General features: G+C 43.8%; 4 protein-coding genes across 26 annotated transcripts; 2 read left to right on the forward strand and 2 right to left on the reverse strand.

Moving 5' to 3' along the window:
• The first annotated feature begins 31,192 nt into the window (after positions 1–31,192).
• On the forward strand, positions 31,193–32,776 carry LOC100356917 (heat shock transcription factor, X-linked member 3). Its single transcript, XM_008273463.4, has 2 exons — positions 31,193–31,795; positions 32,155–32,776. Exons 1-2 carry the CDS (start codon positions 31,307–31,309, stop codon positions 32,728–32,730), a joined length of 1,065 nt encoding a protein of 354 aa, XP_008271685.3. The 5' UTR covers positions 31,193–31,306; the 3' UTR covers positions 32,731–32,776.
• Positions 32,777–34,564: 1,788 nt separating this feature from the next.
• On the reverse strand, positions 34,565–42,023 carry EOLA2 (endothelium and lymphocyte associated ASCH domain 2). Of its 11 annotated transcripts, none has more exons than XM_051831620.2 (4): positions 41,887–42,023; positions 39,517–39,639; positions 35,817–36,098; positions 34,565–35,104 (listed from the first exon to the last, which is right to left on the reverse strand). In XM_051831620.2, the coding sequence occupies exons 3-4, from the start codon at positions 36,067–36,069 to the stop codon at positions 34,809–34,811; spliced, it is 549 nt and encodes a 182-aa protein (XP_051687580.1). In that variant the 5' UTR covers positions 36,070–36,098; positions 39,517–39,639; positions 41,887–42,023; the 3' UTR covers positions 34,565–34,808. The 11 variants fall into 11 exon arrangements, with proteins under 11 accessions (XP_051687580.1, XP_051687585.1, XP_051687578.1 ...); XM_051831625.2 differs by having other exon boundaries at positions 39,578–39,639; positions 41,887–42,021; XM_051831618.2 differs by lacking the exon at positions 41,887–42,023 and adding an exon at positions 41,592–41,830.
• Positions 41,642–42,600, reverse strand: LOC138847566 (proline-rich protein 2-like). Its single transcript, XM_070066704.1, has 2 exons — positions 42,466–42,600; positions 41,642–42,055 (listed from the first exon to the last, which is right to left on the reverse strand). The coding sequence occupies exons 1-2, from the start codon at positions 42,598–42,600 to the stop codon at positions 41,642–41,644; spliced, it is 549 nt and encodes a 182-aa protein (XP_069922805.1).
• Positions 42,601–42,734: 134 nt separating this feature from the next.
• On the forward strand, positions 42,735–115,607 carry LOC127487103 (uncharacterized). Of its 13 annotated transcripts, none has more exons than XM_070066397.1 (7): positions 42,735–43,622; positions 44,102–44,223; positions 44,388–44,474; positions 44,553–45,141; positions 46,170–47,667; positions 58,826–58,940; positions 105,441–115,607. In XM_070066397.1, the coding sequence occupies exons 1-4, from the start codon at positions 43,275–43,277 to the stop codon at positions 44,584–44,586; spliced, it is 591 nt and encodes a 196-aa protein (XP_069922498.1). In that variant the 5' UTR covers positions 42,735–43,274; the 3' UTR covers positions 44,587–45,141; positions 46,170–47,667; positions 58,826–58,940; positions 105,441–115,607. The 13 variants fall into 13 exon arrangements, 11 of the variants coding, with proteins under 11 accessions (XP_069922498.1, XP_069922501.1, XP_069922494.1 ...); XM_070066400.1 differs by lacking the exons at positions 46,170–47,667; positions 58,826–58,940 and having other exon boundaries at positions 44,553–44,641; positions 44,821–44,860; positions 45,056–45,141; XM_070066393.1 differs by lacking the exon at positions 105,441–115,607 and having other exon boundaries at positions 44,553–44,860; positions 45,056–45,141; positions 58,826–61,097.
• The last annotated feature ends 28,220 nt before the right edge of the window (positions 115,608–143,827 follow it).

A 143,827-nucleotide genomic window follows, 5' to 3' on the forward strand; every position in this document is an offset into this window, starting at 1 on the left:
CCCTGGGAGAAGGCTGGTCAGTGAACTTCTGGCACAGCCCCCAAGGGTGCAATTCTCAGCTGCAATCGCTCACACCCCCCTCTCCCCCCCAGGCCTGTGGGTCCCCATCACCCAGAGGCTGCCCTTCTTCATGCCAGCTGCCCACAGGAAAGCCATGATGTCTCATGGTCGGAAGAGTCAGCTCTCCAAGCTTGAGGGAGGCCTTCAGGCCAGAGAAGCTGCTCGGTTGCCCAAGGATGGAGAAGGGGAGGTCACTGCTGCCGGCCCCTCCTCCTCCTCCTCTCCTCTGATCCTGGGTGCTCATAGGAGGAACCAGTGTCTGGGGTACTGAGTCCACCGCAGGGTTCTCAGAGAGGCTCCTCAGCAATTGTAACCTCATCCTTTCCATGCAGCTGATCCGATTGCTGCTCCAACAACCAGAAAGAGGAGGGCCCAAGCACTTGGCAGGCCTTGGCAAGTACAGAGTCCTTGCTACAATGTGCACTGGACGTGAAGATGGCTGACGTGGAGCAACTCTGCTCCTCATTATTACATGAAGGGGCCGGTCACCATGGAAGAAATGCTAAACCACGTCACCGTGTGCATGGGGTGTGAAGATGGCTGACTTGGTGCAACTCTGCTCCTCATTATTACATGAAGGAGCTGGTCACCGTGGAAGAAATGCTGAACCATGTTGCCAAAAATTATGAAGCCTATTTCCCTGGGATCTTCTGCAAAGATTTTGAGTGCATCCATCTGGTCTTTGGCATTGAGATAAACCAGCTGACCCCACTGGCCATTTTTGTGTTCTTGTCCCTGCACTGGGTCTCACCTGCCATGATCAGCTGGCTGATGAACTGACCCTGCTCAAAACCTGTCTCCTCATAGTCATCCTATGGCAAGTACACCCCAGAGGAGGAGGCGTGGGAACACTGAGTGGAGTTGTGTGCTGGGAGGCAGCACTTTATCCATGGGGAGCCCAAGAAGCTCATCACCAAAGATTGGGTGCAGGCAGGCAAGGTACCTGGAGTACCGGCAGGTGACCCACACTGATCCTGCCCCGTTTGAGTTTCTGTGGGGTCCAAGGGCCCATGCTGAAGCCAGTGAGATAAGAGCCCAGCAGTATTTGGCCAAATTCAGCAGCACTGGTCCCAGATTCCACCCATCAGTGAATACAAAAGCTGTGAGAGTTGAGGAAGAGAGTATCCAAGAAGCGAATGCGGTGAGGCCACTGGCAGCAGGGCTGGCAGGGTTGAGCCAGGGCCAGGGCCCGGACCAGTAGCTTCAGCTGACCCCTGTGGAGGCAGACCTGTTCTTTACTCTGTCCTGGAGGACAGCAGTGAGAATTCAGAGGAGGGGAGGGCCAGAGTGGATTTGTGGGAACATTGAGTATCACGGTTTTGTTCTCCATTTCTGTGCCAGCTACTTCAAAATACTCACTTTTCTCCTTTTATGATGTTAAAGGTGGTTTTTTCCCCTTTTCTCCCCAGAAGAGTTTTAAATAGCCTCTGCATCATTGTCGACTCAGGTCTATAGTCACTCACTTATTGCTGAACATGGAGTTCAGGAATAAAAGTTTTGCCAGGGTCTGTTATGGGTGCTTACATCTGTTGTAAGTGTTTCACTCCTGGTGCCCAGGATGGCCAAATACGTGAGGCAACTCATGCTCCCTGGACAAAGGAAACCATTCAGCACTAGCAAGATACCACTCTTGTCTAACATCTTGGATGACAAAGAAGTCCTCACTGACTGAGAGGGCCCAGGAGACTTTCCATCCCATTCCAAATGATCTACAACCATCATCCAGTGGAGCCTTGGGTCACACTAGTAGCTGCAGGTAGTGCGATTGAGTTTCTGACACTAGAGCCACCTACTCTGGCCTCACCAATGCTTTCAAACCCCTCTCCAACCACAACCTCATAGTCTTGGGGTTGAAAGTGAGCCAAGGGTAGGACAATTTACCTTCCCCCTGGCCTGCAAATCTGAGTCTCACCATGAAACACACTCATTTCTCTATCTTCCTGAACTTCCTACTGAACTTCTGGGCACAATCCTATGGAGCAAATTCAGAGCCACTGTCTCCATGGAACGGGACTAGGTCCAGAATGTACGTTAGTAAGCTACCCATCAGTTAATGCTTCTCCGTGCCTAGAGCCCAGTGCCTGCCAACGTTCCCCTGATCATATTAGAAGTCAAGTAGACTCATCTCTATGAGACTTTTCCATACCAAGTCTATCCCAAAGCTGTATACTCTGGTGACTCAACTTGGTCAGTTATAGACCTGATACTCCGGTGCCCTGCATTTAAAGGAAGTATTTTTCATTCTTTTTGTTAATTTCCTTGCACCTAGAGCTCTAATGTCTCTTTGCCTCTGCCCTTGAATGGAAAAATCAAGGTGCTCGGAAAGTCACACAATACACAAGCCTGGGCTCCCTTAGGGCTTCAGAGATAGCCCTCACATGTTTGGAAAAGCCTGAGCAAGAGAGGTTAGAGAACTTTCTGAGAAAATGTAGCCACTTACAACACGTAGATGATCTGCTGTGTGTCAACGCCTCTTGAAAGATTCCAGCTACAATACTATGAGGATTTACAGTTCTCAGCTAGTACAACACGCTAGTCATTAAAGAGAAGGACTGAGGTGGCTATTGGCCTACTTGTGCCTCCAACTGAGTTCATAATAGGGCTAGTGGCCCCTTGGAGGATATCAAACTACCAAAAAGTGATCATCTGAAATTGAACCAAGTCTTTACATATTCTACCAACAAATAATGGTCAAATCCTGAACACCTTGGAAGTATGGCTCAACTCCACGGCCACTGTACTTTTTTTTTTAGACAGTTGCCTTGACCTAGCATGATTTCTTGCTGAAGAGGGATGGGTCTGCACAGTTACTGACATCTCTTGTTCTACCTGAGTGAATACTCTAGGGAGGTGAGAGGGATATCAAGAAAATTTTTCAACAGGCAAGATGGCTTTCTGATTTTGGACAACCAATGACGTGGGCTACCCTACCTGGAAAACTGCAGAAGAGACTATCCCTAGCTGTACTTAGTTCCTATCCGTCACAGAATTAGCTGTTCCTAATTCTTGGCTTCTATCTTTTCATTCTTTTTGTAAATTTTGTTGTTTCTAGGCTTCATCAGCTCCACATCAAGGTAATGCTGGCCAAGAGCTTTCCACAGTTCTTCCTTCAGGAGAGCCAAGTCCTATCATACCTCTAGAACAGACAGAAACTCAAATGAGCTAAAGCCCAATTTTCCTTTGGGGGCTGCTCTAACGCGACTTAAGGTAACGGGTATGAACTTTAACAAATTTTGGTAATTTTCCCGGAAGACTTTAGCTAAGGATTCCTTTAAGTTCTGATTGCGCCTTTCAGTCTTTCTGGAGGACTGGGGTCTCTGGGCAGCATGCAATCTCCAACTGACAACCCAGCCACCACCTTTACAATAGAAAAGGTGACCCATTATCACTTTGCACAGTCTGAGACAGACAAGATCATGGGACAATTCCTCTTTTCAGGCTTTTAATGATTCCTACAAGCTTTGCCGTTACGCAGGGTAAGAAATCTACTCACCCAGTGAAGGAGTCAAATATTTGGAGGCATTTCAACACCCCGCACTAGGGCTGTAGGCATGACTGTGAAGTAGACCTGCCAATCTTCTCCAGACAGGGTATGCTGCATCTGCACAGCTTTGGTTTGCAGAGTTATGGGATGTGGGGCCTGGACCATCTTTTTAAGTCATTAAGCACATTGTTTTGTTTTTCTGTCAACCCATTCCTTCACCGCTTGGGTTTTAATTACCTTAAGTAGGCAGTTATACATTGCCTCAACTATGATGGGTGCAATCATGGGCCTGCTTACCCACCCAGCTGACTCTGGGGTGTCCACACATTTCCCTTTTTGTCTACTATCAACCCCTGAGACAGTGGCCCTCTAAACACGATCTCATTGGACACCCTGCAAGTCTGCCTGGGAATACATGGTCTGCAACATATAAAGGGGAAGGGAAGGTATCAGAGGTCACTGCAGTCTCCTCTCTCATGGTAGTCTGCTTTGGGATCACATCACACAGTGCTTCCCTCTTGTTACTACAGAAGCCTACTTTTCGTGTCCTCTGCAGTGTGCAATGGCTACTGCTTCTTTTTACAGCCTAAGAGCAGCCTGTAAACGTCTTTACCATGTTTAATTTCTTCATTGTTGGCATTTAGGAGCACCTTTTCTTCTCAGATCTTCCTGTGAGCAGGGACCACCATGGAGGCATTCTCAGAGTCGGGAGAGACTGTTGACATCTTTCCTATCCCCTGTTCCAGAGCCCTAGTCAGGGATAACATTTCCACCTCTGGTGTAGGTGTCACTGGAGAGAGGCTGGTGGCTTCAACGGTACCATGTAAAGGTAAAATTGCATGACCTGCTCTCTGTGGACCATTAGCTATTGAAGTGCTACTGTCGACAAACTTGTTTGTTCAGAGTCAGCAAAGGTTCACTTCTGAGAGCTTTCCTGCTTGGTACACCAGCTCTATCACTTCAGAGCAGTCATGCTCTAGGGTGTCCTGAGACACAGGCGGCAGCGCAGCAGACTTCAGAGTCCGACATGTTTCAGAGTGATGTAGGAGAGTCCAGCCAGAAGGCCTGATACCCAGCATTGCACCTCAGATCAACCTACTTTCGTCACTTGTTTTCCCTTGTAACAAGTTATAGAGGGGATTGGCTATTAGACCGAAACTTGGTATCCAAATCCATCGAAAAGCAAGCCATTCCCAAGAATCCAATCCCTGTCCTTGTTTCCTGGTCTTGGGTGGCACCAAGTCACAGAATGCTGATTTGTGGTCTTGGAGCAGGCTCCATTGTTCCTGCCATGTTATAAATCAGAGACACTACACAGTTTCTTTAGAAATGTGTGCCTTTTCTTTTGGTACCTTGTACTCTCACTCTCTGCCAGAATTTCCAGGATTTAATGGTGATGTTATTACAAGTGTCCTCTAAGGGTTAGTGATAAAAATAGCATCCACCTACTGTATGGCTGTTTCCTTCTTTAGTTATAGCTGTGTCAAGTTTCTTTGGAAAATTTCCCCAAAAATTATAGGAGAAAATTTAAATTTTTGTGGTAGAACATTCCAACAGCACTGTAATTCCTGGTGTGTTTGTGAATCATCCCACTCAAAGGTAAACCACTTTTGGGACACTTGGGTACAATGGAATGCAAAACATTACAGTTTTTAAGTCTAGCTCGGAACAATACTTACCATCCCCAGGTAAAGTGGCCAAAGAGCATATGATTGGCTACCAAAGGATGAATGTCTTGAATGGCATCTCTCATGGCACTTGAGTTCTGTAGAAACCTATATTCCTTAGGCCTGGGCATCTTTTTTATTTTCCATTTTTCAAAACTTTTTTTAACTTTTATTTAATGAATATAAATTTCCAGAGTACAGCTTATGGATTACAATGGCCTTCCCCCCCATAACTTCCCTCCCACCCGCAACCCTCCCCTCTCCCGCTACCTCTCCCCTTCCATTCACATCAAGATTCATTTTCAATTCTCTTTATATACAGAAGATCAGTTTAGCATATATTAAGTAAAGATTTCAACGGTTTGTACCCACATACAAACACAAAGTGAAAAATACTGTTTGAGTACTAGTTATAGCATTAAATCACAATGTACAGCACATTAAGGACAGAGATCCTACATGAGGAGTAAGTGCACAGTGACTCCTGTTGTTGACTTAACAAATTGACACTCTTGTTTATGGCATCAGTAATCGCCCTAGGCTCTTGTCATGAGTTGCCAAGTCTATGGAAGCCTTTTGAGTTCAGCGACTCTGATCATATTTAGACAAGGTCGTAGTAAAAGTGGAAGTTCTCTCCTCCCTTCAGAGAAAGGTACCTCCTTCTTTGATGACCTGTTCTTTTCACTGGGATCTCACTCGCGGAGATCTTTCATTTCTGTTTTTTTTTTTTTTTTGCCAGAGTGTTTTGGCTTTCCATGCCTGATATACTCTCATGGGCTTTTCAGCCAGATCCGCGTGCCTTAAGGGCTGATTCTGAGGCCAGAGTGCTGTTTAGGACATCTGCCATTCTATGGGTCTGCTGTGTATCTCGCTTCCCATGCTGGATCATTCCCTCCCTTTTTTATTCTATCAGCTAGTATTTGCAGACACTATTCTTGTTTATGTGCTCCCTTTGGCTCTTAGTCCTATCATTATGATCAATTGTGAACAGAAATTGATCACCGGGACTAGTGAGATGGCATTGGTACATGCCACCTTGATGGGATTGAATTGGAATCCCCTGGTATGTTTCTAACTCTACCGTTTGAGGTAAGTCAGCTTGAGCATGTCCCGAATTGCACATCTCTTCCATCTCTTATTCCCACTCTTATATTTAACAGGGATCACTTTTCAGTTAAGTTTCAACACTTGAGAATAACTGTGTATTGATTACAGTATTCAACCAAAAGTATTAAGTAGAACAAACAAACAAAAATTCTAAGAGGGATAACGTATTAAGTTGTTCATCAACAGTCAGGGCAAGGGCTGATCAAGTCACTGTTTCTCATAGTGTTCATTTCACTTCAACAGGTTTCCTTTTTGGTGCTTAGTTAGTTGTCACCGATCAGGGAGAACATATGGTATTTGTCCCTTTGGGACTGGCTTATTTCACTCAGCATAATGCTTTCCAAATTCCTAACAGGGATCACTTTTCAGTTAAAATTTGAACACCTAAGAATAATTGTGTGTTAATTACAGAGTTCAACCAATAGAACTAGAACAAAAAAATGCTAAAATGGATAAAGTATTACATTGTACATCAACAGTCAGGACAAGAGCTGATCAAGTCACTGTTTCTCATAGTGTCCATTTCACTTCAACAAGTTTCCCCTTTGGTGCTCAGTTAGTTGTCGCCAATCAGGGAGAACATATGATATTTGTCCCTTTGGGACTGGCTTAATTCACTCAGCATGATGTTTTCCAGATTCCTCCATCTTGTTGCAAATGACTGGATTTCATTGTTTTTGACTGCTGTATAGTATTCTATAGAGTACATGTCCCATAATTTCTTTATCCAGTCTACTGTTGATGGGCATTTGGGTTGGTTCCAGGTCTTAGCTATTGTGAATTGACCTGCAACAAACATTAATGTGCAGACAGCTTGTTTGTTTGCCAATTTAATTTCCTTTGGGTAAATTCCAAGGAGTGGGATGGCTGGGTTGAATGGTAGGGTTATATTCAGGTTTCTGAGGAATCTCCAGACTGACTTCCAGAGTGGCTTAACCAGTTTGCATTCCCACCAACAGTGGGTTAGTGTCCCTTTTTCCCCACATCCTCGCCAGCATCTATTGTTGGTAGATTTCTGAATGTGAGCCATTCTAACCGGGGTGAGGTCAAACCTCATTGTGGTTTTGATTTGCATTTCCCTGATTGCTAGTGACCTTGAACATTTTTTCATGTGTTTGTTGGCCATTTGGATTTCCTCTTTTGAAAAATGTCTATTGAGGTCCTTGGCCCATCTCTTAAGTGGGTTGTTTGTTTTGATGTTGTGGACTTTCTTGATTTCTTTGTAGATTCTGGTTATCAACCCTTTATCTGTTGCATAGTTTGCAAATATTTTTTCCCATTCTGTCGGTTGTCTCTTCACTTTCCTGACTGTTTCTTTTGAAGTACAGAAACTTCTTAATTTGATGCAATCCCAAATGTTAATTTTGGCTTTGACTGCCTGTGCTTCTGGGGTATTTTCCAAGAAGTCATTGCCGGTACCTATATCTTGCAGGGTTTCTCCAATGCTCTCTAGTAATTTGATGGTGTCGGGTCGTAGATTTAAGTCTTTAATCCATGTTGAGAGAATTTTGTGTAAGGTGAAAGGTTGGGGTCTTGCTTCATGATTCTGCATGTGGAAATCCAGTTTTCCCAGTACCATTTATTGAATAGACGGTCCTTACTCCAGGGATTGGTTTTGTATCCTTGATCAAATATGAGTTGCCTGTAGATGTTTGGATTGATTTCTGGTGTTTCTATTCTGTTCCATTGGTCCATCCATCTGTTTCTGTACCACTACCATGCTGTTTTTATAACAACTGCCCTGTAGTATGTCCTGAAATCTGGTATTGTGATGCCTCCAGCTTTGTTTTTGTTGTACAAGATTGCTTTAGCTATTCGAGGTCTCCTGAGTCTCCATATGAATTTGAGCATCATTTTTTCCAGATCTGAGAAGAAGGTCTTCAGTATCTTGATCGGTATCCCATTGAATCTGTAAATTGCTTTTGGGAGAATGGACATTTTGATGATATTGATTCTTCCAATCCATGAGCATGGAAGATTTTTCCATTTTTTGGTATCCTCTTCTATTTCTTTCCTTAAGGTTTTGTAATTTTCATCGTAGAGATTTTTAACGTCCTTGGTTAAGTTTATTCCAAGGTATTTGATTGTTTTTGTAGCTATTGTGAATGGGATTGATCTTAGAAGTTCTTTCTCAGCCGTGGTACTGCCTGTGTATACAAAGGCTGTTGATTTTTGTGCATTGATTTTATATCCTGCTACTTTGCCAAACTCTTCAATGAGTTCCAATAGTCTCTTAGTAGCGTTCTTTGGGTCCCCTAAGTAAAGAATCATGTCATCTGCAAAGAGGGATAGTTTGAGTTCTTCCTTCCCAATTTGTATCCCTTTCATTTCTTTTGCTTGCCTAATAGCTCTGGCTAAAACTTGCAGAACTATATTGAATAGCAGTGGTGAGAGTGGGCATCCCTGTCTGGTACCAGATCTCAGTGGAAATGCTTCCAACTTTTCCCCATTCAATAGGATGTTGGCCGTGGGTTTTTCATAGATTGCTTTGATTGTATTGAGGAATGTTCCTTCTATACCCAATTTGCTTAGAGTTTTCATCATGAAAGGGTGTTGTATTTTATCAAATGCTTTCTCTGCGTCTATTGAGTTAATCATATGGTTTTTCTTCTACAGTCTGTTAATGTGGTGTTATCACATTGATTGATTTGCAAATGTTGAACCATCCCTGCATACCAGGGATAAATCCCTCTTGGTCTGGATGGATGATCTTTCTGATGTGTTGTTGCATTCTATTGGCCAGAATTTTATTGAGGATTTTTGTATCTATGTTCATCAGGGATATTGGTCTGTAATTCTCTTTCAATGCTGCATCTTTTTCCGGCTTTAGGAATTAAGGTGATGCTAGCTTCATAGAAAGAATTTGGGAGGATTCCCTCTTTTTCGATTGTTCTGAATAGTATGAGAAGAATTGGAGTTAGTTCTTCTTTAAATGTCCAGTAGAATTCAGCAGTGAATCCATCTTGTCCTGGGCTTTTCTTCATTGGGAGAGGCCTGGGCATCTTAATAGGCAGTTTAGGATGTTACAAGGAGCCAATCCTCCTCAATGCTCGACTATGGTCATGCTTAGAATGGGTGACATTCCTGTTGCTGCTTTGGGTGTCAAAAGATATTGCTTAACTCTTGGCCAGTGACCAGACTGCTGCAGTATCGTCTCTACAGGTTGGACGCTGACAGTCCAACTCACCTGACATTGGGCTCTTACTTCTCGTTCATCCTAAGCTAAAATACCTTCACAAATGATTTCAGGATCCTTAGATGCCTCATGGAGAAACGTCAGGACAGCTCTGGCCACTGTGGCCATCTGGGGAGTGAACCAGCAGATGGAAGACCTCTCTCTGTCTTTACCTCTCTCTGCAAGTCTGTCTTTCAAATAAATAAAATAAATCTAAACAAAAAGAAACATCCCTAGGTTTACAGCTACCGCTGTGCCAGGCAGTGCTGGTCATGCCACCAGGAGAGGGTGGATAGGGTTCTGGACAAGTCATCCCATAGACACAGGACTTTCCTTACAGATCTGAAGAGATCCTATTTCAAGCTAGGTTTCTTCCCTATGAAGGGGCTTCCAGGAGGACTGAAATTTACCTCTCATTCAATTTGTCTCTTCATGATGCGACATACACAGAATTAGATATGGGCACAGAAAACTGTACATCCCTCGCAAATGAGGACAGTACCCCACTGAGGAGTTTGGCAAAGCCCAGCAAGGGTACACCTATGTATTTGAGGGATGAAGGGTTTTGCCAGCTGGGCAGGAGTACGAAACGGGCAATGTCCACAAACCATTAGGGAACAAGGAAGCAAGTTGAGCAGCCTAGGAATCCAGCTCAGAGATCCCTCAGTGCACGACTCCTTTATCCTCAGCCTCCCAGAGCAGACCCTGAGACTTATTTTCTGGCATCTCAGAAAAGCCTGTTCTTTTCTAGTCCCTGATTCTTCCCTGACAGCTCACGTCCTGTCCTAGCATTCACTTTTCTCTCATACATTTATGAGAGTGGGAATTCTAAACTACTCCCTCCTTGCTTCTGCCAGGCCCTGGACAGGAAGGGATTCAGGTGGCCATTTCACATCCTGGTCCCTGACTCAGCAACTCAGGACAGCCAGGCACCAAGGGAAACATTCCAGGCCAACAGGATGGACCATCCATTCCCTGAGAGTGAACGTCCACTGGCAATGTTGCCCTCTGGGTTTCCATCACCCGAATTCAAGGCTAGGGACCATCCCATCTGGGCTCATCACACTTCCTCAAAGACCCAAGAGCTCCATCTGCTTAGGGTGTGGCTGAATAATCAGCGTCAAGCAGGAGTTGCTTAAAGGAAGCTTATTTTCATGTGTCTCTTATTTCACAAAGAGACACAGTGGGAAAGCAGAATTTCACAAAGAATCTATCTGGAGGGGTCGGCATAATGGCATGGGCGGTAAAGCCACCATGTATGAATCCCGCATCCCATGTGGGCTCTGCCTTGTGTCCTCACTGCTCCACTTCTGATGCAGCTCTGAGCTAATGGCCTGAGAATAGCAGCAGCAGATGACAAGTGTATGGGCCCTGCACACATGTGGGAGACCCAGATGAAGATGCTGGTCCTGGTTTTGTCCTAGCTAACCCTGGCTATCACATCCATCTGGGGACTGATCCAGTGGATGGAATATTCTCTCTCTCTTGCCAATGAATATAACATCTCTCTCTCTCTCTCTCTCTCTCTCTCTCTCTCTCTCTCCCTCCCTCCCTCCCTCCCTCTCCCTAGCCTGAACTTGTAACTAAATACATAAATGTCAAAAAAAAGAATCTGCCTCAGGGCCTGGCATTGAGGAGGAGCTGGTTAAATGGCCACTTGTGATGCCGACATCCCATTTGACACCACTTCAAGTTCCAGACATACAATTTGTGATCCAGCTTCCTGCTCATTCAACAGGGAAAGCAGTGGAAGATGGCCCATGTGCTTGGTCCCTTGCTATGCATGTGGGAGCCTGAGGTGGAAATCCAGGTTTCTGTTTCAGCTGGCCTGTTGTGGCCATTTGGGGAATGAACCAGAAGATGAAACATCTCTCTCCGTCTCTCACTCTCTCTGGAGCACTGCCTCTCAAATAAATACAATAAACCTGTTTCGATAAAAGAACCTGCCTCTAACAAGCAGTTTGGCAGATTTCTATGGTGAGGGTTCAGGGAATGTCCAGCATGTAAACAAATCGGCGTGGGAGGGCCCTTTCCTGTTCAGACACGTGTTGCTTTCTTGCACTTTTGCTTTTCCGTGGTGGTCTGGCGCCCTCTGACCGCAATATTGCAAAATAAACTTCCTGTGAAAAACAAACTCTGATGAGTGAACTGTTTCGGATCGTCTCTCCTGTTCCTGTGCCCCTTCCTCTTGCCTAGACCCTACACACTTGGTTCCACACATCCTCTAGAGTGGAGACCCAGGTCTTGGGGGGCACGGGATTAGGACAGAGCACGTGGGAGAATACTAAGGTGTGAGAAAATACTAGGGTGTTTCAGGACAAGCCCTCTGGAGGCGACAGCAATGGGCTTCTGTTTGTCTTCACAACCCTCCTGTTTGCTCTCAGGCAGCTGAAAAGCCTGAGCCCTGAACAAACAGGGGCTTTTTATATGTGGTTTTGGCCTCTTTGTCCCCCTTGGATGGTTACATGCACCCAGTTCACTGGATAGTCTAATGTTACATGGCAGCCGCAGGATTTGATACAACACTGCTCATGCAAACGTAGTTACTGCTGATGATTTTTCCACACACATACTGAGCTGTCTGCTGTCTGGCAAACGTTAACATCATCGTTCTGCATTAACAAGAAGAACCTGAAAAGGTTACTTATATGCCGATGGGACTACAGTTGAAGCATTCATAGGCAAGCAGGTAACAACAACATTCCAGTCCCAGGACAGATTTCTGTCTTGATTTTGTGACCTCAGGAAGACTTCTACTGCAACTTTAATCATGTCAGTTAGAAACATTCTCCCCGTTGACACTCGGAACCCTTTTGTGTTAGAGAGCATCATTTTGGTCCAAGGAATTACATTTTTGCTAGAAGTGGTTTTCATAAGCAAGGCCACAAGATCAGGAAAGGCAGACAAGCCCCTAACTTTATAATCACAGCACCTATGAGAGATTTGAATATACGAAAAGTTAAACAACCAAACTAAACAAGTCTCCGCAGTTTTAGCCTTTTCACGGCTGGACCGGAACATGGGTGAGGGTTTTACTTCATCAGTAATTTTTTTAATGATTTTATCTTTATCGTCTATTTGCATACAACAATTGCTTACTTTTTTATATACATAATTTTTTTCTTTAACTTTTATTGAATAAATGTAAATTTCCAAAGTACAACTTTTGGATTATAGCGGCTTTCCCACCCCCTCCCCCCATAACCTCCCTCCCGCCCACAAGCAAGTGAATAATTTAGGACTAAGTGATTTTGGTATATGGTATTGTACATTTGAGTAGGTTGTTCGGTCAATATATTGAGAGCTCTCGTAGTTTCATTAGTTATAATCTTGACAACAGCCTGTAACCTGATGATGCAGTTTAACACATAAACAGGAGTACAGAATCATCAGGACCCTTTGAGCCACTTAGGTTGAGGATAGTGAAATTAACCGGGTTATAGGCTCTCAAATGAGTCTGATGTAGCAATGCCATTTTGGGAGGAGTATGGTCTTGTCAAGTGGCCCATGATACACAACCCCAACAAGGACAGTTGGGGGTACAACCTAGGGCCCTTTACACATGTATCTATCACTGAACATGTACTCTTGCTCTCACAACAGGCCTCCACATAGACTGTGGTAGCCAGTCCATACCAGCACACTCTATTTTTGTGCATAAGTGGCGTGACTCATTATACCCCATGACCTCACACATGTCAAAAGGATTGAAACTGGCCATTTGAATTGGCAAAATAGAATTATGGTGACACCCTGGCCTGATCAGGTCATGTGACTACGTGAGCCATGAGATGAAGGGCTCAGGTGTACAAGGGGAGCCAAAATAGAAGCAACTAATGACAAAAAGCCATCTTGTCCACAAGAGGTTAAAAAAAGCTGCTAAGAGAAACCTCTTACCACAGCCCCAACTGACCACAGTGGTTGTCACTTACCACAGCCCCAACTGACCGGAGTGGTTGTCACTAGTCTTATAAACACCTAGAGCTAAAACTATAATAAGAGAGAAAAATAAGGGTTTACCACTGCATTACAAGAGAGAACCCATAAACAGAGGCAAAAGAGAAGGGATCAGTCCATTCATTTTATTGGGAAGCTGATTTCCCAAGCTTCATCTGTGCATAAATCAGTCAGTCCCTGGAGTGCCTGAAGCAGGGTTGTCATTTGCTGGAATTTCTCTATAGCTGTCATCCCTGGCCACCTCGTCAGGGCTGGCTCACTTGCTTTGGATGGTCAGCTTGGATGGTGTTTTTAGATCTGAGCTGTGCTCTCAGTTTTAGGCTGCAGGCCTTGTACAGCTGTGGTGGATCCAGGGAGCTATCTCATCAATCTTGACCATCGTAGGAGTGGATGAAGCAACAGTATTTTATTTTTAAGGGCTTGTTTTATCTATTTGAAGGCCTTTTTACAATAGATCCCCCCCCCCTTTTGTGGCTATGTAAGTCTGGAGGAAAGAGATCTAAAAAATTAAATACAACGAGTTCTAAAACAAAAGACAGAATCATTATTAGAATACCTAGGAAATGGGTTATCTAAAGCAGGAGCAAGTTTTGTGTTTTTTTTTTTTTTTTTAATGGAGAGAGGCATGTAGGCCTGGCCAGCTATATGGGAGGTCCAGACTTCTCTTTTTAGATGTTATACTGGAAGAAACATCATAACCAAGGTGTGAACCTCTTTAGGGGAGATACCCTGTTGACTCTCATCACCTGGCCTGCCTGGGAGAAGAGCTGGCTTGAACAGGACGTTAGTAGAGAATAGGTGGCATACTCAAAAGGAAGATCCCAGTCCTGCCTCTACTGACCCTGGGCCTTTTCCTCCACAGTGGTGGTCATCTTGGAAGCTGTGCGGAGCGAAGGGCTTTTTCAGCTTGGAGTCAGCAGGGTCTGTGGTTCTAACCGGGCATCCCTTCGGCCCAAGGGCAGTTCCAGTTACCCAGCTCCTCGCGGAATTTTGCAGAGGGTGGCTTTTGTCAGGACAGCTGTTTGCCCAGTCTTCTGGCTCTCTACACCGAAACCTGATGCCATTTGGGGTGGACTGGCCTCATTGGGTTTCTTTGATGGCAAAACATTGTGTAAAGCAGCTATTAGTTGGCTTGCTGCCTATCTTTGTTCCTGTTGTCTAGCTAGCTTTTTTTTTTTTCTGGTCTCTGTTAAAGTAGACCACAGAGGCAGCTGCTAGGATGTCACTCAAGGGGGTGTTTAGTTTTATCCTTAATCTGTGGTGGCCTGAGCTAGAAGTCTGTAGTCACAGGCATGTTTTGACAGAACTTTCTGTGAGGCAATTTAATGCCCATGAGGAAACAAGATCAAAACATGATGATCAGTTTACCTAATCTGTTTATAAATTTTGATGTCATTAATAAAATTTGTTTAATCTTTTTATGTTTCTCAACCTATATATTTTCACATTATACCCAAATTTTCCAATAAATTAACTTACTAGATAAGTATGCTTATTATGTTAAGTCATGATTGGTGCCAAAGAACAACTTTAAATTGGACTTTATAGGGAGTAATGACGACTGTAGCATACTTTTACCTATGTTATTTTTAGGTCAATATTCTACCTTTATGAATGCAAATACCTAACTCTAGTGCAACTTGCTTGGCCAGCAAACCCAAACCCAAACCTGTCAATGACTTACAATGTTTTTGAGTTTTTTTACCAACAAATTTAAAACAGCCCATTTATTGAGATTTATTTAAGTCACATGTGTACCACAAAGGTATTTTGTGTCAGTTTAGCAGTTTTCATTTATATGAGTGTTCTTGATGGAACAAAGACATAAGCCTTTGCCATTGTAGCTCCTTGTCTGAAAGTAGATAAAACCAGAATTTATTTCTTATCTCTGCATCCCAGTTCAGTCTCAACTTTTCACTTTTCACTCATACATTTATGAGACCAGGAATTCCGAATTACTCCTTGCTTCTGTCAAGTGCTGTACAGAAAGGGATTCCGGTGGCCAGCTCACATCCTAGTCCCCGAGTCAGCAACTCAGGACGGCCAGGCACCAAGCACAACTTTCCATGCCATTCCCTGAGAGCCAGCCGCCACAGCCAATTGCTCCCTCTGGGTTCCCATTCACCCCAATACTAGGCTAGAGTAGGTCGTATCTGGGTTCATCACATTGGCCAGAATACTCCAGCAGTTCTTCTGCTTGGGGTGTGGCTGAGTATTCAGCCTGGGGCAGGAGTTGCTTAAAGGAAGCTTTATTTACATGTGACAGGTTAAGGAGACAGGGGGAAGGTAGAGTTTCCTAAACAATCTGCCTGGGGATGGCATTGTGGAACACAGGGTTAAGTGGTCCCTGCAATGCTAGCATCCCATTTGAGTGCCAGTTCAAGTCTTGGCTTCTCCACTTCTGATCCAGCCTCCTGCTCATGCACCTGGGAAAGCAGAGGAATATAGCCCATGTACTCAGGGCTCTGCCACCCTTGTGGGAGACCCAGGTGGGATTCTAGGTTCCTGGCTTCAGTCAGCCTGACTGTTGTGACCACTTGGGGAATTTACCAGCAGAAGCAAGATTCTCTCTCTCTCTCTCTCTCTCTCTCTCTCTCTTTCTCTCTGTTACTATCTCTCCCTCTCCCTGTAACTCTGTCTCTCAAATAAATAAATCCGTTTTAATACAAGAACCTGCCTCTCTGACAAGCAGTTTGCCAGGGTTTCCATAGTGAGGATTTCGGAAATGCCAAGGACGTAGACAAGTGCGAGTGGGAGGGATCTTCCTGTTCAAGCAACATAATCTTCACATATAGTATGTTTAAAACTCTGGCACGGGCTGTTTCTCTGCACCTCTCCTTGTCCATGGTAGTCTGGCCCCCCTCTGAGCACAATATTGCAAAATAGCCAGCCCTGTCAAGTGCTGGCTGCTGGCTTTCGCACAAACAGGCAGGAAGACGCCCACGAATTTCTGATGTTTGCTCTGGCTGTCCTGAAGGCAGCAGGTCTGCCTGGGCTCACGGACGGGGTGGGTCCCCAAGAGGACCAATCTCCATCCCAGCAGATAGTGGGGGGACACTGGAGGTCTCAAATCTGAAAAGCAAATTCTGTGGAGTAAAGCGTTTCAGATTGTCTCTCCTGCTCCTGTGCCCCCACCTCTTGCCTAGATACTACACACTTAGTTACATACTTCTACAGAAGAGATCCAGGTCCTGGGGGATACCTGGGATTTAGGACAGAGGACGTGAAGACACACTGGGAAGCTGCAGGTCAGACACTCTGGAGGCTACACTAATGCTCTCCTGGATATGTGCACAACCAGCCTCCTTCTCTCCCAACCATTTAAGGGATCCATGATGATGTCCTGTGGGATAATTCTGCTGTGCTGGCTCCACCAGGCCCTCGGTGGAGCCAACAGGCCAAGCACAGGACCACAGGACACTCAGATTCTCCCTGCACCCATGTGGATGAAAGTGTCTGCAGGGACCTTTAGGTCGATCAGCATAGTGGGCGGTGGACGACCTTGGTTTGCCCCCTGATGTTATCTTGTGTATTTCTCTTGACTGCACACTTTGCATCCTGCTACCAGTCCCTGCTGGCCCTCACAGGCTGGCAAAGTACATTTCACATGGGTGAGGATGGGGCACCTTCTCACCATCTCCTAGGGCGGCTCATCTTCATCACAGCCAATGTCCCTTGAGCTCTCGGAGCCCTCTCATACCCAGATGCTTTCCAATCCCTGCAATGAGCTGTGGGGTTCTAGGGATCGTGCACTGTCCTGATGTCTCCCTTCCATTGTCTGCTACAGTCTGCTCAACTTCCTGTGTGGGGGCCACAGGGTCTTAGGTGGCTCTGTGAGCGGCAGGCAGGACACTCCTACCCACCTCTCTGAATCAAGTGCAGAACACAAAGTAGCGGTTAGATCCAAGATGGCTGAATAGGAAGAAGCTGCACGGACCTCAGATACCGGGAAAAGAAAGGAAGGACCTGATTCCCAGGGGACTGATTGATAGACATTTTCAGGAGAGAATCGACAGAACAGAACAGGAATCCACAGTGAGTGATGGGAGAGGAAGGTCATGCCGATGCCAGCCATTCACAGTCAGGGACGCCTGTGTATACACACCAAGGGTCTTTCTGGGAATCACCAACTCCCCAGGCAAGCTGACAGGAAGCTCCCATAGCCTACAACACCAGTGGCTTTGACTGAAGTACACTTCCATGGTAGGCACTGCCTCCGTGCCTGCCCTGGGGAACTGGCAGGCAGCTGATAAACTGCTGTGCTCTGTGAAGGCAGACTGTGTGGCTGCTCCCAACCCCCGCCAAAGCACCAGACTAAATCTGCTGAGGTGCAGCTGCAGCAGATCTCTGTCACGGTTCAGGGAATGGTGGGCAGCTCGCGGCAGGGGAGGTGCAGCTCAGGGGGTAGGGAGCAGACTCCATGTGCCGTGTGACTATGAGAGTTCTGGGCATGGGTCCCAGAGCTAGGAGGGACATGGGTTGTGGCCGAGTTCCTGTGTACGCATGTTTTCTTCATGCAGAACCTCACAGCTCCCTGTGCACGGGGGACAGATCTCATGGAGGACTCAAGGGACATGCTATGAAGTGAGTCGGTGTTTTGTATGGTGCATGTACCTGGGAAGGTGAGGTGCCCAGGCACAGTAAGTTCACTCCTGGCCATAAAACAGGTGGTTCGTCTTGGCAGAGAGAAAGCCTGGGATTGTGAGCACACTAGCCAACTCCAACGTATCCTCCCCCTACCGACTGTAGCCAGAGGTGCCATACCACACCCAACTTGGACTCTTGCACTTGGACTTGAGACATTCGCACCACCACAAACAGTGGCCAGAGCTCCCTGGACACACCCAACACACACACTGCTGGAATGACAAGCAATCCTGAGGCACTGCATGGAGCCAGAGAAGGACGTTTCCAAGACTAAAGTCCTCAGACCCTGCAGATGCATAAAAATCGAAGTAGAAACACAAGAAACTTGAACGTGGAAGCCACTGACTCCCTAAAAGGAACAAAATGATAGATCAAATTGGACTGTAAAGAGGAGGAGAACAAAATGTCAGAAGGGGAATTCAAAGGAATGATTACAAGGTTACCCAAGAACACAGAGAAACAGCTACATGAGAGAAGGAAGTCTGTACGTGGCATGGATGAGAAATTCAGAAAGAGATAGAGAGATTGAAGAAAATCAGACAGCAAGACTAGAAATGAAGTGTTTAATAAGTCAAGTAAAAACATACAGTGGAGAGCCTTAACAACAGAATTTGTGAAGCAGAAGACATAATGTCTGATCTATAAGAAAGGTCTTTGGAAATCTGTCATAAAATGAAGAAGAAAAGAATTAGACAACACTCAAAAAACAGGGTTCAGGATGTATGGGATACCATCAAATGGCCAAATGTATGTGTCCTTAGAAATTCCCGAAAGTATGGGTAAAAAAGAAATAGCCTATGAAACTTACTCAGTTAAAGAATGCCAAAAGTTTCCCCAATTTGGGGAAAGATATACACATCCAAATACAGGAAACATATGTGATCTTGAATAGGCAGAAATCAGAAATGATCCTCACAATGATACATTATACTCGAACTTTCAAAAGTAAATATAAATAGAATATCCAACAATATGCAAGAGAGGGAACACCAAATCACCTTTAAAGAGTGTCCAATCGGATTAACAGCAGATCTCTCCACAGAAACCCTACAAGCCAGGAGAGAAGGGAAAGACACTGTCCAAGGCTGAAAAGGAAAAAAACTTCCAACCCAGAAGACCTTACCCAGTGAACCTCTCATTCACAAATGAGGGTGAAATAAAGACCATCCGAGACAAATGAAAATCAGAAAGGTTTGTCACTACTCAAGTAGCCTTACAAATAATAAGTAAGGATGTACTACACAGCAGTCAAAGACATTCAGCATCATGACGAAATGTGAAGACAGAAAACCTAGTGACAGAGCAAAGGAGATTCAAAACAGACAATAAAATATACACGGAAAAACGGCAAGACCAGGAAATTACTTACTACTAACAAACTTAAATGTAAATGGGCTAAATAATCCCATTAAAAGATATCAGCCTGGCTGAATGGATTAAAAAATAAGACGCAGCTACATGCTGCCTACGAGAAACACACTTCAACAATAGAGATACACACAGATTCGAAGTGGAAGAATAGAAGAGGAGAATCAAAAATGAACAGGAGTAGCTATTCATATGTCAGATAAAATAAACTTTAAGTCAAAAACTGTTAAAAGAGACAAAGAAAGTCATTGTGCGATGATGAAGGGATCCATTCGACAAGAAGATGTAACTATGATAAATGTATATACACCCAGTGCCAGGGCACCTGGTTTTATAAGACAAATATTAATGGATCCAGAGACATAAACTCCAGTGAATGAAAAATATGGGACTTAAGCACCCCACGTTCCTCAATGGACAGACCCATCAGACAAAAAAGTCAATCAAGAAAAAACATGATCTACATACTATATCAAATGGACATCCCACAGCTGCAGAATAGACATTCTTTTCATCAGTGCATGGAACATTGTCTAGTATATACAATATAGCTGGCCATAAAACAAGTCTCAACAAATTTTTTTAAATGAAATAATAGCATGTATCTTTTCTGAACAAAATGGAGTAAAGCTGAAAATTAACAACAAAACAAACTCTAGTATATACACAAACACATGGAGACGGAACAACATGCTACCGAATGAGCAGTGGGTCGTGGAAGAAACCAAAAACTATGTTGTAATGAATGCAAATGAAAACACAACATAACAATCTTTGGGGGATACAGCAAAAGCTGTGTTAAGAGTTAAATTTACAGGAATAAGTGCCTACATCAAAAAAAATGGAGAATTATCAAATAAGTGATAAAGAAATGGAAATCTCAGGGGCCCAGAAAAACAAGCATAAACGAATCCCTAATTAGTAGAAGGAATGAAATAATACAAATTAGAAAAGAAATAAAAGATACAGAAATCAAAATCCCTTTACAAAAGATCAGTGAAATGAAGAGCTGGTTTTTGAAAACACAAACACAATTGATAAACCAGTGACCCAACTAACCAAAAAAACGAGAAGACCCACATTAATAAGAGATCAAAAATCATGTTACAACAGACACCACAGAATTACAAAGAATAATTAGGAATTCCTGCAAACAGCCATATGCCAAGAAATCGGATGAAATGGAGAGGTTTGGGGACATATATAATTTACCAATACTGAAGCACAAAGGCATAGAAACTCTGAATAGACCAATAACCAAGACGGAGATTGAATCAGTAATAATGGGTCTCCCAAGAAAGCAAGCCTAGGGCTGCATGGTTCCACTGATGAATTCCACCAAACTGTTAAAGAACTAATACCAATTGCTCTTCAACTATTCAACATTGAAAGGGAGGGAACCCTTCTAAACCCATTCTACAAGGGCAGCCTTACTAGAATCTCCAAACCAAGGAAAGATAGAACAAAAAAGGGAACTACAGAGCAATGTAAACGCTGAACATTTACACAAAAATTCACATTTTCCACCCAAGTTTCTTGAAAACACACTGCATGGACTTCAAACGTTGCACACTTCAATGAACCAAGAATGGAGGAAAATATTTGCAAATCATGTATCTGAGAAGGCATAAATGTCCAGGATATTTGAAGCACACTTATGACTGAACAACACAACGTTGAATATCCTCTTTAAAAGTTGGTAAAGATATTACTCAAAGAAGATACACAAGTGGTCAATAAGCACACTAAAAGATGCTCCACATTGCTAATCATTAGGCAAATGCAAATCAAAACCATGATGAGATACCATGTCACATCCATTTGGATGGCTGCTATGAAAAACAGAGGGACGTGTTGGAGAGGAGTTGGAGAAATTGGAGGCCTGGTGTACTGTTAGCATATAAAACGGTACATTTGCCATGGAAAACAATATGGCAGATCAATCCTCAAAACACTTAAAAATAGAATAATGGTATGTTCCAGAGTTCCACGTCGGGATTCGTAGCCAAAAGAATGAGAAGCACAGTGTCAAAGAGATGACTGTATACTCACATTCATACCACTATTACTCACAACAGCCAAAAGGTGAAAGCAAACCAAGGGCCTGTCCATGGGTGAATGGACACACCAATGTCTAATCTCCGTAAAGTTGAATATTATTCAGCCATAAGAAGGAATAAATCGCCTACCCACACTATAGCATGGAAGAGGCCTGAGGACTTTATGCCAGGTGAATAGGCCAGTCACTGAAGGACAAATACAGTATGATTCCAATTATATGAGGTGCCCAGAGGGGTCACATCCTTATAGACAGAGAGCAGAAGGATGATTTTCAGGGGCTTGGTGAAGAAGAGATAGGGAGTGGGTGTTCAATGGGGGACAACATTTCAGTTTGAGAAGACGAAAAAAATTCTGGAGGTGAGTAGAGGTGGTAGTGGTACACCAGTGTGAATATACATAATGCCACTGAACTGGACTTAGAAATGATTAGCAAGTTTTTGTTTTGTATATTTGACCGAATTAAAATTCCAGAAAAATAATACTTTTGGGGGAAAAAGGTAATGTACAATTTGATGACTCTTGGAGACCCATTGTATACAAACGTGTGTACAAACACCGACATAACATAAATACAATTACATACAACCTACAGCTAGTGTTGTCTCCCATTACCTCACCGTGGGAAACCCAGAGAAGCAGGGGAAGATTGACTTCTCAGCAGTTTCAGTTCTGACAAGCCACGGAGACAGGGCTTTGGTATAAGAAAGTTTACTTGGGTACTAGGGGCAGTCTCAGACCCTGACTTTTGTCAATATGAGGGCTAAGCAGGAGCCTCCCCCAGGATATGTGGGCACAGTGCATTTGGCCACCTCTTGCAGTTTCCCCCAGCTGGCATGCCTCGGTGTGAGGCCCACACGTCATATTTTGGTCTCTCTGGAAGTTGAGATCCATCGCCTCAAGCCAGCTGAGGGCTAGAGTGCAGGCCCTGGTGGGACCATGAGGATCCTGATTGAGCAAAGAGGGGACGGAACACCATAGCACAGTGGGGACATCACAGAGTCTGGCCCATCCTTCTGTCAGATCTGGGATTCCCAGAGTGTAGCTTGCAGTCTGCAGCCTGAGGGTCCCCACAAGTCATCTTACAGGAGCTCCAAGAATGCACTGGTGAAAGTCTTGGTGTAAGGCAGTGTCTTCAGGCCACAGAGAAGTCAAGGCCCAGCAAGTAGCAAGAGTCAAGGTGAGGTGCATCCCGTGAAGGTGGACCCAGGACAGAGGTGACCCCAAAGCATGCAACCCCAACCACCCAGCTGTCAGCCTGAGCGACTTGGGCTCTGCCGTCTGGATGGCTGCACCCTCAGGAAGCCGTGTCTCTCACCTCCTCCTTCCACTTCTCAGGGGACAGTCCCGCCAGCAGGACAGCAGACCTGTGAGGACCCTGCTCATCACCCAAAGAGAAGGCCTTTAAGTGGCCCTTCATTCATACCTTCCCTCTCTTTCCCAGACTTCTGGTCCCCATCATCCAGCTGCTGCCCACCCTCGCGGCAGCTGCCTCTGGGAGAGAGAAGATGCAGCATGGTCAGAGCAGTTGGCTTTATAGCCTTGAGGGAGACCTAAAGGGAGAGGGTTTCTGTAGCTGGGAAACACTAGTCCACCGCCTCTTCCTTCCCTGCTCTGGCCTCCCACTCCCAAAGGGAGCTGCCTGCTGCTGTGGCTCTGATTCCTCCCCAGAGTCTGCCCTAGAGCTTGCATCTCGCTGGCATTGCGTTCACTGAAGGCAATGGATTCCACGAGGGCAAGATGCACCCACATGGGAGACCCAGAAGAAACTCCTGGCTCCTGGCTTTGGATAGGCTCAGCTCCAGCTGTGGCGGCCATCTGGGGAGTGAGCCAGTGGATGGCAGATCTTTCTCTCCGTCTCTCCCCTTCTCTGTAACTCTGTGTTTCAAGTAAATAAAATAACTCTCCACACACACACAAAAGAGAAAAGCTGCAGAGACTGGACAGATTCCTTCTGAAAATGGCTTGGGTGGAGGGTGACACGATCTATCTCAAGTGGTTGTGAGAGGCCTAAGGTCGATAGTTCAAAGCAGGCCCTGAGACCCAGGAAACACTCCAGAGAGCTTGCCCATTGGGATTCTTCTTGGAGTATCCAGCTATGCAACAATGTGGAGTGGGGGATGGAAGGACTGGATAGTTGTGTCAACTTCCCCACTGCTGAGTAAGAGATCCGCAGGGGCCGGCGCTGTGGCACAGTGGGTTAAAGCCCTGGCCTCAGGCACCGGCATCCCATATGGGCGCCGGTTCGAGTCCTGGCTGCTCCTCTTCTGATCCAGCTCTCTGCTATGGCCTGGGAAAGCAGTAGAAGATGGCCCAAGTCCTTGGGCCCCTGCACCCATGTGGGAGACCTGGTAGAGGCTCCTGGCTTCGGATCGGTGCAGCTCCAGCCATTGCGGCCATCTGGGGAGTGAACCAGTGGATGGAAGACCTCTCTCTCTCTCTGTGTAACTGACTTTTGAGTAAATATATATATAAAGAGAGAGAGATCCTCAAACCACTGAATCAGCTTCAGTAGTTCACTAAGAGAACTCACTGACTCACAATGTAGTCACATTCCTGGAGGGTTTATTACAGTGAAAGGACACCGACCACACTCAGCAAAGGGAAAGGGAGCATACGGAGAAGTCCATGAATACAACACACAAGTTTCAGAATCATCTCCCAGGAGGGGCACACAGGATGCATCTAATTCCCCCAGCAACTGCTGGATGGTTGCCAACAGTGGAGCTCCCGAAAGCCTCATGGCCCAGCATTCTTACTAGGGGCGGGACATGTAGGCAGGTCTGCATGGCAGGGATCAAAATTCCAGACTTTGGGAGGAAAGCAGGTGTTCAGCATATCATTTGCTATAACAGTCGAGGTATCATACGCCACTCTTGCCAACTCTAATGGTAGCTTCCACTCCTGAGCCCAAGTCCTAAGAAACCAGCCAAGGGCCCGACTGACGGCAGGCTTGCCTGACGTGAGCAGCAAGTCTGCTGTGCAAATGCACTTCTGCATGGTGTACCCCTTTGGCCCAGGAGTCATTACAGAAAAGGCATGACAGGAGGACCTGGCTCAGCAGCGTGAAATGGGGCTGCAGCACCGGGCTCACTTATGCCCTTCAGGGGTGCTGGACTCCAGCAGTTAGTTACCACGCACCTCATTCGGCATGAAGGGCTATCTTAGAAAATCCAATGGCTTCGTTCTTAAGGAACTAAGGATGAACCTCTCTTGACTTTGCCAGGGACATGATTCCAGGTAAAACACAACTCTGGCCAGTGAAAAAGAGCTGACCTGAAAACCTTCTAGGACATTATGCAGGTGCATAGGAAGTAGGGGAAGGCTCAGCTCCCGGTGCAAACGGCAACTGGTGTGGACAGTCAGACATAAGCCCCGGGCAGTGGGACGTCCCAGAGAGGACAGCCTGGACTGAGCCATCCCGAGTGGGTGGAGCTGTCCAGTCCCCGTGGTGTGTGCTCATATGCCGTGCAGCTTTCTGCACCCAGCACGTGTTAGCCGTTCGGCTCCCGTGAACCAGATACAGTGTCCGCGGGCTCCTCCATTTCAGTTGGTCCCTGCAGACAAGCTCTTCATCAGACATCTGCAAGAGGTGCAGAGGGTCCAAGGCAGCATCCACGTCTTGACAGCTTGAGACCCCAGAGAGGGACACCGTAAATGTGCAACAGTCCCTGAGACACACCTGCTTTCCAATACAGCTCGGCCGTGTCTGAAACAGCCCAGGGCAGGTCGTTTCAGGTTTTCGCTTAGAGTGCAGTCCAGCCTATAGCTATGTGTGAATTCCTGATTCCAAAAAACATCAGCAGGTACTCTGCAGCAGCAGGAAAGCTGAGAGAATGCAAGGGCAGCAGCAGCAGTCCCCGTCCATGTGACGTGCCCAGCTGGTGCATTCTGCTAAGCCCCTTTGGCCTTGTCAGGCTTAGAGTCTAAATAGACACCCTTGAAAACAAGCACACCAGGTCCAACAACCACAGCCTCGAGTTTATGAGAGCTCATTATAAACTGTAGAGGGTTCCAAGGACTGGGGACTGCTCAAGAAACAAGGCTTCACCAGCTAAGGCAGCAACTCACAGGTAGCTTCACTGGGTAGCACTCGGACCGGGAGACCACCCAGAGGCTCACAGATCAGGGGCCCACCGTCAGAAGGGGAGGGAGACAAGGGAACTGCTTGGAGATGAGAACCAGGCTCTTGGGCCTAGGTAATGTTCCCCAGTAGCAGAGTGGAGCAACTTGGAGGTCTCATAAAACTCCATAGATCTACTGTCAGCAGATGTGCAGTGAACCACAGGTGGGTATGAAAAGAGGCAGGCTCTATGACTGACAACCTGCTTGTTTGCACTGGTTTGAAACAGCTGGGTGAGTGAAAAATTCAACTTTGATGCTGTGGGCTCTTGGATCAGCAGGTCTCAATGTGGTGAGGAAAAGCAGGAGAGAAAAGCCACTGGTGCTGCAGGAATACTAAGGTGCTACAAGACAACAGCAATGTTCACACTTGATCTTAGCCAAAAGGCTGAGAAGCAGTAACGGCAATGTTCAAATCCAAGTGGGAAAGCAAGATTTTCCTGCAACCTAGGGGCCAATAGGCCACCTTTGGCAGAGAGAGGTGGCGGAGGGGGTGGGGGTGGGGGGAAGGCTCTTACATCGGCTAGTTCACGTCCCAAATGGATGGCCACAACGGCTGGAGCTGGGCTGATCTGAAGGCAGGGAGCCAGGAGCTTCTTCAGGGTCTCCACATGGGTGCAGAGGCCCAAGCACTTGGGCCTTTTTCTGCTGCTTTCCCAGGCACATGAGCAGGGCGCTGGATCGGATGTGGAGCAGCTAAGACTCAAATCAGCATGAATATGGGATGCCAGCTTACTTGCTACACCACAGTGCCAGCCCCGAGACTAATTTTAACACCGCAGTTATCTTAGATACTGTAGGAAATCAAGCCAATGGAAGGCCCGAGCATTCTGCGGTCCTTGTCTTCAGCAGGGACGGTGGCTGGCGAGTAAGCAACGTGTGCATGTGCCTCCTCTGGAAAGATACATTTCCCCAGTGGCTTCTGTTCAATAAGCTTTATGGGAGAGCAGTGGCTGATTTTGCATGTAAAGATTTATTTATTTACTTACTTGAAACACACACACACACACACACAGAGAGAGAGAGAGAGAGAGAGAGAGAGAGAGAGAGATTGATTGATTCCATGTGCTGGTTCTGCTCCAAATGCCTACAATAGCCAGGGTTAGGCCAGGTTGATGCCAGGAGCCTGGAACTCCATCCTAGTCTCCCACACAGGTGACAGGGGCCCACGTACTAGCACCATCTCCTGCTGCCTTCCCAGGCACATTACCAGGAAGCTGGATCAGCAGCAGAATAGTTGGGGCACTCTGATATAGGATGCCAGCCTTACAAGCAGTAGCTTAACTGGTACCACAGTGCTGGTTCCCAGAGGCCACTCTTTTGGACCAGCCTCTGGCACTAGATCCCAGCAGACCAGACTAAACGAGAATAGAGTCACCTCTGCTAAGTGTCAAGTAATAAGAAGAGAACTTTGAAATGGGACAGTTCAAAAAATTCCAGGAGACTGCAGTCACCCCAGTCCTGCTGGTGTAACCCTATGAGGAAAGTACTTAGAAACAACTAATCTGTGTTTTGTTCGGTTGCTGCTCTCTTCAAAATTTTTCTGTCTATAACACCAATATGGCTGGCTCAGCTCACTGGAATACCCACTGTATTTTATAGGAAGTGTTCTCCGATACTAGAATAGAAAATAAGACAATTAGGCCTTTAAGGCAAATGTGTTTTAATTTTGCTGTGGGACACTTCTGACCCACACTTAGCCCCTGAACACAAGCTTCCACGTTCCTCTTTGCCTTGCACAGCCACACAATGAAACACCACCAGATGAGGAAGACCTCTCTCTTGCTGCTGCCCCTGCAGCACGCAGGGGGCTCCACAGCAGGCAGGCAGGCAGGCAGGCAGGCCGGCAGGCAGAAGGTACCTAGATTCGCCTAGGGAGAGGCCATGGGCCCCAGATCCCACCGTGGGGACCAGTTTGAGCTCCTCTGCTTCCTCACTGTGGAACCTGGCCTTGTCACTCAGCCCTCGACGGCGTCGGTTGGCTCCTGTGCAAGGTAAGAAGCTCATTCACAACACCCACCCGAGGGACCACCCAGCTGAGGAACTGCCACAGCCCCACACGGCATGGGGATCACTACGTCTAGAGCACCCCCTCGCTGCTCCTATCGTCCCTGTGACAATGCAGAGATCCCTTTCCAAGGATGTGAAACCTCACCAGCTCCTGGTGAAACACCTTTGTTCATTCCACAATGGATGTCATGGGGACCGCACTCTCAGCGTGGTCTCAGCTGTCCACAGGGACCTCCTAGGCCTGAGAGGTGACAGCTCAGAATGTCCTGACTTCCCAGGAACCCATGCACATCTTGACTGGCTGTGGAGGGCTGTGCCAAGTCAACCCCAGGGAAGCAGCCTCGCAGGGTGACCTGGAACGTGAGGAGCCCGGTGTACCCGGCTCAGTGAGTGGCTTCTCGGACAGCCGGAGCACGAGCACTGTCACAGGCAAGGGAGCTGCCAGGATGTTCAGAGGAGAGCACCAGGGGCCGAGGGGTGCCCAGCAAGTGAAGGGGCTGAAGGGCGGCCAGTATGGCAGACACCTGAGAGTGTGAGAACAAGCAGCACAGTGGTCACCGCTGCTGGAAGAGGAATGCCCTGGACGTCATGAGGAGTTGGCGCCGGCACAGCTGCAGAGATCTGAGCCACGGTTTAGAAAGACCCCGAAGGCATGGGATGCACCAACCACAGGAACACAGGCCAGGGCCTAGGGGAGACCAGCGAGCAGGAAGCTCCTGCTAGTGAGGGAGTGCCCACGGAGCTGGTCCCACGTCAGACAACAGTGAGTCGTGCCCCATGGCCGGCCCCAGGCCTTGGCAGCACACAGCTGGGTGCTCGGCGCTGATCTGGATCACCGTGTGACCGTGCAGCAGCTGCAGCAAGTCAGGCCTGAACTCACTTTCCTCTGAGGTCACTGGTCCTCCTAACTGGCTCGGCTGTGCGCTGGTCAGGTCATCTGCCTGTGCTGATTTCATTCATCAGGTAGCAACACAGACGGGCCATCTCTGAGATCATGGTGGCAGAGGAGAGAAAACAAACCGTTTCTCGCAAAGGGCTTCTGCATGGCAGGTGCCTGTACTGACGGTCTCAGAGGCTGCCAAAGGTCTCAGAGTTGAACTTGTGAGACTGACAAGGTTTAGCCCAGGGAAGCTGGCTTTCCCATGATGCCTTTCTAGGACTAGAGGGAGTTAGCGATGTGTATATTTCCTCTTCAGGGGAAAAGAGGCACCTGGTGTCTTGGACTCTTAACTCCAGTGGACATTCTGGGATCCCTAAAGCAAAGGAGGGTATTAGCTACAGAAGCCACACTGGATAAGTGCTTCTAAATTGAACTGAAGAAATACTGGCTCTTTGCCAAATGACGGGGATGTAGCTGCTGCAGTCACTTCTGGGACTACCGTTCCCTTCTCACCCAGCAGCTAAATCCCTTTATATCAGTAATCAGCAGACTTCATATGCTAGCAAAGGCCACAAGGCAATTTCATTCCACCTTAAGAATTCCTTTGGGGGTCAGCGTTGTGGTGCAGCAGGTTAAGCCACCTGCAACACCTGCATCCCACGTAGTGCCAGTTTGCGTCCTGGCTGCTCTGCTTCTGATCCAGCTTCCTGCTAATGTGCAGCCTGGGAGGCAGAAGGTCCTTGCCACTCACATGGGAGACCCAGGTTGAGTTCCAGGTTCCTGGCTCCGGCCTGACCCAATCCTGGCTGTTCTGGGCATTCGGGGAGTGAACCAGTAGATGGAAGAGCTCTCTCTCTCCCTCTCTCTCAGTAACTGCCTTTCACGCGTAAATACATACATCTTAGAAACAAAACAGAGAATGAACTTCTTTAAGAAAAACAACTCTGGTATGTCAGTAGAGGATCCCGGTTCTTTAACTGAAAATTCTAGGGGCTTTCTTCGGAGAGCCACCAACAGCCTCCACTTCAGTCCTTGGCCTCTTAAGTGCATGCGCCTACAGGGTAAACTGGGTCCTTGAAGAAATACTTTGTAAACCTCTTAAAACCACGATGGGGGTGTGCATTTGGCATAGTGGTTAACCTGCCACTTGGGACACCCACAGCCCATAGCAGAATGCCCGAGTGAGAACCCTGGCTCCACTCCTAATTCCAGCTTTGAGCTGCCGAGCAGGCAGCATGTGATGGCTCAAGTATTTGGGTCCCTGCCACCCACACAGAGACTTAAATTGGGTTTCCCAGCTCCTACCTTTGGCCTGGCCCAGCCCTGGCAATTGTAGGCACTTGGGGGAGCGAACAAGTGGATGAGAGCTTGCTCTCTTTTCTGCGTCTCTCATCTACCCCACGGAGATGAATGAATGGACGCTCGAAGGTATTTTACAAAAAATCATGACGACCGTGGAGTGAATCTGAATGTAAACATGGGGGCAGCCTTAAGGGTTAGAAAGCCTCTAGACTGAAAGGCATCTAGGGAGACGCTTTCCAACCCTTTGCTCTCCCCTTTTAGAGACAAAGGTGGACCCTCAGAAAAGCAAAAGGATGCTCTTCAGTGGGAGGAGGACCCGGGATCCTATCAGCCCTGGGGGGAAAGCCTTTCCGCTGGACCACTGGATATTCAGGACACAGGTGCCTACAACGCCTAGCTGTCACCTGTCACCGAAACCCCTGTCTTATCCTTTTATCTTTGGTGGAAAATGACTCTTGTTTTCTCCTCCACATCCACACACACAGTTTCTGATTGCAACACCTACACATGGGTCGTGTCGATTACTGCAATCACATCTAGCTAATCAAGTAGGAACTTCTCCTCGGATAGTGCCTGTGTAAAGCAGCCTCAAAGGGGGGCATGTCTTGGGTGATGAGAATGGCATCTATGAGAAGAAATGGGAACTAAAGGTTATCTCGCTGCGATCTGTAGAAGGGCGAGATCTGAGGGCCAGAGGAGCTCAACATGCAACTCCAAAGCACCGCTGAGGATGTGGCCATCGAATCACACAACAGTGCTTTGAGTGACACTGCAAGCGCAGTTAGGGCCACCAGGAGTGCTCCCACTGCACCCAGGCAGAGCCCTCCTCTGGGGACAACTTGAATGAGTGGCAATAGAACACACTCACGTAGGCCCATCCAAGCAGATGCAACCATCAGGAGTCGTTGGAAGATACCAAAGCAGAAAGCCGGGGGTGGGGGGAGGCTGAGGGAGGTTCAGCCAACCCACCTGGCAGGGACCACCATTTTCTGGGAGGGGCCCATCTGACCCGGGCAGTCTTGCTGATACCAAAATGAGAACTAACTGAAGACTGGCCCTGAGAGGGGTCAGCAACAGGCCTCCCCTAGCTTCAAGAGTGTGAGCAGCGATGGTATCACAGTCCTTCTACTTACTCAGGGCCAGGACATATGAACTGATGCACCTGTCACTAGAGAGGAGACTTTGATGGGAACCAGAAAGATAAGTTTCTACATTTTGAGAAAACAGAGAAGTCAAGGGCCCGGCCACTTATCCCCTCCCCCACCCTCTGTGGCCTGGCTGTGCCCCACCCTTGTGACATCACATGGCAAAGAGGAGGGTTTCAGCCACTGGTTGGCCCACCACTCGGATTCTAGAATTTCGTGGGAAGATTATATACTGGATAGCCTTTCTGAGACTAAAGCGCTTTTGACTTGCTAGGAGAGTGATACTGGTCTTGGGTACAGTGTCCCCAATGCTGGTGTAGCTCTATGGCTAGTCAGAGTAGTACAGAAAGCTGTGAGGCCATGCTGGGACCCCCTGCCAGTGGAGAGGCAGCTATTGAGGGCCTGTCCAGTTCTTCACTGGTTCCCAATGTGGATTCAGGGAAGGCTTTGGTTCAGCTCAGTGAGGAGGCAGTGAGCCAGGCTCCTACTCGCAGGCTCCAGGTTCCAGGCTCCCAGGGTCAAGTGGCAGTCAACAAGCAAGGCAGCGATATCCTTTGTGGGCTCTCCTTCCCCAGAAAGCTTTGGATGATAGTGGAGGACCCTGCATTTGAGTCTGTGTGCTGGAACGAAGATGGAGACACTGTGATCATCGAGAATGACCTTTTCCAGAGGGAAGTCCTTCTTCGGGAAGACGGGGACAGGATTTTTGAAACGGACAGCATAAAGACCTTCACCCGTCAGCTTAACCTCTACGGGTTCAGTAAAATACGCTCCAAGAAGTCTGCTCTCTCTCCAGGGAACAAGAAAATGATGGTAAAGTAGAAGGCTTTTCTGTTTCCTATTTCTCTGTTACCCAAACATCTTTGTAGAGCACCAAGATCAAGGACCTACCACACGTGTTTAATTTCTAAGAATCGCTTTTTTATATGTGAGACGTTATTTACAGAAAGGTAAACGTATACACAGGAGAGTATAGACTCTGACAGGACACCACAACCTGCTCAGAGATGGTCTGCAGGTCCGGGCAAAGATTCTCAGAGGCCAGTGAACGTCATCGGACACACCTCTGCCTCACCCTATGAACCGTTTATCTTTAGTGAGCTGATGTTGTAGGGCACGTCCCAGCAACAAACTTCATCCCAGAAGGACTAAAATCTCCCATTCTGTTTCAGATATATCGCAACGTCAATTTTCAGAGAGACAAGCCTGCCCTTCTCGCTAACATTCAAAGAAAAGGAGACCAGAGACGCTTCGGTCGGCAATCCACCTGCGGAGCGAGCCCGAAGAAAAGGAAGCTGGTAGCTGCCAGACGATCCCCACGGACGCAGCCCAACAAGGAAGATGAAGAAGCTGAGAGGAGGGCCCAGAGGGAAGCTGCCAGTGCTCACAGCCCCATCAGCAGCCAGTCACTCATGTTCTCTGGCATCTGGTCTATGAGTAACATCACTGTGAGCCCCCTGAGAATCTATGCTCCCGAGGAGCCGCGTGGCCCAAGTGGGGAGGGCACCTCTTCCAATGTCCTGTTTGCACCTCCGGGTACAGCTGGAATGCAAGGTGCCGGGGAAGCAACCAGCAGCCCCGTAGCCTATCCCGATTACGATTCCATGATATCTTTGTACACCACCTGCTACTCCATCCTGTTAGCTGCCCTCTTCACCATGACTTACAATCAGCCCCTGGAGCAGGAGAGTCCCTCCAATTCCAGGTGTATCTTCTGTGAACGGGTCAGGGAAAATCCACCTCCATGAACTCGCAGGGCACTGAAAATTGATAAAGATCACCATTTCCTAACAACAAGCCTGTCTTGGTCTTCTTAGAATCACAAGTCTGTGTTCTTTCCAACTGTCCATACCGCATTAAATTGTTTTTCATGACCACAGTCAAACACCTGAGGCAGAATAACTTTATGCAGAGGTTTGGTGTGCTCACAGAGTTGGAGGTTCAAAGCCCAGGAATGAGTGGCCCCCACCAACTGGGCCTCTGGCAGGAGTGAGCGGGGGTGGGGGGGGGCTGACGGCAGGTGGTATCACAGCGGGAGCTCATGCAGGAGCAAGAGCTCACATTGCACAGCAGGGAGCCAGAGAGACTGGAGTCCACCAGTCCCTTTGAAGGGCACATATCCGGGACCTCAGGACCTCTCCCAGGCTGCACTTTAGAGGTCCACCACTGGGGCTGCCGCTGTGGTGTGGCAGGTTAAGCTGCCACCGTCCTATATCGGCGCAGGTTTGAGTTTTGGGTGCTCCACTTCCGATCCAGCTCTCTGCTGATGCACCTGGGGAAGCAGTGGAAGATGGCCCAAATGCTTGGGCCCCTGGACCCACGTAGGAGACTCGGGTGAAGCTCCTGGTTCCTGGCTTCAGCCTGGCCTAGTCCTGGCCGTGGCAGGCATTTGGAGAGTGAACCAATGGATGGAAGGTGTATCTCCCTCTCCTCTCCCCGCTCTCTAACTCCTTCAAATAAATAAATCTTTAAAAATATTAAAAAAGATACACCTCTGCCCATTTCTGCCACCCTTGGGAACCACACTTCCAACACATGAAACTTTAGGGGACAAGTCACATCGAAACTGTGGACTAGAATATATACATATATATATATATATATATATATATATATATAGATAGATAGATATAGATATATGTGTGTGTATTTATATCTATATATTTATATTATATATAATAATATCCATATTATATGGATCTGTATTTATATATTTATGTATATATAAAATTTAACTGGCATAAGCCCAAGGAAGCAGAAAACTCTGTCCAGGACATGCTTTGCTCCCTGCTGCCTTCTTTCTATTGAAACATTTTCACATACTTAGCCAAGGATCTTGCCAGGAAATGCTGAGGGCAAGCCCAAGGAGATCCAGTACCCTGGGACTTGCCTGCTGGTCAGGAGACAGAACAGTCTGGCTCCTGGCCTTCGGGGTATCACCTTACACTACTCGGGGATCTTGAAATGAGATTCTTTCCTCAAGGCCCCCTGAATATTTCCAAGAAGTTTCAGATTGGCAGCTGAGCATACCTACCCAGCATCCAAGCCCCACAAAGGGGCCCAGCTAAAGTCAGGGCCCACACCTGCCATTGCATTCAGTGACTGGGGAGGAGGGGCACAATCCTCACAGAGAACCCCCACTCAGAAACGCTGCTAAGACCTCTCTCTCTCTCTCACACACACACACACTCACACTCACACACACTCTCTCACACACACATACAGGCTTGCTATAAAATGAACACCGCTCCATCACTTTTCAAAGTCGACCTCCCTCTATGAGGCCTGTATCTAAGGTCCTCTTGACTAGGAAGCAGCTGTGTGACACGTAACACACATACTACATGAATGCCAGATACTACGGCAACGAAGCGAGAGTGCTCTGAAAGGACAGACAGCTGCTCTGTGTCTGACCCCTCTTCCCCCTGCATATCATGACTGGCCGGTCACTGCCAGGCAAACGTGCAGTGCCGGCCCCAGAGGCCCCACGACATCCCCTGGATGCTGCTCGGACATCTGGTGAGTTTTATCTGGAACAAAGAGGAGGGAAAAACACATGATAGAGCTCCAAACACTAAACAGTTACCTTCAACACATTTATTCGTACCATTCAGAAAGTAGCAGGACCAAAACTAGCACCATGCCAAGGCATTTCCTTTTTTCTAAAGGTCAGAGTGCTTGAGACATGGTCAATGAGCTCGGCGCATCACGCAAGGCAGAGTTCACCCCTCTTTCCCTTCATCCAAGCAAAGAAATCCACGTATGTGAACCTCCCCTGGTGTGTAGCAGCAGTCTTCGCGGCAACGGTAACTCCAGCTTGACCTGATTAATATAGATCTACCTGCACATGATGGTGAGCTGAGGTGTCAGCTATGTTCCCCGCAGGGATGCATACTCTGCAGACCTCACGTTCCAGAGGGATCAGGTGCTCTGGGAGGTCTACCTGGAACACATCCTTTCCGCCTTGACAGGGCACAGGCTCCAGTAACCACCTGGGGTTTGAAATCACAGTCAGGTACTTCTGCTTCAGGTCGGTCAGAACGGCTTGACTTTCCAGTTCCACAATCTCCACGGGAGCCAAGTTTTCAGGGCACTGCCACGTTTCCCCAATGTCAACGAGCCCTGTGCAGAGAGAGAAACACGCAACTGACTCCCTTCCAGGAACCAGGGCCTGCTTGTGCAACATGGCTATTGGAAGCGACGAGCGCTGCAGACTAAGGTGATGTCACCACAAAGACACACAGTGAGCTGAGACCTTCTTATTGAGCGTGGATGACACACCCAACTCTGTCCGGGGAGTCCTGGGCGAGGCAGTCAGAAGGCTACAGAAATGAGGAGGAGATGACTCGGTCTTCAGTGAAGGCACACAAGGAAAGTGTGTGTCCCAGCAACAGCTCTGAGGCGCGGGACAGGGAGCCGACCCAGTAGCGGGACCCAACTGCTGACAGGGAGCCGGCGGGCAACAAGATGCCCAAGGAGGTCACCGGGGGACAGATGTCAGTGTGAGACCTCAAGCACTGAGAAGCTAGTTCGAGGAATCGCCCGTGATGCTGAGCGCAGTGGGGGCGGGCCAGGCACATGACGCCAGGCAAGGAGCCTGCCTCTGGAGGTTGCCAGACGCTCTGTGCTAGGCTGCCTCCCGTGGCCTCTGTTGCAGCACAAGCTCGCACAGGCACAGCTGCCACACGCAGACACGGACCTACGCCCGCCCGTCAGACCCCAAGGGGCAACCGAGGCCCCCGACTGCCCCTCTGAAGGCATGCTGCGTGAGGAATCTGCACAAACACACCCACTGGTTCCCAGGGAAACAGCTCCCGAGTAGCTGCTCACTTACCGGCTATCACTCCTCGCCCAAACTTTTCCCCTGCCTGAAGCAAGGCCTGAATCTGAGTGGGAGTCATTCCAAGCCTTTCCACCAGCAGCTCCTGCCAGGTGACGTCTTCCCAGTCCCGGCGAGCAATGTGGATGGCGATGGTACGGTCCTGGTGGCTGCTAAGCAGGGGACGCCAGCGCGTCTCCAAAGTCTTGACTCCATTTAAGACAAAACCCGCATAAGGCTGCCGGAAGGAGAGGCAGCCAAACTTCATCTCCTGCCAGCTCCTCGGGCCTCGGCGGCCTGTGGAAACACAGAGGAATATCACACACTGGCCCTCCACGTTCACGGCCAGTGAGTCTCACCGCTCCTCAACGTCTCCCCGGTGCCCTGAAAGCCCACTCATCTCAACGGCTCGCTGCCTTCTACCAGGCACCACGTAGTCACTGAGGGCCGGCACCACGGCTGGCGCCACAGAAGAGCCTCGGATGATGCAGCTCCACCAGATGGGGCCCCTGAGGAGCTCATGGGACAGGACAGGACAGCTAGAAAAAGGCACAGGCGGGACAGCATCTGCTCAACGCTATGACCGAGGTCAAAGAGTCCTAGGGGACCACAGAGGAGGGAAGGCACAGAGTTGGGGCTGCACAGCCAACAGGCGCAGCTCTAGCCTGTTTCTGCAGAGGGACCACCCTGGGTGCTGCTTCTCTTCCTGCTCCCCACTGCCCCCTCGCCAATGCTTTCAGCTCCCAGGGCCTGCTGCGCCAACACATGGTAGGCCTGCTTCTGCTCAGCTCCCTCCCCACGGCTGCTGAGTGCAAATCCTTGGTAGCCGGCCCTGGACACCTGAGGATGCCAGACGGCCCCCACCGGGTGTGCCTCCTGACCCCTCCAACCCTCCCTCAAGTCCCTGCCCCCTCCCCACCTCAGAAAGAGGTAACGAGAGGGAAAACAAAGGGCCCCAGTGTGCACACCCCTTCTACGGCCAGGTCCTGAGCCTGGGATCACCGAATGTAATGCTCACCTGACACAGCAGGGCCGTGCTGCACTGAGGACCCTTGTGGATGAGCAGTGACAGGCACAACACTCGGGCCCTGACCTCACACACGCGTGTCTCGGCCCTTGCCTCTTCTGTGTGTCCCTTGGGAGAGTGTCGCCTGTCTCCCCCGCCCCCCCTCCCCCATGGAAAACAGCACCGCGCTGGGAGCAGCACAGCCCCTAGGTCCAGAGAGCCGCAGGCTGGAAGCCCAAACCTCAGCTTAGTCATGGTATCTTTCGCAGCCTGAGTTTCCACCTGGCTGGAAGGACAGGAGACAAGGCACTGAGGGCACACAGCCAGCACCTGGCCCCTGACCAGCCACACAAGGTGGCTACTCATCTTCATCACTGCCATCTTCTTCTGCGCTGGGCCGGAGGCCCCATCCCTGGCTCTGCACTCCACCCACGAGCCACCACCCTCCACTCTGGTTCCTGCCTCCCCGTCCTTTCTCTGAGGACAAGATCTTACCCGTACGTGTGTCCTGTGGTTCTAAGAAAATAGACCCACCCTCAGGACACAAGGCCCTGTCAGGACGGAAGCTGCCTGGCATTCGCACCCTTCCCCGCAGGCTGCCCTGCTGGCCTCTCTGCCCCGTCATCCGCCTTCCTCCTGCTCCTCTGGGGGAGCTGCCCCAGACCCTGCCCCTCTGGCTCACTGCAGGCCTGGGTCCTGCCACTGCTCTCAATCTGCATCACTGCTTCCCACTCCCACGCGCGCACGCTTGTTTTCAGAGGACGACGCCTGCACCCGTCGTTACCAGTCGACAAACACCCCTCTGAGGCCACGTGTGCCTCCTGGTCCAACAACAGCCTTTCTCTAAACCACTGCACAGTGGAGACCTCTGAGCAGTGCTGGTCCATAGGCTCCCTCTGACTCCTGTCCCTCCCCTCCACCAGTAAGTGTGTCCGCTCAGGCGCCAACGACTGGTCTCCGTTGCTTCTGCAGTCCCAACATGGCTCAGCGTGCCACTCACCAGGCTCCCAGGCTTCTTGCTGGCTTGCTCTGCCTCCCTGGGCGCAGCACACACCTTTTCAGTCTCAGCACAGACTTGGGGCCCCACCCACCACCACCCCAAATCCACCACCTTCTACCTCTGTAAGAGGCGTCACCACCTACCAAGGGCTCCTGCCCCAAACCTAACAGCTCTCCAGCCTCCCTTTCCTTCCAGTATCCACTACTCATGTCACGTGGCACTACCTCCAAAACCTACCCTGGATCCCAGCCCTTTCCATCGACTCTCCATGGTCACAATCTCGCTGCGTACCTCCCCACCGGGGCGGCCTTCTTGGTGTCCTGGCCTGTTGGCCCACTGCCTTGGCACTTTCCCACTGTACTCTACTGTCCAAGACCCAGGGAGAGGCCAGAGCACTGGGGCATGCAGATTCTGTCACTCCTCTGCTGGAACCTACAAAGGGCTTCGTGCACCAACCGGTACAGATGCTGCCACTTCTCCCGAGGGCCCACGAGCTCCCTCGTGGTCTGGTTCCCCGCCCTGGCTTCCTGCACCCCTCTCCCCTGTATTCGCCACAGGCCTCACGTCCACCCCAGGAACATACCAACTCTGTTCCTACCCTAGGGCCTGTATAGGTCACGATGGGTTCCCCTGCATCCCAGAAAACGCGTGGGTTGACGTGCCAACCCTGAGCACCTCAGAACGTGACCACATACGGAAAGACAGGGTCTTTGCAGAGGCAATCAAGTAAGAACGACATCATTCGCATGGACCCACACCCAACGCAATCGGTATCCCCAGAAACGGGAAACTGGAAGAGAAACACACACACACAGGGAAGATGCCATGATGAGGTGAAGGCAGGGCCCCGGGGAGATGCTTCTGTCAGCCAAGCAAGGCCAACACGTGTCAGTCCAGCGCCAGTGGCTAAGAGACAGGGATAGGACAGGTTCTCACCGCCCACGGAAGAAACAGACCTAGCCAACACCTTGCTCTCGGGCTTCTGGTCCCCAGCACTGTGGCACAGCTCCCGCCGCTGCAAAGCCAGCCTTTTTGTCCCGCCCCCTTGGCAAATCAACGCACAGGTTTGAGACGTTCCTTCCACATCACCTCAGGGCAGGGCACGGTTTCTCCATTTAGCCACACATCAAGCACATCCTCTGTGCATCTCCATTTCCCTTAGTTTTCACTGCCTGCGTGTTACCCCCCTGCTCTCTGTCTCGGCATTTACCTGACTACTCCTCTACCGATGGAGACCGACTGACAAGCCGCGTCCCGTTTTCTGCCACAGGAGACGACATCACCCCTAACGTTCACTGAAGACCCGTTTCAGAGGTTGCCCGGGTGCAGGCACCCACATCTAGGACGCTACTACATGCCGGCCAACGGCCTTCCGCAACGCCTCAGCAGTGTGCACACCAGCACCCAAGGGTGGCTCACACACAAGGGTTCCTCACACACTTGTCGGGCCTCAGCGACAGCACGCTGCTGACAGGTGACAAAGGCTCACCCCGTTCCTTGATTCTGGATTACCTCCGAGGAGAGCTGAATGCAGCCCAGGGCGCCTGGCCATTTCTACTACCTCTACTGAGATCCGGCACTAGGATGAGGATCTGTCCAGTCTCTCCCTCCCGGTTTTCTAGCCAACCCCTTTCTCAGCAACGTCACAGGAATCGTAGCAATCAGACACGCACTGTGTGGGGGGAATCCTCGGTGAGAAGTGCCCTAACCTGAAAGGCACCAAGGGTGCAGAGGAACTCCCCTCGCGCGGCCTGGTGCTGCAGATGGTACCTGCTTCGCCCGAGGAGGGAGCGCTCTTCTGCCTGCCTGCCTGCTTGCCTTGGCTCCTTCACCTGCAGAGAGAAAAGGAGACGAGGGAAGAGGTCGTCAGAAGACAGAATGCAGGCTAGCAGCACAGGCAGGCCTGGTACCCAGCACACAACGCAGACCAACAACAGGCAGCAGGTGGACTCGGGGACGACACCCACCCCAGCGCGTGGCACTCCGGGCTGGTTCAGCTAACTTGGCAAGGGAGAGCCCGCGTGGCTCAAGGGCCAGGAGAAGTGCCAGCGCTGGTTCGGCTCACATGGTGAGGGAGAGTGCGCGTGGCTCAAGGGCCAGGAGAAGCGCCAGCGCCGGTTCGGCTCACATGGCGGGGGAGAGCGCGCGCGGCTCAAGGGCCACATGAAGCGCCAGCGCTGGTTCGGCTCACAGGGCGAGGGAGAGCGCGCGTGGCTCAAGGGCCAGGAGAAGCGCCAGCGCTGGTTCGGCTCACATGGCGAGGGAGAGCACGCGTGGATAAGGGCCACATGAAGCGCCAGCGCTGGTTCGGCTCACATGGCGAGGGAGAGCGCGCGTGGATAAGGGCCACATGAAGCGCCAGAGCCGGTTCGGCTCACATGGCGAGGGAGAGCACGCGTGGATAAGGGCCACATGAAGCGCCAGCGCCGGTTCGGCTCACATGGCGAGGGAGAGCGCGTGTGGATAAGGGCCACATGAAGCCCCAGAGCCGGTTCGGCTCACACGGCGAGGGAGAGCACGCGTGGATAAGGGCCACATGAAGCGCCAGCGCCGGTTCGGCTCACATGGCGAGGGAGAGCGCGCGTGGCTCAAGGGCCAGGAGAAGTGCCAGCGCCGGTTCGGCTCACATGGCGGGGGAGAGCGCGCGTGGCTCAAGGGCCAGGAGAAGTGCCAGCGCCGGTTCGGCTCACATGGCGGGGGAGAGCGCGCGTGGCTCAAGGGCCAGGAGAAGTGCCAGCGCTGGTTCGGCTCACATGGCTGGGGAGAGCACGCGAGGCTCAAGGGCCACATGAAGCGCCAGCGCTGGTTCGGCTCACATGGCGAGGGAGAGTGCGCGTGGCTCGAGGGCCAGATGAATTGCCAGCGCTGGTTCGGCTCACATGGCGGGGGAGAGCGCGCGAGGCTCAAGGGCCACATGAAGCGCCAGCGGGCAGGCAGAAACCCGTCTTGGTGAGGGGGCCGCGTTCTTAGGTCGAGCAAGCAGGAGCTAAGAGAGGAAAAATGACACTGGCCCCCACAGAGTCACCAGGCAGAGGTCTGGGGGCCCAGGTCCCTCAGTCTAACTCTGGGGAGGGCGGGCAGGGCATGGGGTCCCACAGGACCCATGGAGCTGGGCCCCTCCCAGTCTCTGGGTCAAGGTGGGGCCTGGGTGTGTGGAGCAGAGCACTGGCTCGCCACACCCAGGGGCACATCCTTGGGACACAGGCTGAGAAGTAGCCAGGGTGCAAGATGCTGGCTGGAGGAGGAGACAGGCTCGGGGGCTTCGGGACGTCCCACACGGGGTTCCGGCCCACAGGTACCATTCGCCCAAGTGCAGCCACCCAAGCCCTGGCGCATCAGGTCCAGGCTCCCTCCAGCCGCTTCCGGGCTCACTGCCACCGCACCTACGGGGTCCTCCGAGTCCAAGGCCAGCTGGGCCGACTCCGGCCTTTGGCCACACGCCAGGACAGCTCTATCGCCGCTGGGCTCGGCCCAGCAAGGCCGCCAGCCCCAGGACTACCAGCTTCCAGGCCCGGCCGAGGAGACGTCGCGGGCCACAGGGAGAGAAGAGAGCGCCCGGCCGGCCACAGTCGGGACACCACGGTCGTCCCCGAGAACGCCGCCGCTGGGACTCCGGCAGACGACAGCGTGAGCCACTCCCATGGTCTACGCCGGGCCCTCACTGGCCCTTTAAGGGGACGCACTTCCGCCCTTACGGACACGTCACGCACTACGCAACACACGTACGTGCGTACCGGCACGTACTCGGCCGCTCAACAGGGCAGTTCCATAGCCACGCACTTACGTGATCACGCACTGACGCACACACTCACTGGGCACTAGGCGATGGACCCTTTAGGGTCGTGAGGCGAGCACCCGGAGGTCGGGCGACGACGCGGGAGGGCTCGGCGAGACCCTAGGCCCAGAGAGGGGACGCCACTCAGACAGAGGGCCTCGGGGCAGGAAGCGGAAGGGGCGGGAAGAGGTCCGCCAGCGAGCCTGCTGGGGATGGGGCTTAGCAACGGAGGCGGAGCTGCCGGAGGGGGCCGTGCGCAGGGGCCGGGGTGGAGCTGGGGCTGGAGGGGGGCTGGGTGTTTTACCCTGCTGGGGGCGGCGCTGTGGCCAGAGTAGGGCTCCGGTGCGGGAACCTGCTGCAGGAGGATGTGTGGAGGCCACAGCCCAGGACCCCAGTGGAGCAGGGCAGCGCTGGAAAGGAGCGGGCGGGGGCGGGGGCGGGGGCGGGGGCGGGGGCGGGGGCGGGATGAGAGGCTGGCGAGAGCTTGGAGGCGGAGGTGTGGAGGGACGGGGCGGGACTTGGGAAGGGGCGGTGCTGTGAGAACTGCGGGGGCGGAGTCGGAGGCGGGGCTAGGACTTGGGCCAGCCGGGCAGTGACTGGTCGCGGGCAGTGTCGAAGGCGGGTCTTAGGAGGGGAGGGGCGTGGCTGGAGAACGTGCTGGTGAGGCATCCGGAGGGGGGCTGTGGGAGGAGCAGGGCGGAGCTACAGGAGATTCCGAGGAAGCGATTGGCAGAAGAGAAGGGCAGGAAAGGGCAGTGCCCTGACAAGCATGCTGGAGAGGAGTGGGGGCTTGGCTGTTGGAGGGAAAGGACGGACTAGTGAGGCCGTGTGGGCGAGGGGTAGCGGGTAGGGCTGCGGGAGGAAAGGGGGAGCTGTGCAGAACTTCCGGGGAAGGAGTTGGGGCGGGGCCCTGAGAAGGTTCTGGGTCAGGGGCGGGTCTGAGGCGTGGGGGCGTGGCGGGAAACGTGCAAGGGCCTATCCGCGGGGTGGGACTGTGGGAGGGGCGGGGCGGGGCCATGCGGGACTTCCGGGGACGCCCTTGGGGCGGAGTTGAGAGCGGGAGAGGCGGGGCAGAGACGTGTAGGGGCGGTGCCGGGGTGGGGCTGCGAGAGCCTGTGGAGGGAGGGAGGGAGGGAGGGAGGGATGGGGCGGAACTTGGGATGCCTGGGCGGGAATGGAGGGCAGGCTGCGGGTGGGGAAGCAGCAGCTGTGACTAGGTCCTGGGTTGGAGTCTGGGGCTAGGCTGGGGCTGGGGTGGGTGAGGGGAGAGGGAGCAAGGCTCTGAGGAAGTGCTGGAGGAGTGGCTGGGGCCGGGCCGTGGCTGTGGCAGATGGGAGCCAAGGTTTCTGAGAGTGCTGGCGGAGGAGGAGCTGAGCTAGAGCTGAGCTCTGTTTGACGGGTAGAAAGAGGTGGAGCTGTCGCCGGAGGACCTTGGCTAGGCTGTGGCTAAGAGCTCGCTCGCAAAGGAGCAGGAGTTGCAGCAGGCCAGAGGGGTAGGCAGAGCTGCACTGAGGAGGTCGGTGGCTCTGGGAGCAGAGGTGGAAGAGGGGCTTAGGCGGAGCCCTGGCGAAGAGTTGGGGGAGCTGCTGGGTGTGCAAGAGCCCTGTAAAGAGGAGCAGGGGCAGAGCTGCAGGAAGCCTCGGGGAGAAGCTGGTGTACAAGAGGGGGGGCAGCTGCACGGGACTGTTGGAGATGACTTGCAGGGGGCAGCGGGGCTGCGGGATGGAGCCCAGCGAGTGGGGAGCCAGCTGGGCGGGGAGCCAGCATAGTACCCTGGAGGAGGAGCTGGGGCTGAAGTGCCCCGTGGAGGGAGGCATCCTTCACCCCCTGGAGGAGCAGGGGCCCTGCTGGGCAGCTGTGAGAAAGCTGGAGGCGGGGCAGAGAGCGGGGCAGAGCCCTGGACAAGCAGGGAGGCTTGTGTGCTCAGCCCCTAGGCAGGAGTCAAGAGTGGCAGCCCGCGGGTCCTCAGGACATAAGCCAGCTCCCAGCGTGTGTGCCAGAGGGTGTCGGCGGCCAGAGGGGCAGGCAGCCTTGCCTGAGGTCTGTGACGCTCTAGGCTGAGCTGTGCCCTCTCTCCCAGGGTGGGGTGGGGGGCTGAGCATCCCTGCGGGGATCTCCTCTGAATTAGTCCCTCTGGGTGAGCAGTTGGGAGTGGGGGCGGGTGGAGAGATCTGACTTTCAGGCCTGGGTTGCAAGTGAGGAGAAAAGTTTGCACCTTCGGCGGCCTCCCTCACTTACCCAGCCCTGGACGTTGGGTTGAGAGCCAAGGTCTCCATCCCTACCTCTGAGAGAGCTGTAGGGAGAATGCTGCACCTGCTGCTGCTCCCTGAGTTCAGGCCCGAGTGTCCCTACCTGTGCTGTTCCACCTGACGCCTGACTGGCTTGGGGGCCCTCTGTCCTCCCTGCCTCCAGTCAGTCCTCCACGCCCCAGCAGTTTCGCTTCTGAGTCACAAACCTGTCCCCATCAGTCCCCTACTGAAACTCGGCCAAGCCTTCTCCTGTTCCTTCTGCTGTTTCAGTCCAGGCACCCCAGGACGTCGGCCCCAGGCCTTTGCACCCTTAGGGCCTACCACTTGGGCTCACGCCATGCTGTGTGGCTGCTGGTCCTGGCCCAGCTGGCTCCACCAGGACTCCTTGCTTGGTACGGCCTGGGATTCTGCCGCCTCTTGTGCTGGCAATCCCAGTTCTGCTTCCAGACACAACTGTAAAGTCACCTTGGTTCTCCCCCAAGCATCAGGTGCTTTTCCCTCTGAGTTCTGCTAGCGTTTTGACTCTTGTTCCTCCCTGCCTCCCTCCCTCCTTTAGGCTCTTGGAAGCCAGGCCTGTAATTGCTCTGAAGGGCCTGTTCCTGCCACTGTTCTTCACAGGCAAAGCCGGTCCTGACTCTTTTCCGTAAGTGTGCCTGGGACCATGGTAGCTGCTTGGTAGATGGGGAATTGACAAAACACTGCACTCTCTCTTCTTTTCTAGGGGGAGGCACCTACTCTTCTGGAGGGAAGCTTGAGCAACAAGAATGCTGCAGGGGAGGGGAGGGCCAGAGGGTACCATCTTCCTGGAAGGTAAGCCTCAGGGCTGCAAGGGTCCTGAGAGGTCTCCAACCCCGACTGCCGGCCATGCACGTCCACAGCCTTGGTTATTTGCCTTTCAGATCCCTCCTTCTCTCCAGCCCTTCTTTCCCCCTCCCCTCTCCTTCCCCTTCCCCCCTCCCCGGGGCACTCGTTTCATCCTCTCTTTGCAGGGCTGCTCTGGACGCAGTGTGGACCCAGGTGCTCTGAATTGTAAGTAACCCTGAAGGTCCTGGAATGGCCCACTGTTGCTCCCTCTGCAGGCTGTGAAACCCATCCCCTCCCCCTGGCCGGCTGGTGGCCGCAGACTCCTTGCAGCTGGAAGGAGCCTTGCTTGGGCGTCACGTGTCCAGCACTCTGCCCTTTAGCTAGGGGGCCCTTCCTGACTCTCCCTTCATTCGTTCACAGTTTAGCTTTCATTCGGTGCCTGGACTCATACAGTCTTGTGACACACAGGAAGCTGGGACGCCCGTGCAGCTGTGTGAAGACAGCAGGTTGGTCTTCTGCCCTGCGACTCCCCTTTTGTCCCCAGATCGGGAGTCCAGCCAGTTGCCCAGACCCCTTCCTTCCCTCTCTCTCCTGGGCAGCTCGGGTGTGGTGCAGCGCTCTCGACGTGGCCCACGGCATGTGGCACCACCCTGAGAATTGCAGTGACTTCCACTTCTGTCTCAGCTGCCCCCCATTAACTGTAGACCCGGGTGGGCCACTTGGGTTCCATGGGGTAGGTGTGGTGGCTGGCACACAGACTGCGAGGGGCGGGGCCCGAACCTTCTGAGTTCCTGTGAGCTTCTGGTGCCTGCCCTGCTCCCACTTGCATTCACCTTGTGGGCCAGTAGCTCAGTGCCGCTTTCAGGCTGGGGCCAGAACACGTTCCGGTCCACGTTTCCGTGGCTCCGAGCTCTTTGGTCGGCTTGCATTTTCTTCCTTCCTCCCGTCTCCAGATACTTCAGCCTTTGTGACCCACGTGCCAGGCCCTGTAAAGCTGGAGGGAGGGTTCCGAGCCCTGGGCCGCAGCCACATGAGCATGTGGTACGGCTTTTTCTGTTCACCTGATTGAGCGCAGGGGCTAGAGGACAGGTTGCCAGCCTGTGCCCGTGGTTACGAGGCCTGAGTTGTCCTGGTCCCGTGCTCTGTGAGAAGGCCCATCTGGCTGACCGCTGATGCCCACACGTGCACTGTGGCAACCGTGCAAAGGATGGAAAAGTGTATGGGGATCAGGCACAGAGAACTGCCCGAAGGCCACTTCCCAGAGGCCTGCGTGCTTGTCGTTTGGTGTGCGTTCCCCAGTTCTTTGCCCATACCTTTCTGTCTGTCCTTTCAAGCTCGTGCTGTGTTACAGTGATGGTAAGTATCAGTCCTTTGGGTATACCGTAAGTATCCCGAAAGTTTCCTCGGAAAATTAATCCACTATCTCCTGGCTCTGCAGCTCACTGTGGAGCCTGGTGGGTTCCAGCCTCTCCCCACTTGAGCCCCACACACAAATCCTCATACTTTGAACCCAGGGGTATTTTTTGTCCTGCAGCGTGAGCGTGGGACGTCTTCCTGAAGGCACCCTGCCCGTGGAGTTGATTGGCCTCTGGTATCACTGCAAGCCAGGCACCGTCCAGCAGCCCTCGGACTGTCTGGGTATTCTCGTTTCCCCAGTGGTTAGTCACCCAGGACGTGGCCGTAGGTCCCTGTGTGAAAGGCTGGGGGATCCTTCCATCTCCTGCTTGCTGAGGCGCTGTGGCATCCTTCCCCCTGGGGTCCCAGCCACCACTCTGGTCACCGTGCTCTAGCTCTAGCAACTGGCACGGTGACAGACACTGGGCCGTGGATCCTGACTTGTTGGTTGTGGTGCCTGCCCTTAGCCTGCTGCGCATTCACCCTCGCTCTCTTTGTCCGTTTTGAGCTGTATCTGTGTGGACTACACATTCACTGAAGGCCCTGCCCCCATCACTCGGCATTCTCGGCCATGTGATCGTCCTAGCCCCCTGCTTCTGACCGCTTGGTCCTGCTTAGTGCTAACCCCTGAGCTCTGCTGCCGCTCCTGCTGCCGGGGAGGTGGAGGGGACAACCCATCAGGCCCTGTTCTCGGTGAGCCTCGCTCTGTGAAAGGCTCTCCTGTGATTGGACCTGGCTTGCGGAAGAGATAGGAAAGAGCAGGAGGAGGAGGGACAAGAGGGCAGGCAGGAGCAGCAGTGGCCCTTTCACAGGCCGTGTTCTCAGTGACCAAATCCTGTGACAGGCTCTCCTGAGGTCAGCCCCGATGGGCAGAGGAGCCCCTCCTCCCCCAGGCCCCGAGCTGCCCGATGGTGCCAGTGCCCTCTCTCCAGTCCATGCGTGATGATGGCCTTGGAGCTCTCCGGAACAGAATTCTCCAGGGGTGGTTTTGCCTGCACTTCCCTGTCCAGTCCCCCACAGGCCCACTTCTCTCAGGCTTTGAAGCCCTTCTGTTACCATCTGCCATGGCCACGGAGGCCTTTCAGGATCACTCAGCAGGGACCACGGCCGTTTCCAGGCTTCCAGGTCCCGTGCCTACATGGAGAGTGCCCCCTCCTAGCATTAGGTTTGGACCCTCTCCTGGGGGCCCTGCGGCCCGCTAAGATCTGTTGCCCAGTGGGTAGCCTCCTGTACTTCATGTCATCTTAGACTGCAGCCCCTCATCAGGTAGCTCCGAGTCTCACCCTGCAGAGACACCATGACACTGCCGGCTGCTGCAGGTGCGTGCTGTTCTCGTAGCTTTTCTGGGGTGACCCTTCCCTCTGTCAGCAGGATCTTCCCCTTCACAAACTGGCCATGCCAGCAAATTGTTCCAGCACTGAAGGCCTGGCTGCCGCCTTGTGCCTGGGGCTGTGTATACACCCCCTTTCCCCTGGGTGGGCTCCTCATTACCAGATGAGCAGGTGCAGTCGGAGGATCCTGTACCAACGCCCATCTTTCCACCTGCTTTCCTGGACCACTCTGCAGCCAGCTGTCCCAGACGGGGCCCTTCAGGAGGCCGACTGGGAGAGGACATGAGCGGACCCCAAGGCTTACTGGTACTATCACAAGAGGGGCAGGAAGGAAGCAGGGTTGGGAAGCAGGTTGGACCTGCCCTGGCATTCTCCTCTGACCCAGCAGGGAGATGTGGAGCAAGGATTGCCCACTAGAGGGGCCCGCCTGGGGCACAGAGCCGCAGGTCTTCCTAGTGCCTGGCACATGGTAGGCCACGTAGCCCACGCTGGCTGACTAGATGAAGTAACGTCCAGAACGGAGGCCCCGGGGAGACGTGTGCTGAGCAGCACGGGGAAGGACCCAGCGGCTGCCCTCGCAGAGGCAGAACTGTTCAGCCCTGCAGCTGGCTGCCTGGGTTGTGAAGGGATGTGCTTCCAGGGCGCTTGCTCACAGGGCAGCTCGTGATCTGTCAGCAGTAGTGTGGGCAGCGCCTGATGGGAGAGGGCAGATCTGAGTACTAAGGTGGCACAAAGCAAAGCGGATGGAAGTTGGCAGACACCACTCCCGCAAGAGCCCCTCAGAGGCGCACGCTCCCTGCTCTGGTATTCGGGGGGCTGCTGGGGGCCACCTTCTGGGCAGGCCTTTGGACCATGGAGCAGGAGGAGGTGTCAGTGTGAAGAGGAGTCTGCTAGCTGGGTGTGGGGTTGTGGAGGGCTTCACATAGGAGGGGCCTTCCAGATGTGTTGTAGTCAAAGGGCTTGTGCTTGGTGGGAAATGGGGGGGGGGCAGTGGGGGTGGGCAGCCTGGAAGGGTTAGAATGATCCTGAGATCTGAGAGAAAGTTCCTGGCCAGAGCAGAGCCCTTTGTGATACGAGATCTCGGGAGAGGAGGCCAGGAAACTGAGTGGGGTCTGACTCCACAGGAGTCTGGGCCGCACCTCCCCCGGGTTCACGGTGAGCATTTGGAAAGGTAGGCTGTGGGTCCTCTTCCTAAGAAAAACCTCACTGATGGCCCATGTGTCTGGCCAGTGGCTTGACAAACCCTTGTGTGCCTGTCTCGAGTCGGGAGTGTGCGTGCCTTGGGGGCACCAGATGAGAAGATGCAGGTGTGTGTGGCTGAGGAGCAGCCTCCACCAAGTAACACTTGTCCCACTGAACTATGGCTCTTTGCCTTGAGACTCACCCGGAGGTCACTCGTTCTGGCTTGCAGTGAGGTTTCCGATTCTTGTTCCTGACTGAACAGTGGTGTTGGGAAAGATGGTATTAGGTCTCTAAGGTCTGAGGATTATTGTGGAGAGGGCAGGGGAGAAGGGTGTTGGGACCAGATCCCTCCAGGCCCCCACCTGAATGTCAACTTTTGCCCTATGTGACATCCTCATCTGGGATGCTGGACAACAGTGGCTGATGATGACTCAGAGAAAGAAAGTGTGGTGTGGTTGGCCCATGTGCTCTCCTGCATGTTTGAGCTATGGCAGTGTCCAGGGACAGGTACAGTTTTCAGTGTAGGCTTCTTGTCCACTGCTGTCTTTGCTGGAGAGTGGGTATTGAAGACAAGATGATGAGAGAGCTCAGCTTTGGCAACTTGTTGCATTGAACTGGAATGTTCACAAATGATGTTTGAAGAAAGCTTTAGCAAAGAGCCCCCACTTTTTTATAAAGGATTTGTTCTGATGCCAAGCAATTCTTCATTGTGCTATATGGTTGCCAACTCCTTCAACTTTATTTTCTTTTCATCTTTTTAAATTAATTTTTTATTAATACCAAGAGAACAGGTTTCAAGTAGTTCATGGATACAATTATAAGAATACAATCATACTCCCTCCTCCCTCTTCCTTCCTTCTTTCCTTTTTTTCTTTCCTAATTTTTGTGATAACATTTCTGATTTATGATCAGAGGCTTAATGTTCGGCTAATTGAAGAGTTCAACGTGCAAAAAGTAGAAAGACCACTGTTCAGAAGCAAGGTATGTTGCTGACAAGCAGAGGCATGATCAGGGAGCAGTTTCCATGGCAGAAAATCTCATGCAGTGCTTGAGGACTGTGTTAAATAAGATACTAAAACTAATAGTCAACACATTGTTAAATATTTTTTTCCCTTTTTTTCTCTAAACATTCCTGCCTTCTCTGTATTTCTGACTTTTCCAGGGCATTATTTCACAGGATATTAGACATATGATGATGGATATTAAAACAAATACAGATTCTTTATGTGTGTTACCATGAAAATGTAACAACGTGGCCAATGCTGCAGCTCATTTGGCTAATCCTCCACCTGCAGCGCCTGCACCCCGGGTTGTATACCCAGCTGGGGCGCCAGATTCTGTCCCAGTTGCTCCTCTTGCAGTCCAGCTCCCTGCTGTGGCTGGAGAAGGCAGTGGAGGATGGCCCAAGTGCTTGGGCCCTGCACCCGCATGGGAGACCAGGAGGAAGCACCAGGCTCCTGGCTTTGGATCAGCACAGTGCGCTGGCTGCAGTGCACCGGCCTTTGCGGCCATTTGGGGAGTGAACCAACGGAAAAGGAAGACCTTTCTCCCTGTCTCTCTCTCTCTTGCTGTCTAACTCTGCCTGTCAAAAAAAGAAAAAAGAAAAAAATAATGTAACAATGCACTTTGCTTTGACATGGGAGCCTAATCTTTGTATTCGGTACATCTGTGTGGTTCATACACTGGACCAACATGGAGAGCGGATGGCTGGGTGGCTATTGCCATGAGGGTCTTAGCTTTGGATTCTAGTGGAGCCTGTTTAAGTGTCAGTTCTTCCTCTTCCCGTGTGGCTTTGGTAGTTCCTCATTTCTCTGTGTCTTCATATCTTATAAACCAAGTGATACAAATGCCATTCACCTTATAGGTCTGTTGCCAGCACACACCCTTGCACTTTGTATTCTCTCCTGCTGGAACTCAGGTTCTCAATCTTTGCTTCTACTTTGTAGGTTTCAGATTATTCCAGTAATTTTGACTAAAGGTTTTTCTTGTATCCTAAGTTTGGAAATTTCAGGCATTTCCACCAATGTCCAAGGGACTGTGATGTGATCTTGGCTAAGTCCTGTGTGCTTTTTAGAAAATCTCAGTTGTGTTACTTAGAAAATAAGGTAATTATTCTTAGAACATGGTTGTCAAACCTTTGAGCCCATGCAGCGTCTTTGGCTGGGAAGTTCAGCCTGCCACACAGATCAGAGGAAGGCTGCTGCTCAGCTGAAGCAAAACCTGATCCCATCCCCCTCCTGTTTCCAGCTCCTTGTTGGACCATTCCTCACAGAACTCATAATGTACTGCCACAGATTACAGTTCGAAAACTGGTGGCCAGTGTCCATGATTCTCAAAAATCAGTGCACATTCAGATCTTTCAATGATCACGTCGAATGCAGCTTCTGAATCAGAAGTGCTGAAGTGGGCCGGTGCCGCGGCTCACTAGGCTAATCCTCCGCCTTGTGGCGCCGGCACACCGGGTTCTAGTCCTGGTTGGGGCGCCGGATTCTGTCCCGGTTGCCCCATGGTCTCCCCATGGGAGACCAGGATAAGTACCTGGCTTCTGCCATCGGATCAGCGCAGTACGCCGGCCGCAGCGTGCCGGCTACGGCGGCCATTGGAGGGTGAACCAACAGCAAAGGAAGACCTTTCTCTCTGTCTCTCTCTCTTACTGTCCACTCTGCCTGTCAAAAAAAAAAAAAAAAAAAAAAAAAACACAAAACCAACTGCTGAAGTGGATTTGAGAGCCTGCACTTCTAAGCAGATCCCAGGAAGTGCAAAGGTAACTGGTCTTCGACAGTATGTTGACACCCAAGGGTCTGATTAGAGCACATTTTACCTATCATATCCTTTGATTTTGAGTCCTTCACTTACAGATATTCAGCTTTTAGCATCCATTGGAAAAATGTGTAGAATGAATGTGTTTATTAAGGGAAAAAATCCTAAATTATACAGTCGAGGAAACTGGCCTTCTGGGATATGAAGGAGATATCAAGTACAGTTTATTTCCCAATTTTGAGTATATGAAGTATCTGCACAATATTTTTTTTTCTTTAAAATCGCAGTTACAGAGAAAGAGCTCTTCCATCTACTGGTTCATTCCCAGATGGCCACAATGTCTAGCACTGGGACAGGCTGAAGCCAGGAGCCAGGAGTTTCATCCAGGTCTGCCACATGGGAGGCAGGGGCCTACAGTCTTGGGCCATCTTCCACTGCTTTTCCCAGGCACTTTAACAGGGAGCTGGATCAGATATGGAGCAGCTGGGACTCAAGCCAGTGCCCATATAGGATGCTGGCATTACAGCCAGTGGCTTTTAGCTGCTACCCCACAGTGTTGGCGCCATGTAAAGTATTTTGTAAAGAGCACACTTTGAGTTGAAAACTGTTGAATTTTCCTTGCAGTTTGGGGAGAGTAGCACTTTGCTTGTAAAAATAATCTAAATCCTAGAAGAGATCTAATTATGTAAGCTAATGTACTCTTCACAAAGGAAAGTCTGGCAGAAGCAAGTTGCAACTGTTCTGGCCTGTGTGCTAAGTGAAAGGCTAGAATGGTGGGTAGGTGTCAGTGTACTTTCTTCATCACTGCAATTACATAGCATCTGGAATGAAGCCTCCATACTTTGTCTCTAATGCTGAGGTGAATACCTGAGTTCAGTGTTGATAAAGCATTCTGTCTTCTGCACTTTTTGCTGAGACTTCTCCTTTAAGTACTGAGTAGACCAGCTACTACTTTAAAAGATTATAGGGCTTTCCTAGCCAAGTGTTTTCAGTTTAGTAATGTCATGGCTAAATGGGGGTCCACTTTAGCAAGTGTGGCCAGTGTGTTTGGATTTAGTGTCATTTGGCTTATGTGGAATATAATAGAATAGCAGAATGCTCAGTCTGGCATTGCCATAGACCCCTGTTCATAAGGGTGAACTCTGTCTCCATGGAAGCAGAAGTGACATGCACATCATCTGTGGGAAGACCAAGGATGTATGCAGAACTTTGCCCACATGTAGAAGCTGACAGTCTGGTAACCAATACATCAATATCACTGGATCATTAACAACAGTCATTCTTTGATTAATGCATCCTTTCACTTTCTGGTATTTAAGCACCTCCGCTCTGTCAGGCATTAGGTTTAGAAAAGTGAAGAAAAGAAGTAACCTGCTCCCAGGCCACAGACAGAAACTATGGGAGGGAGGGGCCTTAAGCATAGTGGAGCTGGCATTGTGGTGTAGCAGATAAAGCTGCTGTCTGCAGTGCCGGCATTCCGTATGGGCGCCAGTTCATGTCCCAGCTGCTCCACTTCTGATCCAGCTCCCTGCTAATGTCCTGAGAAAGCAGCGGAAGATGGCTCAAGTACTTGGGCCCCTGCCACCCAGGTGGGAGACCTGAAGGAAGTCCCTGGCTGTTGGCTTCACCTGGCTCAACCCTCACTGTTGTGGGCATTTGGGGAATAAATCAGAGGATGTAGGATGTCTCCATCTCTCTGTAACTCCAACATTCTGATAAATAAATCTTTTTTTAAAAAAAATTAAAAAGCCATAGCACAAGGGATCTCGGGGAAGGAAACAACTGCTGTCTCGGGATGATGAGGCTGGGTTTGTGGACCCCAGCATAGGGGGAGGCCCAAAAGCATATACTCAGTACTTGCCCCCAAATACGCAGTTCACCACAGTTACCTCTGGAGGGCTTGTTGATCAGCCTTCCCTGTACAGTCTGTTAAAAATCCCAAGAATCTGCTTGGTCACCACCCAGCTCCCCACAAACTACCCCTGGTACAAACTCAGCAGTGAGAAATATGAGGGTACTTCAAAATTTTCATGGAATTAAAAATTACTTATGAGTTAAAAAATTGAAATTACATAGTTTTTTTTCATAATACACATGTACCATGACCCTTTTTTTTTTTTTGACAGGCAGAGTGGACAGTGAGAGAGAGAGAGAGAGAAAGGTCTTGCTTTGCCGTTGGTTCACCCTCCAATGGCCGCTGCGGCCAGCGCACCACGCTGATCCGATGGCAGGAGCCAGGTGCTTCTCCTGGTCTCCCATGGGGTGCAGGGCCCAAGCACTTGGGCCATCCTCCGCTGCACTCCCTGGCCACAGCAGAGAGCTGGCCTGGAAGAGGGGCAACCGGGACAGAATCCGGTGCCCCGATCGGGACTAGAACCTGGTGTGCCGGCGCCGCAAGGAGGAGGATTAGCCTAGTGAGTCGCGGCGCCGGCCAACCATGACCCTTTTGAAGACTACTGATAGAGGGAGTGCAGATCAGGTCTTTAAGGAAAAGAAGTCCTGCAAGAATATCCTGTTCTGCTATTTCCTAATCCCTTTAAAAGCTGGGGCCTTTGGTCACATGACACAGCCAGATCTTTAATGTGTCTTCTGCACTGTGATCCCTGCTATCCCAGTAGCATAACCACATTTCCAACAGCACGACTTTGCCCAAGTGTTGCCCTAACTGCCTCTCTGGCCTCAGTTTGCTCATCTGTCAAATAGAGACAATAAAAACCATCCTCAACTCATGCGATAACTGTTAGTACTAAATGGGTCCAATTTCAGCCACTATTCTGGAAGTTTCTTAAAGTTGTACTTATAACATGGCCTGAATCAAAGCAGCTTTTCCCTCCCTCTTTGGTATAGTCATCTCCTCCACTCCAACAGCCTGGACTGTTTCCTGGTTCCTGGCACTCAACTCCTGTACTCTCCACGTTGCTGCCTCATTGTGGATTCACCTTTTCAGTTCCTGCATCCTCATGAAGCATTCCTCAACAGTCTAACCCGGGCTTCAAGGACTGCTCTTTGAACATTACAGCTTTCTGAAACCTGTCTAGTACTCTTTAAACAAAAAGAAAATATTTATTTATTTAAACAATGACAGACAACACAGAGTGTGCACTTGCATCTGTTGGTTTGCTCCCAAAACAGCTACAATAGTGGGGGCTGAGCCAAGTTGGATCCAGAAGCCAGACGCTTGTTCTAGGTCTCCCATATGCGAATCAGGAACTCAAGTTCTTGAGCCATCATCTGTTGCTTCCCAAGCACATTAATAGGGACCTGGATCAGAATCAGAGTTGCTGAAACTAGAATCAGCACTCCAGTATGGGATGGATGGGTCCCAAGTAGTAGTTTGAAGCTGCTGTAGTACACACTCATCAGCTATCTAGTACTCCTGTGCAAGATTATCTTGAGTGTTTCTGCTTTGTTTATGACATTTGTGTACCTTGTTGCCCTGGATAGACTGGAGTCTTTCTGAGGTAAAGGACCTTACGTGGTTCACTCTCATACTGTCCCCAGAGTGCCTTTGTCAGAGGAGATGTTGACTGATAGCAGTAAATTGTTAAATTTGAGTCATTCAACGTTTATGAAATGTGCACCATAAAACATACTGTACCATGCGAGACTTGTCAAATGAATGATACAGCCCCTGCCCTGGAGTTAGTTACATGCTGATTTGAGAGGGAATACATATTAGTAACTTTGGTTTGGGGCAGGACCAGATGCCATCCACAGAATTATCTGGGAAGTGCTACAAGGGTTTAGGAGAGGTGGGGATCTATCTCATTGGGAGACTAGGAAGGCTCAGAAGGAGACTGAGCTGTGTGCTAAAAAAATGGACTTGATTTTGTAGGTAGTGATACAGGAGTCCAACCCAAATAAGTCAGTGCAACCCCAAGAAGTCATCTGTTGGCTTAGAAGACAAGAGATAAGTAGCAATAAGAATAGCTTGAGTTGGGGCTGGCACTGTGGCATGGAGGGTTATGCCTGCACCTTCAGTGTCAGCATCCCACATGTGCCCCGGTTCAACTCCAGGCTGCTCCACTTTTTTTTTTTTTTAGCAAATTACATTTGATTTTTTAAAGATTTATTTATCTGAAAGAGTTACAGAGAGGCAGAGAGAGAGAGAGAGAGAGAAGTCTTCCATCTGCAGGTTCACTCTCCAAATGGTGGCAGCAGCCAGAGCTGGACTGATCCAAAGCCAGGAGCTTCTTCCAGGTCTTGCACACGGGTGCAGAGGCCCAAGCACTTGGGCCATCTTCTGCTACTTTCCCAGGCCATACCAGAGAGCTGGATAGGAAGTGCAGCAGCCAGGACTTGAGCTGGTGCCCATGTGGGATGCTGGCACTGCAGGCAGTGGCTTTTACCTGCTACACCACAGCACCAGCCCTACTGCTCCAGTTCCGATGCAGCTCCCTGCTAATGCTCCTGGGAAAGAGTGGAAAATGGCTGAAGTACTGGGCTCCTACACACATGCAGGAGACCCAGAAGTAGCTTTTGGCTTCAGATTAGCCCAGCTGCAGCCATTTTGGGAATGGACAAGCCGATGGAAGATCTGTCTCTTCCTCTCTCTAACTCTGACTTTCAAATAAATAAATAAATCTTTAAGATACAGCTCAGGCAAAGGAAGGGGGAGTGGATAGTGCTTTCCAAATCTCATCTTGTGGTCTCTGACTCAGTGAGATAGGTGCTGTTATGTCCACTTGACCAATGAAGAAACCAGAGCACAGAGGTCCAGGGGTTTAGCTAAGCTCTGGAGAGTGAATTATAATTTAAACTTAGGGTTGGCCCACCCAGAGTCTGTGTGTCCACCAAGCAAGTTGAAGACAAGCATGTGCATTCTGAGCCTCGTGTAAAGAATCTCAAGCTGTTGCCTTGAGTTAATGCTCTTTTGAAATATGGACTGGTCCTGGGCCCTGGGTATATTCTTGCTCAATTCACTTTGCTATATATCTCATTTCCCATCTGTTAAGCGAAGAACTCCACCACAGTGACTACTTCAAATCTTCCAGCTCCAGTGTGATCCAGAGACCTTTAAATTGTTGCTTGCCCATGAACAGGTCAACATCGCCCTTCAGAGTGTAGGAAGGACTGGTGCACTTTAATCAAAAGAGTGCACATTTCACAAAATAGATTCTATGATGACACCTGAAATGGTCAACTCAATTTATTCAATTGTGAGAGTAGAAGCCGAATTGGCCAGGAGATTGCAGGCCTCCTGTGCTGAAAAACTGTTCAAAGGCACCATCCTTAACTACTCATCCCTGATAATTGTAGTTTGCTGCCAATTCCTTCCATATTCATCTTCCTATAACGGTTGCAACAGGGGTTGGTGGTGAGATGATTGGGATACAAGTATCATCTGCAACCATAGCAAATACTCTTTTCCTCTGATTTAGATATTTTGATGTTTGCTCATATCTACTTCTTTCCCCCTTCAGAGCAAAACTATCAGAGTATTTCCTGTTTATAAAATGACTGTTAAGACCACTGCTTTTTACTGATTATGTGATGAGGAAAGAATCAATGAGAGCAGATGTTTCTGAGCACTCCAGCTGTGTGCAGAGACATAGTTGGACCTGGCTCCTGTGTTGTCTCTTCGGTGAGAAAGCAAAGCTAACATTACCATCAAGCTTTACAGTTTACAGTTCTGTACGTGCCAAGCAAAGCTCCTCTTTGTGTGTGGTCCAAGGAGCCCAACTTTAAAACTAGTTCCTCCTGTGCACCAAATGTCCATGGAACATCATGCTGTAACTCCCACTGTGGCTATGAAAAGAATGAAAACAGCTCTACTGTAGTTTGGGTCCTTACATTGTATTCCAGCTTATGAAGAATGACCATTCAGGCTGTCTTTCTTACTCTGGGTCACATACTGCTCACTCAATCCTAGGTCAATTCTGTATTGTGGTTATCTGGACTTTATCCTGATTCCTTTCTCATTGCTTATGGTTATGTACTCTACTCCTTTCTGCCTCATTATCTGTATACCTAGCCTTTTCTCGTGTTTAGTTTCTATAAGTTTCTGGACTAGACATAGATGTACAGGGAGGCAAATGAAGTTCAGGAGTAAGCTACAGATTTCTCTAACTTGCACAGGCCTGGAGGAGGCCTAGCATTATGGTCCTACAGATGTGTGGTTTATGATGTCTGCAGAAGATATTTTAAATGCATTTGGTTCAGGACACCTCTCTTTCTACTCTGCTTTCTCCACTCTTCCCCTTGTTTTGTGTAACAGTACAATGGCCATAGGCATATTGAGAATCCAACTAAGAGAACTAAGTTGGGATATGTTTAGTTTGGTTAAGAGAGTTACATCTCAGGGGTTCAAAACTTATTTCTTATGTTTTCAAGTTGTTGCTAACTGTCTTATGTGAGAATAGCTTCTGCCTATATGCCAGTTTATCTAGTGACAGGACAAGAAGTGTGGGACTAGGGGTACATTGTGTTGTCACTGTGGCTTATAGAGGTTGGTGCCAGTTATGTTGACAGTGGAAGAGAGTCAAGGTTCATAATGTGTGGAGCTGGAAGCTAGTCTGTGGAAAAATCTTCTGATGGCAATCAGATGTATAATATTGTAAGTATAAAAGTCTCTTCACTGAACAGTGAAAGTTCTCTCCTGTCAGGAATTCACTTAGCGCATAGTGTATGCCTCTGTAAACTCAACATGCGTTTTTTGCACATTTGGTTGTAGGTTGTGTGAAATGGTATTTTTCAGAGTTCTGAGGTTGTGGAATATAGACCTGGAGTAGGACTAGAAACTGTGCAGAAAGGAGTTAATGGAATATGCTTGAGAGTGCTGACCTTAGAAAAACATGCTTAAGAGCTTGGCCCTCTGCTGACATCTGGGAACTGTGTGTCCCTAGTCAACAGTGTGCCCAGATTGTACAAATGATAAGGTTTATACTGAACACCTTGTTTTCCTTCTGAGAGTCTGAAATTGATACATGCTAGGCACATGATGCCTATGTGACTGACCCCTACTATAAACTGGGCAATAAGTCTGGGCTTCCATGGGTAGAACCATCCCACAAATGTCACTACATTTTCATTGCTGAAGTAAAAATGTGCTTTGTGTGGACCCTCATGGGAGGGAGAGCACATTAAGGAAGCCTGCACATAAAGTTTCTCCAGATTCTGCTTTTCTCTTGTGATCAGGATTTGTTGTTGTAATAATTCTTAGCTGTGAGTCAAGCTATATGCTGAGTCCTGCAAGTTTACAACTATAATGAACAAAAAAAATGAAGTAATATATTACAGGGGTATATTAGGACCTTAGCAAAGATGTGCTACTATCAGTGTTACTTTTTATGAAGTTTGAGATGTTAGTAATATTTGCCAAGTGTGTATTCTTTTGTATTTATTTTCTCATTTTAAATAAATTTTTACCTTTGTTCTCAATTTTATATTGGTAATTTTGTATTCTTATATTTTAAAAGGGCCCCAAATGTTACAGACTTTAGGGCCTACAAAACCTCTCTGCCTTGGATCCAAGACTTGCTAGTTCTTACTGGTTTTATTATTATCTCTTCATGTTTCACAGGTATGGAAACTAAAACTTAGAGGAAATCAAGCTTACTTGGAAAGAAACAGGACAGGAACTAGTTCTTCCAACACCCATTGAATGCTCTTTCCCTTGCATTTCATAAAATGTTCTGGTGAGTTTTCTGTAAATGTTAGTCATGAGGTATTGTCCACTGGATGACATTCAGGAGATTGGAGTTCTAGTACCATCCCTTTCAGCAGATGGGTAATCCTAAACTCGTTCTTTTCCCTTCTGGGATGGGTTATACCTTTTCTAAAACAAAGAGGTTAGACTAGATGCTCTTTAGGGACCTTTCTGTCTTTGATGTTCTCTGAGCTTTTCATTCCAGAGGTACTAGAATTACACTATCTTTTTAAAATTTATTTTATTTATTTGAAAGTCAGAGTTACACAGAGAGAAGGAGAGACAGAGAGAGACAGAGGTCTTCCACCCACTGGTTCACTCTCCAATTGGCCACAATGGCCAGAGCTGTGCCGATCTGAAACCAGGAGCCAGGAGCTTCCTCTGGTTCCCTCACACGGGTGCAGGGGCCCAAGGACTTGGGCCATCTTCTACTGCTTTCCCAGGCCATGAAAAGAGCTGGATTGGAAGAAGAGCAGCTGTGACTAGAACTGTCGCCCATATGGGATTCTGGTGCTTCAGGCCAGGGTTTTAACCTGCTGCACCACAGCGCTGGCCCCCTAGAATTACATTATCATAGTTGAATTCAGTCATCATCTTTGTCTTGGATTTACCTCATCTCTAAAATGGAAGTAAAATACAAATATTTTCTGAGCATTGTGAAGCGCCTGGCTGCATTCTGTCTAATCAGGAACATTTCTATGTATAGTTCTCACAACTGCTACTAAAATGAGAACCTAAACGTCAAATATAGATTTTAAAATGAAAAGAAAATGAGTTATAAATATACTAGTTTTCAAACATTTTTAATGGAAGTATAATTTTCAGACAGAAAAAAATTACACAAATGCTAAGTGAACTGGTTAATGAATATTTTCAAAGTTGACACTGCAATGTAACCAGCACTTAAATTAAGAAGTAGAATACTGCTAGGAATTCCTTATGATCTTCTCCAAGTCATTGCTTCCAAATATAACCTCTATCTTGATACAATATCTATGATTACATAAATGGAATCCTATATTATGCACTTTTATTATTGTCTAGAGTCTTATAGTTAATGTTGCTTTTGAGATTAATCTGTGTAATTAATGTTGTGTGAGAAGTACTTCCTTTTTCCTCATTGACATAAAATATTGCATTTTATTTCAATACCATGATTTTTCCATTTTACCATTCATGAATATCTCCGGGTTTTTGCTATGATAAAGCTGTTATGAACATTCTTGTATTTGTTTTCTTTGGTGAATATCATGTATTTTTATTGTGTATGTGTTTTTATGTTTAGGGGTATAATTGATAACTTAGAAGATACACATATGTTTAAGTTTAGTAGATATACCTCCTATGATTTGAACAAGACCTGGCTTCTGGAGTAATGCAGATATTTAAACCCCAAAATCATATGTTAATGTTACTAAGAGGATAGAAACTTAATCCAATTATGTTATTTAGCAGTTGGGAGGTCATTAGAGCATTGAAGGCAAGCCCTCATATGGTAGTTCTTCAAAGTACTGGTTCTAAAAACCTACTTGGACCTAGCCACTCTCTCTGCCTCCTGACTCACCAGGTGATACTTCATCTGCACATGCTCTCTCTTGTCCTATAATGTTCTGTGCCACCTCAGGATTCTTCAAGCAAGAACACTATCAACAGATGTATATCAGTGGGGCTGATTGATCTTAGACTGTGAACCTCCAAAACTGTGAGCTGAAATAAATCTTTCATAAGTAGCTTGTCTCAGGTATTTTGTTGAGGTAATAAAAAGCTGATTAGTATAATTACCAAATTGTTTTCAAAAGGGATTGTATCAATTTACACTACCACTGGCAGCGTATGAGTTCCATTTGCTTTCTGTGATTTAGATATGATGCCATTTAGGTGGGTGGGCAAAATAATCTGATTTTGGTTATTTATTGAATAGATCAAACTTTTGTGGTATACAATTTTATGACTTTAGACTGGTGTATAGAGCCATGTATCCATCAGCACAGAACAGTTTCATCACCACCCCAAATTCCCATTGCCACCTGTTTATATTTAGTTCCACCCTCATTCCCAAACCCTGGAAGGCTGTGATTTGATTTCCATCCCATAGTTTTGCTCTTTCTAGATTGTCAAATAAACAGAATCATATGATTTATAGTCATTTGGATCTAGCATTTTTTCTTGGCAAAAGGCCTTTGAGAATCATCCATGTTGTGTATATCAGTAGTCCATTCCTTTTTGTTGCTGTGTAGTATTCCATTGTCTGGTGCATAATATTTTGTTTATCAATTCCTCAGCTGAGGTGTGTTTGATTTGTTTCCATTATTTTCTGTTTTAAATAATAATTATTATAAATAATTATTTACAGGATTTTGTGGGAATATAGGTTTTTATTTCTCTTAAGTAAATATGCAGGTGTGGTATTGCTGTGTTGCATGCCAAATTGGTGGATTATAGGTTCTTTAAAAAAATTTGATGAACATTTGAAGGGTGACTATACCATTTTGCATTCCCACTACTAGGATGTGACAGTTCCAGTTGGTCCACATTCTTTTTTTTTAAAGTTTTATTTTATGTATTTGAAAAAATTCGGGGCCGGCGCTGTGGTACAGCAGGCTAACACCCTGGCCTGAAGTGCCAGCATCCTATATGGGCACCGGTTCTAGTCTTGGCTGCTCCTTTTCTTATCCAGCTCTCTGCTATGGCTTGGGAAAGCAGTAGAAGATGGTCCAAGTCCTTGGGCCCCTGAACCCACGTGGGAGACCCGTAAGAAGCTCCTGGATCCTGGCCTTGGATCGGCGCAGCTCTGGCCATTGCGGCCATCTGGGGAGTGAACCATCGGATGGAAGACTTCTCTCTCTGTCTCTCCTTCTCTCTGTGTAACTCTGACTTTTAAATAAATAAAATAAAATCTTTTTTTTAAAAAAAAAGAATTACAGAGAGAGGTAGAGATAGTGAGAGAGGTCTTCCATCTGATGGTTCACTCCCCAATTGGCCACAATGGTCGGAGCTGTGCCAATCCAAAGACAGGAGCCAGGAGCTTCTTCCAGGTCTCCCACATGGGTGCAAGGGCCCAAGGACTTAGGCCATTTTCTACTGCTTTCCCAGGCCATAGCGGAGAGCTGGATTGGAAGAGGAGCAACCGGAACTAGAACCAGTGCCCACATGGGATGCTGGCGCTTAGGCCAGGGCTTTAACCCGCTGCACCACAGTGCCAGCCCTGGTCTACATTCTTGCCAGCACTTGGTATTGCTGGTTACTTTTTAAAAATATTAGCCAATCTGAGGTGTGTAGTGGTATCTTTTTGTGGTTTTACTTTGCATTTCTCTATTAATAATGTTAAATATTTTCCCCTATGCTTATTGGTCATCCACATAACTTCTTTGGTGAATTTTCTGTTACTATTTTTATATATTTAAAATATTAAGTTGCTTGTTTTCTTACTGTTAATTCAAAATATCTTATTTGGGGGCCCAGCATTGTGATGCAGCAGATGAAGCTGCTGTTTGCAATGCTGGCATTCCATATTGGAGTGCTGGTTTAAGTGCTGGCTGCTCCACTCTGATCTATCTCCCTGCTAATGCACGTGGGAAAGCAATGAATGATGGCCCAAATGTTTGGGCTCCTGCCACCCACATGGGAGACCTAGATGGAGTTCCTGGCTCCTGGCTTCCCCCTGGTGTAGCCCCAGCTATTGTGGCCATTTGGGGGGTGAACCAGCAGATGGAAAATCAATCAATCTTTCTCTCTCTCTCTCTCTCTCTCTCTCTCTCTCTTCCTCCCTTCCTCCCTCCCTTCCCTACCTCCTTCCCTCTGTTTGCCTTTAAGTAAACAAATAAATCCTATAACTATTATTTTAAATAATTACAGATTCAGAAGAAGTTGCAAAGAAATATACAGGGAAATGCCATGCACCCTTCACACCGACTTCCCTAATGTTGACATCTTGCATAACTTTGGTACAATATTTTTTTTTATCTTTTATTTAATGAATATAAATTTCCAAAGTACGACTCATGGATTACAATGGCTTTCCCCCCATACCGTCCCTCCCACCCACAACCCTCCCCTTTCCCACTCCCTCTCCCCTTCCATTCACATCAAGATTCATTTTCGATTAACTTAATATACAGAAGATCAGCTTAGTATACCTTAAGTAAGGATTTCAACAGTTTGCTCCCACACAGAGACATAAAGTTAAATAATAGATGATTTTTTTTTAAAATGATGATGAAATCAGATCAGACCTATTGTCATGTTTAATCCCAGTGAGAGTCAAGTTGGGAATTGATAATTTCTTTTTTTTTTTTTACAGAAGATCAGTTTAGTGTACATTAAGTAAAGATTTCAACTGTTTGCACCCCCATAGAAACACAAAGTGAAATATACTGTTTGAGTACTCGTTATAGCATTAAGCCTCAATGTACAGCACATTAAGGACAGAGATCCTACATGAGGAGTAAGTGCACAGTGACTCCTGTAATGTTGACTTTACAAATTGACACTCCTGTTTATGGCACCAGTAATCTCCCGATGCACCAGTCATGAGTTTCCAAGGCTATGGAAGCCCCTTGAGTTCTCCGACTCTTATCTTGTTTAGACACGGTCATAGTCAAAGTGGAGGTTCTCTCCTCCCTTCAGAGAAAGGCACCTCCCTCTTTGAAGACCTGTTCTTTCCACTGGGATCTCACTCACAGAGATCTTTTTGCCAGAGTGTCTTGGCTTTCCATGCCTGAAATACTCTCATGGGCTTTTCAGCCAGATCCGAGTGCCTTTAGGGCTGATTCTGAGGCCAGAGTGCTATTTAGGACATCCGCCATTCTATGAGTCGGCTGAGTATCTCACTTCCCATGTTGGATTACTCTCCCCTTTATTTATTCTATCAGTTAGTGTTAGCAGGTACTAGACTTGTTTATGTGCTCCCTTTGACTCTTAGTCCTTTCATTATGATCAATTGTGAACTGAAATTGATCACTTGGAATAGTGAGATGGCATTGGCACATGCCACCTTGATGGGATTGAACTGGAATCCCCTGGTATGTTTCCAACTCTACCAATTGGGGCAAGTCAGCCCGAGCATGCCCCAAGTTATACATCTCTTCCCTCTCTTATTCCCACTCTTATGTTTAACAGGGATCACATTTCAGTTAATTTTCAACACTTAAGAATAACTGTGTGATAATTGCAGAATCAAACCAGTCATATTAAGTAGAACAGACAAAAAAAATACTAGGAGGGATAATGTATTAAGTTGTCCATTAACAGTCAGGGCTATGCTGATCAAGTCACCATTTCTCATAGTGTCCATTTCACTTCAGGAGGTTTCCTTTTTGGTGTTCAGTCAGTTGTCACCGATCAGGGAGAACATATGGTATTTGTCCCTTTGGGACTGGCTTACTTCACTCAGCATGATGTGTTCCAGATTCCTCCATTTTGTTGCAAATGACTGGATTTCGTTGTTTCTTACTGCGGTATAGTATTCTAAAGAATACATATCCCATAATTTCTTTATCCAGTCTACCGTTGATGGGCATTTAGGTTGGTTCCAGGTCTTGGCTATTGTGAATTGTGCTACAATAAACATTAGGGTGCAGACCGCTTTTTTGTTTGTCAATTTAAACTCCTTTGGGTAAATTCCAAGGAGTGGGATGGCTGGGTTGAACGGTAGAGTTATCTTCAGGTTTCTGAGGAATCTCCAGACTGATTTCCATAGTGGCTTGACCAGTTTGCATTCCCACCAACAGTGGGTTAGTGTCCCTTTTTCCCCACATCCTCGCCAGCATCTGTTGTTGGTAGATTTCTGAATGTGAGCCATTCTAACCGGGGTGAGGTGAAACCTCATTGTGGTTTTGATTTGCATTTCCCTGATTGCTAGTGACCTTGAACATTTTTTCATGTGCCTGTTGGCCATTTGGATTTCCTCTTTTGAAAAATGTCTATTGAAGTCCTTGGCCCATCTCTTAAGTGGGTTGTTGGTTTTGTTTTTGTGGAGTTTCTTGATCTCTTTGTAGATTCTGGTTATTAACCCTTTATCTGTTGCATAGTTTGCAAATATTTTTTCCCATTCTGTCGGTTGTCTCTTCACTCTCCTGACTGTTTCTTTTGCAGTACAGAAACTTCTCAATTTGATGCAATCCCAATAGTTGATTTTGGCTTTGACTGCCTGTGCCTCCCGGGTCTTTTCCAGAAATTCTTTGCCTGTGCCAATATCTTGAAGGGTTTCTCCAATGTTCTCTAATAACTTAATGGTGTCAGGATGTAGATTTAGCTCTTTAATCCACGTTGAGTAGATTTTTGTGTAAGGTGTAAGGTAGGGGTCTTGCTTCATGCTTCTGCACGTGGAAATCCAATTTTCCCAGCACCATTTATTGAATAGACTGTCCTTGCTCCAGGAATTAGTTTTAGATCCTTGATCAAATATAAGTTGGCTGTAGATGTTTGGATTGATTTCTGGTGTTTCTATTCTGTTCCATTGGTCTATCCATCTGTTTCTGTACCAGTACCATGCTGTTTGATTACAACTGCCCTGTAGTATGTCCTGAAATCTGGTATTGTGATGCCTCTGGCTTTGTTTTTGTTGTACAAGATTGCTTTAGCTATTCGAGGTCTCTTGTGCCTCCATATGAATTTCAGCATCATTTTCTCTATATCTGCGAAGAATGTCTTTGGTATCTTGATTGGGATTGCATTGAATCTATAAATTGCTTTTGGGAGAATGGACATTTTGATGATGTTGATTCTTCTAATCCATGAGCATGGAAGATTTTTCCATTTTTTGGTATCCTCTTCTATTTCTTTCTTTAAGGTTTCGTAATTCTCATCGTAGAGATCTTTAACGTCCTTAGTCAAGTTTATTCCAAGGTATTTGATTGTTTTTGTAGCTATTGTGAATGGGATTGATCTTAGCAGTTCTTTCTCAGTCATGGCATTGCTTGTGTATACAAAGGCTGTTGATTTTAGTGCATTGATTTTATATCCTGCCACTTTGCCAAACTCCTCTATGAGTTCCAATAGTCTCTTAGTAGAGTTCTTTGGATCCTCTAAGTACAGAATCATATCATCTGCAAAGAGGGATAGTTTGACTTCTTCCTTCTTGATTTGTATTCCTTTGATTTCTTTTTCTTGTCTGATGGCTCTGGCTAAAACTTCCAGAACTATGTTAAATAGCAGTGGTGAGAGTGGGCATCCCTGCCTGGTGCCAGATCTCAGTGGAAATGCTTCCAACTTTTCCCCATTCAATAGGATGCTGGCCGTGGGTTTTTTATAAATTGATTTGATTATATTGAGGAATGGTCCTTCTATACCCAATTTGCTTAGAGTTTTCATCATGAAAGGGTGTTGAATTTTATCAAATGCTGTAATTCTCTTTCAATGCTGCATCTTTTTCCGGCTTAGCAATTAAGGTGATGCTGTCTTCATAGAAAGAATTTGGGAGGATTCCCTCTTTTTCGATTGTTCTGAATAGTTTGAGAAGAAATGGGATTAGTTCTTCTTTAAATGTCTGGTAGAATTCAGCAGTGAATCCATCTGGTCCTGGGCTTTTCTTTGTTGGGAGGGCCTTTATTACTGTTTCAATTTCTGTTTCAGTTATGGGTCTATTTAGGTTTTCTATGTCTTCATGGTTCAATTTTGGTAGATTGCATGTGTCCAGGAATCTATCCATTTCTGATAGGTTTTCCTGTTTGCTGGCATACAGGTCCTTGTAGTAATTTCTGATGTTTCTTTTTATTTCTGTGGTGTCTGTTGTTACGTTTCCTTTTTCATCTCTGATTTTATTGATTTGGGACTTTTCTCTTCTTTTTTTAGTTAGTTGGGCCAATGGGGTGTCAATTTTGTTTATTTTTTCAAAAAACCAGCTTCTCGCTTGGCTGATTTTTTGTAGTGTTTTTTTGGATTCAATCCTGTTAATTTCTTCTCTGGTTTTAATTATTTCTCTTCTCCTACTAGATTTGGGTTTGGTTTACTGCAGTTTTTCTAGGTCCTTGAGGTGCGCTGAAAGCTCATTTATTTGGTACCTTTCCAATTTCTTGATATAGGCACCTATTGCTATAAATTTGCCTCTCAATACTGCTTTTGCTGTATCCCATAAGTTTTGATATGTTGTGTTGTTGTCTTCATTTACTTGCAGAAAGTTTTTGATTTCTCTTTTGATTTCTTGAATGACCCAGTGTTCATTCAGGAGCATGTTGTTCAGTCTCCATGTGTTTGCATACTTTCTGGGGTTTCCTGAGTTGCTAATTTCCAGCTTCATTCCGCTGTGGTCTGAGAAGCTGCATGGTATGATTCTAATTCTTTTAAATTTGCTGAGACTTGCTTTATGGCCTAGTATGTGATCAGTCCTAGAGAAGGTTCCATGCACTGCTGAGAAGAATGTGAAGTCTGTAGATGTAGGGTTGAAAGTTCTGTAGATATCTGTTAGATCCATTTGGGCAATAGTGTCAATTAAATCTGCTGTTTCCTTGTTGATCTTCTGTCCGGATGATCTGTCTATTTCTGAGAGTGGAGTATTGAAGTCCCCCAGTACTATTGTATTGGAATCTAAATCTCCCTTTAAGTCCCTTAACATATCTTTTAAATAGACCGGTGCCCTGTAATTAGGTGCATATACATTTATAATAGTTACATCTTCCTGTTGAATTGAACCCTTATCATTATATAGTGTCCCTCTTTGTCTCTCTTAACAGTTTTTGTATTAAAGTTTATTTTGTCTGATATTAATATGGCTACACCTGCTTTTTTTTTGGTTTCTGTTGGCATGGAATATCTTTTTCCAACCTTTCACTTTCAGTCTGCATGCCTCTTTGTTAGAGAGATGTGTTTCTTGTAGGCAACAAATAGTTGGGTTGTGTTCTTTGAGCCAGTCAGCCAAACGGTGTCTTTTAACTGGAGAATTCAGACCATTAATGTTCAATGTGACTATTGATACGTAGTGACTTTGCCCTGCCATTTTCCCGGAAATATTTTCTAGTATATGCTTTGAGCTTCCCATGCTCTTTTACTGGTAGGTGTTCTTCCTTTCCCTTCTTTCATATTGATGGCCGTGTTTCTGTGTTTCTGAGTGTAGCACATCTTTAAGTATCTTTTGCAGGGCCGGACGAGTGGCCACAAAGTCTTTCAATTTCTGTTTGCTATGAAAGGTCTTTATTTCACCTTCATTCACAAATGAGAGCTTGGCAGGATATAATATTCTGGGCTGGCAATTTTTCTCTCTTAGCACCTGTGCTATGTCTCGCCCTTCCCTCCTAGCCTGTAGTGTTTCTGATGAGAAGTCTGCTGTGAGTCTGATTGGAGATCCTCTGAGAGTAATCTGACGTTTCTCTCTTGCACATTTTAGGATCTTTTCTTTATGTTTCACTGTGGTAAGTTTAATTACCACGTGTCGTGGTGAGGATCTCTTTTGGTCATGTTTATTGGGGGTTCTATGAGCTTCCTGTACTAGGATATCTCTGTCCTTCTCCAAACCTGGAAAGTTCTCTGCTAGTATCTCACTAAAAAGGCCTTCCAATCCTTTCTCTCTCTCCATGCCTTCAGGAACTCCTAGAACTCGAATGTTGGTTTTTTTTAATAGTATCCTGTAGATTCCCAACAATATTTTTTAGATTTCTAATTTCCTCTTCTTTTCTTTGGTTTGACTGTATGTTTTCCTGTGCTCTATCTTCTAAGTCCGATATTCTCTCTTCTGCTTCACCCATTCTGTTTTTAAGGCTTTCTAATGTGTTTGTCATTTGATCTATTGAGCTCTTCATTTCATTTTGATTTCTCTTCACTATAACACTTTCCTGTTCTACTAGTTTCTGAGTTTCATTTTGACTCTTCCTTAAAATTTCATTTTCACGAGAGAGATTTTCAATCTTGTCCATTAAGGATTTCTGTAGTTCAAGGATTTGCTTTTGAAAACTTCTAAATGTTCTTATCATAAATTTTTTGAAATCTGTATCTTGCATTTCTTCTATCTCATCATCTTCATACTCTTAGCTTGGGGTGTTTTGCTTATTTGGAGGCATCATAGTGTCATCGTTGATCTTGCTCCCTCTATTTCTGTGTTTGTTACTCGGCATAGTTAATTCTTCTTGTGTCACTGTGCGTTTTTTTTTTTATACTGTGTCCGTGTTAAGTGGACTGCCTGCTGTTGGAGGAGCCTTGGAGGCTTGAGATGGGTGCGGCCTGAGAGCTCTGCCTGGTTCTTCCTGGTTAAGGGTGTGCAAAGGTGACACCCTCAGGTTATGCGTGGTAAATCTCTCTTTATTTATTTATGTATTTTATTTATTCAGGGGGTAAGTAACACCGCATGGCACGGCTGTGCAGAATTGATGGTATTTCGCTTTCAGTCTTTGGCTTCTACCCGCAGAGTCCCAGAGTCCCTTTAGGCTCCTCTGGACTCCCACTGGGTTGCCTAGGCTACTGAATTGTAGTGACTCAGTTCCTTAGCTCTCCCCCATTGATATGTAAATCCAGAGAGGGGGCCTGCTCTTTGTCTCTTGGGAATTCTTCAAGCCTTGCAGCCTTGTAACCTTTGCAAGGTTAGGGGGAAGAGAAACCCCGAAGCTTTTTTTCCTTCTTTCCGGTAGTGAGTTTGCTGCACTTTCTGGCCCCCCTCTAGATTCTGACCCCCGTTTCCCCACCAATGTCTTGGGTTATTGAGCTCACCTCCCCTTCCAGCGCCGATGTGTGGACTCGGGAGCCCTGAGCGTCCCAAGTCTCCCCGCTGTTGTCTGTGTGGCATGCACTCCCCTTCGAGCACTGGCGTGCAGACCCTGGGGCTTCCGCGGCTCGGTCCCGCGGCTTGGCTTCCGCGCGGTGGGCGACCTTGTTCTCCCAGTAGGTCCTCCGATTCATGGCCACTGGATCCAGAAGAGTTTCCCGTGCAGTATTTTCCTGGTTCTTTTTTCTGCGGCTACCGTAACTCCCCTTTTATTAAACTAAATTTTCCCGGACTATCGGTGCGCGCCCTCACTATTCTGCCATCTTGGCTCCGCCCCCTTTGGTACAATATTAACAACAGAAAATTGATATCAGTGCAGTATAGAGTTTATTCAAAGTTCACCAGTTATACTTACACTTTGTGTAAGTGCATTTCTATGCAATTTTATTATATGTATAGCTTTGTGTAACTTCCACCACAATCAACAGAACCATACCATCACCACAAAGCTTGCCTCTTACTACTACTTCATAGCCTTATCCACTTCCTACCCTAAATCGTTTATCCTTGACAACCATGGTTTTGTTTTCCATCTCTATAGTTTCATTGTGCCAAGAATGTTGTCTATATCGTAACCTTCTCATTCGTTGTTCCAAGAATGTTATCTGTATTGTTACCTTCTCAAATTGAATTTTTTCCCTCAGTTTAATTCTATGGATGTTCAGTGAAGTTGTTGCAAGTATCTGTTGTTCATTTCTTTTTTATTGTTGAATAGTATTTCTTAGTTTGGATGTACCACTCTTTAACCATTCATGCTTTTCAGTGACTTCTAGTTGTAAGCTATTCTGTATAAAGTTGCCATGAACATTCATATACAGGTTTCTGTATTACTTTAGGCTTTTGTTTCTCTAGGATAAATGTCCAAGAATACCATTGCAGGTAACTCCATTTTAGTTTTTAAAGCAACTTCCATACTAGTTTCCAGAGTACCTGTACCATTTTATATTTTGACCAGCAGTACATAAGTGATCCATTTTCTCTACATGTTCATTATCATTTGGTTTTGTTACAATTATTTATTATAGCAAGGTTAATGTATTTGTAGTAATATCTCTTGTGGTTTTAATTTGCATTCTCTTGATGAATAATGATATTGAATACCTTCTCGTGTGCTTATCTGGCATCTGTGTATCCTGTTCAGTTAAATATTTCTTCATACAGTCTTTCAAATGGAATATTTGTTTATTTGATGTAGAGTTTTGAGAGTCTTTTATGTATTCCAGATATAGGCCCTTTGTGGGATACATAATTTGCAGATTTTTCTCCCATTCTGTCATTTTTCTTTTGTCTTTTCAACAGTCTTTCACAGAACAATAGTTTTTGAATTTTATATTTGATTAAATGTAATTTATTATTACTTTTATGAGTTTTTAAATATTTATGTATTTGAAAGGCACAGAGAGAGACACACACACAGAGACAGATTGGTCTCCTGTCTGCTAGGTCAGTACCCAAATGCCTGCAGCAGCTGGGCCTGGGCCAGACCAAAGCCTGAAGTGGGGAGCTCAATCCAGGTCTCCATATAAATAACAGGAATTCAGCTACTTGAGTCATCATCTGCTGTTTCCCAGAGTACAGATTAGCAAAACGTTGGAATCAGAGCAAAGCTAAGACTCAAACCCAGGTACTCCAGTATGGGATATGGGCATCCCAAGCAACATCTTAACCTCTACACTAAACACCCGCCTCTATGGGTCATGTTTTGGGTGTCAAGTATAAATACTACTCACCTACATTTAGGTCTAGAGATTTTGCCTCTCTCTCTCTCTCTCTCTTTTCTCTCTTCTCTCTCTTCTCTCTCTCTCTCTCTCTCTCTCTCTCTCTCTCTCTCTATGTGTGTGTGTGTGTGTGTGTGTGTTTTGCAGGGATTTTACTTATAAATCCATGACCCAATTTGACTTTAAGTTTCAGGTTTAAGTCAAAGGTCATTTTTCTTTCTTTCTTCTACACTCCCTTCCTAGTTTCTTTTCCTTCTCTTTTTTCCTTCCTTTCTTCTGTCTTTGTTTCCTGCCCTTTCTTCCTTCCCTTCCTTATTTCATTCCTTGGTATGTCCAGTTGCTTCAGCATCATTTATTAGAAAGACTATGGCTTTTCCATTGAATAGGTTTTGCATCTTTGTCAGTCATTTGGACTTTTTTGCATGGATCTATTTCTGTGTTTGCTCTTCTGTTACAGTGTGTATACTTCCTTCAGTACCACTCTGTATTTATTGTTATTGTTGAATTTTAGGACTTCTTTATATGTTCTGGATGGAAACCCTTCTTTAGGTATGTGACTTGCAAATATTTTTCCCAGTGTGTAGTTAGTCTTTTAATTCCATTCAAAGTACCCTCCATAGATTTCTTTCTTTTTTTAACTTTTATTTAATAAATATAAATTTCCAAAGTACAGCTTTTGGATTACAGTGGCATAGATTTATTTCTTTAATTGATTTCCAATGTAGCCTAAGAATGTGCTTTTAATGATGTATATATTCTTTTAAATTTGTTGAGTTTTTTATTGACCACAATATAGTCAATCTTTTTGAATGTTCCATGAGCAGTTTAGAAGAATGTATTAGGTGTGGTTTTTTATACTCATCGGTCAGGACAGGTTGGGTGATAGTGCTATTCATATAATCTATATCCTCACTAATTGTCTGTGTACATTTTCTATCAATTACTGAGACAGAAGTGTTGAAGTCTCCAATTATAGTTGTATTTGTCTTTTTATACTTTCAGTAGTGTCAGATTTTGTCTAATGTGCTTTAAGCTTTGCTAAGTGCACACGTATTTACAGTTTTATACCTTATTGGCAGATTAATCTTTTTAATGTTGTGTAACATCCTTCTTTATTTCTGATAATATAATCTGATGTGTGGTTTGTTTGTCTGATATTGCTGTAGCTATTCCAGCACAATATTTCACTATTTTTACCTTCAGCAGTTATATTTTAGGTCAGTTTGATATAATAAAAATCCATTTTTACCTTCACTTATTTCTCTTTAGTACTCTTGATTTTGTGAAGATCCATATTTCCATCTAATATCTTCCTTCAGTGTGAAGAACTTCTTAAGAGTTCTCTATGATTTCCATCATTTTTTATTTTCAATAAAAATCTTTATTTCATCTTCATTTTAAAAAATAACCTTATGGAGAGATAATTTACATGCCATAAAATTCACCCTTTTAAATACACAATTCAGTCATTTTCAGTGAATTTATAGTTGAGCAGGCATCAGCACAATATACTTTTTTTTTAAAGATTTTATTTATTTATTTGAGAGTTATAGACAGTGAGAGGGAGAGACAGAGAAAAGGCTTCCTTCCTTTGGTTCACTCCCCAAATGGCCACAACGGCTGGAGCTGCTCCAATCCAAAGCTAGGAGCCAGGTGCTTCTTTCCAGTCTCTCATGTGGGTGCAGGTGCTCAAGGACTTGGGTCATCTTCTACTGCTTTCCCAGGCCAGAGCAGAGAGCTGGATCAGAAGAGGAGAAGCCAGGACTAGAACCGGCGCCCATATGGGATGCTGGTGCCGCAGGTGGAGGATTAACCTACGCCACAGCACTGGCCCCAGCACAATACACTTTTAAAACATTTTCATCACCCTCAAAGATCCCTCATGCTCATTTATAGTCAATCACATTCTTACCTCCAAGCCCAGGCAACTACTAATTTGTTCTGTATCCCTATAGATTTTCTCTCTTTGGAATATCCTATGAATCATACAATATCTAGTCATTTGTGTCTGGCTTCTTTCATATAAAATGATCGTTTTTGAAGTTTATCTATATTGTAGCTTGCATCAATATTTTCTTCCTGTATTGCTGAATAATATTCTGTTGTATGGATGCATCCTAGTTATTTATCTGTTTAATCGTTGATGAGCATTTTGGGTTATGTTCACTTTTTGATTATTGTAAGTAATGTTGTTGGGAGTATGTTTATGATTTTTTGTATAGACATGTATTTTCATTTTATTTCTTACCCAGGAATGGAATGCTAGTTTATATGGTAAATGTATTAACATTTAAAGGAACTAACTGCCAAACTGTTTTCCAACATGCTGTATCAGTTTATATTGCCACAAATAATGTCATCTTCATCTTATAAAGATATTTTTCTGGGTGTAGAATTCTGACTTGTATGGTTCCAGATAAGTAATCTGTTATGTTATTGTATATTATGTTTATTTTTTCTTTGACTGCTTTCAAGATTTTATGTATATTTTGTTTCTAGCAGTTGGAATATGATAATGTCCATGGGCATATTTTATTGGGGACTCTGACCTTGGTGATTTGGTATTGTTGTTTAGTTTTGGGAAAGTTTTACTCATTATGTCTTTAGAGATTAGAAAAATAAGTTGTGAATGCTGATTGTGACTTGGGTATCACATGTCGAAGTGCTGATTTGAGTCCTGGCTGATCTGCTTCCAATCCAGCTTCCTACTAATGTGCCTGAGAAAGCAGTGTAAGATGACCTAAGTACTTGGTCCCCAGCCATTCACATGGGAGACCAGGATGCAGTTTATGGCCTCAGCCTGGTCCAGTCTTGGCTTTTGAGGCTATCTGGGGAATGAATCAGCAGAGAGAAAATCTCCCTACCTCTCTCCCTCCATCCCTCCCTCTCCCTTTCCTCTCTTTTTGTTACTCTGCCTTTCAAATAAATAAATCTTAGGAAAAGAAAAATAGTAAGAATATAAAATAAATTCCCATTCCACCTTACTTTTATTCTAATTATACTAATGCTAGACTGTTTTCTTGGATATCCTCTTTTATTGTAACTTCCTGTTTATGATTCAATTTGGGTAATTTCTGTTGACTGGTCTTTACATTCATTGATTTTCTTTGGCTTTTTTGAGATTGCTGGTGAGCCCATTTGTCTTTGCTACTGCGTTTTCATTTTTAGTATTTCCATTGAGTTCTTAGGATTCCCATTTCTCTGCTGCAGTTGCATGCTGATCTTTTTTTCAGATTTGTTTCTTTGTTTCAAAGTCAGAGTTGGTGGGGGGAGAGAGAGAAAGAGGCAGAGAAATCTTTCATCTGTTGGTTCACTCTGAAGCCAGGAGCTTCATCCAGGTCTCCCATGTGAGTGGCAGGGGTCCAAGCACTTGGGCCATCTTCTGCTTCTTTTCTTAGGCCATTAGCAGGGAGCTGGATCAGAAATGGAGCAGCCAGGACATGAACCTGCGCCTGTATGGGATACTGGTTTTGCAGGTGGCAGCTTCACCCACTATGCCTCAACCCTGGCCCTTTATAAACTGATCTTGCATGATATCTACCTCTTCGATTACATTCTTTAACATGTTAATTATAATTATTTAAAATTTTATACGTTATAGCTTCAATATCTGTTATATCATATTCTAGTTGTGATTGCTTTGTTTCTTGGGAGTGTAATTTTTCTTGCCTTTTTGTGTGTCTCAATTTTTTTGTTTGAAGCCAAACTTATTATGTAGGGTGGTGAAATCTGAAGTAAACAGTTTTTAAGCCTGGAAATGTGACTACACACTTGCTTCTGCTAGATATTCATTGCAGGGTCTGGAGTTAACCTAGTTAGGAGTTGGACTCAGTTTGGGGTCATTGTTGCTATATGTCGCCTCAGTGTACCCAGCCTCCAATTCATCAAGTGATTTCTTATGTTTAGGGTAAGGTTGCTTTTCTAAAGCTATTTATTTTAGGTTGCCTCTTTACACTCAGTGCCTTAGATAGTCTCTACATGCTCCTCCTTTTCCTCTGCCCCTTTCTTAGCAGTATTCTAATGTTACTAGTCGCTCAAGATCATTTGTTTAGTGACATGGGGAATTAGGAGAGAATATTTTCTGTTGTTCTGCTTAAAGCCTGAGTCTTAGGTTCTATGTACCTAAGTCTAAAGGGCATAGCCTTCTCAAATCTTGCCTTTACCTTTATATAGTTCTGGGCCCAGAACATATTTCTAACCTTACCCAACTGTGTTTTACTATTTCCTTATTCCAGCTGGAGTGAGTTTCTACCAGTATTCAAAGGGTGATAAAGCTTTTTTTTTTCTGCCCACAAAATAAGGCATTTTTTTCCCTAGGAGAGATAGGGAAAATGCATGGGATAGAAATTCTTATCACTCTTGCATGAATAATATTATCTACAAGGTCTGTCCCTCATTGCACCCATTCATGGGACTTTTTCTGATCTTTTCTTCAATTACCCTATGAGGTCCATAGAGAGAGAGAAAGAACTTGGAAAAGAAAGCCAACTGTTCTAAATCCTGAGGCTTCACACTGTCCTTCCAGTACATATTTTGCCTTCACTAACTCATGAACATTCCTTCCTGAAATCTTCTTACCTGTTTTTGATTAAACTTACCCAATATAAGTGACTATTCACATCCCCTCTTCCTGCAAGGACCATATATCCTCAGATTGGGGGCAAGTTTATTGCTCTACAAACTGAGTGTCCCAATACATTTGCATGTTTGAAGTTAGTCTGGCTTGGTTTGTGTTCACTATGGAGTGAAGCCTTTTTCATCCTACCCAGAGTGGAAGCATCTCCTGGCTGATAATTTTTTAGATTTCATTGAGCCTAGACTGCTGCAGCCCTTCAGACTCCTTGTTACTCACACATTAGAGTATGCAGAACCTCTCCATCTTATGACTGGTGTGCTTTACAGTAAGCATATTTTGACTATTTGGGGAATTGATGTTTTCAGATATTTCAGAATATTCCTTCTGCTTCTGCTTAGCAAATAATGGTACTATATTATCCCATAGTTATTAGTGTATTGTCTCTGCCTATTCATATTTTGGAGTTTTTGGGCTACCTTGTCAAATAGTTTTATTGTATTTATTGTTTATGAGGTTTTTTGGTTTATATCTAACATTCTTTCATTTTTAAAAATGGATGGACGTAGACATTTGGTGCAGTGTTGCAGCACTTGGGATGCCCACATCTTGTGTTGGACTACTTGGGATCAAGTCCCGCCTCTGCTTCTGAGTCAGCACCCTGCTAATATACCTGGGAAATAGCAGATGATGGCCTAAGCACTTTGGTCCCTGCAACCCATGTAGGAGACCCCGATAAAGTCCCTGGCTCCTGGATTTGTCCTAGTCCAGTCCCAGCTGTTTTGGGCATTTGAAGAGTGAACCAGCAGATGGAAAATCTCTCTCTCTCTCCCTTGCTCCCTCCCTCTCCCCATCCTATCTTCCTCCCTCCCTCTCCTCTTCCTCCCTCTCTATTATTCTGACTTTCAAATAAATTTTAAAATATGAATAAATATTTACCCACAAATAGGTGATTTAGTGGTAGGCATTTGGCCTAGTGATAAAGATGCCTGTGTCCCATATGAAATAACCTATGTTTGCATCCTGACTCCACTCCTGATTCCAGCTTTCTCTGAGTGTACACCGTGGGAGGCAGCATGTGATGGCTCAAGTAGTTGAATCCCTGCCTACTATGTGGAAGACTTGGATTGAGTTCTCGGCTCCTAGTCCTAGCCTGGCCCAGTCATAGCCATTGCAAGAATTCAGGAAGTGAACCAGCATATGGGAATTCCCTCTGCTTCTCTCTCTCTCTCTCAAATAAATAAATAAATAAATAAAGTACATAAATAATAAAATAGGTGATTCTCAAATAAAAATAAAGTAAATAAATAAATAAAATAGGTGATTCAGAGAAGTTATAAACTATGATGACATTGCTGCCATTCTTCCTCTAAAACCTTGCCTTAATTTTCTGAAAGATTTTTTAAGGTTTATTTGAAAGAGTTACAGAGAGAGGGCGAGAGATAGAGGGATCTTCTGTATGCTAGTTCACTCCCCACAGGGTTGCAATGGCCAGGGCTGAGCCAGGCCAAAGACAGGAGCCAGGAGCTTCATCCAGGTCTCACACATGGGTGTGTGGTAGAGACCTTTGTCTTTTAATTAAACTTGTTTATAATTGACATGATTAAAGTTGTGGTAGAAGCATTCCCAAGGTCAGAAGAAGAAAAAGGGAGGAATCTATCCTGGGAATGAAATATGGTTGTCTGCTTGCCTATGAATGCTTCAGTTGTTATTACTATCTGCTTATATGTAACTATTTCAGATTCTGCTTGCTAGTACAGAGAAATGGTGTTAACCCTTGCCAGAGAAACTTGGGCTTAGTATGTGTGTGAAAAAAATCATTAGTAACTATGTATGCATGCACAGTATTGTATCAATTCCTGCGGCTACCATGTAACATTAGAATATCCAATCAAATGTATGTGTGTAGCCATATAAAGGAGACAAAGAGGCTAAAACCATATATAAGAAAATGCACCTCTTTGTTCTGAGCTCAGGCTTTTGGATAAAAAAAAAAAATTCTACCTGGGTCTTTTGCTTCCATAAATAATGAAAGACTACTTCCTGTTTAAAGGCCTTGGTGTCTTGTCTCTGCACACGAATCCTGCTACAGGTGCAGTAGTCCAAGGACATGAGCCATCTTCCTCTGTCTTCCCAGGCACATTAAAAGTGAAACTGGATCCAAAGTGAAGCAGCCAGAACTTGAACTGGCACTCAATGGGATGCTGGCATTGCAAGCTGCAGCTTAACCCATTACACTACAACTCCAGCCCCCAAAAGTTTTTTTACTAAGTATAAAATTCTAGTTTGAGAGTTATTCTTAGTTTTCTGATTAATGTAATTTCAGAACTCTGTGGGGAGCAATCCGGACTGGACTAAGTTACTCGAATTAGGACTTATTCTATGCATCTGCTCTCCCACAATATGGCGCTGGGAGAGAAGTAAACAGCTTCCGCACAGCTGCCTCCAGTTCAACCAATTAACTGTAGGACTTGCTCCTGATTGGAGAGCAGCGTACTCAGCCGAGTTGGGATTGGCAGAGAAGGACTATAAAGGAGGAGAGAGACGGCATGCACCGGGAACATCTGTGGGGAACATCTATGGGGAACATCTAAGGGAACCCGTGCAGCCCCCAGAGAGCCGGCCGGCGGTGTGCCGCTCCCCTGCGGAAGTGGGGAATGCGGCCAGGGGGAACTGCCCTTCCACGGAGGTGGAAGGGATAGTAGCCAACCCGGGAAGGACCAGCAGCAAACCCGGGGAGGGCCGAGCAGACAGAAAGAACAGCGCAGGGTCCTGTGTCGTTCCTCCACGAAGAGGGGGAGCGACATAATGGTGCCGTGACTCGGATAGGAAACCTAACTCGGATAGGAAACCTAGGAGGGAAGAAATGACTCGGATAGGAAACTTAGGACGGATATGAAACTTAGGAGGGAAGAAACGGGAAGAACTAGGGAAAATATCGGAGAGAGAAACTAGCAAACAGCCTAGGGAAAAGCCGGACGAAAAAGGTGCCGGAAGAAGCTATTGAAAGCCTAGGCATAGATTCGGATACGGACTACGGGGGGAAGCTGGGAGAAATCTCTAAGGTCGAAAGCGAAAGTGAAAGCTAGAACAAACAGACTCGGACGCGGACTGTGGGGAGAGGCCAGGAGAAATGAGGGAGGAGTATTGTTGGAAGAAAGCTTGGGGAAACATACCGGGTAGAGAAAAATGTTAGGGAAATTGAAGCCGCGGGGGGCAGGCCAAGGCGGAAACGAAAGCCACTTTGGGGTTCTCAAGTTAGCCCGGGAATAGGGGGCGAAAAGTTAAAACCAGAAGCTGAGACGCAAGCCAGATTGGGATCCGTCTGATTAGCCCGGGGAGCAAAGGACGGGAAGCCAGATCGTGGGGCGGAGACGTACGCTGGGTTGAATTCGCCAGGCTAGCCCGGGGAACTTAGATTGAATCCTAGTGGCGGAGACGCAAGCTACGCTGTGTTACTCGCGGAAGCCGCCGCGTGCAGAGAGAGCACGGGGCGTGAATAGATAGGGAACGCTGGCGTAGGCCGTGGTTCAGACGCGAAAGGGTTAAGCGTGGAGACCGCGGACCGCGCAAAGCCGGGAAGCCGCGCAGAGAGGCGCGCGGGCTGAAGCGGCGCAGAGCCGGGAACCCGCCGGCGGGGCGAGGTGCCGGAAAGCCGCAGGGATAAGAGAAACAGAAGTTTGGAAGTGAAGTAAAAGAGAAATGGGAATGCTGGAAGATAGAAGTGAAATGGGAGAGGTAGGAATGCCCGGAGATAGAGAAATAGAGAAAAATAAGGCCTCCCCTCAACATGCCAATTAGAAGGCTTGGATTCGGTCTGCCTGATTTAAGGCGGTAAGCGCCAGCAAAGCTCGACCAGAGTATGAGCTGCAGGTCACCGAAGATAGGCACGAACCAACACTAATAAGTCTCCCCCACAATAAGGCAATGAGAAGGCTTGGATTCGGTTTGCCTGATAGGTTTTGTAAGCCCCTGCGGGCAGAGCAGAGCATGCGCTGCAGGGCACCGAACACAGGCATGCATCAGCGCCTAAAAACCTCCTCACAATGGCGAAGAGAGGACCCGGATTCGGTTTTCCTGATTGATAGGACTTGTAAGAGCCTGTGGCAACTCTAGCAAGTAGAGCAGAGTGTGTTCCGCGGGACACCGAAGACAGGCGCGTATCAACGCTAAAAAATAAAAAGAAAGGGGGATCTGTGGGGAGCAATCCGGACTGGACTAAGTTACTCGAATTAGGACTTATTCTATGCATCTGCTCTCCCACAATATGGCGCTGGGAGAGAAGTAAACAGCTTCCGCACAGCTGCCTCCAGTTCAACCAATTAACTGTAGGACTTGCTCCTGATTGGAGAGCAGCGTACTCAGCCGAGTTGGGATTGGCAGAGAAGGACTATAAAGGAGGAGAGAGACGGCATGCACCGGGAACATCTGTGGGGAACATCTATGGGGAACATCTAAGGGAACCCGTGCAGCCCCCAGAGAGCCGGCCGGCGGTGTGCCGCTCCCCTGCGGAAGTGGGGAATGCGGCCAGGGGGAACTGCCCTTCCACGGAGGTGGAAGGGATAGTAGCCAACCCGGGAAGGACCAGCAGCAAACCCGGGGAGGGCCGAGCAGACAGAAAGAACAGCGCAGGGTCCTGTGTCGTTCCTCCACGAAGAGGGGGAGCGACAGAACTCAGTAATCATTTTGAGGGGGAAACTGGCAGAATATCAGACTCAGTTCTTTCCTCCCTCACTTCTCATTGGGATTCTGGCTGCTCAGGTTTCTAATATCCCCAAGGGACTACCCAAAGTTCTGCTGGCTTCTGTTGTCTGAGTAAAGTCCCTTAGTCACATCCCCACCTACTTGCCTGACAGCCAGAATCAACCAATGTTTTGTGGGGAGAAATTGAGTGTAAAGTGTCATCATTGCTCTCTCCTAAAGTGTGGTTGCTTCACTATTGCTCTAGTGCCGTCAAACGGGTGTTTTAAATTTCCCCTGGGTTTCCTTGTTATTCTCAGTGGGAGTATTAGTTTGCTACCTGCTTCTCCACCATGCTTATAAACACTGTACACTCATTGTTTACAAATTCAGTATCTTTTTCATGAACTTTGAAAATTGCTGGAAAAAGATATTTTATGGGGATTCCTTTTCAGATCAACTTAACCACTGCTCTTCAAGAAAACTCTCAAAGATGAAAAAATATGCTCATAACTAAGGAAAACCATTACATTATTGGATCATTTCTCTGACTTCTGCTTTTGGGTGAAAAAAGGCAAGGAATTATATAAATTAGTGCTAGATTGATTAGTATTGGTATTAGTTTCTCATAGACACAACACAGATAGATATTAGTCATAACCTGTGCACTTTCAGAACTGAGTAAATGCATTACTACCCACCTGTGGGGAGCAACTGAGACTAGACTAAGTTACTGGAATTAAGACTTATTCTATGCATCTGCTCTCCCACAATATGGCGCTGAGAGAAAGAGACCAAACAACCTCTACACAGCTGCCTCATCAGTTTGACAAGCTGCAGGAGCTGATCCTGCTCCTGATTGGAGGAGAGCAGCGTGCTCAGCGTGTGGGTAGCAGAGTTGGGATTGGTGGAAGAGGACTATAAAGGAGGAGAGAGACAACATGCACCGGGAACATCCGGATAACATCTGAGCAGCCCCTGAGAGAGCCGGCCGGCGGTGTGCCGCTCCCCCGCGGAAGTGGGGAAAGTGGCGGGGGGGGGGGGCCGCCCCTCCACGGAGGTGGAGGGGTCGGCAGCCAACCCGGAAAGGACCTAGCAGACAAAAGAACAGCGCAGGTTCCAGTGTCGTTCCTCCATGAAGAGGGGGAGCGACACCCACCAGCTGTTATAAAGCCCACAGTAGTGTTGCCATTCAAAGTTGTGGGGGTCCAGCATTATAGTGTAATAGGCTAAGTCTCTGACTGTGGTGCCAGCATCCCATATGAGCACTGCTCCTCTTCTGATCTAGCTCTCTGCTATGGCCTGGGAAAGCAGTAGAGGATGGCCCAAGAGCTTGGGTTCCTGCACTAGCGTGGAGATCCAGAGGAAGCTCCTGGCTCCTGGCATTTGATCAGCACTGTTGCAGCCATTTAGGGAATGAACCAGTAGATGGAAGGCCTTTCTGTCTGTCCCTCTGTGTCGCTCCCCCTCTTCGCGGAGGAACGACACAGGACCCTGTGCTGTTCTTTTGTCTGCTCGGCCCTCCCCGGGTTTGCTGCTGGTTCTTCCCGGGTTGGCTACCGACCCTTCCACCTCCGTGGAAGGGCGGTTCCCCCTGCCACATTCCCCACTTCCGCGGGGGAGCGGCACACCGCCGGCCGGCTCTCTCGGGGGCTGCACAGGTGTTCCCCTTAGATGTTCCTGGTGCATGTTGTCTCTCTCCTCCTTTATAGTCCTCTTCCACCAATCCCAACTCTGCTACCCACACGCCGAGTACGCTGCTCTCCTCCAATAAGGAGCAGGTCCTACAGTTTCTTGGTTGAACTGGAGGCAGCTGTGTAGAAGCTGTTTCCTCCCTTCTCAGCGCCATATTGTGGGAGAGCAGATGCACAGAATAAGCCTTAATTCCAGTAACTCAGTCCAGTCCGGGTTGCTCCCCACACCTCTGTAACTCTCTCTCTCTCAAATAAATAAAATCTTGAAAAAATATAAAAGTTATGCAATTTGATTGTTCTAGTAAAACACAAATAATTGTCAGTTTTTCAAAGACTCAGGCACAGACACTGGCCACAAATCATAGGAGCAATGTCCCTTTTTGGAAGTAGAGAGCTCCATGCTGAGGAATCTACCAGGCTAGAAGTCCCTTGAGTAAAATTGACTCTACTAATTCTCATGCTTTCTACCACAGATCCAAAGATACCCTGGACTGTATATTCCAGAAGCTGTACAGAAAGTTTTCAAGGAAAGATTATATTGTGTCCTCAAGTTCTGTGTTCTGGAGCTTTTTAAGAATGGATTATGCTATGGGATAACAGAACTATTGCCAGCCTTGTATTTCCATTAAAGGGACTGCTTACATCTTAGCTGTACTTCTCACCTACTGCATGACCTCGGGCTATTCTTTGTGCATTAATGTCTTCATCTCTGAAACCATCCTAACAACATTGACTTTATAATGCAGTTATGAAGATCAGCTGGTAAATTTCATAGTATAGCATACCAGTGAGGGATTGGTGCACTCATTATTTCATCTTCATAATGCTCCTGGGCTCCCAGGAATATCAAGGTCTAATTCCACATTTCAACCGATGCATTATTATTCTTTTCAGTATTCTTACAGGTGACTTGTTAGCTTCTTAATGAAGAGCTCTTTCACTCATGAGAGAGCTTTCCCTTGTCCTTGTCTGCCAACCCCATACCCCAGGCTTTGAGAGATCTAAAACTTCTGAGCTCCTCTGGCAAAATTCTGAGTTCCTGTGGCAAAGGAATAAGTATAATGAAGACTTCAGAAGCCTGTAGCTATGCTGGTGGTTTCACTTTGCCTAGCTTCTGATCTAGAAAACTTGCAGCCTTCTTTTGAGATGTCTAGTTAGCTATGAGAATGGACTTGATTTAATCGAGACCTCCATATATAATCACAGAGAAGTTCCAACAAGACACCAAGTGACAGTCCATTCCCTCAGAGTTCCCTTTGGGTATTTTAAAGGATGATTTGTCCACTTGAAAAGTCAGTCATTTATGATTCTGGGTAATAGGTGAAGCACCTAGTAACCTATGCAGATGCTCAACAGGATGAAGGCAAAGTACATGAGAAGCAGGAAGGTCTGTTTAGCACTTTTCACACTGGCTAATGACTCTATTGACCTTTCTAGTGCAAAAATAGTCATATGATTTTAGTAAGTTATTTAGTCATGTTATTTGAGATTGTATAATATAGATTTTTTTCAAACTAGTTATTTTCACCTTAGGTTACAAAGTAATTTTTTTTAAATATTAGATCTGCGGAAAAGTACCATAATACCCTTGCTTTCTGCAAACAGTTATAACAAGTGATCTCTAGAGGACTTTTCTGACTTTTAGATCTTTAATTCATAGACTCTGCCTCAGACAGTTGGGATCACTACTAACAAAGTAACATAAATAGGGTGGCTTATTATCTTAGTTCACTTTCTGTAACAGAATATGATATACTGGGTAATTACAAAGAAATGACATGTATTTGGGTCATAATTATGGAGACACAGATCTTAAGGGCATGGCACTGGCATCTGGTATGCTGTGTCATAACATGGTGGAAGGTGAAAAAGCAACAGCAAGTCAGCAAGACAGAGCAAAGTAAGCTTAATGTACTTTTCTGACTACCCACTCTTCTGACAGTGAACCCATTCCTGTGAGAATAGTAATAGATATATTCACAAGGATGGAGTTCTCATGACCTAAACACTTCCCACTGGGCCCCTGCTTTCAATACCTTTACACTGGGAAATCGAGTTTCGAGCACATGATCTTTTTTCCAACACATGAAAACAGCAGCACTTACAAATCAACAAAAATTTATTCCTTACAGTTCTGAAGACGAAAAGGTCAAGGTACCAGACTGGTTGGGTTCTGGTGAGGTGTCTTTTGAGGTTTACAGACTACTGTCTTGTTGTTGTGCCCTCGCATTGCACAAAGAGTGTAAGCAGTCTCTCTGGCCACCTCTTAGGAGGGTGCGAGTCCAGAAGCTCTACCTTTGTCATCTAATTATTTCTCAATGTTCCCTGCCTCCTAATGCCATCACATTGGGAATCAGGATTTCAATATATGAATTTGGGGAGAACACAAATACCAAGTCCACAATAGATTTCTCCCTATGATGCTTTTAGAATGGCTTTGACCCTTTCCCAATCCACTTGGGATGGGCTTTGTGTTCGGTCTAGAGCAGAGTGGTAGCCTGTATCATCTGTCACCTTCCTTTTGCTCTGGATCTCTGGTGACTTTTAGAATTCCTATATACAGGTATAGTTTAATGTTGAGATTCTTCACAGACTCCTGCTCCAAGAAATTCAGTATCTTAGAGACAGTTGCAGTAAAGGAATTCTATCAAAAAGAATTTGCTGAATTGTGATTGCAAACAAAATAGCCTTGTGGGACAAAATGTACTTCTGACAAGGGAGCCGTATGCTTGTTTTCCAGTCTCTCCTCCCAATGCTCCACTTCTAATTTATCTGCAAAAAGAAACATTTCAACAGAGAACCAAATAGAAATTATGATATACTATCTTCTCAAAGTCCTGAATTCCCATCCCTACCTCAGAAAGAACCATTCAGTTCCAACAAGCTAAAGCTGGTCCTCAAAGCCATTCCTTCCCAGCAGCAATTCTGTTTGGGTGTTGGATCTGTACTATCCCAAGCATTGTGATCTCCAAAGGTAAGTTCAGTAGCATAAATGTTTTTCAGCCTGAAAGAATTTTATTTCTCTGTTTTATCAAGTAATGTGATGGTATGTCATATTTTTGTCAATAACATTTAGAACTTTTACTAGCTTAAGATTTTAGAGTTATGGTTACTTTGCTTTATCTGAGTTATATATGAATCCTTTGTTATGGGAAGAGCAGTTATTTATATACACTGTGTATATAATATCCTATAATAGCCTCATAATATTCTGGGAGACTTGAAAGAAAGTAGGAGCACCATTAGTTCCTGATGCAGAAAAAAACACATTTGCCAAGACAAGATTCTCAATGTCATTTTTGGGACACTCTAAGGTATCTCAAAGATTTCAAATTGCCTTATTATTTCTCTAAAATTTTCAAAGCCAACCTTATTTTAATTATTTTGAAAATTTTCAACATTTTGGAACTAGGCTAGGCAAATTTTACAAAACCAACACAAAAATTTTTTTGAGTACAACTGATAAAATGCCAAAACTCCAGAAATATTTGGGAAATGCTGGCTTAGCGGTACCAGGAGAAGCACTAAGATCAGATGCCAACAGGTATAATATTTTGACTTGTCCTCCGTGGTTCTGTATTTCCAAAGGTGATGTCATGTGTGTTAGCACATTTGAGGACAGTTGTCTTCTGGATGGATATTTTAAGCACTTCAGAATGATCCTGATGACTCCTTTGGGTGACCTGATAAATTATTCACTACTAAAGAAGTTAAAAAAATTGTTGTAGGAAGAATTTTCAAAAAAGTTCATGGGAACATGTATTATGAAATAAAAATGCATGGATTAAAATTTTTGCATCAAAATAAACATTTTAAATTCTATTTTCCCATTAACTGTTTGAAGTACCTTTGGTGTTTTTGAAAGGAAGACAGAGAGAGGGAGAGAAATAGAGACCGTTAGCTAGTTCACTCCCCAAATGCCTGCAACAGCCAGGGATGGGCCAAGCCAAAGCCATGAGCCAGAAACTCAATTTAGGTTTCCCCTGTAGGTGACCAGGAACCAACCACATGAGCCATCACCTGCTGCTTTCCGGGTTGTGTATTAGTGGGAAACTGGTACCAGATACAGAGCAGGGACTTGAACCCTGGCACTGTGATATGGGATATAGATGTCCCAAGCCTGTCCCATAAGTACCCTTATTCTTGAACAGTAAAAAAAAAAAATTAGTTTGGCTGAGGAACATGCTCATAATGGTAGAATTATGTCAAATATGTTTGAAAAGGTAGATTGGGGAATACTTTTTGAGGACCTTGAATACTATAAAATGTGTTTCAACCTTTTTCAATAGTTGATATGGAGACATTGAAAGTTTTGGGGCAAGAATTAAGATGAAAAGCATGAAGTGGCTGGAGTTATACTCTTAAGAATATTGATATGGCTAAAATGTGTAGGTTTATGGCAAATGAAGACAGAAAGATTAGCCGTAAAGTTGAAACAATTTATGAAGGCTATATGAAAGGTGCTCTGTTCTGATCTCAGAATCAGCCCTAACACATTTGGATCCAGCTGAGAAGGCCATGAGAGCATTTCAGGCATGGAAAGCCAAGACACTGTGGCAAAAAAATGACCTGCATGAAGGATCTCTTGTGAGTGAGATCCCAGTGGAAAGAAGGGACCATCAAAGGAGGATGTGCTTTTCTCTGAAGGGAGGAGAGAACTTCCACTTTGATTATGGCCTAATCTAAATAAGATCGGAGTTGGTGAACTCTAGAGGCTTTCATAGCCTTGGCAGCTCATGTCAAGAGCCTCGGTGATTACTGATGTCATAAACAAGAGTGTTAATTGTTAAATCAACAAAAGGAGTCACTCTGCACTTACTTTCCATGTAGGATCTCTGTCCTTAACAAGTTGTACTGTGTGAACTAAAGGTAAAACTTGTTCTCAAACAGTACTTTGTACTTTGTGTGTCTGTGTGGGTGCAAACTGTTGAAATCTTTGGTCTTCTGTATATAAAGATAATTGAAAATGAATTGTAATGAATAATGGGATGAGAGAGGCAGTGGGAAGGGCAGGAGTTGGAGTGGGAGGGCAGGTATGGGGGGAAGAACTGCCGTATTCTTAAAGCTGTACCTATGAGATTTGTATTCAGTAAATATAAGCCTTATTTTTTAAAAAAAAGGTGAAGATTGTCCCACTCTATAGTGAACAGTCTGTTGCACAAGTGTTTTAAAGTCAGTGAGGAGTTACTTCTTGAATCCTACAACCTTGCTAGTTATGCTGGCTGGGATCTCTCCTGAGACAACTGAAATAAATCCTTTGCCTTGCTTTCCAAAGGTAGTTTTTCAGAATGAGCTTCTCAAGTTGCTCTTACATCATCAAGTCTGTGGGGGTCCATCAAGTTCTGAATGTGGAATGACTGTCTCCAGTTTGTCACATTGAAAGAAAGAACATCATTTCAAACAGAGCAAGACTGAGGTATTTAGCCCACACATGTTTTCAACTCTGCTAAGTATAAGCTTGCACAGTGGAGTCTCATTCCACTTGGCTGTTAGAGAAAATGGAAGGCTTTTCCTGTGCTCTGTTAGAAAGCCACAATTTGGCACATATTTGAAGAGGAAAAGATTTGAGCTATTCCATTTTTACCTGCATTTTTCTGTCCATAAAAGCTTTTTTCCTAAGAACATTATACAGAGTGTTGGGACATCCAGAAAATATTTAAATAATCAGTTTTCTTTTTAGTGAGAAAACTTGACTTTTCATACTTTTCATTATACAAGTATGAACCTTTAACAAAGGAGATTTCTCCCATTATATACTTCATATGATAGACTAATTCCATTATCTCCCCATTAAGAGAAATGGTGCTGAAAATTGTGTAATAACTGAAAGTTATGAGATTGTCATAGAATCCACAGGAACTTTAAGTAAGTCCCTTGAACCTGTGCCCTCAGGATTAAATTGTGATTCCTTTACGTGGGATGACATGGGATGTGTTCTTTAGTGTGAAACAAAAGAAAACTATTTCATTAAAGGTGAGTTTATATATTGATGCCATTTTTACTTCATTAATGTCATATCCAAACACAGTTCTTCAGTCTTCACCATTCCAGTTATTGTGATATAGCGCGCGTGCTTGTGTGTCTGTGTGTAATTTCAAAGAGCTCTTTGGACCAGGTTTCATCTTTGACCTGCTTTCTTCACCGCGCGTGCCTACCGCGTACCGCTAGGTGGCGTCCTTACCCGTGAGACTACCACATCTAGCAATGAGCATTTAAAGTAGCCAAGCTGTGGACTGGGCACTGAAATGCCATTTCATTCTTGCCTACCTTACGAAGTCTCATAAATGTTCATTGAATACTTATTCTAGGCAAGGAACTGGGATAAGCACAGAAACAAGATCTGAGCTAAACCATAGGCCCTGCCCTCCAGGAGCTCACAGTTTAGTGTAACATTGCAGAGTGCATAATAGGTAGAGGAGAGGGCCATGGCAGTTAAGAGAATGCCTCAGATGGGAGATTCTGCATGACTGGGGTCTCTGAAGGTTTCTGGATCCAGGACTCTGGTTTGTGGGTCTCTTGACACAATATGAGGGGCTACCTGGCATGTAATGAATGGAGAAACCAGTATTGTTGAGTTATTTCACTGACAGTACCCAGATAATCAGTAGCTGAGGGGAAAAAAGCAGGTGGCCATGAATGCTGCCTCCCATCCCAGGAACTCACTGGACTCTCCCATAGTCTCAGAGACAAAGGATCAAATGTGGCTGCACCACTCGAACAGCAGGGAGTGGAGATATTTATAACTATGTCTCTCATTTGTTTATATTTGTTATTTTTTTTTTGGAAAATAAAAACAATGGAAAGCCATACCCATGAAAGTAACTGTCACCTATGTCCCTACTAACAAGAATTAATCATTCTTAATCTCTTGATAAATTGGTTTCCAGATTTTTCTGTTTATGCTTTTAAAAAATTGCTCAGACAACACATTAATATATTATCCTTTTTCTCATTTGTTTTAATCTATGCTCAGTCCCACTCTTACAGGACCAGTTATTGAATTCAGTTATGAGCTGCAAACATGCTCTCACATAAGCATCTCACAGCATAACAGCAGTGGAGAAAACTATTATGTTTTTCTAGCTTTTCTCTGTCCTTGCTCCTCAAATGCAAACTCATTTTTCTGCAATTTAAGAGTATATTGTTGAAAATATGTAAAAATGCAGAAAGATGAAAATAAGTGAATCACTTAGAGCCCTACTGTTTGAAGAGAACCATAGTTATGCTCATTTTGATATATCTCCCTCCAGTCTTTTATCTACATAGCTTTTTAAAATTAGCTTCTTGTTTCAATATTTCATTATCTACCTGTTTACTTAATTTTAGCTATCTTTATGTGTTATTGTACCCCATGAGTATTAACTGTGACCTAGAATTCCATCCTATGGACAAAGATAAATGAAGAATCTTCAAAAAGTCCATAGAAAATGTGTATTATGAAAAAAATTATGATGGATTTCAGTAGTTTTTACACTAAAATACACTTATTTATTTGTATATTCCCAGAAACTTTTTTGTAATACGTTATACTTTATAATTGGCATTGCTAGACATTAAGTTGGCTTCTCTTTTGCTATTACCCTGTGTATTTTTTCTAAATATTTAGTTTATTTACTTGAGAAGCAGAGTTAGGGAGAGAGAAGAGAGTGAGCATACTTCCATCCACTGGTTCACTCCTCAAATGGCCACAATGGCCAGAGCTGGACCAGACCAAGGCCAGGAGCCAGGAGCTTTATCCAGATCTCCCACCTGGGTGCAAGGGCCCATGCACTTTGGTCATCCTTTGCTTCCTTCCTAGGTGCATTAGCATAGACCTGGATAGGTAGTGAAGCAGCTGGGACTGGAACTGGCCCCTGCATGGGATACCAGCATCACAGGTAGCAGCTTTACCTGCTAGGCCACAATGCCAGCCCAACAATGTATATTCTTAAACATAAATCTTTACATGGATGTTTGGTTGTTCAGATAAATTTCTGGTGGTAGAGCTTTTTAGTTGAAGAGTATAAACATTAAAAGACACTCTTTACTGTGTTTTTCCTTAGCATATTAATATAGCATGTAGAAAACACAGCTATATTAAATAGCATAAAAGCTACCCATATTCTTCTCACTCAGAGGTTACTAATATTAACATTTTCATATAACCATACAGTTTTCTTTTCTACGTACTCTTTCATAAGCTTTTTACTTTATGTGTTCTGAGCATACTTTTAAGTTCATTATTACACACCTTCACTGGTTGCATAGCATTTCATTGTATTAAAATACCATAGTTTATTTGACCAATCTGCTACTGTTGGATGTTTAGGTTCCATTATTTTATTTTTAAAAGAATCTATCTACTTGAAAAGTAGAGTGATAGGGAGGGAGGGAGGGAGGGAGAGCGAGCGAGCGAGTGAGCGAGCTTCCATTTGCTGGTTCACTCCAAATGGTATCAATGGCTGAAGGCGGGCCAGGTGAAAGCCAGGAACCAGGAACTCTACTGGTCTCCCATGTGGGTTGCATGGGCCCAAGTACTGGGGCCATTTAGGTTATTGTCTGTTTTTTCCTACTTTAAACAATGCATAGGTGAATATCCTGTGGCTAAGACTTTGCAGAAGTTCTTGTATTGTTTCCTTTGAATAAATTCCTAGATGTATAATTAATGACCCCATATGTAGGTTTTAGATGGCCATCCCTAAGTGGTCCTTATCCCAATTCTTTTAGAGGCACAGTATGGGGATGCCTTTTTTTAATCCTGAATCCTTGATACCACTGAATATTTTGCTTATTTGACTATATAGAATTGATACCACATTTTAAAATGTACATTTATCTAATTACTAGTAAAACTGAACAATTTTCTTTTCACTTGTTCAAATTTTCTGGTTCTATACATGTTTTTATTTCTTACTGATAGATTTTAAAGTAAATTTTACATAATTTCTTGTCATCCCTACAGGTTTTCTTCTTCAACTACTTGTTATAATGAATTCTCTTAATATCACATACCTCCTTGCTCATAGAGTCTTGTTGGATTTGGTTTGCTGACATTTCATTTAGGATTTTGCATCTGTGCTTATGACATTAATTTTCAGTTTTCTTTCCATGTGTGTTTGTGTGTGTGTGCATCAGTTTTTGTGATCACCAAGATCTTAGTTTCACAAAATGAATGGGACTTTTCCTTTATACTGGGGTCTACCTGTAGAGCTTGAAAAATAGCTGTTCCTTAAAAATTAGAAATACCTTGCTCATAAAAGTACCTAGGCACTGTAACAATCACTAGAGGAGCTATCAAGCCACAGAAAGACCTGGAGGAAATTTATATGCTATTAGTTAGTGAAAGAAGACAGTCTGAAAAGACTAGATACTAGATACTGCATGATTCAAATTATATAACATTCTGGAGAAGGCAAAACTATAGAAACAATAAAATGGTGAGTGTTTGCTAAGAGTTCAGAGAGAAGAGTGGAAAATCCTTTGTGCATTATTTATTTATCAAAATAATTTCCATATTATATTTCAATGGTGGATATTGAGATTAGAATTTATCAAAATTTGTATTTACCTAGTGATTCATGACATCTGGCCCAATGAGGCATGAGATTCATTTGGGAGGGCTATGGATATGTGGTATCATTGCTTGATTTCTTTAGAGCTTCAGGTTCTGAGAAGCAATCTCTGGACTAGGTCCTACACCAAGAGACTGAGCAACTCTGACAGAGTGGGAACTAGAACACACCCAAGAACCACCATTCCAAGAGTTTGCAGAGTTTATGGTTCCCTTTTTGTCTGTAGCATACAAGCCCCGCAGGGACAATAGAGACTAGCCTAGAGCTGCTCTAGGCCCAAATTTTCCAGGGCTAGCAAATCAATTTGGCTTCACTTGGCTGTGTGAGACTGATCTTTAATACTGCGTGCTGCCCCTAGAGGTGACATTCCTAGGAAATTATCAGGAGACTACTTACCTAAGTGGATAGGCTTAAGAAAGACCTCGGTAAGCGTTAGGAAGTCATGTTGTTGAGCCCAGTTTAACCTGATAGACCAGGCTCTACAACCATTACCTACGAAATGCTAGCACAGTTAGGGCAGAGGATCGTGGAGGAGAAAGGATTGGGGCTCAGTAACCTTTCCTTAGTGGTACTCAGTTGTGAAGCTAGTGTCCTTGGGAAATTAGCCCCCATCAGAGTGGATTTTTGCTAGGTTATGCTTTCCACAGTGCACTTCCCATTGAACTAAGTGACCTTTCTAACTCAGATACCTTGGTTAGCCTGGTGGACTCTAAGACTCAGCAGACTTCGGGTTTGTGTAATGTAATTGTTATTTCTGATTTGTGGAGACTAATCAGAATGTAAAACTGCAGAAATACCTTTGTAATACTGTTTAACAGTTTACAAAATTACTCACATGCATAAATTGATTCATTCAAAGTTTATATAATCCAGTATCTGTCACTTAGTAGACATTCACATGTTTTGTGTATGAGTGAACATGTGAATTTCTTGTGCCTATATAATATATTGGGTAACTGAACCAAGGCAGATGAATTGAGTTTCCTAAAATTCAAGTTTACAACTAGTGAAATATAGAGCCTGCACTTGAAATCAGACTCATTTCAGGTTAACATTCACAGGAACTCTTTTAAGTGAAAGATACTTGCCAGCAATGAATAAACATATTATTTTATTTTAACAGCTTATAGCCTTGTCAGACAATCAGACAAAAAAGCAAATAATTTCAACGCAATATTCTGAGTGGCATGCTATAGAATTCTGTGCAATGCTATGTGGTCACAGATGAGGGGTGCTTAATCCAGTCTTATATGGTTACAAAAGGGTTACTGAAGAATTGACACCTCATTTAATATTTGAAGATTCAGAAGAGATTGGCCAAGGATAGATACAGCATTCTACACTGAGAGGTCAGCCGCAGTAGAAGCATAGAGGTAAGCATTAACATGGTATGCTTCTAGGATTACTGGAGTATTTCTTGTCAAGAGAAAGGTAGCAGAATGATGATTAGAGACATAAGCAGTATTCAGATCATCGAGGATGTAAACTTTGCTTTGTACTCCCTTAGTTCCCAAACATTACTGAATCATTCAAGTCATCTGAAGAACTTAAACATTTTATGCACTAGGTTTGAGAAACACATGCAAAAGCAACAGGAAGCCATTGGAAGATTGGTAGCAGAGGTGGGACATAGATTGCCATATTGGATCATTCTGGTGGTGATCTACATGGAGGCAGGGAGACTTGACAGGAATGCTTTTGGAGGCAGATAGACCATTTAGGATGCTGTTGAATTTCTCTAAGTGAGATAAGATGTACTGAATAAATCAGCGACAGTAAGGATAGGGTGGAAGCAGTAGACACAAAGGTATATCAAATGGTAAAATTCTTATGAACCACTGTGGGGATAGTTGGTGAGAAGTGTCTTGGATATTTCTTCAGATTTCTGGCATGGCTGCCTGAGTAGAGAGTAATATTTCTAAACAAGATCGTGAATGAAAGGTGGAAAGACAATGGAGAAAAATGGATAAATTCAGCTTGGAACCTGCTTAATTTGAGGTTCTGGGGGACTTCCAGATAGGAGACTGGCTATTTTGTTGCTGTACTCAAGATAAGTTTCTGGCCTGAAAGTACAGAAATGGGCCCCTGTGTATGGGGTTTTAACTTACATGAGTTCAGGGATAGTGTATAGAGTATGCCTTAAAATATTCTACCTCTTCTTGCCTTTAAGGACTCGGTTCCTGGGGAAGCAGAAGCAACCTTTTTCTTTTTTAAAAATAATATGTGAGTTGAAACTTAACTGAAAAGTGGTCGCTGTTAAACATAAGAGTGGGAATAAGAGAGGGAAGAGATGTGCAATTCGGGACATGCTCAAACTGACTTACCCCAAACGGTAGAGTTAGAAACATACCATCAAGGTTGCATGTACCAATGCCATCTCACTAGTCCAAGTAATCAATTTCTGTTCACAGTTGATCATAATGATAGGACTAAGAGCCAAAGGGATCACATAAACAAGACTAGTGTCTGCAAATACTTGCTGATAGAATAAAAAAGGGAGAGAACGATCCAACATGGGAAGCGAGATACACAGCAGACCCATAGAATGGCAGATGTCCTAAACAGCACTCTGGCCTCAGAATCAGCCCTTAAGGCACGTGGATCTGGCTGAAAAGCCCATTAGAATATTTCAGGCATGGAAAGCCAAGACATCTGGCAAAACAAACAAACAAACAAAAACACCTAAATGAAAGATCTCTGCGAGTGAGATCCCAGTGGAAAGAACAGGTCATCAAAGAAGGAGGTACCTTTCTCTGAAGGGAGGAGAGAACTTCCACTTTGACTACGACCTTGTCTAAATATGATCAGAGTCGCTGAACTCAAAAGGCTTTCATAGCCTTGGCAACTCCTGACAAGAGCCTAGGGTGATTACTGATGCCATAAACAAGAGTGTCAATTTGTTAAGTCAACAACAGGAGTCACTGAACTTACTCCTCATGTAGGATCTTTGTACTTAGTGTGCTGTACATTGTGATTTAATGCTATAACTAGTACTCAAACAGTATTTTTCACTTTGTGTTTCTATGTGGGTGCAAACTGTTGAAATCTTTACTGAATATATGCTAAACTGATCTTCTGTATATAAAGAGAATTGAAAATGAATCTTGATGTGAATGGAAGGGGAGAGGGAGAGGGAAAGGGGAAGGCTGCGGGTGGGAGGGAAGTTATGGGGGGAAGCCATTGTAATCCATAAGCTGAACTTTGGAAATTTATATTCATTAAATAAAAGTTAAAAAAATAAAATAAAAAATAAAAATAATATGTAAGGAGGCAGGCTGCGATAGTGAATATAGTCTGAAATGTGGTTCAAGCCCTGCCTATGTCACTATACTACTGAACAGTTACTAAGCCTTTCTCAGCTTCCAGGTCTTCATTTGTAAAACAAAGTAAGAATATTTGTTTCATAGAATTATCGAGATGAATGAGAACATGTACATGAAAGGAGCCATATAAAGAACCATGGGAAAAATAGGGGATTTTTCTCCCCAAAAAGTTAGACCAATATGTAGGAATTACAGGGAAGCAGATTTTGGCCTAGCATAAAGAAAGTCTGTCTAATGCTTTGGCTGTTGGGTGATGGGGAGAGCTTTCGCAGATGGTAAGCTCTGAGGCTCTGGGGGTCCTTATGCAAAAACTGAGTTCCTGGGCCTATGCTGGGGATTTTGTTGCCAGGTTTTGACTGTCCTACGTGAACACTGAACTGCCTTTCATGGATCAGATAGCATTTGAGTTTCTAGAATACTTATTTACTCATTTTCTGAAACTAATTAGATTTTTTTAAAGATTTATTTATTTATTTGAAAGTCAGAGTTACACAGAAAGAGAAGGAGGGGCAGATAGAGAGGTCTTCCATCCACTAGTTCACTCCCCAGTTGACCACAACAGCTGGAGCTGCACCAATCTAAAGTCAGGAGCCAGGAACTTCTGGGTCTCCCATGTGAGTGCAGGGGCCCAAGGACTTGGGCCATCTTTTTTTTTTAAATTTATTTATTTGAAAATCAGAGTTACACAGAGAGAGAGAGACAGAGAGAAAGGTCTTCCCTCTGATGGTTTACTTACCAGATGGCTGCAATGGCCAGAGCTGTGCCTATCTGAAGCCAGGAGCCAGGAGCTTCTTCCAGGTCTCCCACGTGGGTGCAGGGGCCCAAGGATTTGGGCCATCTTCTACTGCTTTCCCAGGCCATAGCAGAGAGCTGGATGGGAAGAGGAGCATCCGGGACTAGAACTGGCACCCACATGGGATGCCAGCGCCTCAGGCCAGGGCGTTAACTCATTAACTCATTGTGCCATAGTGCTGTCCCCGAGCCATCTTCTACTGTTTCCCGAGGCCATAGCAGAGAGCTGGATCGGAAGTGGAACAGCCAGGACTGGAACCAGTGCCCATATGGGATGCCAGCACTGCAGGTGGTGGCTTTACTTGCTATACCACAACACCAGCTCCACTAATTATTTTTTTTATTAATTGTAATAGCAATACAGGTGCATAGTTTTTGTTTGTTTGCTTTTGTTGTTGTTCCTTTAAATATCCTGGACATTTTGGTTCCTAAATGGAGACTTCCTTTTTATAACCCTGGCAGTGCAGGAAACTGCTTCAGGTCTTACTGAATCTGGCATTGGCATTTGCAGACAGTTTCTAAATGTTCTTCAGCGAGGATTCAATGGATGCTGAAATATGGACAGTCTGTACAATATAGTTAGGCCTCTCTAATACAGGATGATGGGAGAAACCAGCATTCTGATGTTGTGACAATGCTAAGTTATAGATTACTTTAAAATAATCAATTTTCTTATTTTAAAGCAGCTAACAGCATATTGCGTTTGAGGTCTTGATCAAGTATTCTCAAATGAGTAGGAAACATTATTTCAAATCACACTAATTATCGATACACAAATGAATATTGGAGAGCCTGGAAACTTTTCTAAAATTTATTTTTGTTTATTTTGAAAGTCAGGAGGCTGGTGCTATGGTGCAGTGGGTTAATCCTCTGCCGGTGGCACCGGTATCCCATATGGGAGCCAATTCTAGTCCTGGCTGCTCTGCTTCCGATCCAGCTCTCTGCTGTGGCCTGGAAAGCATTAAAGGATGGCCCAAGAGCTTGGGCCCCTGCACTCACGTAGAAGACCCAGAGGGAGCTCCTGGCTTTGGATCGGCTCAGCTCTGGCCATTGCGGCCAACTGGGGAGTGAACCAGCGGATGGAGGACTTTTCTCTTTCTGTCTCCCTCTCACTGTCTGTAACTCTACCTCTCAAATAAATAAATAAAATCTTTTAAAAATAAAATAAAATAAAATAAAGCAACCTTTCATTAACAAAAATGTCAGTTACAGAGAGGAGAGACAGAGAGAGATCTCCCATCAACTGGTTCACTCCCCAGATGGCCACATGGCCAGTGCTGGACCAGACTGAAGCCAGGAGCCAGGAACTTCTTCTGGGTCTCCCACATGGGTGGAAGGGGCCTAAACACTTGGGCCACTTTCCCCTGTTTTTCCCAGGCCATTAGCAGGGACTGGATCAGAAGTGGAGTGACCAGGGCACAAACCAGCACCCATATGGGATGCCTGCATTGCAGGCTGTGGATTTACCTGCTAAGTTTGTTTTCTCAACTGGGTTAAACATCCCCTGAGAGTTTGTGATTATCCCAATTTATTCAGAACCCTGTTATTGCTTTAAAAAAATAGAGGAAAGTTAAGATATGTCAACTCATATTTGAGTAATACAGGTGTGTGGTGTGGATTGAATTATATTTTTCTGTATTTTATTGCCAATTACTGGTATAATACATATTTCCTAAATAAGACCTAATTTTCCTATTAACTTTCTCTATACAAGATTTTTTTCTCTAAATGAATGATCTGTAGCCATGGCCTAGTTATTTTTTATGATTGTTGAGGTGGCTTCCTGACTCTTAAAAACCTCACTAAAACATTTGCCCAAAATAACAGTAATTTTATAGCTAGAAAATATTCTACTAAGAAAAAATTACTATAAGGCATCTAGAGGTGAACAATTTTGCAAAACTGAGAATATAAGAAAATATATTTAGTTCTAATTGTGGCTGGAACCTAATTTCATCTTTCTGATGATTCAGAAGGCCCTTTAAGGTTTTTCCAAATTCCTCCCACCCCCTCCCCATTCAACTTCTGATCCCTTTTTTCATTGCATTGTAGTTATAACAGGAGGTGGTTGATGGAAACTTCTTGCTGATATTTTGAAAAGGTGAAAGTGTTTAAATACTCTTACCTCTTCCACTTTGCTACTTATCCCTGATCTTTATCCATGCAGGAACTCTGATGGTCTTGGCCTGACTTTGAATCTTGGAATGACAGGAAGGGTGGGTCAGCAGCAGGGTGGAAGTTTCAAAGGCAACAACCATGTAGGGATGGGAGTTGGGAGTGAGAGAGAAGGAGTGATAATCTATGAATGAATCAAACACAGAAGCCAAGGAGTACTAGGCCTTGGGCCAAATCACAGGCAGTTGGGTGGGGGTTAGGGTTTACATGAATAAGCAACAAACCGTAGTCCAAATCTACACCAGCCAAACCCTTCTTGGGCCGTGATGTTCTACCTCTTTGGGGGCTCCTTATTGTCTCTCAATGCAGTGCATTTTTAATCCTCTGTCCGACCCCAAATGGAGGCTGAGAAAATCAATAAGCAGTCTGTCCCATAAAATCCCTCAAGTGTCTGATCATTTAGAACCCCATAAATCTCTCTTATACCAGCAAATGCCTCCATACAGCTCACTGCCTGGATATCTTATAGCAGCCTGACATTTAGGGTGTGATATTGTGTGCTAGAAAGAGCTCTTTCTGGGGTTAGCGGAGGAAGGAGGCTTGAGTTTTCATGCTTTGCCACTAATTGGCCATGAAATCCTAGAACCTCAGTGTCTCCATATGTAAAATAAGGATTGAGCACAGAGGTATGGTGTGCTATAAGTTGTGATTTCTAAAGAACAGAAAGTAATTTTGTGGCCTTTGATGTTTGGCTTTTTTATCTTAAGAAAAAAATAAATGACCATAGATACCACTTTTAAGTTGAAAACATGCAAATCCTGAGAGTCAAAATCAACTACAAGTAGTCAAAGCCTTTCCCCAGCTTATTTGTCAGAGCCAGGGTTATTGAAGATAGTCAACATTTTAACCTTTGTGGAAATAGCAGGAAACAAATGGAATAGGATTGAATAGTTGTGCTCCTTGCCTTCAGCAGACATAATAGTTTACATCCTGGTATGAGACCAGAGGTCCACTGTATTCCAGGGACTCTGAAAGGGCTGATAGACCTCTAGTGATGCACACACTGCTAATGGGCTGAAGACTTTTCATCCTTTGTCAGAACTATACAAGCCTCCTTTACTGAGGACTGAGATCAGTTTAAATAGCTCTTCTGAATAGACCACCTTGTTGGTCCTGCTAGTGTTGGATGAAAGATATAAGGGCTGCCTGTGAACTTTTAAAATGCCAATTTATGCACTAATCCACTGTTGGTGGAAATGCAAACTGGTAAAGCCACTATGGAAGACATTTTGGAGATACCTCAAAAATTTGAATATAGCCCTACCATACGACCCAGCCATCCCATTCCTCAGAATTTACCCAAGGGATATTAAATTGGCAAATAAAAGAGCTATTTGCATCTCAATATTTATTGCAGCTCAATTCACAATTGCTAAGACATGGAATAAACCTAAATGCCCATCAACAGAAGAGTGGATAAAGAAATTATGGGATATGTACTCTATGGAATACTACGCAGCATTAAAAAATGAAATCCAGTCATTTGCAACAAAATGGAGGAATCTGAAAAACATCATGCTTAGTGAAATAAGCCAGTCTCAAAGGGACAAATAGTATATGTTCTTCCTGATCTATGACAACTAACTGAGCACCTAAAAGGAAACCTGTAGAAGTGAAACTGACACTATGAGAAGCAATGACTTGATCAGCCCTTGTCCTGACCGTCAAGAAACAGCTTACTATTTTATTCTCTTTAGTATTTTCTTTTTCTACTTAATACCATTGGTTGAACTCTTTACTTAACACAGAATTATTCTCTTTTTTAAGATTTATTTATTTTATTTTAAAGAGTTACAGAGAGGAGAGGCAGAGAGAAAGAGAGAGAGAGGTCTGTCATCTGATGATTCACTCCCCAATTGGCCATAATGGCCCGAGCTGTGCTGATCTGAAGCCAGGGGCTTCTCCCAGGTCTCCCATGCAAGTGCAGGGGCCCAAGGGCCGGGGCCATCTTCTGCTGGTTTCCCAGGCCAGAGCAGAGAGCTATATTGGAAGACGAGCAGCCAGGACTAGAATCGGCACCCATAAGGGAAGGGTATTTACCCACTTTGCCATAGCACCGGCCCCAAAACAGAATTATTCTTAGGTGTTTAAATACAATTAAAAATTGATCCCTGTTAAAAATAAGAGTGGGACTAAGAGAGGGAGGAGATGTACAGTTCAGCATATGTTCCCTCAGACTTACCCCTAAGGGTAAAGCTAAAAACTTGCCAAGGGACTTCAAATCCCATTACGTTGGCAGGTACCAATGCCATCTTACTAGTTAAGGTGGTCGGTTTAAGTTCATAAAAGATCATAAAGATAGGAATAAGTGTGTCGAGGGGATCACATAAATAAGACCAAGTGAGTGATAATAATAATAGATAGTATTAAGAAGGAGAGAATGATCCAACATGGGAAGAAGGCCACACGGCAGACTGATAGAATGACGAATCCCTAAACAGCACTCTGGCCTCAGAATCAGCCCTTAAGGCATTCAGATCTGGTTAAAAAGCCTGTGAGAACATTTCAGGCATGGAAATCCAAGACACTGTGGCAAAAAATGACCTACATAAAAGATCTCTGTGAGATCCTGACAGAAAGAAGGGGCCATCAAAGAAGGAGGTACTTTTCTCTGAAGGGAGGAGAGAAATTCTACTTTGACTATGTTCCTGCCTAAATAATGTTGGAGTTTGTGGACTCAAGAGGATTCCACAGCCTTGGCAGCTCATGACGAGAGCCTCGGGTGATCACTGATGTCATAAATAAGAGTGTCAATTGTTAATTCAACAACAGGAGTCACTGTGCACTTGCTCCCCATGTAGGACCTCTGTCCTTAATGTGTTGTACTATGAGAATTAATGGTAAAACTTCTCTTCAAACAGTACTTTATACTTTGTGTGTCTGTGTGGGTGCAAACTGTTGAAATCTTTACTTAGTATAGAGTTGGTCTTCTGTATATAAAGATAATTAAAACTGAATCTTAATGAATAATGGGATATGAGAGGCAATAGGATTATTTGGGGTTGGAGGGCGGGTATGGGTGGAAGAACCACTATAATCCAAAAGTTGTACCTATATAGTTTATAGTAAATAAAAAATTTCTAAAAAATATAAAATGCCAATTTAAAGAAAACCTCTAATTATGAGAAAACAGCCTTAAATACGGCTTACCAAAGGCAGACCGTGTATTTCTGAATAGTTTAACAAATGAGGAAATAAGTGAATAGTTTATAAGTGCTGGTGAGTTCATTTGCATGCTATCATACATCCAAACTGCAATACTGAAACACCATAGTTTTCAGCCAAATTACAAGTACAACGAATTAACTTGATTTGTTAATTTCCTTTTTAATTGCACTACAAACAGGATTTTTTTTTGTCTTTGGCACTTTTTTTTTGACATAGAACCTTCATCTTAAAAGCAGGAGGAGTTTAATATAGCTAAATATATGTCTGTTACAAATAAGGCTTGTTTTCATTTTCCTTACCAACCAACTAAGATTTATACACTAATTATTCAGCTGATGCATCTTAAATATCCTAGTTAAAATACACACTGCTGGCCAAGAATTGTTCAACCCCCAGCACCCTTGTGTTTGCCTGTAAGGAATAAGTACTTAGAACTGTAAATGGGTAAATTCAATCTTTCCATGTAGTGAGGTCAACAGAACTCATGGTGAACATACAAAGGATAGGGGACTAATTATTGTTGGGATTCAGGTAACTGATTTCTTAAACATTTTAGCTGTCATGCTGTGGAACAATTGCAAACCCACCAGGAAGAAATTGCAAAACACAACCTATTTATCCTTTCCCCAATGGCTATATAGATTTTTTTTCTATCCTGTAGTTTGTGCCAACTCTCTATTTAATCATTAAAACAATGTTATTTTAGGTATTGCTTCCTCAATAACAGTATTTGACTAAAACTCTACTGAATGGTTACTTTGCCCAGAATATGGTTTCAATATGCTGGCAGGATTTGATGCAATCAGAGCTATTAGTGATGGAATGCAGAGCTCTGTAGCAATTTTATTTGAAGTTTTACTTAAGTTAATATTACATCTGGCTAATGTAACCATATGTATCCAGCCCCATCAGTGACAACATAAAATTGTTGAATACCATTTCATAGGCATCAAGTGTTTTGGCTTTGGTGGTACTTTATTACTATCATTTAAATATCAGTAACCACAACAACAAATATCCTAGGCATATCGTAGAAACCAAGGTAGCAGGTCTCCCAGCTTTGTAAAAAAATTCTTCCTTTTTTTTTTTAAATTCTTCCTGCCTATAGGGCATTACATGGTCAATTCCATTGTCCAAGAATGGCCTTTGAATCTCCATTTAAAGGCCTTCCAGAAAGATCAGCCTTAACCTACCCCCTAGTATTCTTAAGTTATATCCATTTGTTTTCTTCTATTTAAAATTGTAGCTGTTTTTTTTCTCATTGTCTCCCCTGCCAAACTACAAGCTATACTAAGGTAGAAACCATCTATTTATTATTACTTTTACTCTTAATTGTAAATTAACAAATTACAGTTATATATATTTATGGGGTACAAAGTGGTGATATTATGATTTATGAATAAAATGTGGAATAACTAAGTCAAACGAATTAACATATACATCCCTCAATATACACCCACATATCTTCTCATCTAGCAAAATAATAAGGGATTCTAAATATTTCAGTAAGAACTCTTAAGTACTTTAATGAATAAATGAGGAAATGTGGTGGAATTATAAGGAGATGGGCCGTATATACTGAGGAACTCCAGACTAACCTAGTGGTTGCATTTTTTTAACTTTTATTTAATGAATATAAATTTCCAAAGTACGATTTATGGATTACAATGGCTTCCCCCACATACCGTCCCTCCCACCCACTACCCTCCCCTTTCCCACTCCCTCTCCCCTTCCATTCACATCAAGATTCATTTTCGATTATCTTAATATACAGAAGATCAGCTTAGTATACATTAAGTAAGGATTTCAACAGTTTGCTCTCACACAGAAACATAAAGTGAAAAATAATAGATGATTTTTTTTAAATGAAGATGAAATCAGATCAGACCTATTGTCATGTTTAATCCCAGTGAGAGTCAAGTTGGGAGTTGATAATTTCTTTTCTTTTCTTTCTTTCTTTTTTTTTTTTTTTGCAGAGGATCAGTTTAGTATACATTAAGTAAAGATTTCAACAGTTTGCACCCCCATAGAAACACAAAGTGAAATATATTGTTTGAGTACTCGTTATAGCATTAAATCTCAATGCACAGCACATTAAGGACAGAGATCCTACATGAGGAGTAAGTGCACAGTGACTCCTGTTGTTGACTTTACCAATTGACACTCCTGTCTATGGCATCAGTAGTCTCCCTATGCTCCAGTCATGAGTTTCCAAGGCTATGGAAGCCCTCTGAGTTCTCCGATTCTTATCTTGTTTAGACAAGGTCATAGTCAAAGTGGAGGTTCTCTCCTCCCTTCAGAGAAAGGTACCTCCTTCTTTGATGGCCCTTTCTTTCCACTGGGATCTCACTCGCAGAGATCTTTTGCCAGAGTGTCTTGGCTTTCCATGCCTGAAATACTCTCATGGGCTTTTCAGCCAGATCGGAATGCCTTTAGGGCTGATTCTGAGGCCAGAGTGCTATTTAGGACATCTGCCATTCTATGAGTCTGCTGAGTATCTCACTTCCCATGTTGGATCACTCTCCCCTTTATTTATTCCATCGGTTAGTGTTAGCAGGTACTAGACTTGTTTATGTGCTCCCTTTGACTCTTAGTCAATTGACTAACTGAAATTGATCACTTGGAATAGTGAGATGGCATTGGTACATGCCATCTTGATGGGATTGAATTGGAATCCCCTGGTATGTTTTTAACTCTACCATTTGGGGCAAGTCAGCTTGAGCATGTCCCAAATTATACATCTCTTCCCTCTCTTATTCCCACTCTTATGTTTAACAGGGATCACATTTCAGTTAATTTTTAACACTTAAGAATAACTGTGTATTAATTACAGAATTAAACCAGTCATATTAAGTAGAACAGACAAAAAAACTACTAAGAGGGATAATGTATTAAGTTGTTCATTAACAGTCAGGGCTATGCTGATCAATTCACCGTTTCTCATAGTGTCCATTTCACTTCAGGAGGTTTCCTTTTTGGTGTTCAGTCAGTTGTCACCGATCAGGGAGAACATATGGTATTTGTCCCTTTGGGACTGGCTTACTTCACTCAGCATGATGTGTTCCAGATTCCTCCATTTTGTTGCAAATGACTGGATTTCGTTGTTTCTTCATTTTTTGTAAGACATTTATTTATTTGAAAGCCAGAGTTACACAGAGAGAGTAGGAGAGGCAGAGAGAGAGAGGACTTCCATCTGTTGGTTCACTTCCCAATTGGCCAAAATGGCCGGAGCTGCACCAATCCAAAGCCAGGAGCTTCTTCCAGGTCTCCCACACGGGTGCAAAGGCCCAAGGACTTGGGCCATCTTCTACTGCTTTCCCAGGCCATAGCGGAGAGCTGGATTGGAAATAGAGTAGCCAGGACTTGAACCTGCGCCGATATGGGATGCCAGCACTGCAGGCGATGGCTTTACCTGCTACACCACAACACTGGCCCCTAATGGTTGCATTTGACATTGCTAGGCCTATGTAACTTTACACTGGTATATCAAAGCGTTTGCTAGATATTTCCACCTGATGATCCAATGACATCTCACAATAAACATTCCAACTTATAATTTATCATTTCCCCTCTCAAATCTCCTTTTCTTCATCAGAGTCAAAGCTTCACTAATGACGCTATCATACATGTCATCACTCAAGCAAGAAACTGAGCATTTATTTTCCCCCTCCTCCTTCCTAAACTCCAGCATAAATTTCTGTCAGTGTATCCTCCTGAATATCTTTTAGATCTATCCTTTCCATTCTTCTTCCATTGAAATGGCATTGTGTCAAGTCCTCATCATCTTTTACCTAGACTGTTGCAAATGCTTCCTCCCCCTCCCTGTGTCTCTGATTTTTGTCTTTAAAGACTACTGCTCTCCCACTGTCATAAGCAAATGTTTTTCTCTCTCCCTGGATCCAGAATTTAGTAAAGGTTGGCAATGTGAAGATGTAGCTGAAACCATACCATGTAAAAGATATACAAAGTTTGTAGATATATTTCTTCAAGATTATTTTCCTCTTTTGTTTTTTTTTTGTTATGCATCCAGTGGAATAAGTTATTAAAATGTTTTGACTTTCTGAGTGAAAGCACAGAACCTTGCCAGCAGGAACAACTTAAAGTTTTCCTTTACTGATTTTGCTCTAGTATCTATCTGTGATGGATGGTGTGACCATGAACCTTCACTTAAGTATGGAATCCTGAATTATAATTGTGGGGAGCAGCTCGGACTGGACTAAGTTACTGGAATTAAGACTTATTCTATGCATCTGCTCTCCCACAATATGGCGCTGGGAGAGAAGAAAACAGCTTTTACACAGCTGCCTCCAGTTCAACCAATAAACAGCAGGACCTGCTCCTGATTGGAGGAGAGCAGCGTACTCGGCGTGTGGGCAGCCGAGTTGGGATTGGCAGAGGAGGACTATAAAGGAGGAGAGAGACGGCATGCACCAGGAACATCTATGGGGAACATCTAAGGGGAACATCTATCCGAATAACACCTGTGCAGCCCCCGAGAAAGCCGGCCGGCGGTGTGCCGCTCCCCTGCGGAAGTGGGGAATGTGGCCAGGGGGAACTGCCCTTCCACGGAGGTGGAAGGGATAGTAGCCAACCCGGGAAGAACCAGCAGCAAACCCGGGGAGGGCCGAGCAGACAAAAGAACAGCGCAGGGTCCTGTGTCGTTCCTCCACGAAGAGGGGGAGCGACATAATGGTGCCGTGACTCGGATATGAAGCCTAGGCAGGGTTTAGTGTCGTTCCCCCATGAAGACGGGGAGCGACATAATGGTGCCGTGACTCGGATAGGAAACCTAGCTCGGATAGGAAACCTAGCTCGGATAGGAAACCTAGGACGGATAGGAAACTTAGGAGGGAAGAAACGGGAAGAAGTGGGAAATTACCGGAGAGAGAGACTAGCAGACAGCCTAGGGAAAAGCCGGACGAAAGAGGTGCCGGAGGAAGCTATTGAAAGCCTAGGCATAGACTCAGATACGGACTATGGACTACGGGGGGAAGCTGGGAGAAATCTCTAAGGTCGAAGGCGAAAGTGAAAGCTAGAACAAACAGACTCGGATGCGGACTGTGGGGAGAGGCCAGGAGAAATGAGGGAGGAGTATTGTTGGAAGAAAGCTTGGGGAAACATACCGGGTAGAGAAAAATGTTAGGGAAATTGAAGCTGCGGGGGGCAGGCCAAGGCAGAAACGAAAGCCACTTTGGGATTCTCAAGTTAGCCCGGGAATAGGGGGCGAAAAGTTGAAACCAGAAGCTGAAACGTAAGCCAGATTGGGATCCGTCTGATTAGCCCGGGGAGCAAAGGACGGGAAGCCAAACCGTGGGGCAGAGACGTAAGCTGGGTTGAATTCGCCAGGCTAGCCCGGGGAACTTGGATTGAATGCTAGTGGTGGAGACGCAAGCTACGCTGTGTGACTCGCGGAAGCCGCCGCGTGCAGAGAGAGCACGGGGCGTGAATAGATAGGGAACGTGGGGCTGGCGCGAGGCCGTGGTTCAGACGCGAAAGGGTTAAGTGCGAAACCGCGGGGTGTGCGCGCAAAGCCCAGCCGTGTAGATGAGAGAGGCGCGGGCTGAAGCGGCTCAGAGCCGCGAGGCGCCGAGAAGCAGCCTCGGGGCGGAGCCCGCTGGCGGGGCGAGGCGCCGGGAAGCTGCGCGGAGCCGGGAAGCTGCCGGCAGTGCGAGGCGCCGGGAAGCTGCAGGGATAAGAGAAATAGAAGTTTAGAAGCAAAGTGAGAGAAATAGGAATGCTGGAAGATAAAAGTAAAATGGGAGAAATAGGAATGCCCCGAGATAGAGAAATAGAGAAATAGAAAGGCCTCCCCTCAACATGGCAATGAGAGAGCTTGGATTCGGTCTGCCTGATTAAGTGAGGCGATGAGCACCTGCGGCGGCTAGCAGCTTATGCGCCGCAGGTCACCGAAGATAGGCACGAACCAACACTAATAAGTCTCCCCCACAATACGGCAATGAGAAAGCTTGGATTCGGTCTGCCTGATTAAGGCGGTAAGCACCAGCAAGCGGCTCGACCAGAGTGTGAGCCGCAGGTCACCGAACACAGGCACGCATCAGCGCCTAAAAACCTCCTCACAACATGGCGAAGAGAGGACCCGGATTTGGTTTGCCTGATTGATAGGACTTGTAAGAACCTGTGGCAACTCTAGCAAGTAGAGCAGAGTGTGTGCCGCGGGACACCGAAGACAGGCGCGTATCAACGCCAAAAAATAAAAAGAAAGGGGGATCTGTGGGGAGCAATCCGGACTGGACTGAGTTACTGGAATTAAGACTTATTCTATGCATCTGCTCTCCCACAATATGGCGCTGGGAGAGAAGAAAACAGCTTTTACACAGCTGCCCCCAGTTCAACCAATAAACTGTAGGACTTGCTCCTGATTGGAGGAGAGCAGCGTACTCGGCGTGTGGGCAGCCGAGTTGGGATTGGCAGAGGAGGACTATAAAGGAGGAGAGAGACGGCATGCACCAGGAACATCTATGGGGAACATCTATCCGAATAACACCTGTGCAGCCCCCGAGAAAGCCGGCCGGCGGTGTGCCGCTCCCCTGCGGAAGTGGGGAATGTGGCCAGGGGGAACTGCCCTTCCACGGAGGTGGAAGGGATAGTAGCCAACCCGGGAAGAACCAGCAGCAAACCCGGGGAGGGCCGAGCAGACAAAAGAACAGCGCAGGGTCCTGTGTCGTTCCTCCACGAAGAGGGGGAGCGACATAATGGTGCCGTGACTCGGATATGAAGCCTAGGCAGGGTTTAGTGTCGTTCCTCCATGAAGACGGGGAGCGACAATAATAAAGCCCGAGACATCAGAGTTGAAAAGAGGCTGTCTGGATCCTATGTCTGAGACTCAGAAAAATAAAAGGTCTTATTTAACATCACAGAATGAGTTAGCTGCAGAATTAGGACTCAAATGCTGTTGTCTGTATTCCTCAAGTGCTAAGGTTTTTGTTTGGATATATTATTAAAACAGTTGTCAGCTCTGTAACCCTCTGCCTAGACCACTGTGGCGTAGTTTCTTTCTTTCATCTGATGAATTTTTGCTTCTATTGCGCCTGAGTGATAACCAATGAAATTAGTAGGAAAGTGTGATCTTAATAACGTGACAGTGTTGATTTTCAAATGTAGTACCTTAGAGCAAAAGGGATTTCTTAGAACTTTCTTGTGTTTGTGTGTATCCATTGTGTGTATCCATTGTTGGGGTTACAAGCAGAGGCCACTGACCTACCAGCCCTGTTTCAACCAAATGGCTGTGTTTTATCTGTTTTATATATCCTCACAGTACCATTAGATTTGAATAAATCATTCTAGTTTTGAAAATTACTGTGCTTCAGGAACATATTTGCCGATCTTCTGCCTAAGTTGATATTTCCAATTAAATAATGTGTCTGTGGATTTTGTGTTTATTTTTACCATTACCTTTACAATGATAAAAAACAGGAAAAATTCAGGCTTATTCATGCATTCTTGGGAATTTGAATATAAATTGTCAGTAACTTGTTAGAAAACCAGTGTTTAAGGCCACAGTTTTATAGATTCTTGGCTGTATGTCAGTCTGAGTGGATCAAGTTGACAGAAGTCCTACCTTCTCTTCCTGGCATGGGAAGTAATGGTGAGAATTATATAAGGGCTTTGAAATAGGGACAAACTATATCTCCCAGTTGTCATTTTCTTTTATTGGCCAGAGATATTTTGCATGTTTCTGATATGTCTCCTTGACATGATAAAAGGTAAGATCATTCTAACTTTTCTGGCCAAGGGTAAAGGTGTAGAATATAGGCTCAATAAAGACTCCTCTCTGTCTTCAAACTTTTGGCTCTATCCCTTACTCCAACTGCCTTTCTATGCAATTTGGGGCCAACAGCCTTTTTCCTGAAGCCCGGAGTATCAGCATTGCCTCTGAACTTGTTAGCCTTTATTAGGCCTTTTCCTGGGATGGTAGACTCTCTACTTAGCTACCAATTAGGGGTTCAATCTGAATAAAATACTCTGGAAACCTGGTGCTGCCACTGACCTGAAGATTAGTATTGCTGGTGTACCATGATCTTTTTCTAACCGAATTGTCACCTAAAATATCCACCTTGCATATACATTGCTTTTGTTTGTTTTTTAAAAAATTTTATAACTTGAATGGTCAATCAGCTCCCTTAGGAACAACTATGGGGCCTTCTGAGTTCTGATTTTTCTTCATATTGACTCATTCTCCATTTTCTTCTCTCCTTGCATTGATGTCTTTTCAGTTCCCACTGTTGCAAAGAAAAGTTTTGCTACAGAGTATAAAAAATAGCCTACTTTATCCCATAGTCCAGTTACACATTCACAGACAACTGTAGACATATCATTATTCTCTTGGAATTGAACTCAAAGTTTTTGCTTCCCCTATCCAGGAAGTATTAATCAAAGAAACCGCAAGGGGATTTTCCAGTCTCCTATGAAATAAAATGATATACCAAATAGTTACTGTCCAAATTTATTAGCAGAAAGCTAGCTGCTTTAGATCTTTAAGATTTGTACACTTTACTCTCTAGTCCATTATGAAAGAGGCTTTCTGGGGCAAACTGTAATTGGGAGAAATTCAGAGTAGTCATATATCGTACATACATGGCTGAGAAAAAAAAACAACAAAAGGATTACTGCATTTTCTCAAAAAGCTATTGGGAAAGGTCATTAATTATTTTTCTTATACCTCCCAACTTCTTCACAGGATATCATGATAATTAAAGAGAAACTGCCAAGTACCTTTCAAAAACAGTTTTATCCTTTTTATATTTTTTTAAGATTTATTTAATTTTATTTGAAAGGCAGAGACTTTCCATATACTGCTTTACTCCCCAAATGGCCACAATAGCTCAGGATGGGCTAGGCCGAAACCAGGAGCCTAGAACTTCATCTGTTTCCTGTGTCCAGGAGCCTAGAGCTTCATCTGAGTTTCCTGTGTGGGTAGCAGGGACCCAAGCACTTGGACCATTTTCCACTGCTTTCCCAGGCACATTACCAGGGAGTTGGATCAGAAGTGTAGCAGCCTGATGAGAGTTGGTGTTCATATGAGATATCAGCCTTGCAAGCATCACCTTAACCCACTGCATCACAGTGCTGGCCCCTCCTTTTAGTTTCCTTAATATTAACTTTCCCCAGTCCCTCTTTAATGTTTCTTTCTTTACCCATAAGATTTGTTCTTGCCCTTCTAATAAGTGTACTTCAACTGCTAATGCTTCTATCAGCTAGCAGTTGAGTTTACTTTAAGGTCTTTGAGTAAGGCCAGATAAGGCCAATTACATAAATCATTGTTGACTGCTGTCAACTCATTGACCCTCCCTGCCATGCTTCTTTTTCTACCCCTGACTCCCACTGTTTTCCATATATAATTGAAAGCATAATTCTTTCAGAATTCCAGGCTTTTTAACAAAAATCTTAGCTAAATGTACATGGCAGTACACCCCTTGGAGGTTAAAATAGAGAAGCATTTGATCTATACCATAACTAAGTCTCTCATATGTAGATAATCTACCACATACCCAATTAAATTCTTTTTTTCTTTTCTGCCTCTTTTTCATATTTTTTATTTTTGAAATTTTTAAATTTTGATCAATTTTTTAACAGATTCAACATGCTTTGTAGATACAGTTCTAAGAACATAATGATATTCCCTTCCTCCCTCCGGCCACCCTTCTTTCTTCTCCCTTTTTTTTTTGTTTTTGTTTTTCAGATAACATATTAAACTTCCACTACAGTAAAAAGTTTGAATACTTCTCCAGATAATAAATTTAACAAGTAAAAAGCAAAACGACCCTAGTTTAGTGGCAATATTGACAATGGCTATCAACAATAATTGAATAGAAAGATGACCATTTCACGCAGGTACTGTAAATTTTAAAGTAAGCACAGATCATTAAAATTAGAGTAGTATAGCATTCTCAACCATTAGTTTCACAAAATTTTACCACACTGTTTGCAGTAATATTGATACAGATAGACATTTCTTTCTTTTTTCTTTTTCTTTTTTGTTTTTTGAATTTTAGCTACCACATATAAGGGAGAAAATGCAGTATTTATCTTTCTGGGTCTGGCTTAATTTCACTCAACATGATATCCTCCAGTTGTATCCATTTTTGCTGCAAATGGTAGAATTTTGTTCTTTGTTATAGCTGAAAATATTCCATTGTGTGTGTGTATGTGTGTGTATCACATTTTCTTTGTTCATTCATGTGATGATTGGCACTTTGGTTGATTCCAAATTTTGGCTATTGTGAACAGTACTGCTGTAAACATGATGGTGCAGGAATCTCATTGATAAATTATGTTAGAGTCTTTTGGGTGTGTACCCAGTATTGTGATTGTGATAGCAAGTCTATTTCTAGCTTTTTAAGAAATCTCCACACTGTTTTCCACAGTGGCTGCACTAATTTACATTCCCACCAACAATGTATAAGTGTTCCCCATTCTCTACATCCTTGCCAGCATTTGTTACTTTTTTTTTTTGGATTTTCCCCATTCTGATGGGGTGAGTTGATAACTCATTGTGATTTTCATTTGCATCTTCCTGATGGCTCGTAATGCTGAACATTTTTTCATATATTTGTTAGCCATTTGCATTTCTTATTTTGAAAACTGCCTATTAAAGTCCTTTACCCATTTCTCTACTGAATTGATTGCTTTTTTGTTGATGCGTTTTTAAAGTTGGTGATATATTTAGGATATTAATCCTTTCTCAGATGGGTGATTTGCAATATTTTTCTCACTCTGTTGGATGTCTCTTAACTCTATTGATCATTTCCTTTGCTGTGCAAAATTTCTGAGTTTTATATAGTCCCCTTTATTTAGTTTTGCTTTTGTTGCCTTGCTTTGGGGGGACTTATCCAAGAAGTCATCTCCCACACCAGTTCCTTAGAGTGTTTCCCCTAAGTTGTCTTCCAGAAACTTCATAGTCTCAGGTCTTAAATTTAAGTCTTTTTATCCGTCTTGAGTTGATTTTTTTGTGGTGAGAGTCATGGATCTAATTTCATTCTTCTACATATATAAATCCAGTTTTGCCAGCACCATTCATTGAAGAGACTATCCTTACTCCACTGTATGGCCTGAGTACTTTTGTCAAAAATTAGTTGGCTATATGCATATGGATTAATTTCTGGGCTCTCTATTCTATTCCATTGATCTGTGTATCAGTTTTTATGACAGTACCATGCTGTTTTAATTACAATAGCTTTGTAGTATGCTTTGAAGTCAGGTGTTGTTTCCAGCTTGATTTTTCTTGTTTAGGATTGCTTTGGCTCTTGTGGGTCTTTTGTGATTCTATATGAATTTTAGGATTGCTTTTTCTAGTTCTCTGTAAAGAATGCCATTAATATTTTGATAGGGATTGCATTGACTCTATAAATTGCTTTAGATGGGGTGGGGGTAGGGTCCTGAGATAGTGGCATAGCAACAGAATGATCCAAGTCACGTGGGGCAAAATAGATAGTTGAAAAGAAGAGAGAATACACGCCAGAGATAGAGGCATGGGAAATTCACTTCAGGAAGCCCAGGAGACCAACACTGACTGGGCAGGGCCATATGGAAGGAGCAAATAGGAAAGGGAAGCAGCAGAAGCAAGGCAGAGGCATGGAAAGGGGAGGTTGGTGCCAGCAGCTGACAGACCAGGTTAGATGGGAAATTGCGTGTCCATGGAGCTGCAGACAGCAGCGGGAGGGGATCTTGGTGAACTGCATTTGAAGTTCCACACGGGAAAAAGAGAATGTATAGAGGAACCGAGAGGTCAGTCACCTCCCTGCCCATCTACATCGCTCCTTCCCCCCAACTGGACCTGCAGTCAACTGGGAGAAGCCATTTTGTTTGTCTACATTTTTGAACATAAACAAGTGACTGCTACCTTTGCCTCCTGTGCACATGCCCATCAATTGCGGGAGCCACCTCACCACACACACACACCCCCATCCAGGAACAAGGACCACAACATTTCACAGTAATTTCTTCCCCACCATGCAAGCTGTAAAACAAGGAGAAAACCTTAATATCAAAAGCTCAAGCTTGTTCCATCTACCAGAGAGAAGCGAGCCAGGCCCCAGTAGGCAGGGCTCCCTGCAGCAGAGCTCGTACCCACCCCCACCACAATTGAGAAGTGAGCTGGACTCCAGGAGGTGGAGCTACATGCTACCACTTGAAACACACAGACACATAGCAGTTTGTATCAGAAGGAAACCTCAACACAAGCACAAAGACACAAATTAAAGAGAAAAGCAACCAGACAAAAACAAAACAAAAAAAACAAATGCCAAAAAAAAAAAAACCAAAAGAAAAACCCTAAATAAGAATAAGGAAGACACTATGAGCCCCCCGAGGAACATTACAACTCTTCAGTAATAGAGGTGAAGACGAAGATAATGAGGATATGCCAGAAATGGAATTCAAAAAATTAATCATCAGATTACTTAGAAGCAATAGAAGCAAATGCATGATCTAAATGAAAGCACTACCAAGAAATTGAAATATTAAAGAGAAATCAGAATGAAATACTAGAAATGAAAAATTCAATAGGTCCAATAAAAATGCAGTAGAAAGCCTTAACAACAGAATAGTTGAGAAAGAAGAAAGAATATCAGAACTAGAAGACAAATTTCTGGGAATACTACAGTCAGACCAAATGAAAGAAGAAATTAGAAAACTAAAAAACATGGTTGGAGATGTACAAGAATCTATCAAACGACCCAACATACAGATCCTAGGAATTCTGGATGGTGTGGAAAGAGAGAAAGGATTAGAAGACCTTCTTAATGAAGTAATAACAGAAAACTTCCCCAATCTGGAGAAAGAGACATTCGAGTACAGGAAGTACACAGAACTACCAATAGACAAGACCAGAAAAGATCTTAACCATGACACATTGGAGTAAAACTCCCCACAGTAAAATGTAAGGAAAAGATCTTAAAATGTGCACATTCACAGGAAATTCTGTTACACTTACTGCAGAATTCTCATCACAAACTCTACAGGCAAGAAGAGAATAGTGGATGTATTCCAAGTCCTAAGAGAAAAAAAAAAAACAGTCAACTCAGAATACTGTACCCTGCAAGCTTTCACTTATGAATGTAGAAATAAAGATCTTCCACAACAAATAGAAATTGAAAGAATTTGCAACTACTTGTCCAACCCTACAAAAGATGCTCAAGGATGTACTACACACAGAAACACGGAAACAGGAACATCACTACAATAGAAGATGAATGCAGAAAATGACCCATCAAGAGTACAAAAGAAACTCAAAATACGAAATTAGAACTTATTAATGAAACATGGCAGGGCAAAGTCAGTAATTAACAATAGGCACCATGAATATAATTGGTTTCAACTACCCAGTTAAAAGGCACAGACTGGCAGACTGCATTAAAAAAAAAAAGAAAACCCATCTATTTTCTGCCTACAAGAAATACATCTTACTAACAAAGATGCACGAGACTGAAAGTGAAATGATGGAAAAAGATATTCCATGCTAACAGAAAGCAAAAAAAAAAAAAAAAGAAAGAAAGAAAAAAAAAAGCTGGTGTGGCCATTCTAATATCAGACAAAATAGAATTTAACACAAAAACTATTAAAAGCGACAAAGAAGGACACTATATAATGATTAAAGTATCAATTCAACAGGAAGATGTGACTTTTATAAATAAATATATATGCACCTAATTACAGGGCACATAGCTGTCTAAAAGAAATGTTACAGGATTTAAAGGGAGATATAGACTCAAATATAATAGTAATGGGAGACTTCAATACCCTGCTTTCAGCAATGGACAGATCAACCAGACAGAAAACCAACAAAGAAACAACAAAGTTAATAGACCCTAGAGACCAAATGGATCTAGCACATATCTACAGATCCTTCCACTCAACAACCATAGAATACACATTTTTCCCTGTGTGTGGAAATTTACCTAGGATTGACCATGTGCTATGCCATAAAGTGAATCTCGGAAAATTTAAAAAGTCAAAATCATATCATGCATCTTCACAGAACACAAGCTGGAAATCAGCAACTCAGGAATCTCCAGAACGTATGCAAATACATAGAGACTGAACAATGCCATCCTGAATGAACAGTGGGTCACAGAAGAAATCAAAATAGAAATCAAAAAGATTTCTGGAAAGAAAGATAACAATAGAACATATCAAAACTTTTAGGATACAGCAAAAGCAGTGTTAAGAGGAAAATTTATATCAATTGGTGCCTACATCAAATTAGAAAGACACAAAATAAAGGAACTGTCAGTGCACCTCAAGGATATAGAAACTATGGCAAACCAAACCCAAAAATAGTAGGGGAAAAGAAATAATTAAAATTGGAGAAGAAATCAACAAATTTGGAACAAAAAAACTACAAAAGATTAGCAAAATGAAGAGCAGGTTTTTTGAAAAAAATAAAATTGGCACACTGTTGACCCAACTAACCAAAAAAAGGAGAGAGAAGGCCCCAGTCAATAAAGTTAGAGATGAACAAGGAAATATAACAACAGATACCACAGAAATAAAAAGAATCATCAGAAACTACTAGAAAGAACTGTATGCCAACAAACTGGGAAATGTAGAAGAAATGGATAGATTCCTGTACACATACAACTTATCTAAATTGAGCCATGGAGACATAGAAAACCTAAACAGACCCATTACCAAGATGGAAATTGAATCAGTAATAAAGACTCTCCCAACAAAGAAAAACCCAGGACCAGATGGCTTCACCACTGAATTCTATCAGACATTATAAAAGAACTAATTCCAGTTCTTCTCGAGTCATTTAAAACAATTGAGAGGGAGGGAATCCTTCAAAATTCTTTCTATTAAGCCAGCATCATTTCAAGTACTAAACCCGGAAAAGACACAACAGAGAAAGAGAACTACAGACAAATTTACCTGATGAACATAGACGCAAAAATTTTCAACAAAATTCAGGCTAATACAATCCAACAATACATCAGAAAGTTCACCTGTAGCAAGTGGGATTTATCATTGGTATGCAGGGATGATTCAACATTCGGAAATTAATACATTTGATACATCACATTAACAAACGGAAGAACAAAAACCATATGATTATCGCAATAGATGCAGAGAACACATTTGATAAGCTACTACACACTTTCATGATGAAAACTCAGAGCAAATTGGGTATGGAAGGAACATTCCTCAACACAATCAAGGAAATTTTTTTTTTACTTTTATTTAATGAATATAAATTTCCAAAGTACGGCTTATGGATTACAATGGCTTCCCCCCCATAACGTCCCTCCCACCCCCAACCCTCCCCTTTCCCATTCCCTCTCCCCTTCCATTCACATGAGGATTCATTTTCAATTCTCTTTATATACAGAAGATCAGTTTAGCATACATTAAGTAAAGATTTCAACAGTTTGCTCCCACACAGAAACATAAAGTGAAAAATAATAGATGATTTTTTAAATGATGATGAAATCAGATCACACCTATTGTCATGTTTAATCCCAGTGAGAGTCAAGTCAAGGAAATTTATGACAAACCTATGGCCAGCAGGATGGCGGAAAGTTGGAAGCATTTCCACTGAGATTCAGAGCGAGAGAAGGATGCCACTGTCACCACTGCTAGTCAATATAGTCCTGGAAGTTTTAGCCAGAGCCATTATGCAAGAAAAAGAAATCACAGGGATTCAAATAGGAAAAGAGGACGTCAAAGTATCCTCATTTTCAGATGACATGATTCTATAAATAGGTGATCCAAAATACTCCACAAAAACGCTATTGGAACTCATAGAAGAGTTTCATAAAGTAGCAGGATCTAAAATCAATACACAAAATTTAACAGCCTCTATATATACAGGCAATGTCATGGCTGAGAACGAACTTCCAAGATCAATCCCATTAACAATAGCTACAAAAAAAATCAAATACCTTGTAATAAATTTAATTAAGGATGTCAAAGATCTCTATGATGAGAATTAAAACATATTAAAGAAAGATATAGAATAAGTCACAAAAAATGAAAAAAATTCCATGTTCATGGATTGGAAGGATCAATATCATCAAAATGTCCATGCTTCCAAAAGCAACTTACAGATTCAGTGCATTGACAATCAAAATACCAAAGACATTTTTTTAACTTTTATTTAGCAAATATAAATTTCCAAAGTACACCTTATGGATTAAAATGGCTTTTCCCCCCCTTAACTTCCCTCCCGCCCACAAACCTCCCATCTCCCACTCCCTCTCCCATTCCATTCACATCAGGATTCATTTTCAATTATCTTTATATGATCAATTTAGTATATATTAAGTAAAGATTTCAACAGTTTGCACCCACACAGAACATAAAGTGTAAAATACTATTTGAGTAATAGTTATAGCATTAATTCACATTGGACAACACATTTAGGACAGAGATTATACATGGGGAGTAAGTGCACAGTGACTCCTGTTGTTGACTTAACAAATTGACACTCTTGTTTATGGCGTAAGTAATCTCCCTAGGCTCTTGTCATGAGTTGCCAAGGCTATGGAAGCCTTTTGAGTTCACTGATTTTGATCTTATTTAGACAAGGTCATAGTCAAAGTGGAGGTTCACTCCTCCCTTCAGAGAAAGGTACCTCCTTCTTTGATGACCTGTTCTTTCTACTGGGATCTCTCTCACAGAGATCTTTCATTTAGGTCCTCTTTTTTTGCCAGAGTGTCTTGGCTTTCCATGCCTAAAATACTCTCATGGGCCCAAAGACATTCTTTTAAGGTATAGAAAACATGATGCTGAAACTCATTTGTACACACAGGAGATCTCGAATATGCAAAGCAATCTTATACAACATAAACAATGCCAGGGGCATCACAATACCAGATTTCAAGACATACTACAAGCAGTTATAATCAAAACACACTGGTACTGGTACAAAAACAGATGGATAGACCAATGGAATGGAGTAAAATCACCAGAAATCAATCCAAGCATCTACAACCAACTCATATTTGACCAAGGAGCTAAAACCAATCCCTGGACCAAGGACAGTTTCTTCAACAAATGGTGCTGGGAAAACTGTATTTCTACAAGCAGAAGTATGAATCAGGACCCTACTTTACACATTACAGAAAAATCCATTCAAAATGGATTAAATAAATAAACCTATGACCTGATACCATCAAATTATTAGAAAGCCTTGGGGAAACCGTTCAAGACTTTGGCACAGGCAAAGAATTCCTGGAAAAGGCCCCATAGGCATAGGCAATCAAAGCCAAAATAAACAGATTGGATTACATCAAATTGAGAAGCTTCTGTACTGCAAAAGAGACACTCAAGAAAGAGAAGAGGCAACTGACAGAATAAGAGAAATTATTTGCAAACCATGCTACTGATAAAGGGTTAATAAGCAGAATCTACAAAGAGATCAAGAAACTCCACAACAAAAAAACAAATAACCAAGTTAAGAGATGGGCAAAGGACTTAAACAGACATTTTTTAAAAGAAGAAATCCAAATGGCCAACAGACACATGAAAAAATGTTCAGGATCACTAGCCATCAGGGAAATTCAAATCTAAACCACAATGAGGTTTCTCCTCACCCCAGTCAGAATGGTTTTCATACAGAAATCAACAAACAATAAATGCTGGTGAGGATGTGTAGAAAAAAGTACCCTAATCCACTGTTGGTGGGAATGTAAACTGATAAAACCACTAGGGATGACAGTTTGGAAATACCTCAGAAATCTGTATATAATCCTACCATATGACCGAATCATTCTACTCCTGGGAATTTTCTCAAGGTAAATGAAATCAACAAATAAGATTTATCTGCACCACCATGTTTATTGTAACCCAGTTCACAATAGCTAAGACATGGAGTCAACCAAAGACTGGATAAAGAAATTATGGGATATGTACTCTATGGAATACTACACAGTAGTAAAAAATGAAATCTGGTCATTTGCTACAAAATGGATGAATCTGTAAAACATCATACTTAGTGAAATAAATGAGTCCCAAAGGGAGAAATAACATATGTACTCCCTGTTCTGTGATAACTAACAGAGCACCTAAAAGGACACCGGTAGAAGTAGAATTGACACTGTGGGAAACAATGACTTTAACAGCCCATGTATTAGCTATTGAGGAACTGTTCATTATTTCATTTTATTTTTTATTGTTTTTATTTTTTCTTAATACCATTGGTTGAACTCTTAACATAAAATTAATCATAGGTGTATAAAGTCAATAGAAAATAGATCCATGTAAAAAATAATAGTGGGAATAAGAGAGGGAGGAGCTGTATAATTATGCACACATTCCCACAGACTTACCCTTAAGGGTAAAGCTAAAAACTTGTCATGGGGTTCCAAATCCCATTAAGGTTGGTGGTAATAATGCCATCTTACATTTTAAAGTGATTGTATTAAGTGTTTAATTGATCATATAGACAGGATTAAGTGTCAGAGGGATCACATAAATAAGACCAGATGTCTGTTAATAACAATATGTAGAATTAAAAAGGAGAGTTTGTGAAATCAAGAGGCTCCATAGCCTTTGCAGCTCATGACAAGAGCCTCAGATGATCGCTGACATCATAAATAAGAGTGTCAATTGTTAAATCAACAAGAGTTACTGTGCACTTGCTCCCCATGTAGGACCTCTGTCCTTAATGTGCTGTATTATGAGAATTAATGGTAAAACTAATCTTCAGACAGTACTTTATACTTTGTGTGTCTGTGTGGGTACAAACTGTTGAAATTGTTACTCAATATAGAGTTGATATTCTGTATATAAAGATAATTAAAAATGAATCTTGGTGAAGAATGAGATGGGAGAGGGAGTAGGAGATGGGATGGTTTGTGGGGGGGAGGGCAGGTGTGGGGGGAAGAACCACTGTAATCCAAAAGTTGTACTTTCAAAATTTATATTTATTAAATAAAATTTTTCTTTTAAAAAATAAAAATAAAAAGGAGTGTTCCAACATGGGAAGCAGGCCACAGAGCAGACTCAGAGAATGACAAACAGCATAAACAGCACTCTGACCTCAGAATCAGCCCTTAAGTCATGCTGGACTGACTGAAAAGCCCATGAGAACATTTCAGACATGGAAATCCAAGATACAGTTACAAAATGAAATAAAGAGTCCTACATTAAGGATCTCTGTGAGTGAGACCCCACTGGAAAGAAGGGACCATCAAATCAAAGAAGGATGTATTTTTCTCTGAAGGGAGGTGAGAACTTCCAATCTCCTTATGTCCCTGCCTAACTACTGATGGAGTTTATGGACTCCAAAGACTTCCAAAGCATTGGCAGCTCATGGTAATAGCCTCGCATGATCACTGACCTCATAAATGAGAGTTTTACTTGTTAAATTAACAACAGAAGTCACTGTGCACTTACTCCCCATGTAGCATCTCTGTCCTTAATGAGTTGTACCATGAAAATTAACTGCAAAAACTATTCTCCAACAGTAGTTTATACGTTGTGTGTGTGTGTGTGTGTGTGTGTAGGTGTAAATTGTTGAAATCCTTAGTATACAGTTGGTCTTCTGTATATAAAGTTAACTTAATATGAATCTTAATGAAGAATGGTATGAGAGAGGGAGTAGGAAGTGGGATGGGAGTTGGGAAGAGAGGGTGGTTATGGAGGGAAGAACCAGTCTGTTCCTAATTTTGTACCTATGAAATTTTCATTCATTAAATAAAAGCTTAAAAAAAAGAAGGAAAGAAATTGTGAGTTATATAATCTGTGGAATACTACACAGCAGTAAAAAAGTGACACAATTCCACCCAAAGCAGTGTGAAAAATAATGTTTCTGGTATATAGTAATGTCTTTCTTGAGTTAGTGACTAATGCTTGTTCTCTGTGTGTCTATGTAATCCTTATCATCATGATTCTAGTGACTATGGAATAAACTATTTATAGACATAAAAATAAATAAGTAAATAAATAAAATTGCTTTGGATAGTGTAGACATTATAATAATATTGATTCTTCCAACTCATGAGCAGGGAATATCTTTCCATTTATCTGTATCTTGATGTTTTCTTTCATCAATATTTGATAATTTTCATTGTAGAGATCTTTCACTTCTTTTGTTTAATTTATTCTTAGGTATTTGATTTTTTTGTTGGTATTGTGAATGAGATTTCTTTCTTGATTTCTGTTTCTGTGAGATCATTAGCATACAAAAAAGCTACTGTTTTTTGTATGTGTATTTTGTAACCTGCAACTTTACTGAATTGGTTTACCAATTCTAACAGCTTCTTGGTAGATGTTTAGATTTTTCCATGTACTATATTATGTCATCTGCAAACGTGGATAATCTGACTTCCTCATTTCTGATTTTGATGCCCTTTCTTTCTTTCTTCTCCCTAATTTTTCTCTCAGAAACCTCCAGTTCTCTATTGAATGATAGTGGTGAAAATGGACATCCTTTACGTCTTACAGATTTGAGGGGATATATTTTGTCCATTCAGTATGATAATGGCTGTTGGTTTAACATATTTAACCTTTATAATTCTGAGGAAAGTTCCTTACCTATACCTAATTAAAATTATACCTAATTTGTGGGGAGTTTCCCTATCGTGAAAAGATGTTGAATATTATCATGCTTTCTTGGCATTTATTAAGAAGACCATATGGTGTTTTGTTCTTCATTATAGTAATATGACTTAAGACATTTATTTGCGAAAGTTGCACCACCCTTGCATTTCTGGGATAAATCCCACTTGATCGTGATGTATGATCTTTTTGATGTGGTTTTGGATTCAATTTGCTAGTATTTTGTTGACAATCTTTACATCTCTGTTCATTAAGGATATAGGTCTGTAGTTTTCAAGTTGTATCTCTGGTTTTGGTATCAAAGTAATGCTGGCCTCATAAAAAGAGTTTGGCAGAATTCCATTCTGTACAATATTTTGGAATAGTTTAAAGATTATTGGAGTTACTCCCTCTTTGAATGTTTTGTAGAATTCATTAATAAAGCCATCAGGTTCTGGACTTTTCCTTGATGGAAGATTTTGATTACTGCTTCCGCCTCATTACTTTTCTATTTAGATTGTCTGTATCATCTTGATTTAGTCTTCATAGGTTATTTATATGAATCCAGGAATTTATCCATTTCTTTGAGATTTTCCAGTTCATTAGCATATAGTTCTTCATAGTAGTTTCTTGTGATGCTTTGTATTTCAGTGGTGTGGATGTAATGTCTCCTTTTTCATCTCTAATTTTATTTATTTGAGTATTTTCTCTTTTTTCTTTGTTAGTCTGGCTATTAGATTTATCTGTTTATCTTCTCGAAATGACAACTTTTGTTTTGTTGATCCTTTGTAATTTTTTAGTTTCAATTTCATTTATTTCTGCTCTGGTCCTTATTATTTCTCACTTCCTACTGATTGTGGGTTTGGTTCTTGTTTTTCTGTCTTCAAGATGCATCATTAGATCTTTAATTTTAGACATTTCTCTTTTTTTAATGTAAGTATTTAGTGCTATAAACTTTTCTCTCAATACTGCTTTTGCTGCAATCCATAGGATTTGAAATGTTGTGTTTTAATTTTCATTTATTTCAAAAAAGTTTTTTATTTCCTTTTTAATTTTTTCAGTGACCCAGTGAAGATTCAGTAACATATTGTTTAATTTACAAGTGTTTATGAATGTTATATTGTTTTTGTTAATTTCTAGTTTTATTCCTTTAAGGTCTGAGGAGATACATGATGTGATTTCAGTCTTTTTAAATTTGGTAAGACTTGATTTGTGGCCTAATATGTAGTCTATCCCAGAAAATGTTCCATGTGCTGAGGAGAATAGTGTGCATTCTCTAGCTGTTGGGTGAACTATCCTGTAAATGACTGTTAGATCCTTTTGCTCTACAGCATGTTTGACGTCAACCCCTATGTATCTTTATTAATTTTCTCCCTGGATGACCTGTCCATTGATGAAAGTGGAGTGTTGAAGTCACCCACTATTATTGTACTGGAGTATATCTCTCCCTTTGGGTCTAATAATATTTGCTTTATGTGTCTGAATATTCTTGTGTCGGGTGCATATATATTTATGATTATGTCTTCTAGATGAATAGAACCTTTTTTTTTTCAAAACACAGTATCCTTCTTTATCTCTTTTTATAGTTTTTGATTTAAAGTCTGTTTTATTTTATATCAGGATAGCTACGCCTGCTCACTTTGGGTTTCCATTTGCCTGATATATCATTTTCCAGCCCTTCACTTTCAGTCTATGTGTATCTTTGTGAAGTGAGTTTCTTGTAGGCAGTATATAGTGGGGTCATGGTTTTTATCCATTCAGCCAACGTAAGTCTTTTGGTTGGGAATTTAATCTATTTACATTCAAGGTTAGTATTGATAGATAAAAATTAGGATCTGTCATTTTGTTGATTGGATAGTGATTCTACCTGCTCTGTCAGTGAGTTTGGTGGTGACATGTGTTTCATGTTTACTTCTAATCTAAGATACCATTCAGAATTTCTTGTAAGGCTGGTCTGTTGGTGATGAATTATCCCAGTTTTTGCTTATCTGGAAAACATTTATTCTTCTCTTTTAAAGGATAGCTTCGCTGGATATAATATTCTTGGTTGGAAATTTTTTTTTTTCCTCCTAAGACCTTAAATATATGTTCCCACCTCTTCTGGCCTGTAGAGTTTCCTCTGAGAAGTCTGATTTTAATCTAATGGGTTTTACTTCATATGTAACTTGATTTTTTCTCTTACTGTCTTTAGTACTCTTTGCTTGTTTTTAACAATTTGATGACAATATGCCTTGGTGAACACCTTTTTTTAGATGAGTCTGCTTGCAGTTCTTTGAGCTTCTTGTGTCTGGATGTACATGTCTCTTTCAAGATGTGGGAAATTTTCAACTATTCATTTAACAGGTTCTCAATGCCATTTTCCTTTTCTTATTTTTCCAGAATGCATATAATACGAATATTGGGTTGTTTAATTGCCTCCCATATTTTGATTAGATTTTCTTCATCCATTTTAATTCTTTATTTTATTTATTTTATTTAGTAAATATAAATTTCCAAAGTACAGCTTATGGATTACAATGGCTTACGCCCCCCCCCATAATTTCCGTCCCACTCACACCCCTCCCATCTCCCGCTCCCTCTCCCATTCCATTCACATCAAGATTCATTTTCAATTATCTTTATATACAGAAGATTGATTTAGTATATATTAAGTAAAGATTTCATCAGTTTGCACCCACACAGATACACAAAGTGTAAAATACTGTTTCAGTACTAGTTATAGCATTACTTCACATTGGATAACACTTTAAGGACAGATCCCACATGAGAAGTAAGTACACGTTGACTCGTGTTGTTGACTTAACAATTTGACACTCTTGTTTATGGCATCAGAAATCTCCCTAGGCTCTAGTCATGAGTTGCCAAGGCTATGGAAGCTTTTTGGGTTCGCTGACTTTGATCTTATTCCGACAGGGTCATAGCCAAAGTGGAAGTTCTCTCCTGCCTTCAGAGAAAGGTACCTCCTTCTTTGATGGCCCTGTTCTTTCCACTGGGATCTCACTCGCAGAGATCTTTCATTTAGGTCTTTTTTTTTTTCTAGAGTGTCTTGGCTTTCCATGCCTAAAATACTCTCATGGGCTCTTCAGCCAGATCCTAATGCCTTAAGGGCTAATTCTGAGGCCAGAGTGCTATTTAGGACATCTGCCATTCTATGAGTCTGCTGTGTATTCCGCTTCCCATGTTGGATCATTCTCTCCCTTTTTGATTCTATCAGTTAGTATTAGCAGACACTAGTCTTGTTTGTGTGATCCCTTTCACTCTTAGACCTATCATTGTGATCAATTGTGAACTAATATTGATCACTTGGACTAGTGAGATGGCATTGGTACATGCCACCTTGATGGGATTGTATTGGAATCCCCGGGCACGATTCTAACTCCACCATTTGGGGCAGGTCCGGTTGAGCATGTCCCAAATTGTACATCTCCTCCCTCTCTTATTCCCACTGTTATATTTAACAGGGATCACTTTTCAGTTAAAATTTAAACACCTAAGAATAATTGTGTGTTAATTACAGAGTTCAACCAATAGTACTAGAACAAAACAAAGAGAAAATACTAAAATGGATAAAGTATTACATTGTACATCAACAGTCAGGACAAGAGCTGATCAAGTCACTGTTTCTCATAGTGTCCATTTCAGTTCAACAGGTTTCCGCTTTGGTGCTGAGTTAGTTGTCACAGATCAGGGAGAACATATGATATTTGTCCCTTTGGGACTGGCTTAATTCACTCAGCATAATGTTTTCCAGATTTCTCCATTTTGTTGCAAATGACCAGATTTCATTGTTTTTGACTGCTATAGTATTCTATAGAGTACATGTTCCATAATTTCTTTATCCAGTCTACTGTTGATGGGCATTTAGACTGATTCCAAGTCTTAGCTATTGTGAATTGAGCTGCAAAAAAACATTAAGGTGCAGGCAGCTTTTTGTTTGCAAATTTAATTTCCTTTGGGTACATTCCAAGGAGTGGGATGGCTGGGTCGAACGGTAGGGTTATATTCAGGTTTCTGAGGAATCTCCAGACTGACTTCCAGAGTGGCTTGACCAGTTTGCATTCCCACCAACAGTGGGTTCGTGTCCCTTTTTCCCACAACCTCGCCTTCATCTATTGTTGGTAGATTTCTGAATGTGAGCCATTCTAACCGGGGTGAGGTGAAACCTCATTGTGGTTTTGATTTGCATTTCCCTGATTGCTGGTGATCGTGAACATTTGTTCATGTGTCTGTTGGCCATTTGGATTACCTCTTTTGAAAACTGTCTATTGATGGTCCTTGGCCCATCTCTTAAGTGGGTTTTTGTTGTTGTTGTGGAGTTTCTTGATTTCTTTGTAGATTCTGGTTATCAATCCTTTATCTGTAGCATACTTTGCAAATATTTATTCCTGTTCTGTCGGTTGCCTCTTCACTTTCCTGACTGTTTCTTTTGCAGTACAGAAACTTCTAAAAAGATTTCTATGATGAAAATTACAAAGAAAGAAATAGGATACCAAAAAATGGAAAAATTCTTCCATGCTCATTGATTGGAAGAATCGATATCATCAAAATGTCCATTCTCCCAAAAGCAATTTACAGATTCAATGCAATACCAATCAAAATACCAAAGACATACTTCTCATATCTGGAAAAAATGATGCTGAAATTCATATGGAGACACAGGAGACCTCGAATAGCTCAAGCAATCTTGTACAACAAAAACAAAGCTGGAGGCATCACAATACCAGATTTTAGGACATACTACAGGGCAGTTATAATAAAACAGCATGGTACTGGTACAGAAACAGATGGCTAGACCAATGGAACAGAATAGAAACACCAGAAATCAATACAAAAATCTACAGACAACTTATATTTGATCAAGGATCTAAAACCAATCCCTGGAGTAAGGACAGTCTATTCAATAAATGGTGCTGGGAAAATTGGGTTTCCACGTGCAGAATCATGAAGCAAGACCCCTACCTTTCACCTTACACAAAAATTCACTCAACATGGATTAAAGACTTAAATCTACGACCTGACACCATCAAATTATTAGAGAACATTGGATAAACCCTGCAAGATATAGGTACCAGCAAAGACTTCCTAGAAAAGACCCTGGAGGCACAGGCAGTCAAAGCCAAAATTAACTATTGGGATTGCATTTTAATTCTTTTCTCTTTGTTTTTGTCTGGGCTGCTTCAAAATTCTCCTCGAGGTCAGAAATTCTTTTTCCACTTGTTCTATTCTGCTATTAAAGCTCTCAATTGTATTTTTTTATTTCATTGATTGAAGAGTTCATCTCCAAAATTTCTGTTTGCTTCTTCTTGAGTTCTATTCCCTTAGTAATATTTTCATTCATGTCACTCATTGATTTCCTCATTTCCTTAACCTGTGTATGTATATTCTCCCAAATCTTGTTTTCTTACAATCAATATTTTGAATTCTTTATTTCTCATTTCATAGTTTTCCTTTAGTTCAGAACCCAATTCTGGAGGATTATTGTATTCTTTTAGAGATGTCATGCTATCTTGCTTCTTTGTCCCTATGTTGACATCTGCCCGTCTGGTGTGCTTGTCCATTCTTCTTTATGGAGTAGGTTTTATCAGAAAAGAATTTATGGTTTAGTTGGAATGCAGGGTATCATTTGGCTTCTTGCTTTGACTTTGATTCTAGGTGAGCCCAGGAGTGTAGTCTCTTGAGTGTATTCTTTTGTCTTAATGTCAGCTGTGTCTATAAGTGACACAAGGTACTAGTCTGCTGCAGTTCATAGGGGTGGAAGTGTGGCTTTGAGATGAATAAGGGTTTCCATGAGTATATATATATATATTTGGCCCACAGAGAGTTTGATGTCAGTATCCCTGGTGAATGTGATAGCCAGGGCCTTGTTCTTGGTGCTGAGGGAGACATTCTGGGTTCTCTCTTGTGCTACTGGCAAGCCCAGGCGATGCTGGGCTTTGTGGCACCAACTGCTGTGGCTCTAGGACTGTGTGATTCAGATGGACCCTTCCTCAGGTCCTGCTAGGAGAGCCCAACTGGTGCAATGGCTTACAATACAAACTGCCCTAGTCCTAGGGTTAGAGGATTTGAAGTGAACCTTGTTCCAGGCCTACAGGGTGACTACAAGGTATACAGATTTTACTGTGGAAAGTATGAGTCCAGAGAGGTGGAATGCAGGTAGGTTCTTCCCTAGTTCCACTGGTTAGATTCCAGTGGCACCAAGAAATTTAAAAGGAATTATTATTTTTTTTTATTTAATGAACATAAATTTCCAAAGTACAGCTTATGGATTACAATAGCTTCCTCCTCCCCATAACTTCCCTCCCACCCACAACGCTCCCCTCTCCAACTCCCTTTCCCCTTCCCCTTCATATCACAATTAATTTTCAATTATCTTTATATACAGAAGATCAATTTAGCGTATGTTAAGTAAAGATTTCCACATTTTGCTCCCACACAGAAACACAAAGTGTAAAATACTATTTGTGTACTAGTTATAGCATTAATTAAACACCTAAGAGTAATTGTATATTAATTACAGAGTTCAACCAATAGTTTTAAGTAGAATATAAAATGCATCTTTTGTATTGTTGTGGCTTCCCCCGCAACCTTCCTCCCTCCCGTGGCCCTCCCCTTACCCACTCCTTCTCCCATCCCGCCCTTCATCACGTTTCATTTTCAATTACCTTCATATACTGAAGATCAACTTAGTATATACTAAGCAGGGATTTCAACAGGTTGCACTCTCACAACCGAACCAGGTATAGGGTATTGTTCGACTAGTAGTGTTGTTTTTGAGTTTCATAGTTAAACATATTAAGGACAGAGATCCTGCGTGGGGAACATGAACCCAGTGACTCCCGTTGTTGACTTAACAATTGGCACTCTTATTTATGATGTCAGCAATCACCCGAGACTCTTGCTATGAGCTGTCTAGGCTATGGAAGCGCCTTGAGTTCACCAACTCTGAATTTGTTTAGTCAAGGCTATATCTCAGTGGAGGTTCCTTCCTCCCTTCGGAGAAAGGCACCTCTCTCCTTGATGGCCTGATCTAAAAGGAATTGTTATAGTCCTAGTTTTTCAGGGTATTTTGAGATCATTGCCCAGATTTTGTAGGGTAGAAGATTTGGGGGAGGGGGACTCCTGGTGTTAGCCCCCAGAAGCTTAAGAGAATTTCCTGGCTCATGTAGAGTGCATAAGCATTGCTCTGGAGCTAATGCCCAAAAATCCCACAGTTAAAGGATGTAGGTCTGTCCTTTGCCCCACACATTGCCCTGATTCTTGACTATGATGTTGGTAGGAGCAGAATAGAGGTGCACAGCATGGCTTTTCACTGCCAAATATGGCACTCTGTGCAGGTGGGGGACGGGAGGAAAGGAAAACAATGCAGCTTCCCTGCTCCAAACCTGGCAGTTGCTCAGATCTCAGTCAGATCCCCAGGCTGAAATCTACATCAGTGGGTGACTGTGGAATGCCCTGTCAGCTAAAACTGCAAACAGCAGGATGTATGGCGATTTCTACCTACCTTGAGGTGGTAAGATGGCAGCTCACAGCCAGCAGCTGGCTGCGCCTTGTGGCTGGCTGCAGTGGTATCTCTGTCTTCTCTCCTCTTGTTCCACAGGGGTCTTTATGTTTTTTTTACTTTTGGATTTTGCTTCTTTGCCAAAAATTTCTATCAGTCAGACCCCTGGAATTGTAGTCCTTCTTTGTTCTTCTCATATCCCAGAGCAGCTTAAGTTTATGTGGCTATGCATTTATGTATTTAACCATCTTGAATCTCCTGTCTTCTGCATTTTTTATTTATATAAAAGGAACAAATTTCATTTATTTAATATATATAGTTTTAAGAACATAATGATACTTCCCACCCTTACCTCTTTCCCCCTCTTCCTCGCTCCTACCCTCCCTCCTCATTCCTTTATTATTTTCCTTATAATTTTTGAAATGACATGTTTTAAATTTACTTTAATTACAAGCTTAATCCTCCACTAAAGAATTCAACCAGAGGGCCAGCACTGTGGTGTAGCAGGTTAAACTGCCATCTACAGCACTGACATCTCATTTGGGTGCTGGTTCAAGTCCCAGGTATTGCACTTCCAATCCAACTCCCAACTAATGTGCCTGTGAAAGCAGCAGAGCATGGCCCAAGTACTTGATCCCCTGAACCCATGTAGGAGACCCAAAGAAGCTTCTGGCTCCTGGCTTTCGATTGGCCCAGCTCTGCCCATTGTTGCCATTTAGGGAGTGGATCAGCAGATGGAAGATCTCTCTCTTTCTCTCTGTTTCTTCCTCTCTGTGTAACTCTGCCTTATCAAATAAATAAATAAATTCCAAAAAAAGAACTCAACCAGTAGTAAGTAGAAAAACCATTGTTGCTTATTATAGACAAGGGCTAAAAACAATAATCAGATCTCATAATGTCAGTTTCACTCATATGCATTACATTTTTGTACTATATATAAGTTACCAGAAATCGTGAAAAAATTGTCTTTTTGGACTCGCTTTGTATCTATTTCATTGAAAAAGGCAGGATTTCGTTATTTTTATGGCTGAACAGTATTCTATGCATCTATTATACTTAAACTCTACAACCAATTCATGTGGTCATGAGCATTACTGACTTATGGGTGTAGTAAATGTTGACATTGTGTCTTTTTGTTGACTCTTGAACCATCTTTTGGGATGCTTCTCCCATTTTGTATTTATAGATGATATATGTTTTGTTATCTCTTATTCTGTATTCATTTCAACACAATGAGTATCATAGAGCCACATTAATTAAAATAGTTGGCCATTTTCTCCTGCCCATTTCTGATCTCTATTTCCAGTTTAGAAACTGAATCAAATCTAGAACAGAGCCATTTGGCCCAGGCTTAGAACACATGAGGAGCCCCAAACCATATATTGTGTTTTTGCTTCAGAGTTGGAAGATTTTCATGTACTCCTCAAGCCTCTGGCCACAGTAAGGCAGTGTTCTGAGAAGTGATGTTTTGCTTTGTTATTTTTTAAGGATAGGATTGAAGAGAATCTCAGTTTAGTCCTTGTCTCTCAGAATTTGAGAATTTCACTTATATATGAGGTATATATGCTTTGACATTGGCCATTTGAAACATCATGCTGAGTTGGTGCATGTATTTGTTACTTTAAGAGGTCAGCAAATTGGAGTTGGTGTTTGGCACATCACTAAGTTGCCACTTGTGATGCCTACATCCCATATTGAAATGCCCGTTCAAGTCCCAGCTACTTTTCTGCTGATCCAGCTTCCTGGTATTGGGCACCCTGAAAAAAATATAGTAACTCATGTATTTTAGTCTCTGCCACCTGCATGGTTAACTCAGATTGAGTTTGTGGCTCTTGGTTTCAACTTGGCTCAGTCCTGTCTGTTGTAGGCATTTTGAGAATGAAACAGTAGATGGGAGATCTCTCTCTCTCTCTCTCTCCTGCCTTTCAAATAAATTTTAACTAAAAAAGAAGAAATCAGCAGAGCTGGCACTGTGGTTCAGCAGGTTAAGCTGCCATTCGCAGTGTCAGCATCCAATATGGGGGCTGGTTCAAGTCCTTGCTGCCCACTTCCAATCCAGCTCCCTACTAATGCACCTAGGAACGTAGAAGATGGCCTAAGTCCTTGGGTCCCTGCTACCCACATTGGAGACCTGAATGAAGTTCCTGGCTCCTGACTTTGGCTTGGATGCTGTGGCTATTTGGGGAGTGAACCAGTGGATTGAAGATCTCTCCCTCTCTTTCTGTAATTATGACTTTAAAATAAAAAAAAGAGAAATCAGTAAATGGTTTATGGTGCTTTTTAAGATTTATTTAGCATATATTTATTATGTATCTCTTATAAGCTAGGTGCTTTGCTGGATGCTAGGTGAAAAATGCACAGTCCTATGCCTGACTTGTCTCACATACTAATTGGAGAGAAAAACACACAAGCCATAGCCTTGGAAACTCATGACTGGAGCATAGGGAGACTACTGATGCCATAGACAGGAGTGTCAATTGGTAAAGTCAACAACAGGAGTCACTGTGCACTTACTCCTCATGTAGGATCTCTGTCCTTAATGTGCTGTGTATTGAGATTTAATGCTATAACGAGTACTCAAACAATATATTTCACTTTGTGTTTCTATGGGGGTGCAAACTGTTGAAATCTTTACTTAATGTATACTAAGCTGACCCTCTGTAAAAAAAAAAAGAAAAGAAATTCTCAATTCCCAACTTGACTCTCGCTGGGATTAAACATGACAATAGGTCTGATCTGATTTCATCATCATTTAAAAAAATCATCTATTATTTTTCACTTTATGTTTCTGTGTGGGAGCAAACTGTTGAAATCCTTACTTAATGTATACTAAGCTGATCTTCTGTATATTAAGATAATCGAAAATGAATCTTGATGTGAATGGAAGGGGAGAGGGAGTGGGAAAGGGGAGGGTAGTGGGTGGGAGGGACGGTATGTGGGGGAAGCCATTGTAATCCATAAATCGTACTTTGGAAATTTATATTCATTAAATAAAAGTTAAAAAAAAAGAAAAACACACAAGCAACTAATTTTTTTAATTTTTAAAAATTTTTATATATTTTATTTAAATTATACAAGTTTTATATATTTCCTTAATACCATTTTAGAAACATGGTGGCACACTCCCCCCACCCTTCCTCCCAGCTATGCTCCAACCCTTCCTCCCCCTCCATCTCAGATTCCTATTCTTAATTTTACGATGATCTATTTGCAGTATGATTAATGATCAAATAATTAATCCTACCCTAAGTAAAACAGTTCAACATATAGTATGAAGAGTAAACAAAATAATACAAAACAAAACACTTTTCTCAACAGAAGACAAGGCCTGTAAACAGCCATTGATTCTCAAGATTTCTATTTCACTCCAGCACATTATATTTCATGTCTTCTATTAGTTACCTCAGATCAGGGAAAATATATGATATCTGTCTTTTTGGGACTAGCTTATTTCACTAGGATAATGATTTCCAGTTGTGACCATCTTGTTGCAAAAGACAGGATTTCTTTTTTTTTAGATTTATTTATTTAGTTGAAAGTCAGAGTTATACAGAGAGAGAAGAAGAGGCAGAGAGAGAGGTCTTCCATGAACTGGTTCACTCCCCAAATGGCCACAACCGTTGGAGCTGTGCTGCTCCGAAGCCAGGAGCCAGGAGCTTCTTCTGGGTCTCCGACATGGGTGCAGTGGTCCAAGGATTTGGGCCATCTTCTACTGCTTTCCCAGGCCACAGCAGAAAGCTGGATTGGAAGTGGAATAGCCAGGACTCGAACCAGTGCCCATATGGGATGCTGGCACTGCAGGTGGTGTCTTTAGCCGCTATGCCACAGTGCCAGCCCATGATTTCATTGTTTTAAAAGCTGAGTAGTACTCCCTAGTGTATATATACTATAGTTTATTTATCCAGTCATCAGTTGATGGACTTTAGGTTGCTTCCACATGTTAGCTATTGTGAATTGTGCTGCAATGAACATTAGGGTACAGATAACTCTTTCACATACTGATTTCTTTTGGTTTGGGTAAATTCCCAGGAGTGGGATAGCTAGATCATATGGTAGGTATCTCTGTGCTGTCTTCCACAGTGGCTATACAAGTTTACATTCCCACCAACAGTGGATTAGGATACCGTTTTCCCTACATCTTCACCAGCATTTCTCACTTGTTCATTTCTGTAGGTAGGCCTTTCTGCCTGGAGTGAGATGAAACTTCATTGTGGTTGTGGTTTACATTTCCCTGATGACTAGTGATCCTGAACATTTTCTCGAGTGTCTGTTGGCCATTTCAGTTTCCTCTCTTGAAAACTGCCTGTTAAGGTCTTTTGCCCATTTCTTCACTGGATTGTTTGTTTTGTTGTTGTTGAATTTCTTGAGCTCTTTATAGATTCTGGATGTTAATCCTTTATCAGTTGCATAGTTTGCAAATGTTTTCCCCATTTCGCCAGTTGCCTCTTCACTTTGATGAGCGTTTCTTTACAAGCAACTAATTCTAATACTCCAAAAATCTGAATAGAAAATTCCTGGTCAAAGCACTGGCATAAGCAGTGGTTGAGAGCTGGTAAAAATGCCTAGTTTATTCAGAGAATCGTGGGTAATATGTGTATGTTGGAAGGAAGCTACTAGAGACAAGAGTATTAAAAGGTAGATTCAGGTCATATTTTGAAGTGCTGAGATTTTTAGCTATCAGAAGGTAATGTTGGCATCTATCAAACTTAAGATGCTGGATTCAAGGTAAGAGTATCTTGACATTCTTAGAATTTTTATTTAGACAGCAGGAGGTGGAATAGAAAGCTATTAAAGTGATCTTCAACTCTAGGGAAGGTATGAGTCAGAGGTTAGAGCATCCAGCATGGCTTGGGGTCAGAGCCCTTCACAAGTCTGAGATCTATGTGATATGTCTTTAGCTTAGAGAAGGGAGAAAAGACATGTTTTTCGAGGAGCAGTTGGAGAGGAAGTAAAACAGTGCTAGATAGTTTTGCAGCTGCTATCTGGTCAGAAATTTATAGTTAGATTTAATTACTTACTGTCTTGAAATACTGTGATGTCCCAGAAGATAAAAAGATCCATATTTAAAAGTAAGCATGAGTATCTCACATCCAATTCAGATATAAATGACTGATTTGGTTTATTTTGTGAATCCAATTCATAATTAGCCATGATCAAATGTTAACTAAGTTTGTAAAAACAACCAAAGTTCAAGTCTTTTAGGAACACTAACAAGACTATGGGTCACAGTACATTCTTATTCTGGCTTATGTGTCGTTATCTTCTTGTCGTTATCTTCAAGCTGCCATCTTGCTAAAAGATGTTGTGGTTATAACCTGCGGCATGATTGGATTGATGTGGTAGTTCACATGGAAGCAGAGCTTTCTCTCCTGATGATGTTTCCATAGTGTTCTGGTTGACAAAATGAGTTTCACTGTGAGCCATTATTCACATTTCTTCATCTCTCTGTTACTTTGCTATGAGATGCATAATTCCTTTGCAAGCTGCTCTTCCTTATTTGTTATTGAGGTGTAGTCAGTATTGTCCCTTTCAAGAAGTACAAATTCTTCCAAACATGAAAAGAAAAATTCTCTAAGAAAAATCTCCAGAAGGAGATATCAGGGTTTATTTGAGTAGCTGTCTTATTGTAACAGAACCGTTCTTGAGACTTTGGAGAAAAAAGTTTTCTTAGGTTTATTGTGATGATTTTGCTTTTCTAATAATGCCATTTCTAAGTCCTTCTTATAGACTGCTTCTGAGTGTCCGTGATTAATTAATATAAAAATTCTTTGTTCATCAATTTCTACTGTTTTTGTCACTTCTGTTTTTATCGTTTTTATCATAATCCCCAATTATGATCCTGGAGGTAAAAGTTCTGCAAAATGTCTAGAGTTGATTTTTAAGCTAGAGGAACTTGTCTGAAAGGTCAAGTGATGATTGAGTTCTTCAATTGAAAACAATGGAGGGCCGGCGCTGTGGCTTACTTGGCTAATGCTCCGCCTGTGGTGCCGGCACCCAGGGTTCTAGTCATGGTTGGGGTGCCAGATTCTGTCCCGGTTGCTCTTCTTCCAGTCCAGCTCTCTGCTGTGGCCCGGGAAGGCAGTGGAGGATGGCCCACGTGCTTGGGCCCTGCGCCCGCGTGGGAGACCGGGAGGAAGCACCTGGCTCCTGGCTTCAGATCAGTGCAGGGCGCCGGCTGTAGTGGCCATTTTGGGGGGTGAACCAACGGAAGGAAGACCTTTCTCTCTGCCTTTCTCTCTCACTATCTAACTCTGCCTGTCAAAAAAAGAAAGAAAACAATGGAGGCTAGACTCTGTTTTCTCCATTATGAATCTTGAGCATGGGTGAGGAAATTTATACAAAATAACCTGCTGCTACCAGTATTTTGTTCCTTATTCAGGATTCCTACTAGATTATGGCTTCAATTATTTGTGTCAGTGTAGTTGTGCAAACATTTTTTTCAAAGCCAGCTTATATCATCAACAACAACAATCATTCCAACACTGCTCCCTCCCAATCCTATTCCTCTGGAGTAATCATTTCTTATGTATTTTAGCTATTGCTTTAACTAGCCACTTTCATATTTTATAAAATATGTTTATACTGATGTTACTTGATACGTTATTTTAGGTGTCTTTTGACTTCCTGTGATGTTAGGTAAGAATTCAGCTGTTTCATAGCCTCTATGAGTTAGGCTTGGCTAGTTTATGTTGCATAACAAACAACTGCTAATTATCAGTAACTTCATATAACAAAAGTTTATTTCTTCCTCTTGCCATACATTCAACACAAGTGGACAGAGAGTCTCTGGCTCATGTTGAAGGACTGAGGGACTAAAGTTGATAGAAGTCCCATTTCAACTCCTAATTCTGTGGTGTTAGAAATGAAGACAAATAATGGAGTGACTGTACACTAACACTCAATGCTTCAACAGAGATGTGATACAAGTCAGTTTTACTCAGATGTCAAAGTGAATAAAAATTTGAAAGGAAACTGGGAAGTACAAACCTATCATGTGCCTGGAGGAACATCCCTAATGACTGCCACATAACCCTTCGTTTTGCCCTCCTCCATTACTCAAATATACCTAAATCATGTATTTTTCAAAATCATTAATCAATATTTATATTATTAAAGCTTTGCAAATATTGTCCACTCTCATGTCAATTCATTATGCTTCATTTCTGCCTTTAAGTAATATTCCCCAGAGTCAATAATTTTCTAATTTTTAAGCAATTTACTGGGGCCAGCATTGTGGCATGGCCTAGAAAACCACCGCATGCGACATCAGCATCCCATATGGGCGCTGGTTCAAGTCCTGGGTGCTCTACCTCCCATCCAGCTCCCTGCTAATGAGCCTGGGAAAGCAGGGGAAGACTATTTCAGGCAGAGTTACAGAGAGAGAGAGAAAGGGTGAGGCATACACACAGAGAGAGAGAGAGAGAGAGAGAGACAGAGACAGAGACAGAGAGAGAGAGGGATCTTTCATCTGCTGGTTCACTCCTTAAATGGCCACAATGGCCAGGGCTGTGCCAGGCCAAAGTCAGGAGCCAGGAGCTTCTTCTGGTCTCTCACTTGGATGCAAGGGCCCAAGCACTTGGAGCAGCCAGGTCTTGAATCGGTGTCCATATGGGATGCTGACATCGCAGGTGGAGGCTTTATCCACTAGGCCACAATGCCAGCTCCAAAATAAATCTTTCTAAAAAATTTACCTAGTTTTCTTTGTATTTATTCCTTTTTTCTCTATATGAGGCATCAGATTCATCAAATAGTCCTCAATGTTATTTTCTAAATACAGTTGGCCCTCTGTATGTGGAGGATCTGCATTCATGGATTCAACTGACTATAAATTGAAACTATTTGAAAAAAAAAAAGTGTAGTGAGCATATACAGACATTTTCTTGTAATTCCCTATATAACAACTATTTACATAACATTTACATTGTTTTCATTACTATAAGTGATTTAGAGATAATTTAAAGTATATGTGAGGATTGTGCCAATTATATGCAAATATTACTCTGTTTCATAAAGGGGATTTTCATATCCAGGGGAAAATATAAAATTGATAGATTATCTATTTGAGCACAATCATTCCCTTGTATCTGTCAATTTTATATTCTCCTGGAGTCCTCCGGACTTCTACTTTAGTCTTGCTCAATTGCTTTGTAGGCCTGTTGCACAGGTGTCATGCCAGGACCTCCTTTTGCAACTTTCTTATGTTAGGACTCTACTTTTCTGGGCCCTGTGTCTCCCTCTTTTTTGGTTGACTCACCGGTTTTGCTGGAGCAGATACATTAATAGTTTCCTAAATAAAAGGTGTATTAGAAGTGTTATTGGTCAGCTTTATAGTAGGTTATTTTGTGATTATAACCCCCAATAGCTTTTTTTTTTTTACTGGCAGAGTGGACAGTGAGAGAGAGAGAGAGAGAGACAGAGAGAAAGGTCTTCCTTTTGCCATTGGTTCACCCTCCAATGGCCGCCACAGCCGGCGTACCACACTGATCCGAAGGCAGGAGCCAGGTGCTTCTCCTGGTCTCCCATGGGGTGCAGGGCCCAAGCACTTGGGCCATCCTCCACTGCACTCCCTGGCCACAGCAGAGAGCTGGCCTGGAAGAGGGGCAACGGGGACAGAATCCGGTGCCCCGACCGGGACTAGAACCTGGTGTGCCGGCACCGCAAGGCAGAGGATTAGCCTATTGAGTCGCGGCGCTGGCTCCCCAATAGCTTTTACAAGATTTCTTTCACACTAATGTGCTATGTCCCTAATAGATCAGCTGTAGTTCTACCCAGATGTTGTTCATCTAAGACACAGAATAAATGAGCAACCTCAGTATGAGAAAAAAAGTTCTCCTGGTAGAGGAAAATGATCACTGGTAGAATCAGTGATGGCTCTCAAAGTTTCTGCCCAGCAATAAACCACATCACTTCTGTTCACATTTGATTGACAAAATAAAGTCCTATTAACCTAAGTTGACATCAATGAGCATGGAAGAATAATCCTCCTACAGGTGAAATACATAGCTTGTCATAGGAAATATATAACTGTCCTGTATAGAAAATTATAAGGACTATTTTGCTACAATCTTGAAAGCATTGCTCCATTGTCTTCTAGCATTCAGTATTATTATTTAAAAGTCTGATACCAATCTGACTCTTCTGTATAAGATACCCCCCCAAACTTTGCTCAAAATGTTTTAAAGATCTTCTTTTAATTCTTGCTATACAGACATTTTATGATGGAGTGACTTGGCATAGATCATGATGCATTCATTCTACTGATCCTTCCCCAGAGATGTTTTTTTAACTTTTATTTAGTAAATATAAATTTCCAATGTACACCTTATGGATTACAATGGATTTTTCCCACACATAACTTCCCTACTACCCACAACCCTCCTGTCTCCTGCTCCCTCTCCCCTTCCATTCACATCAAGATTCATTTTCAATTATCCTTATATACAGAAGATTGATTTAGTATATATTAAGGAAAGATTTCATCAGTTTGCACCCACATAGAACATAAAGTGTAAAATACTATTTCAGTACTGGGTATAGCATTAATTCACATTGGACAACACATTAAGGACAGAGATCCTACATGAGAAGTAAGTGCACAGTGATTCCTATTGTTGAATTAACAAATGGACACTCTTGTTTATGGTGTAAGTAATCACCCTAGGCTCTTGTCATGAGTTGCCAAGGCTATGGAAGCCTTTTGGGTTTGCCAACTTCGATCTTATTTAGACAAGGTCATAGTCAAAGTGCAAGTGCTCTCCTCCCATCAGAGAAAGGTACCTCCTTCTTTGATGACCTGTTCTTTCCACTGGGATCTCACTCACAGAAATCTTTCATTTAGGTCCTCTTTTTTTGCCAGAGTGTCTTGGCTTTCCATGCCTAAAATACTCTCATGGGCTCTTCAGCCAGATCCGAATGCCTTAAGGGCTGATTCTGAGGCCAGAGTGCTATTTAGGACATCTGCCATTCTATAAGCTTACTGTGTATCCCGCTTCCCATGTTGGATCATTCTCTCCCTTTTTGATTCTATCAGTTAGTATTAGCAGACACTAGTCTTGTTTGTGTGATCCCTTTGAACCTTAGACCTATCAGTGTGATCAATTGTGAACTGATATTGATCACTTGGACTAGTGAGATGGCATTGGTGCATGCCACCTTGATGGGATTGTATTGGAATCCCCGGGCATGTTTCTAACTCCACCATTTGAAGCTAGTCCGATTGAGCATGTCCCAAACTGTACATTTCCTCCCTCTCTTATTCCCACTCTTATATTTAACAGAGATGACTTTTCAGTTAAATTTAAACACCTAAGAGTAATTGTGTGTTAATTACAGAGTTCAACCAATAGTACTAGAACAAAACAAAGAGAAAATACTAAAATGGATAAAGTATTACATTGTACATCAACAGTCAGGACAAGGGCTGATCAAGTCACTGTTTCTCATAGTGCCCATTTCAGTTCAACAGTTTTCCTTTTTGGTGCTTGGTTAGTTGTCACAGATCAGGGAGAACATATGATATTTGTCCCTTTGGGACTGGCTTAATTTACTCAGTATGATGTTTTTCAGATTCCTCCATTTTGTTGCAAATGACCAGATTTCATTTTTTTATCGCTGTATAGTATTCTATAGAGTACATGTCCCATAATTTCTTTATCCAGTCTACTGTTGATGGGCATTTAGACTGATTCCAAGTCTTAGCTATTGTGAATTGAGCTGCAAAAAAACATTAAGGTGCAGGCAGCTTTTTGTTTGCAAATTTAATTTCCTTTGGGTACATTCCAAGGAGTGGATGGCTGGGTCGAACGGTAGGGTTATATTCAGGTTTCTGAGGAATCTCCAGACTGACTTCCAGAGTGGCTTAACCAGTTTGCATTCCCACCAACAGTGGGTTCGTGTCCCTTTTTCCCACAACCTCGCCTTCATCTATTGTTGGTAGATTTCTGAATGTGAGCCATTCTAACCGGGGTGAGGTGAAACCTCATTGTGGTTTTGATTTGCATTTCCCTGATTGCTGGTGATCGTGAACATTTGTTCATGTGTCTGTTGGCCATTTGGATTTCCTCTTTTGAAAACTGTCTATTGATGGTCCTTGGCCCATCTCTTAAGTGGGTTTTTGTTGTTGTTGTGGAGTTTCTTGATTTCTTTGTAGATTCTGGTTATCAACCCTTTATCTGTAGCATACTTTGCAAATATTTATTCCTGTTCTGTCGGTTGCCTCTTCACTTTCCTGACTGTTCCTTTTGAAGTACAGAAACTTCTCAATTTGATGCAATCCCAAATGTTAATTTTGGCTTTGACTGCCTGTACTTCTGGGGTCTTTTCCAAGAAGTCTTTGCCATTACTTATATCTTGCAGTGTTTCTCCAATGTTCTCTAATAATTTGATGGTATCAGGTCATAGATTTAGGTCTTTAATCCATGTTGAATGGATTTTCTTGTAAGGCATACGGTAGGGGTTTTGCTTCATACTGCTGCATGAGGAAATCCAGTTTTCCCAGCACCATTTATTAAATAGACTGTCTTTACTCCAGGGATTGTTTTTGGATTCTTGATCAAATATAAGTTGTCTGTAGATGTTTGGATTGATTTCTGTTGTTTCTATTCTGTTCCATTGTTCTATCCATCTGTTTCTGTACCACTACCATGCTGTTTTGATAACAACTGCCCTGTAGTATGTCCTGAAATCTGGTATTGTGATGCCTCCAGCTTTGTTTTTGTTGTACAAGATTGCTTGAGCTATTCGAGGTCTCCTGAGTCTCCATATGAATTTCAGCATCATTTTTTCCAGGTCTGAGAAGAATGTCTTTGGTATCTTGATTGGTATTGCATTGAATCTGTAAATTGTTTTTGGGAGAATGGACATTTTGATGATATTGATTCTTGCAAACCGTGACATGGGAGATTTTTGCATTTTTTGGTATCCTCTTCTATTTCTTTCTTTAAGGTTTTGTAATTTTCATTGTAGAGATCTTTAACGTCCTTGGTTAAGTTTGTTCCAAGGTATTTGATTGTTTTTGTAGCTATTGTGAATGCGAACGATATTAGTAGTTCTTTCTCATCCATGGTATTGCCTGTGTGTACAAAGGCTGTTGAATTTGTAAATTGATTTTATATCCTGTTACTTTGCCAAACACTTCTATGTTTTCAAATAGTCTCTTAGCAGAGCTTTGGATCCCCTAAATAAAGAATCATATCATCTGCAATGAGGGATAGTTTGACTTCTTCCTTCCCAATTTGTATCCCTTTAATGTCCTTTTCTTGCCTGATTGCTCTGGCTACAACTTCCAGGACAATATTGAAAAGCAGTGGTGAGAGTGGGCATCCCTGTCTGGTATCAGATCTCAGTGGAAATGCTTCCAACTTTTCCCCATTCAATAGGATGTTGGCCATGGGTTTTTCATAAATTGCTTTGATTATATTGAGGAATGTTCTTTCTATACCCAGTTTGCTTAGCGTTTTCATCATAAAAGGGGGTTGTATTTTATCAAATGCCTTCTCTGAATTTATTGAAATAATTGTATGGATTTTCTTCTGCATTCTGTTAATGTGGTGTATCATATTGGTTGATTTGCGCACATTGAACCATCCCTGCATACCAGGGATAAATCCCACTTGGTCTGGGTGGATGATCTTTCTGATATGTTGTTTCACTCTATTGGCAAGAATTTTATTGAGGATTTTTGCATCTATGTTCATCAGGGATATTGGTCTGTAATTCTCTTTCAGTGCTGCATCTTTTTCCGGCTTAGGAATTAAGGTGATGCTGGCTTCATAGAAAGAATTTGGGAGGATTCCCTCTTTTTCGATTGTTTTGAATAGTTTGAGAAGAATTGGAGTCAGTTCTTCTTTAAATGCCTGGTACAATTCAGCAGTGAATGCATCTGGTCCTGGGCTTTTCTTTGTTGGGAGGGCCTTTATTACTGTTTCAATTTCTGTCTCAGTTATGGGTCTGTTTAGGTTTTCTATGTCTTCCTGGTTCAATTTAGGTAGGCTGCATGTGTCCAGGAATCTACCCATTTCTGATAGATTTCCCTGTTTGCTGGCATACAACTCTTTGTAGTAATTTCTGATGACTCATTTAGTGTCTGTTGTTACGTTTCCTTTTTCATCTCTGATTTTATTGATTTGGGTCTTTTCTTTTTTTAGTTAGTTGGGCCAATGGGGTGTCAATTTTGTGTATTTTTTCATAAAACCAGCTCCTTGTTTGGCTAATTTTTTTTAATTTTTTTTTTTGCATTCAATCCTGTTGATTTCTTCCCTGATTTTAATTATTTCTCTTCTCCTACTAGATTTGGTTCTGGTTTGCTGCAGATTTTCTAGATCCTTGAGATGCATTGAAAGCTCATCTATTTGGTGTCTTTCCAATTTCTTGATGTAGGCACCTATTGATATAAACTTTCCTCTTAACACTGCTTTTGCTGTATCCCATAAGTTTTGATATATTGTGCTGTTTTCCAAATTTTATTCCAGAAATTTTTTGATTTCTCTTTTGATTTCTTCTATGATCCAGTGTTCATTCAGGAGCATGTTGTTCAATCTCCATGTGTTTTCATATGCTCTAGGGATTCCTGAGTTGCTGATTTCCAGCTTCATTCCCCTATGGTCTGAGAAGCTGCATCATATGATTCTAATTCTTTTGACTTTTCTGAGACTTGCTTTATGGCCTAGTATGTGGTCAATCCTAGAGTAGGTTCCATGTACTGCTGATAATAATGTAAATGCTTTCTGTGTAGGATGAAATGTTCTGTAGATATCTGTTAGATCCATTTGGGCAATAGTGTCATTTAAATCTACTGTTGTTGATCTTCTGTCCTGTTGATCTGTCTATTTCTGAGAGTGGAGTATTGAAGTCCCCCAGTACTATTGTATTGGGGTCTAAGTCTCCCTTTAAGTCCCTTAACAAATCTTTTAAATAAACCGGTGCCCTGTAATTAGGTGCATATGCATTGAGAATCATTGTATCTTCCTGTTGAATTGATCCCTTAATTATTATATAGTGTCCTTCTTTGTCTCTCTAAGACAGTTTTTGTGTTAAAGTTTATTTTGTCTGATATTAAGATGGCGATGCCTCCTTTTTTATATTTCTGTTGGCATGGTATATCTTTTTCCAGCCTTTCACTTTCAGTCTGCATGCCTGTTTGTTGGAAAGATGTGTTTCTTGTAAGCAGCAAATAGATGGGTTTTGTTCCTTATCCCATTCAGCCAATATGTGCCTTTTAACTGGAGAGTTGAGGCCATTAACGTTCAATGTGACTATTGATAAGTAGTAACTTTGCCCTGCCATTTTCTCAAAGATATTTTCTAATATATGCTTTGAGCTTCCTGTGTTCTTCTACTGGGAGGTTGTCTTCCTTTACCTTCTTTTATATTGATGACCGTGCTTCTGTGTTTCTGTGTGTAACACAGGTTTAAGCATCTTTTGCAGGGCTGGATGAGTGGCGACAAATTCTTTCAATTTCTGTTTGCTATGAAAGGTCTTTATTTCACCTTCATTCACAAATGAGAGCTTTGCAGGATAT

The sequence above is a fragment of the Oryctolagus cuniculus genome, chromosome X, assembly GCF_964237555.1.
Source record: "Oryctolagus cuniculus chromosome X, mOryCun1.1, whole genome shotgun sequence".
Taxonomy (NCBI): domain Eukaryota; kingdom Metazoa; phylum Chordata; class Mammalia; order Lagomorpha; family Leporidae; genus Oryctolagus; species Oryctolagus cuniculus.

Coding starts and splice junctions, on each gene's coding strand:
- LOC138847566 (XM_070066704.1), bottom strand. CDS start 42,600: ATGGCCCCGCCCCGCCCCTCCCACAGTCCCACCCCGCGGATAGGCCCT. Junction 42,056..42,465: donor CCCCAACTCCTTCCCCGGAA/GTTCTGCACAGC, acceptor AGCTCTCGCCAG/CCTCTCATCCCGCCCCCGCC.
- EOLA2 (XM_070066388.1), bottom strand. CDS start 41,143: ATGCGCCAGGGCTTGGGTGGCTGCACTTGGGCGAATG. Junction 36,099..39,516: donor GCACCCTTGGTGCCTTTCAG/GTTAGGGCACTT, acceptor GTGTTTCCACAG/GCCGCCGAGGCCCGAGGAGC. Junction 35,105..35,816: donor TGGGCGAGGAGTGATAGCCG/GTAAGTGAGCAG, acceptor CTCTCTGCACAG/GGCTCGTTGACATTGGGGAA.
- LOC127487103 (XM_070066397.1), top strand. CDS start 43,275: ATGACTTGCAGGGGGCAGCGGGGCTGCGGGATGGAGCCCAGCGAGTGG. Junction 44,224..44,387: donor CCACCAGGACTCCTTGCTTG/GTACGGCCTGGG, acceptor TCCCTCCTTTAG/GCTCTTGGAAGCCAGGCCTG. Junction 44,475..44,552: donor GCCGGTCCTGACTCTTTTCC/GTAAGTGTGCCT, acceptor CTTCTTTTCTAG/GGGGAGGCACCTACTCTTCT.
- LOC100356917 (XM_008273463.4), top strand. CDS start 31,307: ATGGCTAGTCAGAGTAGTACAGAAAGCTGTGAGGCCATGCTGGGACCC. Junction 31,796..32,154: donor CAGGGAACAAGAAAATGATG/GTAAAGTAGAAG, acceptor ATTCTGTTTCAG/ATATATCGCAACGTCAATTT.